Consider the following 142,300-nt stretch of genomic DNA (forward strand, 5'->3'; position numbering starts at 1 on the left):
GAACCCCCATGCCATGCCCACACCTGTGCAGTGAATTTATGGAGTTTCCACATCCAGGAGACCTCTGCCACCCCTCTATGGGCAAGTGAAAACTCCAGCCACCTTGTGGAAAGATCATCCCTCTCCTCCAACCTTGCATAGACTGTGTTTGTGACTCAGAGCTGGGCAGGTAAAGCCCAGCACTGGACAGATCCCCACAGTCCCTAAACAAATGCCTGTGCACAGAGTCTCCGCACCTGCCCCAGTCAGGTGGACCTGTGGCCTTGTAAGACAGCCTTGTTTGGGTGTGAACCCCCACTAGTCTCCTGCAGGCCTGGTGTGTACTCCCAGGATTGCACAGGGCCTGGTGGCTGAGACCCTGGTGTGACCCCCACCCCAGGCCTGCCTCAGTAGCTGAGGGGCTGCTTCTGTCCCCCTGCTACCCTGGGAAGACAGCAAGGAATCAGTAGACCATTTGGGGACTCCATGCCAGGATGATAATGACCTGAACTGCTGATCATGACAATTCCTGTCATCATGTCAGTACCGAGACAGAGCCTCTGAACCTGCTTCAGTGCCCAACAGAGTTCCATTGTCCCAGTCAAGGAACACCACCAGTGACTGACAGGTATGGCGCTGGGCAGTGAGTTATCTTAGCAGCAGATAGACCATGGCAGGGTGGGTTTCGGTCCTACCCCAAGACAACACCAGTCTGGGTGGACTGTGGGACCCAGGTATAATCCGGCATTTGTGGCATTTGTAGACACAGTACAAGGAGTCTGAGCCTGCCACTGGCCCAGAAAAAGGCTCACAGGGATGGACTACCCATTTTTAGGAACTTTTGCAGATCACACTGAGCACCACATGAACTGCAAATGTGGGGTGAATTTGAGTTTTGGGAGAATCTTAAGACTGTATTAGTAAAAACATCTCAGCAGCAGACTTGTGAAACATTTGGAGTTGTCTATCTTGTGCTGAAATAGCATGGGCTCAGAGGAAATAGACTGCTTAGAATTTCTTCGAGGACAGTCACAGAGGAAGCCGGGTTACTACAATCAGTCCTTCAATGCACAGACAACATTGCACACCAACAAGCATTCAAAACTTCCAGGGTACTGTGACCTCAGGAAGAAAAATAAGGTTCTAGGGACCAACCCTAGGAACCAAAATTTCTAAATGATCAGATGAAGATTTCAAAGTAGTTGTTTTACAGAAATTCAGCATGATTCAAGATAACTCAGCAAAATGATTCACTATTCTAACAGAGACAATTTGAAAGAGAGATGGAAGTAATTGGGCAAAATCAAGTAGGAGTGCATCTATTGAGAAATACGCTAAGTGAAATAAAAAACATGATGGAAAGCATTGGTTAATGAATCAATCACATAGAAGAAGGAATCAGTGAGCTCAAAGACAGATATTTGAAAATGTGCAGTTGAGGGGCCAACATATGGCCTATAGGGTAGAGCCACCATCTGTAATTCCAGCATCCCATATGGGCGCTAGTTCATGTCCTGGCTATTCCACTTCCAATCCATCTCCCTGCTAATGACCTGGAAAAAGAAGCAGAAAATGGCCCAAGTGCTTGGGTCCCTACTACCCATGTGGCAGATCTGGAAGAAGCTCCTGGCTCCTGGCTTCAGCCTGGCCCAGCATGGCCATTGTGGTCATCTGGGGAATGAACCAGCAGACAGAAGATATCTCTCTCTCTCTCTCTCTCTCTCTCTCTCTCTCTCTCTAACTGTGATGTTCAAATAATTATTTTTTTAAAAGGAAATAAAATATACAGTTGAAAGAGAAAAAATTTTAAAAGAATCAAGAAAAGAAAGAAAGCTATCCCATCTTTACAGGAAATATGGGACAGCATGAAGTCTTAAAGCATTTCTTGAAAGGATTGGGAAAGGAGATGATCCTAAAGATAAGCTACAATCAAAGCAATGGCTACCAAGAAGTAGAAGCAGTCCAATACCACAAAAGCAGATCAGTCAAGAACAAAGGCCGTGGCAAGAGGGTTTTTTTAAGATTATAAAGTTATTTTGCTTGTTGCTTGTCTGGAGGGCCAGAATAATGGCACCATGTTATTGTGGGAGGGTTTTGAGAAAGTGAGCCAAAGCTCACTGTAGCTCATTCTTCTCCTCCAACGAGAGCAATTCGTGAGATTTTCAGTGGGAAATCACTGGGCATCCACCTTACAGTCCTGATGTGTAGCCATCTGACTTCTTTTTATTTCCTGATCTTTTTTTTAACTTTTATTTAATGAATATAAATTTCCAGTGTACAGCTTATGGATTACAATGGCTTCCCCCTCCCATAACTTCCCTCCCACCTGCAACCCTCCCCTCTCCCGCTCCCTCTCCCCTTCCATTCACATCAAGATTCATTTTCAATTCTCTTTATATACAGAAGATCAATTTAGTATAAAGATTTCAACAGTTTGCACCCACATAGTAACACAAAGTGAAACATACTGTTTGAGTACTAGTTATTATTTCCTGATCTTAAAAAAAAAAATCTTTAAAGAATGGCTGACATTATGCAATGGGTTAAGCCACCATCTGAAAGACCAGCACATCTGGTAGGGCATCAGTTATAGTCCCAGCTGCTGCACTTCTTACTCAGCTCCCTGCTAACACACTGGGGAAAACAGCAGAAGATGTCCAAGCACTTGAGACCTTGCACCCACATGAAAGACCTGGATGGACTTCCAGGATCCCAGCCCTAGCCCTGGCTATTGTGGCCATTTGAAGAGTGAACCAGTGGATGGAAGAGATTCATTCTCTCTCTCTCTCTCTCTCTCTCTCTCTCTATCTCTCTATCTCTATCTCTATCTCTATCTCTATCTCTACCTCTATTTCTCTGTGTAATTCAGCCTTTCAAATAAATAAACATTTTTCAAAACCTTTAAAGGATACTTATTTTTCTTTGGTTAATAATGTAAACAAGCAAACAACAAACATTGGCAGGGGAAATTCCCAGGATTCCCAGTTCTCTGCAGAAGGACTAAACAGCTGGTAGTGTTGCTTTAAAATGTCTCGAATGTGATGGAGTTTTGCCAAGGTATAAAGTTTACATTTTTGCTTTTATCCTTTAATTCCACTTTCCATACCTTTTGAAGTCCCCTCATGTTTCAGAGTTTTTTTCCCAATGTATGTTATTTGTCTCCAGGAGTCTGGTCTTTCTGCAGCTTATAGCAAACGTCCTGTTCAACAAGATGCTGTGCCTGGGCCTGAGCGCCAGAGCCTTCCCAGCACTTCGCAACCTCAGAAAACTCTGCTCAGCCCCCATTCCACATTCTGGCTACTGTTGCTGGGTAATAAATTACTACCCAGACCTGGCCATTTAAAACATCATTCTCTGCTCAGACTCTTGGGCTGAAAATTCGTGCAGGGCAGTCAAGTTGAGTTTTCTTAGGGCTACAAGGCAGTTGCCATCCATCAGGGCTCAGGGGGAGAGAAGGAGATTAACCCTCATAATCAGACCCAAGTTACATTTTTTGTTTTTTAAACATATATTCTTTTCAAAGATTTATTTATTTATTTGAAAGTCAGAGTCACACAGAGTGAAGGAGAGGCAGAGAGAGAGGTTCTTCCATCCGCTGGTTCACTCCCCAGATGGCCGCAATGACCAGAGCTGAGCGGATCCAAAGCCAGGAGCCAGGAGCTTCCTCTGGGTCTTGCATCAGGGTGCAGGGGCCCAAGGACTTGAGCCATCTTCTACTGCCTTCCCAGGCCATAGCAAAGAGCTGGATCAGAAGTGGAGTAGCCAGGACTCTAACGGGAGCCCATATGGGATGCCAGCACTGAAGGCGGAGGCTTTACCTGCTATGCCACAGTGCCAGCCCCCCAAGTCACATTTATAAAGAGTATGCAGGATGACAGATATCGTCTGACCATCTGCACAAAATACAACCTGCCACAGTCCCCCAGTAACTGCTTTGGACCTCTCAGAGTCTTTCCCTAAATATAAGCAACTTGGAATGTGGCCAGGCTCCTAGGGGCTGTCTGAGGCTTCTTCCCCATGGTTCCTCCCCCTCGGATATCCTACCCTTTAAATTGCTGCCATGTAGCATCTCAGATTCCAACCTCTCTGTCTCCTGCTCAGCTCGACTGCCACCCTCTACTTCACCTCTGTTTCCTTAAACTATAGCTTGAAATTCACCACCAGAGAGAGAGAGAGAGAGAGAGAGAGGTAAAGCCGCTGCTTGCAGTGCTGGCATCCCATATGGGCATCAGTTCCAGTCCTGGCTACTCCACTTACGATCCAGATCTCTGCTGATGGCCTGGGAAAGCAGCAGAGGATGGCCCAAGTGCTTGGGCCCCTGTATCCATGAGGCAGACCCAGATGGAATTCCAGGCTCCTGGTTTGAGCCACCTGGGCAGTAAACCAGCAGATAGAAAATCTCTCTCTCTCTCTCTCTCTCTCTCTCTCTCTCTTACTCTCTAACTCTGACTTTCAGATAAGGAAATAAACGCTTGATAAATAAATCAAAGAAGGCTGTGGCATCTTCCCTCTCTCCCACAAGAGGGAGTCTTTGTTTTCCCTCCCCTGGAGCTTGGCAGTCTTTGGAACACCAGTAGAGGGCAGCGGCAGGGGTGCTGGGTCTGTGTCCACCCTTGGGAGACTTGGGCTGCAGCCACAGGGACCGGCCACATGTGGACACTCCCTGCAGTCAGCAGCCACAGCTGAGCTCCCGGGCAACACCGGCCCAGCCACGTGGTGGCCAGAACAGCCCTCAGACAACAGTCCCAGCCCATACATTGTGGGTTACCAGAAATGTGAAACCTAAGACATCGTTGTTTTAAGCCACTTGGGGGCGGGGGTGACATAGCCAATGGGTACCCAGAGCACGGGCCCTGGTCAGGGTCACACTCAGCTCTTGGATGAGCCTGGGGAGCCCTGAGGGCACCGGGAACGCCTCCGCCCCCCAACTCCACCGCACCCCCACGCCACCTCGCACCAGGCAGAAGCCTTGCTCCCGCTATGCCGCGCGGGCCGCGGAGCCGAGCGTGGGGCTCTATCGCCCTCTGCTGTTCAGAGTGCACTCTGCAGCGCACTTCCTAAGCCTGGCGGCCAGGACAAGACAGACAGCTGTGCCAGCCAGGGCTGCAGGGGCCCCTGAGAGCAGCCAGCCCCTGGGGGTTCGAGAGGACAGTAGGAGGCCCTTTTCCTCATAAATTGGGGACTTCTAGAAAGGAAATGGCTGGCGCCGGAGGGGCAGCCCTTATGCTGAAAACCTGCCTTAAATACAGCACCCACCCCAAGCCTGCTCTAGCTAAGGATGCCCAAGTGGGCAAGGACTCATGGGACCAGATGGAGACAGAGAACAGAAGTGAGGCTTCCAAACTGGCCAATTTCTTCCCCTCTACCCACAAGTGAACACTGCCAAGTGCAAAGTCTGGATTGCTTTTGTGCTAAAATACACTTTTTTCTTCCAAAAATTATTTTATTTGAAAGGCAAAGTGACAGAGAGAGGGGAGGAGAGAAAAAAGGAGACCTTCCATCCACAGGTTCACTCCCCCAAATGCCCGCAGTGCCTGGGGCTGGGCCAGGCCAAAGCCAGGAGCCAGGAACTCCATCTGGGTCTCTCATGTGGGTGGCAGGGGCCCAAGCACTTGGGCCATCATCTGCTATTTACCCTGGGACACATTAGCAGGGAGCTGGCTCACAAGTGGAGCAGCTGGGACTTGAACCAGTGCTTTATGGGATGCCGGTTTTGCAGGCTGCGGCTTAACCTGCTGTGCCACAGCGCCAGCGCCCTTCTCTTAAACATTTCCAGGTGTGCACTCTGCAGCATCTAACATGTTCACATCACTAAGCAAGCCTCCCCACCCTCCATCCTCAGGACACTTTGATGTTCTCACGCGGAAGCTCTCTTACTCTCCAAACGGGGAACTCCCCTGTTGCTGTGGTGCCCAACCCCCAACCACCACCACTGAACATTCTGTGGCTGCAAGAGTTACGACTCTAGCAGTCTCGCAAGGGGAACCCCACGCTACTTGCCCTCTGCGTGTCTGGCTTCTTCCACTTCCCAGCACACCTCCCGCTTCTTCCCCGCTGTTGCCATGTGTGTCAGTCTCCTTCCTTAGCAAGGCTGAGCCGTGCTCTGTGGGACAAGCCGGCCACGCTTTGCTTCTCTGGGCATCTGTGGGTGGACACCCGGGCTGCTCCCGCCTCTTGGCTGTGGTGAATGATGCTCTGAACATGGGCGTGCAAAACTCTGTCTGCATCCTTGCGCTCACTTCTATCTGATCAGGGTCTTTTTTTTAAAGACTTTTATTTTATTTATTTAAAAGGCAGAGTTACAAAGAGAGAGGGAATGACAGAGAGCGGGAGAGAGGGAGAGAGATCTTCCATCCTCTGGTTCGCTGACAAATCTGGGCCAGGCCAAAGGAGGAGCCAGGAGCTTCTTCCAGGGCTGCCATGTGGGTGGCAGGGGCCCAAGCTCCTGGGCCATCATCTGTGGCTGAATTGGAAGTGGAGCTGGTAGGACACGAATGGGGCCCATATGGGATGTCAGAGTCTCGGGCAGAAGTTTTACCTGCTGTGCCACCACGCTGGCCCCTGTCTGATCATTTTTGAAAGGGCTCTTTTTCCCTTTGTGAACTATAAAACAGGCCTAAACCAGCTCCCCATAGGAAAGGCTCACTGGAGATCGAGTGGCCTCTCCCACACTCTGGCCTCTGCCATCAGATTGGCGGCCCCCGAGCGTGTCCAGAGCAGTTCTCACAGGTCCCTGCCGAATCCTTAAGCCTAACCTTAACCCCCACAGCAACCCTGTGAGCCGGGTGTGAGCATCTTCCGACTCAGAGAGGGGGCATGTCTTGCTAAAGTCACCAGCAGGTGAGTAACGGGGTCTCCACCGGGAGTCAGGCCTCTGGGGTTCCAGCCTCTGACATGGGCAGCCCATCCTCCGCAGCTCCCGCTGGGCTCCTTCCTCCATCTTCTTCCTCCCCTCTGGAAGAGGCCACGTGGTGGTGATGTCCTTCCCAGGGAAATGCGGGACCAAGTTAGCCTTGCTCCCAGGTGACAGTGTGGGAAAAGGGAAAAGATGGCCGCTCCTGGCCAGCCTCCTCTTCTCACCTCTCCTGCAGCGGATGTCTCAGCAGGGGCTACCTCTGTCCCAAGGCAGGGCCCCTGCTTGGTCCTGTGCTCTTAGGAGGTCAGGACAGGTGTATGAGTCCCACGCCCAGGGAGGAGAAGCCTACTCAGTCTTCCAGAGCTACTCCTGGCAGACCACACCCCGCACACAGGCCCTGGGACTAACCTAACCTCACCCTTCATGTTCCCTCTTGGCCAGAAGCCACCAGGAGAGGAAGAGGGTTGGGGTGGGGAGTGGAGAGTGGAGGGAATGGCTCCAGCTTCCAGCCTGCTCTGACGCTGCCCAGGGGGATGTAGCTGGGCCTCGCACTAGGAGGAAGACACCTGGCCAGCAGGAGCTTGGCCCCAGGTAGCCTCAGCTGATCAGCCAGCCCGGCGCAGAGGAGGCATTCCCTGTGCCAGGGCTGAGACAGGTGCAGTGGCTGGTGATGGAGGACAGGTTCCTGCACAAGGGGAAGGCAGACAGTATGGGGGGGGGGGGCGGTGTTCTCAGCCCTCAGCCTTCAGTGCCCATCTTAGCATCGTGAGAACCACAGGACCCCCGAGCAGCCAGCCTTGAAAACCACCTCATCACAGGTTTGTAACTCAGTGAACAGGGTCTGTAACTCCTGACGCATCTCCACTGAGAGCTGAGCAAGAGGGCTGGGGTTCAGCCCCAGGAGAGGCCAGCGAGCAGGGCAGGCATCCAGGAGCGGGAGTGCTGGTCGACCCTGGAGTGCTATGGGACCTGCTGCAGCAGCCTGGGTCTGGCCCCCAGGTTCTCTCGCCAACCTTGCTGCTTCTGGTCCTCCTAACCTATGGCAGCTCCAGCTGCTGGGGCTGCCTGGTCATCGACACATTTTTAGGAAGCAAAACTAAGTCAGTTGAGATTTTCAAAGATTGCAAATGGTAGAGTCCTGCCCCAGCCTCTCCATCACACTGCCAGCTCCCCTGGGCCCCTGCCAGCCTTCCAGGAGCCAGCAGGATGGGTGTGGTGGGCGCCCTTCTGTGTCCCAGGCCACTCCTGCCCTCCCTTCCGCCTCCAGCATGCAGGCAGCTTCGCTTGCTTTACAGATTTCTGGGGCCAGCGCTGCAGCACAGTGGGTTAACCCTCCACTTGTGGCACCGGCATCTCATAACAGCACCGGTTCCAGTCCCACCCAGCTCCCTGCTAATGCGCCTGGGAAAAGCAGCAGAAGAGGGCCCAAGTGCTTGGGTCCCTGCGCCCGCAGGGGAGATCTGGGTGGAGCTCCTGGCTTCTGCCTGGCCCAGTCCAGGCTGCTGCAGCCCTTTGGGGAGTGAACCAGTGCTTGAAAGCTCGCTCGCTCTCTCTCGCTCTCTCTCGCTCTCTCACCCGGCCTTTCAAATAAATAAATCAATTTTTTTACAAAAAGAAGAAGACTCCTGGGTGATTCTCCCAGGCCATCACCCTTCCCTGCTAAAACCTAAGGCAGACAGGGCAGAGGGTGGCTTCCCCAAAGGGCTCATGAGCCCAGCAAGCAGAGTCTGGAAGCCCCTCAGCCTCCCTGCGGCTGCTCCTCTTCCTGTCGTCGCTCCCAGCTCCTCTACTTAGACAGCGGCTGGTGCACGGAGCATCCCCATTAGCATGAGGTTCTGACAAGAGGTGGCATTTTCATTTCATTCTGGCGAGAGGCCCTGGGAACCCGGATCCTGTGGCGTGGCCCCAGGACCTCTGGAGGCAAGCTGGGCCCACTGAGCAGGAGCACTGGCTGCAGGCAGTCCCCCCCGCCCCCGCAAGAAGGCCAGGGGCTGAGACAGCTCAGGGGAAGACCTCCAGCTGGGGGTAGGGTTGGGGGAACGGGGCAGGGGAGCGGCTGGCCCGCCCGGCGTCCCCCACAAGCAGCAGTGGCAGGAGTGTGCTGTGTTCGGCTGAAATGTAATTAGAGTGTAATGTAAGCAAGAACGAGGGAGGACTCTTAATTGAAAATTACATTTCCAGCTCCATGGCAGCTCAGGGCCTGCAGGCTGTCAGAGCCGCCAACCGCTCGTGCACATGGGGCCCTCCGAGCCAGTGCGCCCACCTGTACGGCAGGGCTGCAGGCCAGGCGGGCCAGGGGCATTGCTCTCTGGGGAGCCCCTCTGCTCCCCACCTGAGGTCACGAGGCCTTCTCCTCCCTGTGCTCACCTGGGATGCCAGGAGCAAGAAGAAACACACATGCTTTGTGCCAAGCCCTGTCCAGGCGCCTACCTTTGCATTCTCTTCATTGACCTCCCAGGACTCCTGGGGTCTCAGTGTCTGATTGACAGATGAGAAAACTGAGGCTCTAAGGCCACAGGGCTCATCGGCCTTGGTCATTGGCTGGGCGGGACAGGGGCTGGGGTTCCACTGGCACAGGCTTCTCTGGGAAGACACTATATGCAGTAAACAGCCCCGCCCTTGGTCATTGATCCAGGAGGCTCCAGTCCCGGGGCCAAACAACCACCAGCCTCTCTCTGTTGAGTGTGAATTCTGGAAGGACGGACACACAGGCGGAAACTGCTGTGCCCTGGCTTCCATCAGCAGCAGCTGTGGAGACCCAGCCCGTGGCCCTCTAGAGCCGTCCTTTGCTTCTTTGGAACGGCACGTGCCACTCACCTTCTGATGGGGACAGCCCGCCACTGCTGGGGGCTGGGCAGGCAGGGAGGAGCACTCTGTCCCGGGAAGGAGAGCCCTGCCTGGTCCTCCAGCCAGCCCGTGTCTCCTTGGTTTCCTTGTCTCCTTGGTTTCCAGCTGTTTCCAGAGCCCTGCAGGGAGCTTGGATGTGGGCAGGTGTCTACATCCATCCGTTTGCAATGACAAGGGGGGGGACCTGTCACTCCAGTCCTTCCTCCCTCCCACAAGGACTTAAGGAGAGGGCAGGGGTGTCCCAGCCAGACTGCTCCTCCCCATGTCAAGAAGGCACAGCCCAGTGGACCAGCGCTGTGGTGTAGCAAGTAAAGCTGTAGCCTGTGATGCTGGCATCTCATACAAATGCCAGTGCCGACATCCCATAAGGGCACCCATTCTTGTCACGGATGCTCCACTTCTGATCCAGCTCTCTGCTATGGCCTGGGAAAGCAGTAGAAGATGGCCCAAGTGCTTGGACCCTGCACCCACATGGGAGACCTGGAAGAAGCTCCTGGCTCCTGGCTTCAGATTGGCCCAACTCCCATTGTTGTGGCCATTTGGGGAGTGAACCAGCGGATGGAAGACCTCCCTCTCTCTCTCTTTCTCTCTCTCTCTCTCTCTAACTCTGCCTTTCAAATAATTAAATAAATCTTTTTAAAAAAAAAACATAAAAAGAGACAAGCTTACTATATAATGAAACAGGTTCAATTCAACAGTAGTGAATGTATACCTGTGGCAGCAGACCCAATTATACAAAGCAAACTTTAGATTTAAAAAGGAGAAGTAGAAGTTAGTGTTTGGCCTAGTGGTTACAATACCCATGTCCCACATCAAAGTACCTAAGTTTAATTCCTGGATCCAGAGCCTAACTCCAGCTTCCTGCTAATGTGGATCCTGGGAGGCACTAGCGATGGCTCAAGTAATGGGATTCCTGCCACCCATGGCCCATCCCCAGCTATTGTGGGCATTTGGGGATTTGAAGAGAGAACCACAGAATGGAAAGGGATCTCTCTCTCTCTCTCTCTCTCTCTCTTCCCTCTTCTCTCTTCTCTCTTCTCTCTCTTCCCCCTCATCTTCACCTCTCAAATTAATTAATTGATTTAAAAATATGTATACTCTAATACAATAATAGTTAAGGACTTCAACATCCAACTATCATAAAAAAAAAAAAAATTGGAGTTGAACTGTACCAAAGAACAGATGTACCTAAGAGACATTCACTAAACAGGTCAGCCAACAGCTTCAGAATACACGTCCTTCTCACCCACCCAGGGAACATTCTCCAAGATAGATCATATATTTGGGCCTCAAAGCAAGTCTCAGAAAGTTCAAAAATTTTTAAATCATGGCATGTACCTTCTCTGACCATGATAGACTAAATCCAGAAATCAGCAGAAGAGGAACTTAAGACATTGTACAAATATTTGGAAATTAAAGGAAAGTCGTTGCACAACCAATAGTTCAATGAAGAAATCAAATGAAAGTGTTTATAATGTCTTAAAACAATAATAGTGGGGGCCAGCACTGTGGTGCAGCTTGTTAAAGCCCTGGCCTGAAGCGTCAGCATCCCATATGGGCGCCGGTTCGAGACCCGGCTGCTCCACTTCTGATCCAGCTCTCTGCTAAGGCCTGAGAAAGCAGTAGAAGATGGCCCAAGTGCTTGGGACCCTGCACCTCCATGGCTCCTGGCTTCAGAGCTGCGCGGCTCCAGCCATTGTGGCCATCTGGGGAGTGAACCAGTAGATGGAAGACCTCTCTCTCTCTCTCTCTCTCTCTCTCAGCCTCTCCTCTCTCTGTGTAACTCTGACTTTCAAATAAATAAATAAATCTTTTTTTAAAAAAAAGCAATAATAGTGAATGTGCTACTGAAAATGAAAAGGTCCGCAGATAAGTTGGTGAAACACTAAAGCTTCTTAAACAGTGGGGCCAGCATTGTGGCTCAGTGGGTTAAACATCTGCCTGTGGCACCAGCATCCCATGTCAGTGACAAAGGTTTGAGTCCTGGCTGCTCCACTTCTGATCCAGCTCCCTACTGATGAGCCTGGGAATGCAGCAGGTGGTAGCCCAGGTACTTGAGTCCCTGCCATCCAAGTAGGAGACGTGGTTGGCATTCGAGGCTCCAAATTTTGGCTTGAACCAGCCCTGGCCATTGGGTCCATTTAAGGAGTTGGCCAGTAGATGAGGTGCTCTCTCTCTCTTTCTCTCTCTCTCTCTCTCTCTCTCTCTCTCTCTCTCTCTATTGTTTTCTTCTCTCTCCCTCTCTCTCTGTCACCATGCTTTTCAAATAAATAAATAAATATTTTTAAAAAGAAAATATGAAAGAATATATTTATGATCTTGGGGTTTGCAAAGATTTCTTTTTTTTTTTTTTTTTAACAGGCAGAGTGGATAGTGAGAGAGAGAGACAGAGAGAAAGGTCTTCCTTTTGCCATTGGTTCACCCTCCAATGGCCGCCAAGGCTGGCGCGCTGCGGCCGGCGCACCGCGCTGATCCGAAGCCAGGAGCCAGGTGCTTCTCCTGGTCTCCCATGGGGTGCAGGGCCCAAGCACTTGGGCCATCCTCCGCTGCACTCCCTGGCCACAGCAGAGAGCTAGCCTGGAAGAGGGGCAACCGGGACAGAATCCGGTGCCCCGACCGGGACTAGAACTCAGTGTGCCGGCGCCGCAAGGCGGAGGATTAGCCTGTTGAGCCAAGGCGCCGGCCCCAAAGATTTCTTAAATGAAATACACTAATGTTGGAAATCAAATTAACCTGTACTAAAATAAAGAGCTTCTGTTTACCAAAAGACTTTATTAAAACAATGAGAAGATGGAGGAAGGGGAGACAAAATTATACTTTTATCCTTGTAGAGTTTCTTGGTGGGTCTGAGAATTCAATTGACAGGAGACAGGTCAGTAAGAGAAAAGTACACAAATTTATTTAATTCAAGTTTTACACAGCTCAAGAGCCTTCGTAAGGAATGAAGACCCAGAGATGCATTTGGAGGTGAGGGCTTGTGTGCTTATTAGATAATAAGCAGCAGATTATGAAAATGTGGTAGAGCAGGGGACTTAGGTTAGGGGGTTCACTGGGTGAAGAAGCAGCTAGGAGGATCAGGATTCACCGAACAATGTTTGCTCGCACCCATGTCCTCAGCCTCCATTTCTCTTCCTTGGTGATAAGAATGATATCTTCTTTCTGGTGTAAGAAGAGCATCTGTCACATAGGAATTTTACTTCTTGCTTTTAAGAAACAGAATGAGGGGCCAGTGTTGTGGCATAGCAGGTAAAGCTGCTGCCTGCAATGCCGGCAATCCCGTAAGCTCACAGATTCATGTCCCAGCTGCTCCACTTCCAATCCAATTCCCTGTTAGTGTGCCTGGGAAAAGCAACAGGAGATACCCAAGTGTTTGGGCTCCTGTCACCCATGTGGGAGATTTGGATGAAGCTCCTGGCTCCTGGCTTTGGCCTGGGCCAGCCCTAGCCATTGTAGCCATCTGAGGAATGAACCAGCAGAATGAAGATTCTCTCTCTCTCTCTCTCTCTCTCTCTCCCTCTCTCCCTCTCTCCCTCTCTCCCTCTCTCCCTCTCTCCCTCTCTCTCTGTAACTCTGACTTTAAGGTAAGATAAATCTTAAAAAAAAAAAAGCAAAAGGAAGTTCAGTGCGATATTACACCTGCTGTTTTTCAAGTGCCTTCAACTCAAAATAACCATTATGTCAGAGTGCCATGTTTTTAATTCCTTCAAAGACGAGATCATATTTGCCAAGACTGGAAGATGCTCACGTGACATAAGTCTAGCACAGGATTTGTACCCAGAGTATATAATCCAAAAAAATTGACTATTTAAAAAAGTTAATCCCATAGAAAACTAAGTAGAAGATTTTTGCTTTACAAAGAAGGATGCCCACATGACAAAAAAGTATATGAGAAGGGGGACAACAGCTTTGTTCCTCAGAACACATCCATCAGAGCCCCTAAGACACCACTCCACCCTTAGCAGAGGTAACATTAAAGGGACTGGGAATAAGAAATACTGGCAAAGATATGGTATAGCTGGGACTCTCATTCATTGCTAGTAAGAGTATAAATGGTCCAACAGCTCTACTCCTGAGTTTTCTCACCAGTCACAACGTGAAAGAATCCTCTTCTGAGAAACTTTATTCATCGGTGGATAATAGGAGACATCTGAATTATCCACAGAAGCAGCAAGGTATGAAATTTATAGCCAACCCATGCAGTGTGATGCAAAACAAAAATGAGCAACATTGGGGCCGGCGCTGTGGTGTAGCCGGTAAAGCCGCTGCCTGTAGTGCTGACAGCCCATATGGGCACCGGTTCGAGTCCCTGCTGCTCCACTTCTGATACAGCTCTCTGCTATGGCATGGGAAAACAGTGGAAGGTGGCCCAAGTCCTTGGGTCCTTGCATCCACATGGGAGACCCAGAAGAAGCTCCTGGCTCCTGGCTTCAGATCAGCACAGCTCCTGCCGTTGTAGCCATCTGGGGAGTGAACCAGCAGATGAAAGACCTCTCTCTCTGCCTCTCTGTAACTCTGACTTTCGAATAAATAAATAAATCTTTAAAAAAAAAAAAAGGAGCAACATTCACATATGTGTGAATTGTTAAGACATGACGATGAGTGAGAGCAAGCATGAAAGAGCCTATAGAACATAACTCCATTTCTATGAAACCTAAGAGGCAAACTAATTCTCTTCCCTAGATCAAAGGCATTTGGAGTATAACTAGGGAAATGGGAATACATATTGCATATTTGGGAGTATTAGAGATTTGCTAATTTTCTTAGGTGTGGTGACAGCACAGTTATCATTCATCTGAAACAATGAAGAAGTCATGATCTTCATTGAATGATCTGCAGCCTACTTTTAAACAGTTCCTGTCTACTTGCATTTTTCCATTTTGCAGAACAAATGAGAGTGAACTCCAGTATTCTCACCCAAAAGATAGGCTAAACACTTCATTTTGGAATAAATTTTTAATCAGAACAGAAAAGGAAAGGCTGATATATTTTACCACATTAAGCTTAAGAATTTCTTTCATCAAAAGACATTATTAAGAGTGAAAAGGGATATGCTGCGGAACAGGAGAAGTTAATCACCAGTGTTTGCTTTGTTATAATTCATCACGCTGTACCTTTGTGCTTTCACGAGCGTCTCCATATGTTGCTGTATCCCACAATAGCAAATAAAAAGGTTTAAAAAGAAATTGGGCTTTGGAGGACTGGATGGATTTCACTGAGCCAGGAAAATCTCTTCGGAGGTTTTAATTGTGCTTGTTAAATGGGTCATTTAGCTGTGAGGAGGAGTGGTGGGCGCAGCCTGTGGAAGCCATCAACAAACAAACAAACAATGAAAGGAGCAAGCGGTGTTCTCCAAAGTGCTGGGGAAGAAAAGCCCAGAGGCTGAGAAGAGGTAGGGGCCGCAGCTGAGGGAGCCCCTCCTGGAAAACAGGGACCCTCGAAGCCAATTAATGTTCTCCGATTGGCATGAAAATTAATTTGCCTTGAATTATTCACGCTGGAGGCCTCTAATTATTCATCTCCATCAAGATGCAAATTGAGTTTTAAAATGCAGGGGAGAAGAGGGAGGCTAGAGGGGAAATGGCGGGTGCAGTGGGCAGGCTGGGCTGGGGGCCTATCCTGGGATAGGGATGTGGGGTGCTGAAGACCCAGGAATTCTGAGATGCGGCATTGAACGGGACCATGCATCTTGGGTCTGAAGTGGTTCCCTCCTGGGCAGACACTGAGACAGGGGAGCAGCAGTATAGGGCAATGGCTGGGGGCCAGCTCCCTCACAGGACATATCTGATGGCAGCAACAGAAGATGCCCAACGCTGGGGGACCCCCAGAGACTCCCTAAGGGTCCTAGAGATGGTCGCTAACACAATGAAAGCCCCTCTTGGTTAACGGGTCACGTCTGCCTGTGATGAGTGCCCCTTAAATGTTTGAGGACTCACCGTCGCATCCTCCTTCTTTGGCCACACCACTACAAATCTCCCCTCTGGATGCATAATAACATTCATTAAATTATGCAAGAAGGATTTGTTACATGCTGACCCTGGGCCACGCCTGGTTAAGTGCTGAGGACCGTCATTATGGATGCCCTCACCTAGCTTCCTGGCTTCCTGGCTCCTGCTGAGACCACACAGATGGTTAGGGTGGCTGGGGACATTCATAGAGAGGGAGGCAAGAAGGGTAAGACCCTTACCCACAAAGTCACATGGCTCTGGTAAGGAAAAATAAAGTCTTCAATAAACAGGATGACCAAAGGCCCAGATTAACCGGGGCACTCTTTTGCAGGGAAAAAAAAAAGACGGATTGACTTACCCTTTTGGTTATCAAAGCATTATAAAATGATAGTGTAAGCATGAACGCATGCTTAATCGGATACACAAATGGGGTGGGGTCTTAGCATGTGCCCTGGTCCCAGATGAGATAGGTGCATCCTGGGAAGGTGGGCATATCAACTAGACAGTTGAAGAGACAAACATTTCTTTGCCAGGGGTGTAAGAATTCCAGGTCACCTAAGCTTTTACTAACTGCCTGGTGACACTGTGTCAGTGCATGGGTACATTGAACCACAGGGTGTATATTTAAGGAGTGAAAGAGAGAGATTTGGCTCCTGCAACTGTGGAGGCTTGGTTAAGTGCAACGTCCACAGAATCTTGGGCTAGCAGGTGAAGGATCCCGGGAAGAGGTGGAGTTAAGTCCAAGGGTAAGCAGCCCACCGAATCGCTTCCTGTTTGTGGGAGGTCTCTATTAAATCCTCAGCAGACTGCAAAGTCCTCAGTCACACTAGGGAGGCGATTTGCCTTAAACCACCAAGTTAAATGTTAATCTCATCTTTTAAAAAAAAAAAAAAAAAAAACGCTTTCAACAAAAATATCCCAAATGTTTGACCAAATATCTAAGCTCCATAGCCCAGCCAAGTTCATGTAGAAAATCAAGCATCACAGATGGCAATTAAAGCGTGGTACTGGCATAAGGATAGACAAATGAAACAATGGGCAATATTAGAAATCCTGGACACAAGGCCGTAATTACATAAACACACTCGTTTATGGTAAGTGAGGGGCTGCAGAGCCCTAACTGAGGCTGGAACAGTTTGTGATCCACATGAAAAAGAAAGCACTTGGGTCTTTACCCCAACCATTCCCCAGAATCAATACTGAGTGCAACATCAAACTAGAAGTGCAAAGCAAAACAACAAGTAATTTGAGAAGACATCCCAGACAAACAGCTATCATGGATACAAAGCAGAAAAGTAGTTCTTGAACAGGACACAGAAGACATTAGACCTACTAGAAAGCATTTGTGAACTCAATATTTTGTTTTTAAAATTATTTTTTGTTTTAAATTTTATATTAAAAGGTAATATACATTTTGATGAGATATCATGCGATCATTCAACAGATATGCACAGTGTGGTTCTATCAAGTCAGGCAACTCCCCTTTCATTTCCTTATTTTCTCTTAGTGTTGGATCCTACCAGTTGTTCTCCTACTCCTATGTGGTAGAGAAATCCATCATTGTGGGGCCCAGTGCTGTGGTGCAGTAGGTGAAGCCTTTGCCTGCAGCACCGACATCCCATATGGGTCCCAGTTCAAGACCTGCCTACTCCACTTCCTATCCAGCTCCCTGCTAATGGCCTGAGAAAGCATAGAAGATGACCCAAGTGCTTGGGCCCCGGCACCCACGTGGGAGACCCAGAAGAAGCTCCTGGCTCCTGGCTTCGGATCAGCCCAGCTCCAGCCATTGTGGCCATCTGAGGAGTAAACCAGTAGGTAGAAGACTTTTGTGTGTGCGTGTGTATGTGTGTGTGTAACTCTGCCTCTCAAATTAAATAAATAAATATTTTTTAAAAAAGAATCCAGTATTGTGAACTGGATTGCATGCTGTGCTATAGAGCACTGCAACTCATTACTCCTGTCTCACAGAGTCTTGGTGCCGGTTGTCCTGCTTCCCTTTTTTTTTAGGTTATATTTATTCCTTTGAGAGGTAGAGTTACAGAGAGAGAGAAAGAGAGAGAGAGGTCTTCCATCAGATGATTCACTCCCCAAATGGCTGCAATAGCTAGAGCTGAGCCAGTCTGAAGCCAGGAGACAGGAGCTTCTTCCAGGTCTCCTAGGTGGGTTCAGGGGCCCAAACACTTGGGCCATCTTCTATGCTTTCTAGGGCATCAGCAGGGAGCTGGATTGGAAGAGGAGCAGCTTGGACTCAAACCGGTGCCCATATGGGATGCTGGCACTGCAGGCGGAGGCTTAGCCCACTGTCTCACAGCACTGGCCTCTGTCCTACTTTCCTCTGCTTTTCCTCCCCCAACTCTTCCCAGACCCTATTAATCACTACCCAAAATTCAGAGCAACTTTTTTTGTCAACTTCTACACAGGAGAGAAAACATGAAGTGCTTGTCTTTCTGTGTCCGGCTTATTTCACAGAACATAATGACCACTACCTCCATCTGTTTTGCTGTATTTCATTCTTTTTTATGGCTAAATAATAATATTCTTACACCACATTTTCAACAACTAGGTTGATTCCATAATCTGGCTATTGGGAATCAGGCTATAAGGAACATGGGAGTTTTGGTATCTTTCACCTGCTGATTTCATTTCCTTCAGATACGCACCATAAGTGGCATAGCTGAGTCACATGGTATTTGGTATAGTTACAATTTGGGGGTACCTTCAGACTGCTCTCCATCATGGCTGTACTAATTTGCATTCCCACCAACAGTGTATTGGGGTTCCCATCCCCACTCTCACCAGTATTTGTGATTTCCCATCTTTTTCATAATAACCACTCCAATTGGAGTGAAATGATACCTCACTGTGGTTTTGCTTTGCATTTCCTTGATGGCTAATGACATTGAGGATTTGTTATGTATGTATTGGCCATTTGTATTTGTTCTTTTGATAAATGTCTACTCAAAGCCTTTGCCCATCTCTTAACTGGATTGTTTGGGTTTTTTTTGTTGTCTTCATTGAGTGTATTTAGTTCTTTATATATTCTAGATATTACTCTTTCATCAGATCCATAGCTTGTAAGTATTTTTCTCCCATTCTGTTCATTCTCTTTTCATTTTGTCTATTGTTTCTTTTACTGTGCAGAAGCTTCCTAGTTTGATAGAATCCCATTTGTCTACTTTTGCTTTTCCTGCCTATGCTTTATCCAAAAAAAAAAAAAAAAAAAGCATCACCTGTACCAATGTCTTCAAGTGGTACCTTTATGTTTTCTTCTACTACTTTCATAGTTTTGTGTCTTATGGATGGGGCTTCGATCCATTTTGACTTGATTTTTGCATAGGGTGAGAGGTGGGAATGACTGGATCTCCAGTTTCCCCAGCACCATCTGTCAAAGAGACACACATTTCTCCAGCGTGGATTTTCAGCACTTTTCTGAACAATTGGTTGTGGCTGAGTGGAATCTCAACTCTGTTCCATTGGTCTGTGTAAGAATTTCAGTATATAAAAAGACACTCAGAAGGATGTGAAATGCAACACTGGGAGAAAATAATACATGACAAAGGGTCAGTTGCCAAAACATGCAGAGAATTACCCCTAAATCAATAAGAAAATGGTAAAGAACTAAGTAGAAAAATGGGCAAAAGACCAGAACAGGTGGCACATGTAAACGAATCCTCAGCTCATCAATAAACACATAGGCCTCACCCTCACAGGTAAACAGGGAACTGCGAACTAGGACTATAATGGCATAACACTACTCACCCACCTGAATGCAAAAAAATCTAAAAAACTGACTCCATCCAGTGTGAGTGGAGGGTAGGGTGAGGGAAAACTTTTTTCTTATCCTGAAGGATTCATCCTTTATTATTTGTTTAAACATTTATTTATTTATTTGAAAGGCAGAGTTACAGAGAGGCAGACAGAGAGAGAGAGAGAGGTCTTCCATCCACTGGTTCACTTCCCATTGGCCGCAATGGTGGAAACTGTGCAGATCTGAAGCCAGGAGCTTCTTCCCGGTCTCCCACGTCGGTGCAGGGCACCAAGGACTTGGGCCATCCTCCATTGCTCTCCCAGGCTATAGCAGAAAGCCGGATCGAAAGTGGAGCAGCGGGACTCAAACTGGCACCTTTATGGGATGCTGGCACTGCAGGCGGCAGCTTTACCTGCTATGCCACAGTGCCGCCCCCTATTCTTTTTTATTTTTTTTTCCAAAGCAATCGTCATATCTTTATTGTTTTTTCTTTCTTCTGAATGCAATGGCTGTTTTTAACTCTTAAGGAAAATAACATCTTTTGAAAGTCAGAGTTACACAGAGAGAGAGAGAGAGAAAGACAGAGAGAGAGAGATCTTCCATCCACTGGCTCACTCCCCAGTTGGCCGCAATGGCCAGAGCTGTGCCAAGCCAGGAGGCAGGAGCTCTTTCCAGGTCTCCCACGTGAGTGCAAGGGCCCAAGCTCTCGGGCCCTCTTCTACTGCTTTCCCAGGCCACAGCAGAGAGCTGGATCAGAATGGAGCAGCCAGGTCTTGAACCGGCGCCCATATGGGATGTCGGCACTTCAGGTCAGAGTGCTAACCTGCTGTGTCACAGAGCCAGCCCCTCTTTTTTATTTTTAAAGGTTTATTTTTTAGGCCAGCGCCGCGGCTCAATAAGCTAATCCTCCACCTGCAGCGCCGGCACCCAGGGTTCTAGTCCTAGTCGGGGCGCTGGATTCTGTCCTGGTCATTTCTCTTCCAGTCCAGTTCTCTGCTATGGCCCGGGAGTGCAGTGGAGGATGGCCCAAGACCTTGGGCCCTGCATCCGCATGGGAGACCAGGAGAAGCACCTGTCTCCTGGCTTCAGATCAGTGCAGTGCGCCAGCCGCAGCGGCCATTGGGGGGTGAACCAATGGAAAAAGAAAGACCTTTCTCTCTGTCTCTCTCACTGTCCACTCTGCTTGTCAAAAAAAAAAAGATTTATTTTTTAATTTAAGAGCAGAATGACAGAGGGAAAGAGGGAGAGAGGGAAAGAGAGAGAGAGAGAGAGAGAGGTCTTCCATCTGCTGGTTCACTCCCCAAATGGCTGCAATGGCTGGGGCTGGGCCAGGCCAAAGCCAGGAGCCAGGATCTTCATCCGGGTCTCCCCCATGGGTGGCAGAGACCCAAACACTTGGGCCATCTTCTGTTGCTTTCCCAGGTGCATTAGCAGGGAGCTGGATCTGAAGCCCAGCAGCTGGGACTCGAACTGGTGCCCTGAAATGAGATGTTATGGGATGCCAGTATCACAGGCAGTGGCTTAATATTTTGTGTCACAATGCCAGCCCCTGATTCATTCTTTTTTAATATATTCATTGATTATAATTGACATGTGAATACAAAAAACTGTAATATTTAAATTATGCGAAGTGGTAAGCCTGTACATTTGTATACACTGGTGAAACCAAACGACAGCCAAAGTAACGGACACACCCATCCCCCTTAGAGTGTCCTCCTGATCCTTGACAGTGATTTCCTCCCATGTCCACCCCCATCCTTAGACAACCACTGTCTAAATTCACCCACGCTGCAAGCATGGATCAGCAGTTTGTTCCTTTTTTATTATTGAGTAGTAGTTTATCGTATGGATATACTACAGGTAATTTATGATCCACCTGTTGATGGGCATTTAAAGTACTTCAAGTCTGATTATGAATTTATAAAACATTACTACAGTCATTTTTGGACAAGTCTTTGCATTAACATGGGCAAGTTTATGTCTATTGCAGCAATAAGTAAGTTGGAAAGTATGATGTCATTTACAATAGCATCCAACAAAGCACAAATTACTTTCATTTCAACCTTTTTAAGTTTTTAGAAAAAATCTTTCTTCATAGTAAAGAACTAAGACCTGGACTGACTGGAAGGTTCTGTCGCTCCGTGTTGCTGATCTGGAGAGCTCAGATAACTGTTTTGATGGCACCTCTGCCAGGGTAATGGCTGTCGAGCCGTGGTAATCATTGTTTCCTGATAGGTTCCATATTGGCATTTCCCAAACGCATGGGCTGAAAATAAGCATTTTCCCTCTTGGGATTGCACCATATAAAGTTCCAGGTTAATCATAATTCATTTTACATTTTTTTAAGAAAGAAGAGAGAGAAGGAAGAGAAGAGGGAAGGAAAAGTGAATAAGTGACGAGACACTGAGTATTCCCCCTTTGTGAAAGCTGACACAGAGAAAACAACTGAAACTCTGCACCCATTAATGCCAGCTCCCCATTGCTCCCTCCCTCCAGCCCTGGCAACACAATTTTGTGACTGTCCGTCTCCATGATTTTGACTATTCTAAGTAACTCACATAAATTGAATTATACAGCATTTTCTCTTTGTGACTGGCTTATTTCACTTAACACAGTGTCTTCAAGGTGCATCCATGTTGTAGCATGTGGAAGAATTCCCTTCCTTTGCAAGGCTGAAGACCATTCCATAGCATGTACAGATCACATTCTGTTCATCCATTCATCCTTCTAGGGACACTGGGTTGCTTGTACTTCTTGGCTATTGTGACTATTACTATTATGAGCATGGATGTGCAACATCTCTTCAAGACCTTGCTTTCCATTCTTTTTGGGTCTTCACCCAGAAGTGAAATGGCTGACTCACTTGGTCATTCTATTTTGCACATTTTGAGAAAATGCCATGTAAGTTTGCACAACGCCCGAAGCATTTTACGCTCCTTGCAAAGAGTGCACATTTCCAATTGCTCCACATCCTCCCTAACACTTGTTATTTTCTGGGTTTTTCTTTTTAATAGTAACCATGCTAATGGGTATGAGGTAGTGTCTCACTATTATTTTGATATGCACTTCCATAATAAACCTGCTTTCATGTACTTATTGGAAATTCATATACCTTCCTTGAAGAAATGTCTATTCAAGTTTCTTAGTCTGCTCAGGTTGTTATAACAAAGCTAATATAAACTGGGTGGCTTTAAAAAATGAAACTTAGGGGTCAGCATTATGGCTCATGGAGTTAAGCTACTGCATGCAATGCCAGCATCCCATATCAGAGCACGAGTTCAAATCCCAGCTGTACTGCTTCTGATCCAACTCCCTGGCAATGCACCTGGGAAAGCAATAGAAGATAGCCCAAGTGTCTGGGCCTTTGCACCCACATGGGAGACCTTTATGGAGTTCCAGACTCCTAGTTTTTGCTTGACCCATCCCTGGCCATTGTGGCCTGTTGGGGGAATGAACCAGCAGATGGAAAATCAGTCTCTTCCCCTCTTCCCTCTCTCATTCCCTGTTGGTGTCACTCTGTCTTTCAAATAAAAGGGAAATAAATCTTCCCCAAAAATGAAATCAGGTGTTTGATTTTGCTTTGCCAGTTTTCTGATTAATGATTCAACATCCTGACTAGTTATAGGTCTTTCTAGATTTTTCCATTACTTTGTCATTCAGCCTTAGGTTTCTATTTCTTGGAATTTGTCTGTTCCATCTAAGTTATCCATTTGTTGGCACACAGTTGTTCATAGTGCTCTGTTCTAATCCTTTTTTTATTTCTGTAGAGTTGGTGGTTGTATCCTCACTTCCATTTCTGGTCTTAGTAGATTGAGTCTTCTCCGTCTCTCTGTCAGTCTTTATGTGTGTAAGCTGTTTGTTTCAAGCCAGCTCCATCAGTGAATGAGTGAATGGGCAAATGAATGAGTAAATGTACCATAAAACTCATGTCTCCATGTCCCCTTGACCCCTATCCATCATGGATAAGTGTTGAAAACAAGAACCAAGGCTCAGAGAAGAAGCAACGCCTGAAAGTCAGCTTTCCTTAGAGACCCATCCGGAAGGTTCCATACTAACCACCGCCCCCCCCCCCCCCGGATCATTCTCAGTCCCAACGTTTTCTTTCTAGCTCTTTGGAAAGAAATCCTTAGCTGTAATCCAGTTTCCCTGGGAGATGGAAAAGCAAGCGCCTCCAGGTCAGCAGAGCCTGGAGAGGGGACTTGAGAAGAAACCACTGGCATCAGTGTTCTGCCTTCTCTGCACTAGGGCTGCCACCCCACCCACTCCTGCCTCAGCAGGGCCAGGACCCTCCTCCTCCAGCCCAGGGCAGACTCATCCTGCAGTCTTCCCCCGCTCTTCTTCCAGTGTAGGTTTTATGTCCCAGAGCACTATTCAGGAACTGACTAATCTAATGAAGTTATCCAGGCTAAGACCCTAATGAGCCATAACAGCTTAATGGACTCTGCCTTCCATAAAACTCTTGGATCTTAACTCAGTCCTGAGTGCATTAAACCAAAGGAGAAAATAATCAAGACAGAGAGTGAGAGGAAGAGATGGGGCGGGGACAGAGCGACAGAGGGAGTGAAGGAGTTAAGAACACACCACCCTTGGATCTGTCATTCCAGCTTTTTGACTATTTCCACCATTTTGGAGGCACTTGGGGAAAAAAAGCAGGTGCAAGGTCAACTCTGTCCTTTCTTTTGATTCTTTTGAAAGCAAGAGGTGAAATTGCCATATGAAATATACTCTCCCTATACCAAGCCAAGTGCCATTCTTGTCCTCAAGGACCAGAAGTTGAGACTCAGGGAAATCTGTAGGAAGCAACCTTGTCAGACTAAGTCTGATCTTCCCAGCCTCTTCTCTGTCCAATTAACTGCCTCAGTACAGTGCTCACCTCTAACCACATCTTGGAGTCTGCATTTCTTGAAACCGAGCCCTTGCACAGCACCTTGGATGCAGAGGCTGGATACCTCAGGTCCTCGTCTCACACGGTCTCCCGCCTCCTTCCCTCGGTTTATGCCTTGCTTTCTGACAGCAAATAAACCTCTTACTAAAATAAACTCACTGAAGGGAGGGAGTACTGCAGCAACCCCACAAAGTTCTAATCACCAGGCTAAGAAGTCATCTGTTGGGGACCTGCAATGTGGCATAGTAGGTAAAGCTGTCACCTGTGACGTCAGCATCCCATCTGGGTACCGGTTCAAGTCCCAGCTGCTCTGCTTCTGATCTAGCTCCCTGCTGATGGCTTGGGAGAACAGCAGAGGATGGCTCAAGTACTTGGGCCCCTGCACCCATGTGGGAGACCTGAAAGAAGCTCCTGGATCCTGCCTTCAGCCTGGCACAGCCTTGGCCAGTGTGGCCATTTGGAGAGTGAACCAGCAGATGGAAGAGACCTCTCTCTCTGCAACTCTGCCTTTCAAATAAATAAGACGTAGTCTGTTTCTCCAGGAGAGCATGCTTTGATGTTGATCTTGTCTTGAGGGATTCTCTTCCAAGAACACCAGACCCAGAGCACAAGTAATCACCAGGAGCATGTAGACCCCAAACTGTCTGATTTGCCATCATCAAAATTCCCTGAAGATCATGGTATCACCAACCAATCAGAGCCAGGTCACGAACACTGCAGACCAACCAGTAACTTGGATGTGAGCTGAACACACAACTCTCAGCCCCTTGGGGCTATAAGGACCTTTACCCCTAACCCTTCCAGGAGCCCAGGGAATAAGTAAGAGCTGTCTGGCTCCTTGCTCTCCACTTTGTAATAAATTTCGTCTTTCTTCCACTACCATGATGTCAGGGATTGGCTTTCTGCACATTGGGTGAGCAGACCCAGTTTTGGGGTTCTACAGCAACTCCTCCAACCAGTTTTGAGGGGTGTTCATTATGGTTTTCTTATGAAAGAACCTGTGCTGCATAAAACCTGTATGAAATAAATTTGTGTGCTTTTCTCCCTTCCAAGCAAGATTGGAACAGTGAGTGACAGAGAGAAAGAAACAAGGACAGAGAGAGAGACACAGAAAGACAAAGAGAGAAGGAGGAGAGGTTGTAGGGCCTAACAGCTGGGAGGACTTGTGGTTCCTGACCATATCCAGCTTTGGTTGGTTGATGGAATGCCTAGGCTTGGTCACATCTCCCACCCCTGGCTTTGTGAATACCCCCAGCCCTCAACTCTGTGTTGCCACTGCTTGAACTACAGTTCTGCTGCTGTAGGCCAGCAGCCCTGGGCAGTCAGGTGGAAAGTCGGTACAGCAGGTGCCTGAGAGCAGACCAGAAACCAGACTGGCCTGAAGTGGAACTGCCCCTGGACACACTGTAGTTGTGTGGAGCTCCCATGTGGCAATGTATGAGGTGCTGAGACCTTTAAGAAGTGGGGCCTAGTGGGAGATAATTAGTGGGGGCAGTCATTGGCAGGGATTCATGCAGGTCTAGTGGAGTGAATGAATTCTCTCAAAAGTCAATTGTTAGAAAAGAGCAAACCTGATCTCTGAAGATCTGGCTGCCTGTCTCACCATGTAGCCTTTCTTCCACAAGCACTCTCCCCAGCAGAGGCCAATGATGCTGCTACCCAATCTTGGACGCTCAGCTCCCCAAACTGTGAGCCAAATAAATCTCTTTGCTTTATAAAGTACCAAGCCACAGATATTCTATTACAGCAATGGAAAAGATTTGACTATACCTGTTTTGTTACTGATTTAATTCTAGCACCTAAATCAGTAACAGGTACGTGGGAAGCACTCAATAAATGTTGGATTGGTAGATGAATGGGTGAATGGATGGTTGGTTGGATAGGTACTTGGGTGGGTGGGTGGATGGATAGATGGATGGATGGATGGATGGATGGATGGATGGATGGATGATGGAAGGATGGAGGAATCTGATGGATAGGTAGATGGGTGAGTGGGTGGATGAGTGGATAACTGAGTGAATGGACGGAAGCGTGGGTGTGTGGGTGCTCAGATGAGTGGATAGATAGATTGGGTGGGTGGATTAATAGATGGATGGATGGATAAATAAGTGGGTGAGTGGGTGGATGATGGATGGATGGATAACTGAGTGGGTGTGGATGGATGGATAGATCGGTGGGAGAGTGAATGGATGGATGGATGAGTGCATGGAAGAGGTGATTTCTCTTTCTCTATACAAGATGAGGCACAGATATGAAGCACAAGTGGGCTGCCAGCCAAGGGAGGCTCTCAAGTGGGTGGAAGAAGGCAGAGCCAAGAGAGCCAAGATGGATGTGGGGCCTGAGGCCCTGACTCTTGATCCAATCCATCCCAATGATGGCAAAGCTGCTTGAGCTGGGACTCCGCTACTAGCAGCTGAAACACCTCCCTGACTAGAGGACTTGGCAGTCCAAGGCTTCAAGAATTCGCTGTGCAGAACCATGAAACGAAAGTGGTGATGGAGCTCAGCTTTGCCCATGATATTTGCCTGCACAGTGCCCACCCCAGACTGGCTTCCTTTCTGCTGACTGTCCCTTCTGACCCTGGTGCTGGATTTATTCTAACACCTTCCAGTGTGAACAAGGACCCTCTATACCATTCTTCCCAATTAACGGTTGATCCAAGGGCTGGAAGAGAACCCAACATCCTCAATTCAGGGAACTTCAAGCATCAGAGGAGCTCACCAGCTCCTGCGAGGACGTGACTCCCTGGGAATAAGGCACAGGCGGGTGGATGCTCCAAGAATCTAGCGTATGTGTGTGTGTATGTGCAAGTGTATATGTGTATACATGGTGTGTGTGTGCATGCGTGTACATGGTGTGTGTAGATGGTATGTGTGTGCACGTGGTGTGTGTGTACGTGGTATGTCTCTACATATGTGTGTTACATGTGTATGCAAAGTGTGTATATGGTATATGTGTTCATGGTGTATGTGTGTGTATGATATTGTGTGTGCATATGCATATGCATGTGAGTGTGCACATGTGTGTGTACATTGGTGTGTATGTACATAATATGTATGTGGGGTCTTCCCAAAAGCCCTCACGGAGGCTTCTGTCTTCTTCACTTGTACCCTCCCAGCCACCACACTGTCCCTGCTCTGGCTCCAGCACTGCCCAGTTATCAGCCAGCCTGCAGGCTACCCAGTGCCCTCCCCCTCGCTGCCACCAGGTGCTCCTTGAATGCTCTCCATGACCATGGCTATGCTGGTCCCTGAATGCTCACCCCTCCAACCTCTCCAGCCAAATGCCAGTCACCTTCCTCCCTTTAGGGTCCTCCTCATGCCCCGCTTCCTGCTGGAAGCCCTCCCTGATCACCAGCTCAGCTTATGCCCTGCAGGGTTTTGATCTCCATGCCGTGTTTATGTCCCTGGGTGCTCCTCAGACTGCTGGCCTGTCTCATGCTCTCAGGTTATAGAGGTTTGCCTGTGATGTGCTGAGAACACAGACTTCACAACTGCATGGCCTTGAGTCACTTACTCGACATCTCTGAGACCCAACTTGATTGCTAAGAAAAAAATGGGAATAGCAGCATGCTTGAGGAGATGGTGTGAGATTGAGAAAACACATACAAAGTACTTAGCACTGGTTCTAAGTGGTTATTTAGTGACTAAGTGGTTATTATTTGTGCCTACTAAATAAATGGGAATTAATATGATAGCCACTCTCCTAAGTGGCTTTTTCCCCCTCAGTCACAAAAACCAATATTCCAATCATTTTAAGGGGCTGTGCCTACCAATGCCCCAGATAAATCATAAGGTGTATCATATTCCACATCTACAAAACCAGCTCCCTTTACAAAAACTTTTACTATTCAGAGCTGTCACGCATTGCCACCAACAAGCACCTGACGCTCTCCTCCACAGAACCTGAATCCAACCTCAGAATCTCCCTTAACACAGCAAAGCAGCCACTACTGGCCAGTTGGCATAGAAAGAAGACAAAAAGCAGTTGCTGCAGCCCCAGCTCAAGCCAACCTGTGCGCCTGACCAAGCTGATGGGAAGAAAGGAAGGAAGTTTCCACTGTCCTGTCCACGGGTGCACAGCGGGGAAACAGCTCAGGGTTAAGGTGTTCCGAATGCCGAAAGGGGAGCCTGAGTCCCACCCTGGCCACGGGGTCTGAGGCTTGAGCAGAAGTTTCCTAGTGCCTGTCCACTTTCCCCTCAAGTCGTTCATGTCCCCTTTGGGGCACCCTACCAGCTGGAATAGAACCAGTACCTGTTCCAGCTCCTGGCCTTTCAGAGGACAATCCTTGGAAGTGACCACAAGTGCCCACAGTGGCAACCTCAAAGTACCCCCTAATCCCAGGGGTTAAGTTCCCAGGTTGGGTTTCCTGGCTCCTGGTTTGACCTGGCCCAGCCCTGATTGTTAGCAAGTATTTGAGGAGTGAAACAGCACATGGGAGATATCTCTCTCTCTCTCTCTCTCTCTCTCTCTCTCTCTCTCTCTTGCCTTCTCTGTCTTACAAGTATAGTAAAAATAAATACTGAGTCTCTATATTGAATAGTTCATCTACTCCCCACCAGACAGGTTCCTGCTGAGAGTATCACCTTGCAAGAGGAATGACAAACCAACCTGAGAAAGATCAGACAGTCTTGGGGAAGAAGACCAGAGAGAGAGAGAAAGAGATACACAACAAGAGACAAAGGCAGAGAGAGGGGAGAGAGAGAGAGAGAGAGAGAGAGAGAGAGAGAGAGAGAGAGAGGAGACAGATATTAAAGGAAAGAGCAGGAACCTGGAATCCAAGACAGTGATTGTGGGAGTTTATGCAAAGTCTCCCCACTCAGTGATGTGACCTTCGTCCCTGACTTGAAGGCGTCCCTTCACAGAGTTAATATTTATAACCTGCCAGAGACAGTAGCAGATGACAGTGCATAATGCAGTGACTTCTAAAAACAAATCACTGTTTGTCTTTGACTATCTAAGGAGCTGGGGACTGAAAGCACACATCCACGTACAAACGTACAAACACATTCGTACAAACGTACACATTTCGTCCCCTGCAGATTGTGCGGCAGACCTGCTCATCCACCACCACGTGATAACCCGTGAAAGCAAAGGTTAAGGGGTAGAGGAAGCTGGCCCTACACATGCAGAGTGACCAGATGCCCTAGTTTGCTCAGCAGAGTCCCAGCTGGCACCTGCTATCTCTGCATAATGAGTAGTATTCTGTTATTTCTCCCCAAACTGGCCCAATTTGGGTAGCAACCTGTGTGAGCAATGTATCCATACAGGACAGCTGAATGAGTTCTTTGAGACTCAAAGCAACCCTCCAGGGGCAGGCAGAACAGATAAGATGGTCTCTGTTTTATAGATGAAGAAGCTGAGGGCCAAGGAGGTTATGACCCTACCCAAAGTCACAGAAGTACACCTTGAAAGGACCAGGATTTAAAGCTTGATCTACAAGGCCATGCACCTGCTACCCAGCTTTGAGGAATAATGTAAAGCCAGTAAACTTCCAAACCAGGTCACACTGTCACCCATGTCAAGTCACAAATCCACCCCAGGGCACCAATGGCACAAACAGCCTCTGGGGTTTGCCAGCCAGCAGAAGGAGGCGATTGGCAGCCAGATGAGCTGCTGTAGTTTGTCACAACTCAAGGCTCCCGTTAATGGTGTGCCCCTGTTTTCTGGGGGAGGTATGTTTGTGATAAGCAACGAGCAAAGACTCCTTGCTGCACTTGGAATAGGATTTGGCTCCCAAACTCCGAGGTCATAAATTGATGGTGCTAAGGATGGAGACTTACTCCAATGACGGTGTCTATGAGGTGGGCCAATGAGAGGTCCCTCAGTCGCTGCAGGAGTGGATTGATGAGAGTTGCTTATAACAGCCAGAGTCAGGCCCAGCCCGTTTCTGATTCTGGCTCATTTGGGGCCCTTCTTCTGCCATGTTCTGCTGCTGCCAATCCTCTAACTTCACCAGACAGATGCCCAGCCACTGAGGCCACCCAACTTGCACTTGACCCTGCAGAACCATGGGCCGAAGTAAACCTTTTCTCTTTTATGATGTTGTAACCAAGAGCATAGGATGGAGGCAAAGGTGGGGGTGGGGCACAGGAACAGGGGCAGAGACCCTGACATGGCTCACTCATGAGAGGATGTTCCAGGAAAGCTTATCTTGAGACACTGTACTCAGAGGAGGCCAGACCACCATGGACAAGTAAGCTGCAAAAAACAGTTGGAATCGGACCTTCTCACACACCGTGTGTGAAGATGTGTGTGTGAGGCTTGAGCAGGAGGGAGCCTCCTACAGCCTGGACATACCTCACCAGCAGGAAGGGCCCTCCCAGCCCCCTTTGCGACATCCTGGACACACGCCTGCCCTTGCTGTTAAAGCCCTGACAGATGGCTTCGCAGGCAGGCAGGCTCCTTCAGGAAGCTGCACCTTCCCACTGTCTCTCTTACCTGTCACAATAAAGCTTTTATCTGGGCAGCTCCCACTTCCGGCTGATTATTTGAAGACACCCCAAGGGAACAGATCCCTTGTGTCTGCCAACGAAATTAGCGTCTCTTGGGTATTTCATTGAAGTAAAGAAAAACTGACTAATTAGTCTTTTAGTGAGTTCTGTGCGCCACAGGACTTAAAAAAAAAAAAATCCCCTTCTTGGCCAAACCTATTTTCCTCTGTTGCACTAGAATCAGAGCAAAGAATGGAACAAGATAATGCAGGAGAGGTGAGGGAAGGTTGGCTCTGTTGAGGATTGTGACTTTAATCCCATCAGCGATGTCAGCTGTTGAAAGACAGTGAGCACGCAGGTAACACAACAAGATCCGAGTCTGCAAGGCTGCGGGGGATTGAAGTGAGGCAGGAGCCTACTCTGGCGACACGGGTGAAACGGCCCAGACTTTGGAGTTGGAGGAGGAACAGGTCAAAATGTCTTTCCGATTCTGCATGGAAAATGATACTTTCATGGAAGGAGCTTTGGCGAGGCCTCAATGCATGCATGTGGGCCAGATCTCAGAGGCCTTTAAGAAATTCATAGTAGAGGTGGAGAATGTGGTGCAGAAGGTTAAGCTGTTTGAGATACCCACATCCCATACGGGAGTCCAGGCTGCTCTGCTTCTAATCCAGCTTCCTGCTGATGTACCTGGGAGAGCAGTGGAAGATGATGCAAGTACATGGGCCCCTGCCACCCTCATGGGAGACCTGGATGGAGTTCCCGGCTCTTGGCTTTGTCTTGGCCCAGCCGTGGCTGTTGCAGTCAATTTGGGGAGTGAACCAACAGATGAAAGATCTCTCTCTTTCTCTTTCTCTCTCCCTGTGTGTGTGTGTGTGTATGCATGTCTATCACTCTGCCTTTCAAATAAATGTTTAAAAAGGAAATTATTATTCTTTAAAAAAAAATGGTAGCAGCCATATAAACAGCTGAATATTCAAGTTTAAAGTCCAGAGGAGTGGTTTGGGCAAGAGAGCTAAAGAGAAAGAAGTATTTGCAAAATCAACTCTTCAGGTACAGTCTGGGCTATATTGCCTACCATCTCACTGCTCCCTTAGCAGTTCAGACCCCTCTCCCCCCAAGTAAATCCCCAATTGAGAAGTCTTCAGTGGGTCTTTGTTTGCAAAGCAACCGCAGCAGAGCGTGGGGATGCTTTGCAGGCGGAGGATGGGGATACTTTGCAGGTGCTACTCAGCTGGCCTCTCTCCCTAATAGAATCAGTGATCCTGAAAGGAGATGCCCAGTGCTGCCAGACCCAGTCCGCAGCAAGGAAAGGAATGTGCATATTGCAACTCTTGGCCTTGGGTTTGCTTCAAAGGGATTTTTCCACTTTCATTTCTAAAGAGGATGTTTCTGCTTACCTGCAGAGATTATGAGCTCTGCACCCAGGGACACAGGGGTGCCGGGTACCCAAAGACAGTGGCTCCCCAAAAAAATCCACTGAGAGTTAACCTGCTAATGGTGAAAACTACAATTCACAGGAAGTAGTGTAGGTAAAAGCTTAAGCCTTACTTGGAACAATAAAACTAAACAGTATAGAAATAACTTTCCTTTTATCTTATGTGAAATAAAACAGTTTGTAATCATAATGATCTCTTTTGGAATTTTTCTCACTTTTTATTCTAAAAGCTTCAGCAGAGAAGAAAAGGGAATGCTACAATGACCCTCTATGTTTTCATTACTTTGATTTTGTAATCATTAACTTTTTTACATTTATGTTTTTGGCTAAAAATTTTAAATATATATATATATATTTTTTAAATATTTATTTATTTATTTGAAAAGCAGAGTTACAAACCAAGATATCTTCCATCTCCTGGTTCACTCCCCAAATCACCACAATAGGCTAGGATGTGCCAGGCTGAAGCCAGGAGCCAGAAGCTTCATCTGGGTCTCCCAAGTGGGTACAGGAGCCCAAGCACTTGGACCATCTTCTACTGCTTTCCCAGGTGCATCAGCAGGGAGGTGGATCAGAAGTGGAGCAACTGGGACTTGAATGAGCATCCATATGGAATAACCACACTGCAGGCAGCATCTTGACCTGATACACCACAGCGCTGGCCCCAGCTAAAATATTTTTAAATAAGTTACAGGTATTGGCTGGCGCCGTGGCTCAACAGGCTAATCCTCTGCCTAGCGGCGCCGGCACACTGAGTTCTAGTCCCAGTCAGGGCGCCGGATTCTGTCCCGGTTGCCCCTCTTCCTGTCCAGCTCTCTGCTGTGGCCCAGGAGTGCAGTGGAGGATGGCCCAAGTGCTTGGGCCCTGCACCCCATGGGAGACCAGGATAGGCACCTGGCTCCTGGCTTCGGATCAGCGTGGTGCGCCAGCCGTGGTGGCCATTGGAGGGTGAACCAACGGCAAAAGGAAGACCTTTCTCTCTGTCTCTCTCTCTCTCACTGTCCACTCAGCCTGTCAAAAATTAAAAAAATAATAATAAAATAAAAAATAAAAATAAGTAAGTTACAGGTATTATGACTTTTCAGTGTGAATCTTTTGTTTTTGAAAAGATTCATTTATTTTGTGCTCTCTTCAGCAGCACATATACTAAAAAAGATTCATTTATTTATTTGAAAGCCAGTTGCAGAGACAGAGGGAAAGAGAAATCTTCCATCTGTTGGTTCATTCTCCCAAATGGCCACAAATAGGCTAGGCTAGACCAGGTTGAAGCCAGGACTAGAAGCTTCATCCGGGTCTCCCACTGGAGTGCCGGAGCTCAAATACTTGGGCCATCTTTCACTGCTTTCCCAGGTGCATTAGCAGGGAGCTGGATTGAAAGTGGAGCAGCCAGGACTCCAACTAGCACCCATATGGGATGCTGGCATTGCAGACAGTGGCTTAGCCTGTTATGCAACAGCGCTGGCCCCAGCTAAAATATTTTTAAATAAGTTACAAGTTATGACTTTTCAAAGTGAATATTTGAGTTTTCTTAAAGATCCATTCATTTATTTGAAATCCAGTTACAGAGACACAGAGAGAGGATCTTCCATCTGCTGTTCACTCCCCAAATGACTGGCCAGGCTGGTCCAGGCTGAAGCCAAGAGTCTTGAACTCCATTTGGGGTCTCCAACATGGGTGGCAAGTGCCCAAGCACTCATGCCATCTTCTATGGCTTTCTCAGGTGCATTAGCAGGGAGCTGGATCAGAAGTGGAGCAGGCGGGACTCAAACCTGCACTCCTGTGGGATGCCGGCATTGCAGCTGGAGGCTTAACCACTGCACCACAATGCCAGCCCCTCAGTATCAATCTTTTAAAAATGACATTCACCTATAGTGAGATTCAAGAACAAAGATGAGACACCAAGGCCAGGAAACAGCCCCAATTTATTATGCCAGCCTAAGGCTCATTAGGAGAAGAGCATTTCTTCATAGCTCTTTTTAGCTTCTTTGTCTCCCATTATGGTTACACGTATTTTTGACTGGCTATTCTAATGTTACATGGCGGCTAAAGGAATTGATGCAATACCACACATGGGCACATACTCACAGATGATGTTTCTTTCACATACATGTTGAGCTGTACCCTGTCTGGCAAGGGTTAACATTAGCACTGGGTAATAACAAGGAGACACCCAAGCAGATGCTAACTTCACAGGCAGGCAGATAATAATTACATTTCATGCCCAGGACAAGCTTTTTTTTTCTTTTTGCCCTTAGGAAGGCCTCTACCATAACTTTAGTCATATTAGAAATAAGTTTAATTGAAGCCAGCAATGTGGTGTAATAGGCTAAGCCTCCAACCCAGTGCCGGCATCCCATATGAGCACCAGTCCATGTCTTGGCTGCTCCACTTCTGATCCAACTCCCTGTGCACGGCCTTAGAAAGCAGTGGAAGATGGCCCAGGTGCTTGGTCTCCTGCCCCCATGTTGGAGACCTGGATAAAGCTCCTGGCTCCTGGCTCCAGATCGTCCCTGCTCCAGCCATTACAGCCATCTGGGAAGTGAACCAGCAGATGGAAGACCTTTCTCTGTCTCTCCCTCTCTGTATCTGTGACTCTGCCTCTCACATAAATAAAATCTTTTTTGAAAAAAAGAAATATTTAATTAAAAGACAAAGACCTCTACCACGCACCTATATAAACACGAAGCTACTTTGCACATCTAAGAAAATCAACCGAAATTCCCTAAAGTCACCAAATACTCAGACTCTTAGCAGAGACAAGGGGTGCATTTGCTTTGGGTGTCACCAGGTAATGAGCTTCTGGCAGAAGCTGCTCAGAGGAAAGCTTTATTTGCTTATGACAAGCAAAGGAGACAGCAGGAAGGTAGAATTCCCTGAAGAAAGTACCTCCCTGAAAAGCAGCTTGTCAGGGCTTTTATAGCAAGGGTTAGGGAAGTGTGAGGATGTAGAAGAGGGGAAGCAGGGGGCCCTTTCTGCTTGCAGTACACAGCTTCACATAGCACACGGTCAGATTCTGACTCAACAGAGTTTCTTGGAGCTTTCACTACTATTTTATTTGTGGTGCTCCAGCCCACACTCCAAGCAGAACCTGGCAAGAAGCTTTCCCCAGGAAGCCTCTGAAAAATAAGATCTGGGAAATCACTGTTTCAGATCCTCTGCCCCTGTTCCTGTACCTCCTTTTCTTTTTTTTCTAATCTTACAATTGGGTTCATAAAACAACATTTACATTTTCCCCCAATCATCCCCTAAGCTGTGAAAGATCCAAGCGAGAGTCACTCATGGCAGGTGGCTGCTGACTCCTAGGTCTCCTTAATCTAAATATCGAATTGCTCAATGCAGTACACACTGGATTCATGTAGCTGCTGTAGAACCAAAAAAATAAAAATACAAACCCTAAGTGGGTTCACCCAATGCACAGCAAATCAGCCACTGGCACTGGGCAGTAGCCAACACAAAAAGCAAGCAGTGGGGTAGCTATCGCTTGGTTCCTGAACTCTGCGAAAGATAAAGGTTGTGGATAAGAAGTGTGTGATCTGCTTGTGTGCAGGACTCATGGGCCTGCATTTGATTGGTCAGTGATAGTTGTGTTTTTCTGAAGATGTGGTGATGGCAAAATGGGCCCTGGTTGACCTAGAGCTTATGGGGAGATTGATTATTACTTCAAGTGATCAGAGCCTGGGGCTTCTATAAAGTGTCTCAAAAATAGACTCTAGCATTAGGGTGTTAACTGCAGAGGTGATCACTGGATTCTGAGTCTGGTGACCTGGGACCTTGTGAGTCCATCCTGACCCTTGCACTGGGCCTTGTCTTAATTTAGTGAGTTCATCTTTAGTAAAGAGTTGCTTTGTAATCATCACAATGAAGGCAGAGGAAATTGCAAGCTAAGTAGAGAAATTGGAAGCTGATAAAGTCTACAGCCATTAGCAGTAGGGTCTTGGTTTCACGGCTATCTCAAGTAATTGAAAATAAACAATACTGCAAATGTGGTGCTTAATAGTGGCACCACAATGATGGGACATTTCCATCATCACAGAAAATTCTGAACTAGAACACTCTTCATGTTCTAAAACCCCCACCCTGGCTTCTTTCTATATTGCACATTGACCTACTGAAGCAAGCAGGCCAGTTGGGTGGAATGCCCCTGCATTCTAGATTTGTTGATTCTTGCTTCCTGGTATCATTGAGTTTGTTACTCTAACCCTTGTATTTCCCATAAATTCTAACTCCAAGGCATAGCTCAAGCCTTGATTAAGTTTAACTCTTAGAACAATCAGGGAGAGAACCGAGTGTTGGTTGGGGAAAGGAGGATATGGCTTTTCCCACAAAGTCCATGCAGATAGTCCTGGGCATGACCAAGACTCTGGACTTTCCACTCAACTTGTCCAATACAATTGGTAGGGAGTCCAGGGGCCCCTGGAGAAGAAAGAAAAAACACATGATATAACTCTCCAGGAGCCCTGAGGGAGGGGTAGGTGGGAGATGGGGGAAACATATACAATGTTGTTGAGTCTGCCCAAAGGGCCAGATTGAGAATTCTGCAAACTTCAGTGGAAAACAGACTACCCCATTTTCACTTACCTGATTAGTTCATGCAGTGTGCCTCGTTAGCATGCACATTGACCAATAAGGAAGAATTTCCTGCTTTAGAAATACATAAAAGTCTGAGCCAAACAGTTCAGAGGGAGCAGCCCAGAGCAGGTAGCCCTCTGGAACAGCCAGCCCTTTGGAGCAGGCCCTCCTGGCTGCAGAAGTTCAGCCCTGACTGAGCCAGCAGAGGAGTGAGGCAGCAACCCAGGAGATGGCAGCACTCCTCCACTGAACTGGCAGAGAAGAGAAGCTGCAACCCAGAAAACAGAGCACTGGATAAACTCAGCAGAGAGGAGAGAGCTGTAACACAGAGAGCTATGCTGCTCCTGACAAATCCTGCAAAGGAACTGCCACATCTCTCAAGTTGTGATGCAGACCTGAGTGACTGAGCCACAGACTTCTCCTGCCATTATTCCTGTGGCATCAACACCAGAATTCCCACAACATATTTGGGAGCTTGTCTGGGATGGCTGAATGGGTGAGTGAAAGCAAGTTAGACAGTTGCTAATCCCTGCCTCCTGATTGGTTGTTATTCTTGCCTTCTGATTGGTTAAATCTACTAACTTTTCAGAGAGGAGCCAATCAGAGAGAGTCATTTCATGTATAAAAGAGCCAGCACTTGCAGGCTTCTCTGGCAACTCATCCCTAGGAGCCCCCTCCTGACTGCTGCAGCAGGAGGTTTCTCACTTTCAACAATTCACACTTTGCTCACTGTCCCTGCCCACATGGAAATTCTTCAATGTGAGACAAAAACTGAGATCACTCTCAATGCTGTGGGACACTTTCAATGCTGTCCCACAATAGCATGATGCCATGACTTGAATTCGGCTTGGATCAGCATTAAATTGCCATGTTGGACAGGTAAGAAAGTGGACTCTGCTTTTTGAAAAGCCTCACTGTCCTCCATAGCAGCACTCTCTCAACACTAGGTCCTTGCCAACTAGTTAAAAGCAGTTAGCATGGCTGCCAGTCCTAATAATCAGTGCTCAGGCTTGCTGACCAGGGATGGATCAATCCCCCAAAGCCTAGTCTCTGTTCTGATTCACCTCTTTCTTGCGTGGATCAGCTCTTTGTGAGAGACTCGGAGAAGGCTTTGAGACAACTGATGGATCCCAACTGGGGCTCCAACTCAGTGCTTCCCAAAAGTCTCTTGGCTGGATCTCAGACTTCAACAACCCACCAGGGTATAGGGCTTGGAAGCACACTTCCTCCAGACAGTGGAATCATTGACACCAGGCACAATCTGGAGCGAGGTCACAGGATCCATTCCCCAATGACTCCGTTCTTTACCTCAGTCCCAGTGCCAGTGACCTGCTCTTTCAGGGAGCTCACAAGCTGCAACAACAGAGACTCTGCCCCTTCTATTTCTCATCTTGGCTCCAGAAATGTTGGTCCAGCCCAACTCAGTTTCCTCTGGTGGGAAACAGCCCATTGCTTGAGACTGGGAAGAGGTCTTGGAGAAACCATCAAATTCAGGCAAGGGCAACAGTTTGGTGTTTCTCAGAGGCTCCTTGACTGAACCCCAGACTCCAAGAGCCCATCAGGGCGCCAGGCTGAGAATTGCAGCCTGTTCTTTCCACAGAGATCAATCTGTCCATGAGAACTGGCATGGTCTAGAGCAAGGCCAGGGGCTCCGTGTCCCAGGGCCACAATGACTGCTTACTTCACCCCAGCTTCTGACAAGGTCTTTCCTTTTCTGCTTGCCTCACTACACTGCGGCCTATGAATGCTCTCTTTGTCCCACCAGCTTTCCCCATTTCCTGTGAATTTGAATTCCTGGTTCCACTAGTTGGCATCTCCTGAAACATGCAGTAGATTTGGGTCAGATTTTAGGTATCCCCTGTGCAGACTTGAGCACAGGGGATTTTCTGTCTAATCACTGAGACTTTCTGTCTAATCACTACTTGGATCCCCTCATGACCCGGACTTGTGGAGACAGAACCTCCGACATGTTCTCCTGTGTTCTCCTCCTTCCTTTCCTGGTCTTTTCCTCTTTTTTGGTCCATACCCATAAGGTCCTTTCTGGGGAGAATTTTTATTCACCCATCATGCTCCTTTATCCCTTCACCTGCTTGGTCACCAACCCAAGTGGTGGCCAGGACCGGTGCCCTCCCTCCAAACTCTAGCTCAAAACACTTTGGTTAAAGACTGTTGCCATGACAGCTTACTTTCAAATGCAGATTTATAAGGCATGGCTCAAGATTAGGAGGTGTAGAACAACCGCTTCTTTTCATATAAGGGGATAAAGGCCATGGGTATTGGGAACTAATCATTCCCAGTCTATGCTAGTCTGGCAAATATATCATCAGAGAGGGGTCTCAAACTCAGGTGAGGTACACACTGAGGGATGCTTCTGTTTTTATCTTCTCATTCCAGATGGAAAACAAACCATTAACAGCAGGCACTCCCTTGGGGTTCATCCTCAGACACCAGGATTCTTTGACTCTCTGGAACTTAAAGAAAAATGCCTGATCTTTTTCTGTACCACTGCCTGGCCTGGCTACAAGCTAGGGGAGGGACAAAGCTGGCCTCTGGAGCTCAGCATTGGTGGTCCTGAGCAGTGTTCTGGGAGCTCACACTTGGAGATCAGCCGCGCATGTCTAGTTCTTTCTTGGTCCCTGTGGATGTCCACAAGGGGCAGCAGCACTAACCACAAGGTGTGGCAATCAAGGGTTCTTTTTGTTCCAATTGTCAGGTTCCAGACTTGCACCTAACAGATTGCAGAGGTGGCTAAGTGGGAGTCCTCTTTAATGCCTCTTGGGTGATTGGAAGTAAAGGCAATTGCAGGGGGAGGGTGGAGGTTGTTTGTGTGATGTGGCTTTTCACAGCTGGGTTGGCTGTGTCCTACCAGGTAGGATGGTAACAAGCCTGAATATACTTTCTTGATCTCAGAAGTTCAACTATATGGATGGTGGTCGCAACTGGCAGGATGATTTGTTACAGCACAACTTATGTGTCTCAGATGGATGAGGGGTTAGTATAATATTAGGATGAGCTAACTTTGAATGGGGTTTCCTTCCTGGTACTTTGAGACCTACAAGATATAGCTAGAGAGTTTACTGCTGTGGAAAGTGAAGACTGCTTCGGTTGAATGGGGAGAGAAGGGGAAGGCTCATGGCTTTCCACTTCAGTTCATTGTTGTAACACTGTCCCCAGGTGGCTTGGGGAGTTTCCTATTTTCTTTACCCATCACTAGGGACCATGGCTCTTGCAGGATGACCTTCAAGTCTTCATGAATTCTTCCATTTCGCTAGCACTGGCTCTTGGGGCCACTACTCTGTTGGAAGTATTGAACTGTTGACTCCATTCAATATTGATTTTTGTTGCAGATCATACAAAGGAAGGTGCTTTGGGGTATTTGGGTCCACATTCTATTTAGGAGCTGTATATTCACTTTTTATAAGTTGTCCAAGGCCAAGCCTATGGTGGCTGCCATCTGTGTCACTGATAGCTTCACTGCTAGCTTTAAGTTCAACGGACTGGACGGTGCTTTAGACAGGAGACACACAAACTTTGTTGTGGATGATATTCTCCTTGGTGCTCCCACTGAGGCGATACCACAAGAAGGTAGTAAGACTCTTCTCAGCTTCTTAGAGGAGAGAGACTACAAAGCCCCAAAGTGCAAGGCCCAACTCTGATAGCCCTCAGTAAGGCAGAGCTACCTCACTGCACACCTGCTGTGCCTCCTCAGAGACCTTAATTTGGCTCTGAGTGCATCTGTGTTATATTCAACCATCAGGGCAGGGCGGGGAAGTAAGAGACCTAACGGCTAGCAGATGCTCCCAAAGTAGCGAGGAGTGCACAAAGTTTGTGCCTGAGGAACCAGCAGTGACACACTCCTCTCATGGCAACTTTGGCTGCTTCGTGCGTGCTCCTAACTGTGGGGTCTCAGACGTTTTCTTGAAGATTTATTTAATAATTTGGAAGGCAGTGAGTGAGAGAGAGAGAGGGAATACTTCCACCTATTGGTTCACTCGCTGAATGGCCACAACAGCCAGCGCAGGGCCAAGCCAAAGCCCCATCCATGTCTCTCACATAAGTGGCAGGGGCTCAAGCACTGCTGCCTTCCCAGGAACATTAGCAGGGAGCTGGATAAGGAGTAGGGCTCAGAACTGGTGCTCTGATATGCAATGCCGGCGTCTCAAGCGGCTGCTTAACCCACTGCACCACAATACCACCCCAGATCTTTTTTAAATATCTCTTCTAAGGAGCTCTAGTGAACAAAAATCAATCTCCAAAAAATAAAACATTGTGGGGCCGGTGCTGCAGCGTAGCAGATAAAGCTGCCGCCTGCAGTGTCGGCATCCCATATGGGCGCCAGTTCGAGTCCCAGCTATTCCACTTCTGATCCAGTTCTTTGCTATGGCCTGAGAAAGCAGTAGAAGATGGCCCAAGTCATTGGAACCCTGCACTCAAGTGGGAGACCTGGAAGAAGCTCTTGACTCCTGGCTTCAGATTGGTGCAACTCTGGCTGCTGCAGCCAACTGGGGAGTGAACCAATGGATGGAAGACCTCTCTCCCTCTCTCTCTCTCTTCCTCTCTCTCTTTCTGTGCCCTTCCTTCTCTCTCTGTGTAACTGTAACTTTCAAATAAATAAATCTTTTTTAAAAATTTAAAAACCATTGAGAAATTTTTATTATTTGAATTATTCACTTTGAAAATTATTAAAATGCCTCAAATAATGGAAATCATAAGAAAAAAGTCACTATGAAGATTAAAACTGGTACAGGGCACTGACTGATTAAATAAACTCTTTAAACTACACAATGGAAGACTAACCAGCTATAATCAGGAATGAGCAGTAGAGTAATTATTGATACGGAGAAAAAAATAAATAAGTAAAAGAAACAAACAAGCAGAAACATGCTTTTTAAATATTAATTTATTTATTTGCGAGGCAGAGTTACAGAAAGAGGGAAAGGCAGAGAAAGAGGTCTTTCATCCTCTGGTTCACTCCCCAAATGGCTCCAAAGGCCAGAGCTGGGCTGATCTGAAGCCAGGAGCCAGGAGCTTCCTCCAGGTCCCCCCATGCAGGTGCAGGGGCCCAAGCACTTGGGCCATCTTCCACTGCTTTCCCAGCCCATTAGCAGGGAGCTGAATAGGAAGTGGAGCAGCGGGGACCCAAACTGGATATGGGATGCCAGCACTGCAGGCAGAGGCTTAACCTAATATGCCACACCATGGACCCCCATAAACATGCTTTTAACATGGTACCTTGGGGCCGGTGCTGTGGCGCAGGGGGTAAGACTGCCGCCTGCAGTGCTGGCATCCCATATGGGCCATAGTTATCTATTAAAGAAAAAAAAAGAAACAGAGAGAAAGGGAACTGAAGAGATAAAAGAAGGGCCGGTGCTGTGCCATAATACGCTAAGCCCTGCTTATAGCTCGGCATCCCGTCCGTGTCCTGGTTGCTCCTCTTGCAATCCAGCTCTCTGCTATGGCCTGGGAAAGCAGTAGAGATGGCCCAAGTCCTTGGGCCCCTGCTCCTGCTTGGGAGACCCAGAAGAAGCTCCTGGATCCTGGTTTCGAATTGGCCTTGTTCTGGCCATTGCAGCCATTCAGGGTGTGAACTAGCAGATGGAAGACCTTTCTCTCTGTCTCTCCCTCTCTCTGTCACTCTACCTCTCAAATAAATAAAGAAATTCATTCATGTGCACACATATATACACACACACAGTTCCTTAAAATTTGGAAATAAATGGAAACAAAATGAGCCTAATGGCACATACAGTATATGGTGTAACCACATGAAGAAAACGTGGTTTTAAAACACTCTTTGTCCCACGTAGGAGATAGTCTATGGATAATAAAAAAAAAAAAAAGGAAAGAAATCGTAAACTTCATTTAGTCGTCACAGGATTAGTATCGATATTTTCATTAGATGATTACATCTCCATCACCAGGAATCACAATTTTCAGCACACAAGTGACAGGCATGCAAGTAAAAATCCTACCATCTCTAAAGTGAATTAGAGGTTGGGGGAGTCCGCGCTGTGACATAGCAGGTAAAGCCGCTGCCTACAGTGCTGGCATCCCATATGGGCGCTGGTTCTAGTCCCGGTTGCTCCACTTCCAATCCAGCTCTCTGCTATGGTCTGGGAAAGCAGTAGAAGATGGCCCAAATCCTTAGGCCCCTGAATCTGCTTGGTAGACTGAGAGGAAGCTCCTGGCTCCTGGTTTCAGATCAGTGAAGCTCAGGCCATTGCAGCCAATTGGGGAGTAAACCAGGGGATGGAAGACCTCTCTCTCTCTCTCTCTACCTCTCCTTCTCTCTGTGTGTGTAACTCTGACTTTCAAATAATTTTTTTTAAAAAAAAAAGTGAATTGGGAATAGCACTATGACCTCAGGTGGCATTTTTCTTTTTAAAAAACTACGTTTCCTGGCTCTTTGCCCTGAAAAGGGAGAAGCAGAGCAGCCCTGTAACCGGGATCTCGCCTACACTCACGCTGTGCTCTTGCCAGCATTTCTCCTCACTGGAGGAAATAGCTAAAAGGGTAGAAGCCATCCAGACTCCTCCTGGTGCCAGGAAGTGAGGGGGCAATCACAGCCAGGGAGGTCGGGTTCCAGGGGTGCAGGGTACAGCAGCTGCTCACGGTGAAAGGACTGCTGGGGGTCTATGAGACCCGGGGCAAGGAGACTGCGGAACCTGGGTGGGCCCCATGCCCAGGGAACGCAACAGGAGCCAGGATGCAAGCAACCCAAGCATCTCACCACCACTCCAACGACCCCGTCTCCCTGCGCGATCTGCAACAGAGAAAATCAGCCAGAAACACCAAGTGGGGAGCAAGAACTCAGCCCTCCCGCAGGTGTAGTGCGCAGGTGTAGTGCGCAGGTGCAGCTCCAAAACTAAGCCAAAAGCAGAGTCTCTGCTTCCACAAGGCCCCGGGGTGCTGTGGCACCCGCCGGGTCCCGCAGCCCCAGCGGCAGGAAGAGATACCTTCCATTCTCTGGTCCACTCCCCCCAAATGGACGCCGGACCCTGTCTCACTCTACACCTGGGTGGACGGGCCTGGGCTCCCCCAACCAGGACACTGAGGCTGGGGGAGGAAGGCCCTGCCCCACGGGAGCCCCAGGGTGACCAAGGTGTGCTCCACCTGCCGGGTGCACCCTGGGAGCCTGGAGGGGTGGTTGGGCAGCCTGCAGCGCGGGTCCCTCTTGCAGAGCGCGAATGCACCCCACCGACCACGACACCTACTGGCGGCTGGCACTTGCTGGTGCTCACAGCTGCGCTGCTATGAACGCTTAGGGCGAGTGCGTTCTGGCAGGTGCCCCGCACGTGGAGCCCAGCATCCGCTGGAGGAGGCAGGAACGTTCACAGCTGGTGGGCGCTGCCAGAGCTTTCCAGAAGGGTCCCAGGATTCCTCCCCCACGCAGTGGGGGCTCCTGCTGGTCTATTGGGCGTCTTGCTGACATCACCTGGGACCTACTACTCCCTGGCCGCTTGCTGGCATCGCGACTTCCGTCAGAGTTTCCCTGAAGACAGCGAGGTGCTCACGTGCTGCTGGAGCGACAGGAATCCCCATGCACAGTACCAGGTCCCGTCTCTTGCTCTTTTGCCTTGAATTCTGCGAATTGAGTCTTACATCCTCTTGGCCATTGACGGAGTTATGTTGCAAACATTTTCACCATTTTAGGAGAATTTCTTGATTCTTTCATTTCTTGATTTTGATGTTATCTCAGATTTTCATAAATTATCTGTGGCATTGGACCACTTCTGGTTTGTTTTTCACTTCCACCAGTTTGGTAAACTGGTATGTTCAAAAATTAAACAAAATTGATGGAGCAATCTGGAAAACATCATGCTGAGTGAATTAAGCCAGTCCCAAAGAGAAAAATATCATTTGTTTTCCCTGATCGGTGACAACTGAGCGCCAAAGGGGAAACCTGTTAAGTGAAATGGACACTATAAGCAACAATGAACTGATCAGCTCCTGTCCTGACTTTAGATGTACAATGTAATACTTTATCCTTTTTAGTATTTGTTGTTGATGTTGTTGTTCTAGTACTATTGGTTGAACTCAGTAATTAACACACAATTATTCTCAGGTGTTTAAATTTTAACTGAAAAGTGATCCCTGTTAAATCTAAGAGTGGAAAAAGAGAGGGAGGAGATGAACAATTTGGAACATGCTCATTCGGACTGGCCGCAAATGGAGTTAGAAATGTGCCAGGGGATTCCAACACAATCCCATCAAGATGGCATGTACCAATGCCATCGCACTAGTCCAAGTGATCAATTTCAGCTCACAATTGATAGCTCTGATAGGTCTAAGAGTCAAAGAGATCACACAAACAAGACTAGTGTCTGCTAATACTAACTGATAGAATCAAAAAGGGAGAGAAAGATCCAACATGGGAAGTGGGATACACAGCAGACTCATAGGATGGCAGATGTCCTAAACAACACTCTGGCCTCAGAATCAGCCCTCAAGGCATTCAGATCTGGCTGAAGAGCCCATGAGAGTATAGCAGGCATGGAAAGCCAAGATATCATGGAAAAAAAAAAAAAAGACCTAAATGAATGATCTCTGTGAGTGAGATCCCAGTGGAAAGAACGGGGCCATCAAAGAAGGAGGTACCCTTCTCCGAAGGGAGGAGAGAACTTCCACTTTGACTATGACCCTATCGGAATAAGATCAAAGTCAGCGAACTCTAAAGGCTTCCATAGCCCTGGCAACTCATGACTAGAGCCTAGGGAGATTACTGACGCCATGAACAGGAGTGTCAAATTGTTAAATCAGCAACAGGAGTCACTGTGTACTTACACCCCATGTGGGATCTGTCCCTAATGTGTCGTCTAAAGCCAAGTGATGCTATAACTAGTACTGAAACAGTATTTTTATACTTTGCGTTTCTGTGTGGGCACAAACTGATGAGGTCTTTACTAACTATATACTGAAGTGATCTTCTGTATATAAAGAGAATTGGAAATGAAAAAAAAAAAAAACAACCTGGTGTTAAAATGGAAATGGCATAGAAAATTAATTAATTTAAAAAAAAATTATGTAGGATCTCTGTCTTTAATGTGCTGTACATTGCTATTTAATGCTATAATTAGTAATCCAATGGTAGTTTTTTCACTTTATGTTGCTATATGGGCAAAATGTTGAAATCTTTACCTAATATATACTAAACTGATCTTCTGTATACAAAGAGAATTGAAAATGAATCTTTACATGAATGGAAGGGGAAAGGGAGCGGGAAAGGGGAGGGTTGCGGGCGGGAGGGAAGTTATGGGAGGGGGGAAGCCATTGTAACCCATAAGCTATACTTTGGAAATTTATATTCATTAAATAAAAGTTTAATAAAAAAAATTAAACAAAATTGTTTAAGGCATCTACAGAGAAAGTCCATATTTTTTTGACAGGCAGAGTGGACAGTGAGAGAGAGAGAGACAGAGAGAAAGGTCTTCCTTTTTCCGTTGGTTCACTCCCCAATGTCCACCGCGGCCGGCGCACTGTGGCTGGCACACCGCGCTGATCCAAAGCCAGGAGCCAGGTGTTTATTCTGGTCTCCCATGCAGGTGCAGGGCTCAAGGACTTGGGCCATCCTCCACTGCACTCCTGGGCCACAGCAGAGAGCTGGACTGGAAGAGAATCAACCAGGACAGAATCCAGCATCCTGACCGGGGCTAGAACCCAGGGTGCCAGCACTGCAGGCGGAGGATCAGCCTATTGAGCTGCGGCGCCAGCCCATTTTTTTTTTTTTAATTAATAAACAAACAAAATGTAGTGCCAAACTGACATAAAAGTTTCTAAAACTTGGGGCCATGGTTGTGGCACAGTCGGATAAGCCATTACCTGGAAAGCCAGCATCCCATATGAACCAGCACAGCACATGTTTAAGTCCCAGCTGCTCCACTTCCAATCCAGATCCCTACTAATATGCCTGGGAAATCAGTAGAAGATGGCTCAAGTGCTTGGGCCCCTACCATCCATATGGTGGACCTGGATGGAATCCTAGGCTCCTGACTTTGGCCTGGTCCTGCCCTGGCTGTTGCAGCCATTTTGGGGCAGTGAACCAGAGGATGGAAGATTCTCTCTCTCTCTCTCTCTCTCTCTCTCTCTCTCTCTCTCTCTCTCTTCCTTCAAATAAATAAATAAATCTTTCCAGTGTAAAATTTATTTTTAAAGGCTTCTACTTATGCCAGCATGAGATCCTCCACTTCATTTTTTTTTAAGATTTATTTATTTATTTTAAAGAGGTACACAGAGGGAGAAAGAGAGGCAGAGAGAGAGAGAGAGAGAGAGAGATCTTCCATCCACTGGTTCACTCCCCAGTTGGCCACAATGGTTGGAGCTGAGCAGATCCAAAGCCAGGAGCCAGGAGCTTCTTCCGGGTCTCCCACATGGGTGCAGGGGCCCAAGGATTTGGGCCATCTTCTACTGCTTTCCCAGGCCATAGCAGAAAGCTGGATTGAAAGTGGAACAGCTGGGACTAGAACTGGCATCCATATGGGATGCCAGCGCTGCAGGTGGCAGCTTTACCCACTATGGTACAGTGCCAGTCTCCCTCCACTTTGAAAATAGCTCACTTTGATTCACTTTTCCCCTCTGTTACTGCTATTCTTTATCTCTCTTGTTTAGGAAATCGTTGACTATCACAAGGCCCTGGAGATGCTCTCCATGGATGGGACAAAAAGCCAGGTGAAGGGCAGATTCGTGCCCTCTCATCCTCAGAGTCTCCCTGCTCACTGGACACCAGACCTCCAGATTCTCCAGCCTCTGGACTCCAGGACTCACACCAGTGGCTCCTCAGCTCCCTGGCTAGCAGAACTCCCCCCTCAAATCGGAAGTTACATCATCAGCTTCTGGGATTCTGAGGTCTCTCAACTGGGACTCAGCCAGGCTGCTGGCTCTCCAGATACCCAGCTGGCACACGGCCTATCATGAGACAACTTATCCTCCGTAATCATCACAGCCTCTAAGCAAACCAAACCCCCTGGGGCTGCCAGCGTGAGACCACGTTGAGTGATTGACCTGGAAAGGAAATTCAGAGTGACCTCAGGTCTGCCATGGTGGAAAATTTGTGATAGCTCTTCATCACCATGCATGCCTATCCCATCCCACCATAGCTGCATTCTTGGAGATACAAAGACAAGGCTGCTAGTCAAGGATCTGTATTCTTCAGTGCAATGAGCCTAACCAACAAGAAAAGGGCCTGTTTCTGATATGGAGAAACTCCCAGTGACCTGGATTGAAGACCAGACACCAAGGGCATCCTCTGCACGCTGAAACAGTCACAGCCAGACCAGAGAATTCTATTTGTGATGTGGAAAGTAAAGGCTAGGGACTGGCACTGTGCTGTAGCGGGTAAAGCCGCCTTCTGCAGTGCCGGCATCCCATATGGGTGCCAGTTTGAGTTCTGGCTGCTCCACTTCTGATCCAGCTTTCTGCTATGGCCTGGGAAAGCAGTGGAAGATGGCCCAAGTCCTTGGGCCCTGCACCTGAGCGGGAGACCCAGAAGAAACTCCTGGCTCCTGGCTTTGGATTGGCACAGCTCTGGCCATTGCAGCCAATTGGGGAGTAAACCAAAGGATGGACAACCTCTCTGTCTCTCTGCCTCTCCTTCTCTCTGTGTGTAACTCTGCCTTTTAAATAAATAAATCTTAAAAAAACAAAAAGAAAAAAGAAACAAAGAAAGTAAAGGCTGGCGCTGACTATAAGGCTGAATCCACTGCTAGTTGCAAGCATTTTCGCAGATCGTCATTTGTGACATAGCGAGAAAGTGAGTGAGGTGTCTGCTCGTGCTGATGTGAAAGCAGCTGCAGCATTTTGGCTGACGGTGGAGGGAGATAACTTGCCAGAACAAACCTCCTTATTCTGGAAGCAAGAAACGAACGCCTGAAGGGACCTTCATCTATAAGGAGGGCAGATCAAAGCATCAGGCTTCTACACTGAATGAACGAGATAACGGCGCTGCTCAGGACTGCATGACAGGCTACAAATGGAAATCCTTTGTAATCGGGCACAGCGAGAACTCCAGGGCCTTCAAGTACATCAACAGGCACATGCTGCCCGTGTACTGTGGGAGCAGTAAGCAGTCACGATGACCCAGCTCCTCCTCCATGATACCCTCCCAGACTGCTATGCCAGTGCCATGGAGAGGCATTGTTTGGAGAGTAACAGTTTCCAGGATTGGGTTTATTGTGGATAATGTGTCTACACTTCTCCCTTTTATGGGTGCTCTTCATCCCAATATCAAAGTTTATGCCTCCAAACACCAACTCCTTGACACATTGGATGGATCAAGGGGTGATGGCAGCCTGTATGAGCTAAGGAGGACCTTTGAATGCGCCATTGATACAACTGAGGAAAATATTAAGAGGACCTTGCAGGGCCGGTGCCGCGGCTCAATAGGCTAATCCTCCGCCTGCGGCACCGGCACCCCGGGTTCTAGTCCTGGTTGGGGCACTGGATTCTGTCCCGGTTGCCCCTCTTCCAGGCCAGCTCTCTGCTGTGGCCCGTGAGTACAGTGGAGGATGGCCCAAGTCCTTGGGCCCTGCACCCCATGGGAGACCAGGAGAAGCACCTGGCTCCTGCCATCAGATCAGCGCGGTGCGCTGGCTGCAGCAACCTGGCCGCAGCGGCCATTAGAGGGTGAACTAACGGCAAAGGAAGACCTTTCTCTCTGTCTCTCTCTCTCTCACTGTCCACTCTGCCTGTCAAAAACAACAAAAAAAGAGGACCTTGCAGGCACTCTGGGGGATTGACAGTATCTTTGACAGCATCAAGAACCTTGCTTGGGTTTGGGGCGATGTCACCAAGAAGCACATGATCGCATTTGGCAGAAGACAATTTGTCCCTGACTTCAAAGAATAAGGGTGACATTGGGGTGTTCCTAGAGGTGGTTCCTGAGGGCTTAGTTGATGTGAAGTTGCTGGGACTAGAAAAGGAACACAGAGCTGAAGAGGCAAGAGGAAAAGACGTGTCAAGAGACTAAAAAGAAGAATCCCCTAGGAAATTCATGATGAGAGGTTTAGCAGAAGCTTTTGTTGAACTTAACATGCTCCCCAAAATTTTTGAAAGCATAGACCCAACAAGGAAAGCTTTCCATCCATGGAGAAGAGTGTTTGGTATAGGAGTGTAGTGGATTACACCATCTAGGTTTGCATCAATACACCCTATGTTCATGCAATGATGACACCACCTCATGACACGTGTCTCAGAAGCCCCCTGTTGCAAAGTGACAGATGACTATAACATATCTTGCTCTTATGGCACCTATTTAGGTTGTTATTGTTAAATGAGAATGATAAGGGCTGGCGTTGTGGCATAGCAGGTGAAACCACCTCCTGCAATGTCAGCATCCCATATGGGCACCAGTTGGAGTCCCAGCTACTCCACTTCCCATCCAGCTCCCTGCTAATGTGCCTGGGAAAGCAGCAGAGGTTGACCTAAGTCTTGGGTCCCTGTACCCACTTGGGAGACCCAGAGGAATCTCCTGGTTCCTGGCTTTGACCTGGCTCAACCCTGACCATTGTGGCCACTGAGGAGTGAATCAGTGGATGGAAGATTCCCTCTCTCTCTTTCTCTCTGTCACTCTGACTTCCAAGTAAGTAGAAGAAACCTGTTTTTTAAAAAATTAAAACACACAAATGCCCACTTGTCAAAGAGATGAAGTCTCAAAATCATGCCACTTTCTAACTCTAAAATTGCTATTTTATTAAAATTGTTAACTCTAAAATTTGCTATTTTAACGAAAAAGGTGCAAAAGCTATTTCTTGAGCACCTGTGACACTCACAGGTCCAAATCTCCTCTGACAGTTCTCTTGATTTTTTTTTTTCTGTCTTTAGATCAGCTCCTAAATATAAAAACCACAATCAAGAAAAATAAAAATAAAAAAAACTTTTTATCTTAAAAACATTCTTTGAAATTTCCCAGAGGGGTGCTTGGAAATTCACAAGATTTGTTCTTCCTCCATGCAAAGCAAGTGCACGAGGTGCTAGACGAGGCGGCTTCAGCGGTCCTCCGCCAACCACAGCTGCTTGGGAAAAGTCCTCACATCCAAAGAGATGCTCAGCTCCCCCGGGGCCAGTTTGCATCCACGAAATGTCATCCATAGAAATATTTCAGACACCGCACGCTTTATGTGAAGGCCCTGACGTTTCATCAGTGCCCTCACCACTGGAATGAGCTCTACCCTTAAGGAGACACTGATGAAAAGAAATGGTCATTTCCCACTAGAGGATCCCCTTCTCCGGGCCTTTGTGTCACTGGTGGCTGTGATAAATTAACCACGGTCCTCATCATCTACAAACAGCTTTCATTGACTATGATGTGAGTCTGGTACAAGCTACAGGCCCTCAACCTAGGGCACATGGGGGCTTGTGCTGGGAGTCGGGGTAGGGGCAGAGGAGAGGAGGGGCCTGGGTCAGGGAGAGATGAATGAGCTGGCCCAGCTGAGGCCACCATCAGACCATGCCAACAGGTGTAGTCATGATTTGCCATCTCCAAGTTCTAAGCAGACACTTCCTCGCTTTGTGGAAGTAGACTGTAGCCCAGGAGGCAGCAACAGGACTAAACTACAAGATGCAGTTTGATGGTGGTTCTTTTTGGGAACATTGTTGCTGTTCTTTCATTTGCCCTTTCTCTTATTGAGGAAGCTGCAATGTTAACAACCTTGACTTGTGTCCATTAGGCACAGATATTTTTCAGTGGCCTCCAATTCTCAGGGACCACCCTGCAGAACTCAGAAACTTGTTCCATCTCCTGAACTTTCATGGCAGTGCAGGATTTTCCTGCGCTAATATAGAGATGCGAGCTGAGGTTCTTGATGCAGACTCCAGGGCCTTAGCAGTGGCTCAGCAGCTCTGTTCTCTGAAAACCAAATCACGAACATTCTTGTTGCACCTGCGCCCAGGCTCAGGCCAAACTTAGTAACAGCCATCGTTTTTACATAAAGGATTTTTTTTTTTGGAGATTATTACTGCCCTGGGTGGGAGAGAGACTGTTCAAAACAATTGTGAGGGGCTCTTGGGCTATATATATATATTTCACTTATTTGAAAGGCAGAGTGATAGCAGGAGGAGAGACAGAGAGAGGAGAGAGCTCTTCCATATACTGGTTCACTCCGCAAATGGCTGCAACAGCCAGGTTTGGTCCCAACTGGTGCCAGAAGCCAGAAGCTCCCTACAGGTCTCTCTGGTGGACGGCAGGGTCCTGAGTACTTTGGCCACCATATGCTGCCTTCCCACTGCACCACAGCAGTGGCTTTAAGTGGGCAGGTGCCCCTATGCCTCTCTATGGCATCTCCCTGGGTGTAGCTTGTCTCATTCTACAGAGACACCTGCCTTTGCTAATCTGGGGCTGAGCTGTCCCAGCTCTCTATATAGACAGCATTAGCTCACAGGGCTGCTGATGGTGCAGATGTGTCCTGCCCCTCAGCCCTGCACAGGTTGCACTTGAATCTTACCTGGTAGAAAATATGATCTCGGTAAATCCAGTTCTCAAACTGCCTTAGGCAACTTGCTGGCTCCTCATTAATTAGTTTAAAAAAGGTGGAGCTTTTGTATTCCAGTGAGATGTGTGCCTATATGAATATATTATTTCACCTTTTTACAAATTGTCCTAGGGGCCAGCATTGTGGCATAGCAGGTAAAGCTGCCGCCTGCAGTGTCGGCATCCCATATGGGCACCAGTTTGATCCCAGCTGTTTCACTTCTGATCCAGCTCTCTGCTAATGGAAGAAGGCTCAGCCACAGCACAGCCAAGGAAAGCTGGGCAATGGAAAAAGCTTGGCTCACCTGTGTTACGGGGACAGGGCTTCCAGGCAGGGCTAGCGACAGAGGGGGCTAAAGAGAGGGGCCAGTGCCAGAGCATAACAGCCTGTTTAAGGGATACAGGTTTGCATGGGACATGGAGACCGCTGCGGGGACGAAGACAGAGGAGTGGTATGGGCAGACATGAGTGTCAGAAGCTTCACCATGGGGCCAACGTTGTGATATGGTGGGTTAAGCCACTACCTGCAACACTGGCATCCCATATGAGTACCAGTTCAAGTCCTGGCTGCTCCACTTCTGATCCAGCTCCCTGTTAGTGTGCCTGAGAAGGCAGCAGAAGATGGCCCAAGTCCTTGGATTTCTGCCAAGACCCAGTCCTGATTTAAGCCTGTCCCGGTCTTGGCTATTGCAGCCAACTGGGGAGTGAACCTGCAGATGGGAGATCTCTCTCTCTCTCTCTTTCTCTCTCTGTCTCCCTGCCTTTCAAGTAATACATAGATAAATATTCTTTAAAAAAGAAGCAACTTCACTTTGGCAGCCAGAATCTACTCCGAGGATGGGCAGGGGCTGGGGTTGAGGGCACAGCACAAAAACACAGGGCCTACCACAGCCTCCATGAAGCAGGAAATGGATGGTGAGGCCAAAACTGGGAGAAGGTGGGGATGGGAGAAAGAAACAGACACAGAAATTTTGTTTATTAAGATTTTTGTTTGTTTGAAAGAGAGTGCAACAGAGAGAGAGGGAGAAGCAAAGAGTGCTCTCCCGTCTATTGCTTCACTCCCCAGATGTCTGCAACAGTCAGAGCAGGACCAGGCCAAAGGCAGGAGCCAGCAACTTCATCCAGGCCTCCCACGTGGGTGGCAGGAACTGAAGCACTGGGAGCCATCTTCTGTTGCCTTCCAGGTGCATTGACAGGGAGATGGATCGAAAGTGGAGCAGCCAGGACCTGAACTGGTGCTCATATAGGATGCCAGTGTGGCATTCCTATACAAGATGTCGGCCTCCCTGGTAGCAGCTTAACCTAACCACACTGCAGCCTGCCCCAGAGAACTTCTTAAGAGGTCGAACCAGAGGACTTGGGGCCAGGACAAGGGAGCAGAGAGTCTGCAAGTACAGACCCGCCCCAGCTGTGATGGCTTTAAGCCCAAGGGATGTCCTCAAGCCAAACTGAACCCTCCCTGCATGTTGTTCCTCACCTTTGCTCTGTGGCAACCTCAGGGAGTTGCTCTCTGTCCCCTCGTGTGGCCTCGAGATGGCAAGGTGGCTGCTGTACCTCCAGCTCTCATTCCGGGTAGGAGGAGGAGGTAAAAGCCTTCCTCTTTGCCACAGGCTGACTTTTGACCTGGGAAAAGATGTCCTCCCTCATCTCACTGGCCAACACCACCACAAGGACAGCCGCGATGAGTGACTGCCGTGGAGCACAGGAGAACCCTGAGTAAAGTCAGCGACCACTCAGGACCGGGACTGGGTGCGGCCTGGGCACCTGGCAGCATTAGCCCCAAAGGAGGGGCAGAGGAAGAGTCCAGGGGATGGCGTGGATGTGACAAGCTCAGTTTCAGGCATGGAAAGCTCGAATGAATAAATAATATATTTTTTAAAAAATAAAATGCGAATAGGTGAAGGGTCAGCTTCTAGAAGGAGTCCAGTGGCCTCAGCTCTGGGACTGTATCAGGGTCAAGTTCAGTGCACCTGGAGTTCATCCCTGCCCTTGGGCAAAGCTGTACCTCCTTCCCCATCATCCCTGCAGCTCACATGGGCAGGGGACCCGAGTCAAGTGCCTGGAGTTGACTGGCGGGGTGGGGGCAGGGCCTCTGACGTCTCTGCCCACCCTGGGGACTCAAACCTTTGCCTTCAGCAAGGCTCCTGCAGCGGTGACCATGGCTGTCTGGGAGGAGGGAGGTGACTCGTTCCCCATCCCCACTCCACTGCAGCAGCCTGGATGCTCACCCTGTGACCCAGAGCTGCCACCTGCACTGTTAATTATCCTGTTTAATTATATGGAGAGGGGCCTTTCTTTGGTGATTTGCTCTCCTGCACAACCAGCGTCAGGGCTGGGACAGCACTGGTGGGTGGCTGCTGCCTGTGTTTCTGACAGCTCCTGCTGGCCCAGGGACCTCAGAGCAGGCAGGGCAAGGCCATGGTCTTGGCTGCCTTCCCCTTTCTCTGGGCCTCAAGGATGGTATTTAGCAGCTCCTCTGTAGCACATGCCCTAAAACCTCTTCTTTCTGCTCCCTGTAATGGTGGCTGTCCCTGGCCGCCCCCAAGCCCTTCCCCCATTCCTCTGCGAGCTCTCCCAGGCATCCTCACCTCTGTGGGCCCCAGAGTGGCTCAACCCACTCTTGCCCCATCTGGAATCCCTTTTCCACTTGCTGCCTCCTGCCTGAGCCAATGTTCCCTGCCCCGGCTCCTTGGAATTCCAGTGTCTTGGTCCACTTTCTGTCACTGTAATAAATGCAGGAACCTGGCTGACTTAAACTAGAGGTGGACCACAGCTCATTTCTGCAAGCTGGGACGTCCCAGAGCATGCATGGCACCTGCTTCTTCTGGGGAGGACCTGGTGCCACACCATCTCATGTGGAGGAGTGGGAGGGGACAGGAAGCAGGCTGGCATCCACTGCCAGCAGAATGAGCTCCCACCCCCATAAGAACCAGCTCACCCTTGAGTGGTGTTGACCCCTGCCTGGGTGTGGAGCTCTTAAAGCCACCACCTCTCAACATCGCTGCATTGAGAGCAAGGTTTCAGCTCGACCTCTGGAAGGGCCGAAATCGCACCCAAACCAGAGTTCCTATTGGCTATGGGGGCTCAGCAGGGACACAGCCTCCCAGGTGAAGCCAGGGTGACAGTGCCTGCTTTTTTGTCCCTAGAACCTTGGACACATCTTGAGCAGCACCTGCTGTGGCCTTACCTGTCCTAGTCTGCTCCGAGTGGTGAGTGCATCAGATTTAGGAATGACATCTTCTTGTCTGTACTCTCAGTGCCTACCAGGGAAGTGGTGAGTGAATGAGTGAATGAGTGATTGGGTTAATGAATGAGTAATCACTGAGTGAATGAGTAACTGACTGAATGATTGGATGAATAAGTAAATGAGTGAATGAGTGACTCAGTACTGACTGAATGAGTGATTAGGTTAATGAATGAGTCATCACTGAGTGAATGAGTAACTCAAAGATTGAGTAAATGAGTAGTCAGTGAGTAAATGAGTATATGAATGAGTATATGAATGACTGACTGAATGAGTGACTGAGTGAATGGAAGTTTGGGAGACTGGATCTTCCCAGACTCAGGCACAGTCAAGCCACACAAGTCTGACCAGGAGAGGCAATCCCTTGCTGTCCATCCTGTGTGCATGAGTGGCCAGGGGGAGGTGCTGGGCAAGGAGGCAGGAGGTGTCAGGTGAATTTTCCCCCTGGATCATGAAGGATCAGGTGTACCCTGGTCACATACTTCCCTCGAGGCCAGCCCCATGGACTGAAGGAGTGAACAATGCAGAGACCTCCCAAATATCATGGTCACACTGTCACACACTCACACTGTCACTCACACTCACTGTCACACACGCACACCCAGCACTCACACTAACACACTGTCACACACTCATACTGTCACACACTCCCAGCACACTGTCACACACTCATACTGTCACACACTCCCAGCACACTGTCACACACTCACACTGTCACTCACCCACACATCACTCCTGTCCAGTCCAGTCATGCTCCCTGGTCACATAGCCCTCCCTGGAAGCCATAACCTGATTTGGGCCCACATGCCCACTCCTCCCACATGCAGCTAAGACCTGCTGTGGAGCCCAGTGGCGGATCACACCTCCCCCCAACACACACACACACACACACACACTGCATTTGGTCCAGGACCAAGGAACTGATCCAAGTCAGAGGCCAAAGACAAGGAGGTTTGCTGGAGGCAGCTGGGAAGTGTGCAGGCAGCAGGCCAGGAGCCACTGGGGACCCAATGAGAAGATGCAGCCAGTGCCCAGCGGACAGGGGCACCACTGTCACCGAGGGTCCGAGCTGCAGCCTGATGTGCACCTGGCCCCGGGGGAACCCAGCTGACATTGCTGGGCAAGTGAACCCAGTTTCTGCTCACCTCTCACAATGTCCCTGCGTGGAGGCTGGTTTTGGGGGGTGGGTGAGGCTGGGGCGTGGCTACTTAAAAGTCCCTCCCAGGGGCAGGGCGAGGGTCTCCAGGCCAGCAGAACCAAGGGATGCTACACGAACACAGGAACACCTGCAGCCACGTGAGAAGCACAAGGCCGAGTTGGACAGGGTCCAAGCCGCTGTGGGCTGGGGCACAGGGCGGGAGGGACCATCAGCGCTGACAAGGGCTGTGTGTCTCATATCTCATGACCTGAAGTCCTGTTCCTTGATTTCAAAAAAAAATGAGCCCAGGGGTCCATTAAACCACAGAGACGTAAGTAGATTTCCTGAGGACTTTCATGGGGTTCCAGAAGAGGCCCACGTGGATGTCGCCTCTCAGGGCAGACCCTCCACGGGTGTTGCAGCCCCCAGGCCCCAACACGAGAGGTGACCCAGGGAGGCTGTGCCGCTGTCTCACCTAGCTCACTCTGGCTCCTGGGGCTGGTGGGGAGCCAGGGAAAGGGCGTAGCCTGTGGTGGGTCCCTCCCCAAGCCCCTTGGGCCTGCCCCGCCCTCCTGCCCCCAGGACACACTGGGAGCCAGCAGCCCTGGTGTGAGTCCCAGAACCTACAAGCTGGCCTGCTTTTGATGACCGCTAGGACCCTTGCCCTGAGGAACTGGGCCTCCTTGGAAGCACTCAGCCCAAATCAAGCCAGGGTTTGCCACAGTCTCTTGCCCTCCACCCCAGCCCATCCTTGCTTCTGCCCTGGTCTCTTGGCCCAGGCTCTTCCAGGCCCCTCAATCTGTTCAGGCTGCTAGCCACAAACTCCCCTCTGCCTGGCAGGAGGCTGGGCTCCCACACTGCCCGGGCCAGCTCAGGCTTCCCACAGGATGTCCCTCTAGGAGCTGGGTCTGGAGCTCCCTGGCCCTGCTCCCTCCCTCTCGGAGGCCCCAAGCTATGGCATACAACTGGCCCTCTCCTCCCAAAGCTGCCAGGGTCAGAATCCCCGTGAGGGTCAGGGGGTTAGGCCCAAAGCTACCTGTGGGTACTTCTGAAAATGGTGTGGAAAAGGAGCCAGCATTGTGGCCCAGCGAGTTAAGCCACCACCTGTGCTGCCGCATCCCATTTGGGTCCAAGCTGCTCCACTTCCAATCCAGCTCCCTGAAAAGGCTCCTAGGAAGGCAACAGAAAGATGGCCCAAGTGCTTGGGCCCCGGCCACCTACATGGGAGGCCTAGATGGAGCTCTAGGCTCCTGGCTTTGGTCAGGCCCAGCCCGGGCCATTGCAGACATTTGAGGAATGAACCAGAGGATGGAACCTCTCTCTGTGTCTCTCCCTCCGTCACTCTGCTTTCAAATAAATAAACCTTTTTTTAAAATGTGGGAAAGCAAAATTAACTTAGTTTAATCTGGTGCAACAAAAAAATTTAGGGATGAAAAACAATTTTTTTCATACTATATATTTCACAGTATTATGAAAAACTATGCTTAGATTCCCAAATTCTTTGCACCAAAATAAGCTCATACTTATACCTACATTTTGTTGACAACCTTTCCGGAGTGCTCTTGTACCTCTGCATCTCCTATGGAGATAGAATCTAACGCGAATGCTCTCCTGGATACTGCCTGTTCTACGTTTTCATGCTGAAAGGAAAGTGGCGCCTCCTGGTGTTGGCACGGTGGGCCCAGCCCCAGCCAGCCCAGGGCACAGGCTCCGGGGTGCAGACGCACAGAGCTCCAGCAGCAGCCGCAGCAGTTCTGTGGCCTCAGCAGGGCACCAGGCTGTCGGGTGTGGAGGGAGTGCAGGAAGGCAACGTGAAGTCTTGGAAGCAGAGGTGACAGAAACCAGCTCTCTGTGGCCTGCTGCTATTGTGGAAGCTGTAGACGTCACAGCCAGCGAGCTCGGTCACCCCCAGGACAAAGGCAGGGCCCCAGCAACCCCACTCCTGCCATCAAAATCGAAACCCAGGGGATGGACCCAGGGGCCGACCTTCCTCTGCTGGTCACTCCCAATGCAGGTTTACCCGGAGACAGCTTCCTTCCATGGGGGAGTCCAGGCTGTCCCCGGGGCCCACGAGCACCATCCCTGCGGCTCCTGTGAAGGACCCAGGCCACGGCCCATCATGGCTGTCCAGGCCGGCCCGAGCCAGGCCAGGGCTGCACACAGTGGAGCCGGGAGAAGCTGGGCTGAGCCAACTCTGACCCAGGCCCGAGCAGCCCAGCCACACCCGGGCACTCCCTATGGTCTGGGGCCTGGGCTCAGACTCCCAGTCTCCTCATCTGTGCAGCAGGGTCCTGGTGCCTGCCTCCCAAGTTCCCACGTGGACTAGATAAGGTCACTTAGGGTGGCACCCAGGGGAGCTGACACCCACGGATCATGCCAAGCAGGTATCAGGCTCTGGGCCCCAACCCAGCAGCAGCCACCACCCAGCTGGCCCGCCAGCACCCACCAGGCAGAGGACGCATGCTAAGGAAGTATAGGAGACCTCAAGGGAGAGGGGGCCCAGGGATCCCCGGTTCCACGGGACGGGCAGACAAAAGAAACACACACGGGCGCCCCCAGTGGTTCGTCAGCTTTGTTTGTTTGTTCGCTTCCTTCTGTTTGGAACACTGGGGTTTATTTTCAAACAGGCCGGGCTGGCGCCTGCGCCCCACTCAGCAGCTGCTGGGGGACACATGCGGGCACAGGTGCAGACGCCGGGTACTCAACTAGGGCGGGAGACACAGCAGCTTCGGGAACTCTGGCCGAGGCCGCCGGGCTGGCCGGGGCCGGGCTCTCTGTGAGCCCTCCCCATCTGCGGGGAAACACCTCTAGGCCTGGGCATGTTCTTCCCTCGCAGCATCCCTTTGCTTCTCCAGAGTTTGAAAACAACGGAAAAAAAAAAAAAAAAAAAAAAAAAAACAAAGAAAAGAAACACACATCTTTCCGGGACCGGGGGCGCTGGTCACGTGGCCTCACGCATCACTGCACCCGCTCGGTGAAGTTCTCGGGGAACACGCCCCGGCATTTCTCCAGCTCCTTGTGCTGGTTCCAGTCGCTCTCCTTCACACCCATGAGCCAGCCTTCATCCTGCGGGCCAAGCAGAGCAGGTGCAGGCATGGGACACCTCCTCCAGGGGGCATTCCCGGATACTCACCAACACCCACAGCCACCTCACAGGGGCCAGCCTGCTCTCTGCGCCTGCCTCTGCACCGGTCAGAACAGCTCCCCCATCCCAGGCCCAGGGACTACCCACCACTGGGACGAGGGGGGGGGGGGGCAACAGGCGGGGAGGGTCTTGCAGAGGTCATGTCCCAAGGAGGCCATCAGCTGCCCTTCCAGGCTTCCTGACCACTACAAACAATGCCAGGGACACTTACCAGTGAAAAAGCTTCTAGAAGGATCCAAGGCCACCCCATGAAGCCCTCCATCTCCAATTGGTCCTTTGCTTCAACACTGACCCCAGATGCAAACCTCCTGAGGCTGTAAGGCCACACACCCCTGCCTGGGGCTGGGTGTTCCCTGCCTGGAGGGGGAAGGCTCTGCCTGGGAGCCTCCTGGGTGTTTATTACTTCCCTCTGTGTCATGATCTGTCTTGTGATAGACCCTTTTGATGCTCTATCTGAGCCCTGGGGCAGCCTTCCCAGGGTGATCCCCACTGTGGCCAGAGGCCAGGATTCAGCTACTTCAAATCCCACACAGACGGGCCTGACCCACTAACGGGGCTGGCAACACTGGGAGGCCTTGGAAAACCCGCAGAATTCAGGCCCAAGAAACCCTCACGACTCGGACTTCCCCAGCCCTATGGCCCTCAACTCCCAGCCTACAGTCACCACCACTCCCCTCCCCTCCCCGCCCCGCCCCGCCGGGCTGCCTTCCTCCCAGACCTGGTAAGACCCGCCCCAGAAAATGAACCCCTTGGGGCGTGTTCACCAAAAGGACTCCCCAGCAGCAAGAGAGGAGAATGGCGGGCCAACGGGGAGGAGAAAACCAGGATGAAAGAGGCAGGCATGGAGGCGAGGAGGTAGCCGTTGGGATTCTCAGCAGTGCACAGTGGGTCTCTGCTGCCCCCTGCTGGCCCATCCCTGCCACAGCCAGCCCCAGACAGAGGCTCACCTGCTCCTCGGGGTTCTGGAAGGGGATCACCAGCACCACGTCGCCGGCCTTGAGCTGCAACTCATCCGTGTCGGTGGCTGTGTAGTCGTGCTGTGCCTGCACCTGCACAGGTTGGGGAGCACCTGTCAGGCCCTGGGGTGTCCCCTCCAGCTCTGCCGCCGCAGATGGACCAGGGCTTCATGGCCACCTTGCTGATGGGAATGCACCCTCTCCCGGGGGGTGGTCCACTCACCTTGAACATGAAGCCAGGGGGTAGGTCCGGGCGCCCAGCCCCGCTGCCGCCCTCCACGGCGCCGTTCACAGTTGCTGAGAAGGTCTCCACCACCACAGCGGGAAGGGAGCTCTGGGGAGAAGAGCATGGGTCAGCCCGGCAGGGAGCAGGTCCGGGGAGGGTAGGGGCCATGGGGAGGGAAAGGGAGGTGTCTGTGCCAGGTGCCAGGCCTGCCTGTCCCCAGGATCCTCGGCAGGAACCGTGTCCTGGACCAGCAAAGGGGCAAAGGAGCACAGAGGAGCTGCGGGCAGGCAGACGGACGGATGGACGGGCAGGCGGACAGACAGCAGGGAGGAAAAGACAGGGCTCTGGTCCCTGCCGTCTTACGGAGGCTGCTTCGCTTGCTGCCGTCTCCCCAGGCTCCTGGGCTCCGGCCGCAGGCTGGGTCCCACCCGCCACCTCCGAGGCCTCTGCTGGCTGCAATATAAATGCCGGCATGGGGTCAGACACAGGACAGATGCCACGACCAGGACACAGGGAACCAGCCACAGGGCAGCCGGCCACACCCTTGTACAATCCGGGGAGCAGCTGAAGAGAAGGCTTTGGCAGGCATAGGTACGCGAGTGATGTGTCCTGCAGAAGCCTGGGACCCAGCCCTGGGGCGCCACCCACACACAGGCCTTGCCTCTGAGTCCCCAGACCTGCCCGCCCACCCGTGCCCATCACAGCTCCTCCCAGCTGGGCGGAGCCTGCAGCGCGAGCTTGTCCCAGCCTGAACACCGTCTCAGGCTGACCTGAGACTCAGCCACTTCCGGGCACAAGGCCCCAGTGACCCAACCTCCCTAGCTCCTATCTCTTCATCTGCAAAAGCAGGATGTGTGGCTGACAAGGTTGCGGTGAAAAGAAAATTCTGCTAAGTGTTTGCTATAAACCAGTGGGTGCTCAGAAGGTTCCTCCTCCCTGGTGTGAGTTGGGGGAGCAGGAGAGGCAGGTGGGACTCCAGCCAGGCTCACCCACCCCTGCCCATCCTGGGGCCTCGGTGGCCTGGTCCATCCTGCACCCCTACTCTGGCCTCCTCCACCGCACACCCAAGTCGGGGGAGGGGGGGAGAAGGCAGGTGGACACTTACTTGGGCAGGCCCCGGCTCGGCCGTCTGGCTGGGCCAGGCCACAGCAAAGGTACCCTCAGCAGCGCTGGGCTCCCTGGAAGGCAGGCTGCCCGCTGGACTCTCTGTGGGCTAGTGACAGGCCACCAGGAGAGAACGGGGTGTGGGGGCAAGGGGGGAGCAGAGGCCGGGTGGAGGTGAGGAGAGGGGCACGGGATGAGAAAAGACAGTCATGAGCAGCCAGTGTTGGTGGACACGGAGGCAGTGTGCAGCCGAGGTGGGGCCTCCTGACTGCTCCTCTCCCACCTTCTCGTTCTGGTCACCGCCAAAGGGACGGCAGGTGCACTGGCCCCCACGGCGGAGCAGCCGCCACGGCCCTCATGAGAACAGCCTGCAACGTGTAGCATGCTCGTTCTCTGTGGCCTCCTGAGGTCCTGGGGCCTGGGCTGCAGTGTGCGACACCCCCGCCACCACCAGGACATCTGCATACCTCACCTACCGGCCTCAGCCTGCACCTCAGCACCCCAGCCTGGGTCATGTGGCCTCGGAGCAAGCCCGGGAGACAAGGCTGGAATTCTGGCTCCACGGTCACCCACTGTGGGGCACATCCTGAGCCTGGGCACCCTGAGCTATCAGGAAGGGGTGACATCTGTCCTGAGCGGGGTGGCCTTCCGCTGTCAACAGGCCCTGTGTCCTGGTGCAGGGGTTAAGACAACGGCTCGGGATGCCCGCATCCCACATCAGAGTCTCTGGCTTTGAATCCCAGCTCTGTTCCAGCTTCCAGCTAACGCACACCCTGAGACGCAGCAGGGATGGCTCAGGTGCTTGGGTCCCCGCCATCCATGTGGGAGACCCGGATGGAGTTTCAGGCTCCCGGCTTCAGTCTGGCGCAGCCCCAGTCACCGTGTCCATGTAGACAGTGAACCAGTTCATGGGCAGTGTGTGTGTGTGTGTTTCTATTTCTCCCTCCCTGTGCTTTTCAAATAAAATAAGATTTTTTTAAAGGCACTGGCTTCACCCTGCCTCCCCCGCCCCATCTCCACCTCCCACCCTCCTCTCCCCAGCTTCCTGGCCCCTCCCTGTGCAACCCCACTACCTAAAGCTCCTGCAAGGCAAGAAGCCTGCACCCCCCGGCCCTCTGCCCATCAGGACACGAGGCTGCATCACCACGACCCACATGAAAAGTCTCCACATGCGCTCTGCCCCTCGGGCCTGCCGCAGCGGTACAAGCAGCACACCACCAGAGACTGGCATCCCCGCGGGGTGTGTGCGAGCGAGCGCAATGCGCCTGCACTTGCAGTAGAGTCCAGGCATGCGCAGAAGGGCGGCTCCCCGAGGGCGGGGCCCAGGAGCACACGTGGCTTACCTCCCAGAGGTCCCACGGGATGGGCTGAGCGCAGCAGTGAAGGTAGAAGCACAGAGTTAGCACGCGGGTTAGAGACAGAGGTGCGCCAGCGCTCTTCCCCCCTCCCCCCGGAGGGAGGGGCCCACCCACCCCCACCCCGGGGGCCCTGCAGCCCAGGATTGGACCCCTTTCAGGGGCTTCCAGACCCCAGACCAGCAGGGTGCTGCCAGGAGCTCTGAGGCCAGACTCTGAGATGAACTGGAAGTTGCCAGAAGTGTGGGGCCGGCTGGCTCGGCTGACCCAGAGGTGCTGACTCAGCAAGCCGGGGGCTTGGACACCAAAGGTGGGTGGGACGTGGAGCGTGGAGCGTGGAGCCCAGAGCCCAGAGCCCCGCCCATGCCCAGGCACAACCAACCTGACCGGAGGGCGTGGGAGCCTTCACAGGGCTCGCCACGGGTGGGAGGGGGTCGAAGTCCAGGTCCAGCAAACTGGCCTGCTCCGAGAATCGCCCTGGGGCCTCAAACTTGGCAGCGGGCAACAGCAGGGGAGGAAGGCAGTTAGTGACGTTATGGGCACACAGACACAACACACAGGATGCATCCCCTGCACACATCCACCTCACGTACACTCAGGACCACTGCCCACGGCCACATGCCCTGGTTCAAGATCCCACCCACAGGAGGGCAATGCCCAGTGCCCGGCTCACCCAGCCACAGGCCCACTGTAGAGCAGCCTCCCCGGGGCCAGTGCAAAGCCCCAGCTCTCTCTTGCATCCTCTGCAGCCTGGGGCAGCCTCCTGGGCCTGCATCTCTGCTTTGCTTCCAACCCCCATGAGCTCAGCGGACCTCACCCCTTCCTGCCCCCCATGACCATCCCGGGAACCCCTGACCAAGATGCCTCAAGTTCAAAGGCTTCACACGGATCTCCTCTGCCCCCACCCCCAGAAAGGGCTGAGCCTGCCCATGTAGCCTCGGAAGCCAGCCTCCAGAGTGGGGGCCCCGGCACCAAGGGGCCCTGTGTCAAAACCAGGCTTTGCCCTGCAGTCACTCCCAGAGACTCCCTCAGGGAGCCTGGGTGCAGCCCAGGAATGGGCATGGAGCAGGCACTGGAGCCTAGGAATATGCATGCAGGAGCTGCCCCCAGGAGACTGGGATGAGTGGCCCTGCCCCACCATGAGAAGCCCCACTGTATGTTGGACCAGACTGTCGCAGGTGGTGGGGTCTTTCCTGGAGCCACCCAAGGGGAGAGCCCCGGATGAGGCAGGAGTCATGACTCTGAGGATCTCCAGGGACCAGGGTGCCAGCCAGGGCAGCCACAGCAGCCAGCTTACAAGGAGGGGTCTGCTTGGTGGTGGCCCCCATCTCCACATGGGGCTTCCCTTTAAGGCCACAGAGGACTCTCCCCAGACCCAGGAGAGGAGCCATGTGGTTCAGCATCTTCCCTCCATCCAGGATCCAGGCCCATGTGCAGGGCTGGCAGGGTGCCCAGCTGGCTCCCCCACTCTCTTAACAGGCATCCGACAGGGGGCGCCCTGCAGGCCTGCCACCGTCCCAGTCTCCATCAAGCAGGATGAGACCTGGGAGTCTGGGCAGCGGCTCCCCAGCGGGGCCTCTACATTCCAAGAAATGCCCAGGGCTGGCTGTCCCACAGCTCAGGGGACAGAGTTGCAGGCCAGGCTGGGGTCAGAAGCACAGAGCCCAGGCCAAGTGAACTCGCCAAGCCCCAGCCCTGGGCCTGCCTGGGGACGGATTTTCCTTCAGGGCCCGCCCAGGGTGGGGAGACAGCTGCTCCCACCCCCCAGCCTCCAGGTGCCTCCCGCCAGCCCAGCCAGCAGCCGGCAGCTCTCCCCCACACCCTGCACAGACAGCAACAACCCCCCAGCTCCCAGGAGACAATCACAAGCTGGCTGCCTCCCCCTGCCCCGCCCCATGGGGTGGTGACACTGGGCTACTCACCACACCACAGCAGGAAGCCCGGCTGGCGCAAGCATCATGGATAAGGAGGAGCCCCTGCCCCATGCAGCACCACCCACAGTGGCTGGCCCTCCCACCCCAAATCAGACCCAGCAGACCCCTGCTCTCTGGAGAGGACACAAGGATACGAGGAAGGCATGCGGTGACATGGAGGGACAGATGCGCTCAGAGCCCCGGTGCAGGTGGTCTCTGGTTACCTTCTGCCCTGCTCTGCCCTGCCCTGCCTCGTCCTAGCACTCGCTCCCTGGACAGGCTGCAGGTGGATGGATCCAGCATCTCTAGGCTCATGCCAGCCACCTCCATGTCTGCCCACCCTCTGACCACTGCCCAGCCTGTCCCAGCCCCACAAGGGGACCACAGCAATGAGCTGCCCTGAGGGACACCAGCCTCCTCTCTCTACCTTCCCCGCTGCCACTTGCTGCAGAGAGGGGCTCGCCTGAGTCCCACCCCGACCAGCCCAGCACCTGCTCACAAGCAGCCTCGGACTAAAAGGTCCTTGGTTCTGACCTAAAGTCCTTCCACGGGGGCTTGAAGCCCACCCTCCCTTAGACAGAAAAACCCCTGTTCTCAGTTCCCAGATGCGTTGCGCCACCCGCCTCCTCCTCGCTCCTCCCTCCTCCTCCCCCCTCCCTGCCTGGGCTCTGGGTCTGTGCAGAGGAGCCTGCAGGCAGGGCAAGGCCACAGGGCTCCAGCCACGACCACCACCGTCTGGACTGGCCACTCCACAAAAAGCAGGGCCCTGTGGGTGCCAGGAAGCCACGTGGCCCTGCACAGACGACGTATCACCCTGCTCGGTGCCAAGGAGGTATGCCCCCACCACCACCACACCCCCAGGTGATGGCTCCCTGCTCGGCCTTTCTCCTGTTTCTGGACAGACATTCCATGCCTCTCAGGGCAGTAGCCACCCAGGGCTCCTGTACTGCCTCCCTCCAGTGTCACTCTCCCACCACACTGAGCTTTCTCACCCTCTCCTGGCCTATGCACCAGCTCCTCTCTTGTCCAGAGGGCCGCCTCTGCTCATGGCCACCAGAAAAAGGCTGCCCTCTCCAGGAAGCCTTCCCTGACTGCACCAATCCTCCACGCTCCCAGCTCCCTTCTACTACTGCATCAGCTGTGCCACCAGGCCACGGCTGAGGTGACCACTGCTACGAGGTGGACAAGCACCTTTCACCTGAGCCCCTGCACCTGGCCACAGGCCATGCCCTGAGATGGACAATGGGTGATGGAGGGATGATGGGGACCAGACCCCTGGCCCTGGAGATGGATGCACAGGCACAGGGATGGAGGGTGTAGGCCATGCACGCTCTGAGAGAGCAGGAGGAGGGCGAGGACTGGGCCGCGGCGGCCGCGGCTGACCTGGGAAGGGGTGGTCACGCTGATCTCGGGGACAAACGTGTCCTCAAACAGGCTGAGGATCTGCTCCTGCTTGATCTCCTTGGACGGGGTGTGTTTGGGAGGCGGAGGGACGGGTGGGCCTTTCCGGAGCTGTGGGCCAGCAGCGGGTGGGGGGTGAGGGGGGCCGCGCACGTGGGGGCGGGGTTGGGGGAGGAGATAGAGACAGAGCCACGGTTAGTCACGCCCCAGGCCAAGCCCCCAACGCCCCCCACCACACCCCTGCAGCCGAGCAACAGGAAGACACCAAGGCCACAGGCGCCCCCAGGAGGTCCAGAAGAGCTGTGCAGAGAGTGAGAAAAGGGGGAAGAGGAGAGGAGGGCACAGGGAGGAGGCAGTGGATGGCACACAGAGGGCGCAGGCTCCGTGTCCCCACGGTGGAGCCAGAGCAGACTCTCAGCGTTGTCCGTATCCTAATAAGCTTGGGGCCCAGCGGGGCAGCTGCCTAAAACCCACACAGGGAGATCACTGGGCGCCCGCATACCTCCCTGATGCTCTGCAGGAGCCTGGAGGACCTGGTGGGCGTGGTCACGCCTAGGCCACGCCCCCACCCGCAACTGAGCAAGTCATGATGGATGGACCATCCTGCCCGCCTTCAACAGGATGGATGGTCCAGAAGCCCCAAGTCTGGCCTCCAACACTGACCCCCTCCTCTCTGTCCCTTCAAAGGTCCTCCATGGCCCTAGGTGGGGCTCCTCCCTCAGCCCCCTGCAAGAGAGACCAGGCGAGGGAGGGGGAAGGGAAGGCAGGCAGCTGCCTCTGGAGACACTGGGGGCTAGGAAGACAGAGTCCAGCCATGGAGGGGGAGGGGGAGGCCCTGCAGAGCAAGGAGAGGGGGACACTTAGGGAGGACAGACAGTCACAGATGACCCCTGAAGGGGCCCAGGCCCTCTGGACAAAGCCTCTGGCTCCAAACCTGCTCAGGCCAGGAAGGAAACAGGAGAGAGAGGAGAGATAACAGCAGGGAGGGGGAGGAGGAGGAGGAGGGTGCACCTACCTGAGACGGGGACTTGGGGATGGTGGCCCCAGGGGCAGCCCCGCTGGCCGGCTCTGGCTCATGGTTAACTCTGATCTCAGGGGTGGCCGCAGGGGAGCCATCTGGCGGAGGCGAGGGGCTCTTGTTCCCTTTGGCAGGGGCATTGTCGCTGTTGGGCAGGACAAGAAAAGAGCCTGATGCAGGCCGGCCTCCATGCGCACAGGGGTGAGCTGTGAGGAGGGGGATGCACGTGTGCCCTGTGGGCACACACATGGCATTCTGTGCAAAGCTGCATGTGTGTGCCCTGTGGATGCACATGTGATGTGTGCATGTGTGTGTCCCATGGTCACACATGTGACATTGAGTGTGCACGTGTGTTATCATGGGTGCACATGCAACATTCGGTACAAATATGTGCATGTGTGTGCCCTACAGTGGTACACATGGCACTGTGTGTACATGCACATATCACATGTATACATTCCATGGCTGTACATGTGATATATGTCTGTTTATCCCACCACACATGTACTATTGTGTGTATCCCAAAGTTACACATGTGACATTGTGTGTCATAGGTGCAAACGTGTACATGTGTGCCCTGTGGTGACACATGGCATTGCATGTACACATGTATACATGTGTGCTCTATGGATTCAAATGTGATGTCATGTACATGTGTGTATCCCATGTGGCATTGTGTATGTCATGGTCGCACGTGTGACATTGCATGTGCATGTGTGTGCCCTGTGGATACATGTGTGCCTGTGTGTGAGAACGAGTGGGAATGAAGAAACCTGCACGTGTGCCTGCCTGAGTTCCCGGCAGGAGGCAGGACCCCAGGCTGCAGGTGCATGTGGTCCCCAGGGGCGGGGCAGGGCCTGGGAACCCCCTGCAGCTGGAGGCCAGCCCTGCAGCCCCACGCACTCCACCGCACTCTTCCCCAAACATGCTGGTGGGCCTGAGATCCACAGCACGAGAAAGCCAGACATCCTAGAGGCAAAGTGAGTCTTCCCCACGTCACGCAACAGCCCCTCTGCTGGAGGGCCCCCGCTCCCTGCCGGTGCCCACCCTCCCACACAGACGCCGACCACAGCGCGGTCACAGCACAGCCCCTCAGCCCAGACGCCTCCCCGTGTGCACGATCGTGAGCCATCAGAGGCCACTGGAGGCCCTGGTAGGGTCTGGGTGACAGGCCTACGTTTGTAGACAGCACCTGTAGATGCAGCAGCAGCCAGAATGGCAGCCATGAGCTACAGCTGCTTCTTTGAATTCCACTACAACTGAATTAATGACAATTGAGCATTTTGCTCCTTGGTCACCCTGGCCACATTTCAGGTGTGCAGGAGCCACCTGAGGTGCCTGGCCACCACGCTTGGCTGAGGCAGGCCTAGAAAGACACAATGAGAGTTACTGCCCAAGCCGCCTGGAGGGGCCAGGGGTCAGGGGACGATGGGCGAGGTACTGCTCATCTCCTCTTCTCTGTTTTGAATTTCTGCTCACAGGAACCTACTTGTATCCTTAAAGAAGACTTACTAATGGGGCCAGCGCTGTGGGGCAGCAAGTTACCAGCCTACAGCGCTGGCTTCCCATATGGGCACCAGTTCGAGTCCCAGCTGCTCCTCTTCCAATCCAGCTCTCTGCTATGGCCTGGGAAAGCAGTGGAAGATGGCCCAAGTCCTTGGGTCCCTGCACCCACGTGGGAGACCTGAAAGAAGCTCCTGGCTTCAGACTGACTCAGCTCTAGCCCTTGTGGTCATTTGGGGAGTGAGGCAGCAGAATGGAAGACCTCTCTCTCTCTCTGGAGCTACCTCTCTCTGTAACTCTTTCAAATAAATAAAATAAATCTTTAAAAAAAAAAAAAAAAGTCCTACTAGGGTAGTTCAAACTGTTTCTGGAAAAAGTGGAATTGAAACAGTTCATTTTGGCGCAAAATTTTTTAGGGTGCTAAAAAAAAGTTGGCATAATCTGTGGAAAATGCGTGTTATGAAAAATGCTGCATAGATTTCAATTTTTTAACCAAAATAAATGCATACTTTTAATTCCAGTTTCCCACGACCTTTCTGAAGTGCCTTCAGAGAATCATAAGTGTATATTATACAGGCATAATTTAAAATACTAAAACAGGCGTAACAGCTGAAACACAGCTGGGAATGTCGGTACCCTATATCAGAGGGCATGAGCTCAAGTCTTGGCTCCCCTCCTGATTCCAGGATCCTGCTCCTGTGCACCCTGGGAGGCAGCAGGTGATGGCCCAAGTGCTTGGTCCCTGTCACCTAGTATCTTGGTTTTTTGGCCTGGCCCAGGCCTGGCTGTTGCAGGCATTTGGGGCGGGAAGAAACAGATGGAAGATTTATCTCCATCTCTGTCTTGTGTGTATATCTGCCTTTCAAATACAATTAAATAAAAATGTTAAGAAATAAAAAACCACGGTGCTGTCGTGTCCACCCCTGGGCTTCCTGCCTGGCTACCTTCCACACCTGCAGGTGCACCACCTGCCTGCCCCACCCTGAGAGGATTCCTTCCCCCAAACAGCAGCCCCCACCCCGGCCCTCACTGCCCGCTTCCAACACACACAGGACGCAGCCCCGCCCTGGCCCTGCACTGCACACACGACAGGTTAGGAGGAGTTAGTGGCGCCCTGGGAACAGGGCACGGGCACATGCACGGGGCCGCCGGCCAGGGCGCCGGCCTCCAAGGCGCCGACGCAGCTCTTGCTGCCAGTACCTGTTTTTCTTCCTGCGCAGCCGGGAGAACAGTTTGGTTTTCTTTCTGTGGGGATGGACGGGGCGTGGAGGCCTTCATCTTGGGAAAATGCCAGACGTGGGGCTGGCCTGTCCCCTGTCCCCTTCCCTCATCACCAACCCCTGGGCTCAGAGGAAGGCTAGGGGCAAAGGCCATGAGAGGGCCTGGGTCTGCCCTTGGGATCAACTTTCCAGGCCTCGGCATCCCAGCACCTGCTATGGGCCCTAGGAGAGGCAGAGGTGGGGCACCTCCACCTCTGGGGTCCCAGGCTATGGGAGCCCAGATGGGGTAGAAAGGAGGCTCCAGGGCCACTGCCCTCAGACCCCCTGCCCGACAGGAGCTGCCCGCACTGCCCAGGACAGCGCACCCACCCAGCATCTTCCTCAGCCGCCCCGGGCTGCCCAGGTGCTGCCCAGGCTGAGCAGGTGTCCCTGCCACAGTGACCTCAGGCTCACCTTTGCGCATTTACCCTTCCCTCCCACAGCCAAGCCTCAGGGCACCTGGGAGGGAGGCCCTCTCCCAGGGGAGGCAGAAGGCAGCAGCACTCAGGAAACCCCTTCTCCGTCTTAGCGACACTTCAAGAAGCAGATACAACCAGCCCATTTCACAGACAAGGAAAGCAAGGCCCCTCGGTGCTCTCTGTGCTCCGCAGTGACTCTCCTGTGTGTGCACACTCACACATGCACTCACACACATGTACACACACACACACACACAAAGGAAGGGAAACCCCAGGCAGCTGTGGCTTCCCCTGGTCCACAGCCCCAGGAGCCAGGCACTTCCCCTCCCCCCCACCGGGGTTTCCCCTCCGGAAACACGGATCTCCGGATCAGCCAGGGGGCCCCCGCAGAGCCAGGGCTGGGGACAGGAAAAGGCAGTGCTCTGAGGACTGGGGCTCCCCTCCAGGAGGTGGCACGCCCAGGAGCGACTGGCTCCCTGCCCCTGTGTCCTGCACGCGGCTCCACCTCCTCCCTGGCTGCTCCACACACAGGGCAGGGGCCCCAAGCTTGGGCACCTGCAGATTCCTTCCTCCAGGGGACGCCACTGGCAGGGCAGAGGTCCCCTTCACCTCCTGTCCCTCTTCACCTGCTGTCAGCACAAGGAGGCGGAGCCAGGACGGCCTGGAACCCTCCCAGAGTCACACCCACAGGGGGCCAAGGAGAGCACCCCCGGGGCACAGGAAGCAGCCTCATCCCAGAGCTGGGTCGGGCCAGGGCGGCCCCGCCCACGTCACCCCACCCCCACCCCCCGGAGCGCGCACACTCCCAGCACGCACCTGGGCTGGGCTTTGACCGCGAAGGTGCTGATGCCCTGCTGTTTCTCCAAGCTGACCAGCACGTCGTTGAGGTTCTGGTTGAGCTGCAAGGGGTGAGGCACACAGAGCAGGTGGGGCCTCCAAACGGCTCCAGGCGCCCTCCCCAAAACACCTCTGCCCCGCCTGCATCCCAGGCCCTTCAAACGCTGGAAACCAGCCGCGAGAGCCCCGGCAAACCCAGAAAACAGGAAGTGGGCTGTGTCACTAGCTGTCCCTGCCACTGGCAACCACCTTTTCTCTCCTTGCTATTTGCAGCGATGTCCTAAAATGCCACAGGGAGCCTGTGCTTTGGAAAAATGGTGTTTGCAGACTTTCAGGCCTAATCAGTAGAGTCATCTTGCCAAAATGCCTTCTGGCCACCCTGAGGCTGTCAGAGGTTTCACCAAAAGCACGGGCAACCAGGGTGTTCATCCCCTGCACACAGCTGAGTCCCATGACTGAGAATATTTCCCCTCTTTGCTTTGGCCACCAGGAAGCTCAGAGCTGAGTTTTCCTCCCATTTACAAATGACTATGTCCTGTGGCATATATTTCCCAGGACTAACTTTACGTTAATGTTTCTCTCTCTGTTCTTTCAACTTTTCCTAGGTTGGCTCACATCTTTGGAGGGAAAAGTGTGAAGGAAAGCAAAGATCTGAAATGCAGGGTAGGTACCACACTCAGGAAAGGCCCCAAGCTGGCTAGCTTTTCCTCCTGCAGCCCCAGCCGGAAATCCACCATCATCACTTTGGGCCTGAGAGACAATCAGGGAGCTGCCCCCGTTGGTTTTCTTAAACGACAAAGTTAAACATTGCATGCTAACAGTGAATGAAGTTACAATGAAAGTGGCACAACACAGGAGCCTGAGCCAATCGGAACTCTTACACCACCTGCTGGCAGTTAACAGGCCTGTTTCAACATCTTAAGAGATATGGGAGAGGGGCTGGCACTGTGGTGCAGTAGGTTAAACCGCTGTCTGCAGCGCCAGCATCCCATATAAGCACCAGTTTGAGTCCCAGCTGCTCTACCTCCAATCCAGCTCCCTGCTAATGCACCTGGGAAAGCAGCAGAAGATGGCCCGAGTCCTTAGGCCCAGGCTACCTACATGGAAGACCTGGATGAAGTTCCTGGCTCCTGGCTCTGGCCTGGCCCTGCCCTGCCCACTAGGGCTATCTGGGGAATGAAGCAACAGATGGAAGATCTCTGTCTCTATCTCTCCCTCTCGCTGTCACTCTGCCTTTCAAATAAATAGTAAATCTCTTTTGAAATAAAAAGTAATATGGGAGGAAAAAATTTAAACTGGATAAATTCTAGTAATGCATTTATTGTCATTCTACAAACGGGGACACGGCTACCATTTTCTGCCTCTGAGCTCTCTGTGCCAAGGCTGTGGCAAAGCTCACTTAGTTTGAGAGGAGCTGCTCTGCTGTCCCCACCCATCATCTCCAGCAAGGAGAACAGGGCTAGGAGGAGGGAGGAGGGCGGGTGGTGCTGGAGCTGGGATCCTGCTCCCAGCCTCCCCTGTGCACCCCGAAACTCCCACTGTGCCTGGGCACTCTGTGGAGGCGCTCCTTGAGGGCAGGTACAATGGGCTCCTCTGTGGGACCCAGAGGCACACGGTGTCCACCAGCAGGTGCTGACGGCCAGCAGGGAAAGGGGAGCTGGGGCCACCTGTCCGTGCCTCTGACTTGGACTCAGGGCCTACCTTACTCATCTCCTTGTGGAAGTTCTCCTCCAGGCCCGCGATGCTCTGAAACGTGTTGACGTAGAAACCCACGCGGCTGTGGGGGGAGGGGGTGGAGAGGAGGAGGAGAGAGAAGAGGAGAAGAGCTGAGCAGATGCCAGGGAGAGCCCATGTGACCAACTCAGAAACCCATGTGCCCAGGTGAGACCACCAGGGACACAGGCCTGAGAGGGTGCGGGCTCCATGGCCAGCCTCGCGGCCAGACCCAGGGCCACCTCTGGGCATCACCTGTTCCACAGGGATGGCAGCTCCTCCTGCAGATCCACGTTCATCTCTTCAAACACCTTCTGTGCTTTGATGAGCTCCTCCTCGGCCTGGGAGAGGTGAGGCAGGTCATTTCCTTCCCTGGGCCTCTCTCCCAGCTGGCCCCCGCCCCCGCCTCCAGACCATGCACTCTGGCCTGGGAGTGGGCGGCCACCATCCTGAGGCTGCTACCCAGGGCCCCAGGGCCACATCTGGCTGGGAGGGAGGCGCGTGGGGAGTGGGGCACAGGAAGGGCACAGAGGCAGACCCCAGACCGGCAAGGCCCCCTCCCCTCCCCCCAGAGGCTGCTTGCCAGGCCTGCCGCTCAGCTCTGGCTGCTCCCCTCTGAAAGGAGCCCCCCCCCCATCCCAGGGAGCGCCTGCTCAGCCTTGTCCTCCAGCCTCACTTCACCTCCCGGCAATGTCTTTCCCACCAATCTCTCTCTCTCCCCCCCCCCACTACCCTCACTCTCTCACTCTTGACCTCTCCCCACCAGACAGAAGCCAGAGACCACAGCCCAGCCCCTCTCAGAATGGCCAGGGATGAAAGGCACAAAGGCAAGGCCATGGAACAGTGGCCAGGCTGACAGGCTGTCCCTGCACCTGCCCGGGGAAGTCCCTACCCATGGGGGGCCTGGGAGTGGCTGCAGGGGTGGGGGTGACCATGGTCACCTCCAGGGACCAACCACAGTACACACAAGCTGCTTCCCTAACTTTGGAGAATTTAGTAAAATTGTAAAGATCAAATAGGACGCAGGGCAAGGACCGAATACACATGCCCCTCCAGAACCCAGTCACATCCAAGAGCCCACCAGGCCTTCAGCACACGGCCCAGCCACCCCTGCCTGGTACGGGGCATCCCGAAATCCCTTGTGTCACGGCACCAGCACCACCACCCCTGGGCCTGTGTGCCTCCTGTCCTGAATGGCCGAGACCCAGCCCCAAGTCTCACATGCCCCGGGAGCCAGCCCTGAACTGGATGAGATACAGCTGCCAGCCCCCACGGCCATCCCAACCGTCCCAAGACCAACAGTGCAGACAGCAGAGAGCGCAGCCCCAGAATCAGCGCCGGCTCCTGCGGGCGGGTTCCAAGAGGCTGTGGCAAATGCAGACAGCAGCTCAGGACTATCCAGGGGACAAGAGGACAACGGGAATTGCCCCGCCCCGACACACACACGCACGCACACACACACAGCCTCGGGGTGAGGCACCGTCTCCCCACAGCCATGTCCACCAGCAGGGAAGCCCCAAGTACCAGCTCACAGCCAGCTGGCTACCTACAGTTAATCAACCCCAAAGGTGCTCCAAGCTGCTGGCCAGGACCCAGGTGGGCTGGGGAGGAAGTGGGGGGGGGGGGGCTTAATACTTCCTTAAAAAACAGGGATCCAGGTGGAAAGACCAGTTTGGCAGCTCCAAGGGTGGGGGTGGGGATCCTCCCTCCCAGCCACATCCACCCCAGGCCTCCCAGTCTGGGGATGAGGGGTGCTCTTCACTCAGCACAAACTGTTTCAGACAAAAATTAAGCAGAAAGTCCAGCTCTGGCTCAGGGGCCCCATTCCACCTGCAACCCAGGGCCTGTACTCAATGGAGGGAGACTCCTGCTCCCTGAAGACCCCACCCCAGGCCGCCTCCTTGGAGCACCAGGTCACCCCAACCTCAGGAGGATGGCCGACGTCCCTGGGGTGGGGGGCTCCAAAGCCAGCCCCTAGCCTGGGCCTGAAGGAAATCAGGCAGCAGAGCAGGGTAAGAAATGGGGACTCGGCCATGCCAAGGGCTCTCAGCACCTGCTGGAGAAACCACCCTCCTGGGCCAGGCCTGTGTCACTACCCCTGACTTCGGAGGGGTGGGGAGTTTTGTCCAGGTTGCGTCTACACAGACCTGCCTTGTGTCTTCAGGGTCCCTCGAGAGAAAGCCTCACGAAGCCCACCTGTCAGCAGCCGGCCACACTGGAGCCCGGGCCATGCCAGGAGTTTGAGACAAAACTCTCCCCCCCTGGACATCTGCCCAGGGCCACTGCAGTGCAGAGCACCTGCTCCCCCCACCCCACCCCCAGCTGTGAGCTCCCAGAAGCTCAATCTTCACAGGTCTCTCCCTGCCGGTCCCAGCACCAGCCAGGCAGGACAGCCCTCCCACATCCCCTCCAGAATGACCACGTGGCGAGGGGGGGGTCCCCAGGGAGCCCCAGGCCAGGCGCCCAGGACAACCACCGGGGACTAGAGTCAAGAGAACCCCAACTCTGTCACTGGACAGCTCCTGGGAAAACGCAGCACCACCCTGGAGCTCCTTCATATGTGGCTGGACGGACATGGCGGGGGATCCTAACGCTGTCACCACCCTGCCCACAGCAGCCCTCAGGGAGCACAAAGGGCTCGAGGCATTCCCGGCACCCGGGAGAACGGACGGACAGACAGACGGACCGACGGACCACCAGGCGCCAGCACGTGCGAGGTTAGAAGCCAGTGTCACCTGATTTCGGAGCAGGTTAGTTTGGGCTACGAGGTGAGCCTGCAGTTTGCCTTGACACCACTGGGGGGCGGCCTTCTCAAGCAGCGAGACAGGCTGGGCGGGGGCGGGGCGCGGGGAGGGGAGAGGCGGAGGGAGGGGAGAGAGACAGAGACAGGCACGTTAGACGACGCGGCGGGACGCGGAGGCGCGGAGGGGCGGAACTCGAGAGCGTAGGCGGGGCGGCGGCGGCTGCGGGGCCAAGTCGGACCCGGAGAGAGGGGCGCGCCGGGCGGGGCCGCGTGGTCCCGGGGAAACCGCAGCCCGGCCTTCCGGAACGCGGCGTCCTCTTCAGAGCAAGAAGTGACCCCCTCCCAACCCCGGGCACCCACGAGGGCCTCACCCTCGCGGGCTCCACCACGAGCCCTGGGGACCCTGGACCAGTCAGCTGAGGGGGAACGGTCCCTCACGGGGGGGGGGGGGGGGGGGCTTGCATGCCGCCCTCCCCCGCCCCGGCTCCTGCAGGCGGATCCCGCCCCCAGCCCTGACCCTGACCCTTGACCCTGGTCTTGCCCCCCCAGACCCTGCCCCTGCCGCGGACCTTGGCCCCCTGCCCTTGCCCCCCCCCCCCGCCCTGAATCCTAGCCCTTAATCCCCCCCAGGACCCCCAGCCCTCACCCCTAACCCTGACCCTGTCCCCCAGCCCTCGCCCCTGGCCTTGCCCCCCAGACCCTGCCTTCACCCTACCTTGGCCCCTAGCCCTCACCCCAACCCTGACCTTGACCTCCAGCCCTCACCTCTGATCCTGACCCCCGGACTCCAGCCCTGTCCCTGTCCCTGACGCCTAGCCCTTGCCACCCCCCACTATAACTCCCAGCCCTCTGCTCCCAGACTCCGCTCCTAGCCCTGCCCCTGCCCCGAGCCCTCACCTTGGCGATCTTGGCCTCGTCCTTCTTCTTGGCCGTCTGAAGGGACTCGTAGTGGTGCCGGGCACTGTCGTAGTCCACCAGCTTCCGCCCCCGCTTGGCGATGCGTGACTGGGGGACACACGGAAGCAGTGCCTTGCTGGGACCCAGGTCCCCCGGGGCTCCACACTTCCCCCTGCCGCATGTCTGAGCCCCTCCTTGAGAGCAGCACAGCCCTCAGTGTGACCGGCCAGCCAGGGTGGGTCAGGCCAACCCTCCTCCTTGGCCAGGCCCGGAACAACCCACGAAGGCGTCCATGGCTCCAGCTCCTCCTAAGCCAGTGCCATCAGCCTTGAGAAAGCAACACGGGGCATTGGCACAGGGTGGCCCTGGGGGTGATCCCCCATCCAACAAATACAGCAGGTCCCACATGCTGGTGGCCATCTTGGACTTCAGTGGGGACCCTGGGGCACCGGCAGCTCCCAGCATGCACCAGGGCCCCAGCAGAGGCAGCTGGCTTTCTGAACCCACAGCGGCACAGACACACGCGGACACAGACACGCGTGGCTGTTATCTATGGTGCACATCCACAGCATAAACCTAGGAGACCTCTGGGTACACACATACTAACACACCGCACACGCACATCACTCCCCAGCGATATGGCCACACACACACACACACACACACACACCATGGGGTCTCCCTCGCAGAGCCCTGAGGAAGGCAGGGGCCAGGGGATTAGCCACAGCTCTGGCGCTGCAGTACTGGGCCGGGGGACACTCGCCTGCATGGCACACACAGTTCCCTGGGCACCTGAGCCAGCCCCAGACAGGCCTTCTCTTCCTCCCCACTGCCCTCCAAGGCCACCAGGCCGGACCCGCCTCTCACCTTGATGTCGGGAAACTGGCCCAGGTACGTGTCCATGGTCAGCAGCGCCTGGTCCACCAGCTTCTGGTGGTAATCCATCCACAGCAGGTCGTTGTTCTGCGTGGGGCCAGAGCGTGAGCGTGAGCCACACCCGCCCCAGCTGTCACCCTCCAGCCCCCATCTGCAGCCTGTTTCCCTGGGGCTGAGGCAGCTCTATGAGCCATCCCACGGAGGACGGGCTGCAGAAGGAGGGGCCCCAGAGAGGGGCGGGGATGTGCCCAAGGACATGAAGCAGGTGGGGGCCCCAGAACCAGAGGAGACCTCTGGGGAGGACCGAGGCCACCTGTCTCCCCCTCCTGCTCACCTCGGCGATCTTGTTGGCCTCGTCCCTGCCGGGCCAGTCCGGCTCGTACACCTCCTGCAGACACTCGTTCAGCTTCTTGGAGGCCTCATGCATGGCTGTGGGGCACACAGGGAGCACGTGGCCTCGGGCTAGCCCTACCACGCCCGCCCCGGTGATGGCTGCCACCTCCCACACCCCGCCCTGCCCGCCCCTAACCTTTGACAGAGGCCAGGTAGGTCCGGAGATCTTTCTGCAGCCGGGTGCCCTCAGTCTGCAAAGAGAAAGAATCAGACCAGGTCAGGGCCTGGGGCATCCTCCAGGGACAAACCAGATTGCTGCACCCATCAGCGATGGCCTGGCACTCAACACCCCTCAGAGAGCGAGCAAGACTGCATTCCTAGCACTGCCCCTGCCTTGGGAGCCCTGTGCCTGCAAAGACAGCTGCCTTGTATTTGTCGGGCAAACCACTGCCAGCCCTGTAAGAAGGCAGGAAAGACAAGTACCCTCCTGCCCTGTGCTGGCCGCCACGGCACATGTGTTCGGCTGGACTGGTGCAAGTTGACCTGCTCTCAAGACGGCCATGGGCAAGGGGCCACGGATCGCAGGAGGCAGCTGGGTGTGCTGACCGGCAGGCTGCTGGTCCCACAAGCTCAAGCAGTGCCCAAGAACAGAGGGCTTGGCTGGCGCCATGGCTCACTTGGCTAATCCTCCACCTGTGGCGCCAGCACCCCAGGTTCTAGTCCCGGTTGGAGCGCTGGGTACTAGTCCCGGTTGCTCCTCTTCCAGTCCAGCTCTCTGCTGTGGCCCAGGAAGGCAGTGGAGGATGGCCCAAGTACTTGGGTTCCTGCACCCGCACGGGAGACCAGGAGAAGCACCTGGCTCCTGGCTTCGGATCGGCGCAGAGCCGGCCGTAGTGGCCATTAGGGGAGTGAACCAATGGAAGGAAGACCTTTCTCTCTGTCTCTCTCTCACTATCTATAACTCTCTCTCTGTCTAACTTTGCCTGGAAAACAGAGGCTCCATGACAGTGTTCCAGGGAAGAGGACCACCCAGCACCCTACAATCTCTGCTGTCCCCACTAGCCGGGGGGTCTGGTCTTCCTCCCCTGGGGTTCTCAGAGCTCTGTGCACCTGCTGCCTCCCAGAGCCAGTCCCCCTCCAGGCATCCCCACTGTCTCAGTGCCACTGTGCCCACCTCATGAGCCAGGTCAGCGACATGCCCAAAGTCGCACAGACCAGGTGACAAGGAGGTCTCCCAAGACCCAGGCCCTCAGGCCAGTCTGCTGAGGGGCTTACTGGTACCAGCCACCAATGGGATCCCCCAAGAACCCATGGATCTGCCTCTTAATTATGATGACTGCTGCGATGTTACAGAAGCGACATATGGCAAGGGTTTCATTCTATGGTGCTTACAGTTAAAGATAGAGGGGCAGCCCCTATGGGGTACATTCATCCCTCAGCACCCAACGAGGAATGGTCCTGGGGCTCCCCAGAAACACCAAACTCCATGAGCGGATGCCAAGTCCCTTACATAAACGATGCAGAATTTGCACAGAAGGCATACACATCCTCCTATCTCGACTTCAAGTCATCACTAGGCTAGTTCTAACAGTGTAAATGCTATGGAGACAGGTGTTGCCTCGGTACTGGTTTTTCAATATTTTTTTATTGCTTCGGTTGGTTTTTTTCTCCCCAAAACATTTTCAATCTGTTGTTGTTGAGATTCGCACTGGCCAGAACCCACGGACGTTAAGGGACCCGCTGTGGAGGACAGATCCCTGGCCTTCAGAAAGGATTCTTTTGCTCACCAAAGTTCAAAGCTTGCAGATTACAGATTAAAGCAAGAAACAAAAGGCTGCTCCATGAGCACACAGGCCATGGAGCACACTGTGGCCAGCGCCAGACCCCTCGGCACCCAGGGCATGAGGCCAGGTCCATGCCACACTTTGCCTCAATGTCATTTGTTGTCACAGATTCCTGCAGATCCAGCCTCTCTCCCTGCCGAGCCCCATCCTCCCCCGCCACCCCTCCCCCCCAGAGCCTGCTCTGTGACCCCATGGTCTGGGCTGCTGGGCTGCCCCAGGGCTGCAGGCCGTACCAGGGCCCCTTGTGCTGCCCGAACAACACAGGGCTGTGAGATGCCACGTGGCCATGCAGATGTGCAAGGGGCAGCCCAGAGCCCTGCCTTTCCTGTACCCACTGCAGCTGGGTCTCCACGCCGCAGTCCCCAGGGCAGACACATCCCTCCCCGGCCTGGGGCAGCCAGCGCGGAGCAGGGTGTGTGCACTTGGAAACCGGCTCCCTTGGCCCCCTAAACAGGGTGAGAAACAATTCCTATGCTTCTATTCAGGCTCCCTGCCAGCCCAGCTGGGGGAGGAGGGGATTCGGGAGCTGCCAGCGTCCCCACACCTGCTCTCCCTGGCAGGGATGGCCCTCCTGCAGGGATCCCTGGTGGACATCGATGTCCAATGTCCAGGAAGGATGGATCTTCTCTCCCTAGCCAGGGAGGCCTGGGAGGGCCCTGGGGACAAGGACTCAGACCCGCCCCACCCCAGTGGCTTGCAAGCCAGCCAGTCTTGCAAGCTAGGGATTCCCTAGAAGGAGGGAAGAGCTTGGCTGACCTGGAAAAACACAGGATGGCTTCCAGGAGGACCTGGGTTTTACAGGATGGCGAGGGCAAAAGGAGCAAGTGCACCCCTCTTCCCAGGTATCCCAGCATGGAGGCAGAAGAGAGAGGGTGCTACCTGTGACCAGCAACAAGGGGGCCCAGGTGACGGCAGGTGCAGCAAGGGGAACTCAGGGCCCGTCCCACAGGAAGACCTAGGAGATGTATTCCCTGGGCTCCTTGCACAGGAAGAGATCTGAGAGGAAGCTCCGCCTCCAGGCTGCCTATGCCCATCTCCGCCTTGCCTTTCCCAGAGTGCCCTGGGCCCTGCTGAGGCCAGGGCCCCCGCAGCTCTCTCTAGCCTCACCCCCTCTTCTTTCCACACACACCCTCAGTCCCCATGCAGGCAGGCTCCCTCCTGCCACTCCAGCTGCCAATCAAATCCACAATGGACCAACTGCCTCAGCCTCCAGGGAAGGGTTACCCCAGCCTTGAATGAGACTGAAAACCCCCCCGAGGAAAGCTAGCCATGCAACTGGAGCCTCAGGGCCAACACTTCCAGCTCAGAGCAACCAGTCCAGGGCCCCAGCCCCGACCCCTGGACCCACAGAGCTGAGAGGGAATGCCTTGTGGCCAGACAAGGTGACCCTGAGGGACAAGTGGGGACAGCCGCTGCGGCCAGGCCATAGCCATGGGAAAGCTCAGCTCCTGGACCTGTGCTCCCCTCCCCCCCTTTTGCCAAACAGCCCCACTGCCCCCCAGGGGACCCCACCACCCTCACCTCCGCCCTCACCTCTCTCCCCTCTGAGCCTCAAATGCCTTACCTGCACAAATGACAAGAATCCCAGCACCCATTCCACAGATGGCAAGGGTGAGTCTGTAATTCGCTGACAGGCACCCGGCCCACAACAAGTATCCCTAACAGCCCTTGGAGCAACCCGGGGAAGCCAGCTGGGTATCAGGGCAGACAGTCTGGGGCTCCCAGGAGACAGAGGAAGAGACCCCAGGATAAGCCACATGGCAGCTCCCCTTCCTGCTCAGGGGCGCTCTCTGGCTGGGTTCCTCTGGCAGGCCTGGGTGTACTTGACCTCTAGCTAGCAAGGGTCCCCCAGAGGGTGGGCTGCTGTCTGTGCTCAAGCAACCCTCTCCCAGAATGCACCCTGGCCCCTCCCACAATGCTCCATGGTCCTCTTGCAGCTGCTTCCATTGTCCTCTCTCCTGGAATGCTCCCTAACCCTGTCCCAGAATGCATTTGGCTCTCTCCCAGAATGCTCCCAGACCCTTTCCCAGAATGCTCCCAGCACTATCCCAGAATGTTCCTGGGCTGTTTCCCAGAATGCATCCTGGCCCTATCCCAGAGTGATCCCTGGCCCTCTCCGCCATGCTCCCTGGCCAATAGCTCTGCAAAGGAAGCCTCCAACCCCAGTTCCACAGCAGCTGCAGAAACGTTGACGGTGGACGCCCTTGGTGGTCTCTGAGGGCTGGAGAGAGAGGCCAGGGGCTTCCAGTCTCACCAAGACCCAGCCTGCTCCTCTCCTGGCAGAGCCAGGGCCCTGCCCCACTCACAGACACTGATGTGTCTAACCCCTGTGTCTAACCCAGAAGTCCCTTCCAGGCTGCGGGTCTGCAGCCCCTCCCGAAGCTGCATGGCTCTGGGCACGCCACTCCACTTCTCTGAGCCTCAACTGCCTCTTGCGCAAGGGGAGCCCCCACAGAGCCAGACTCCTGCCATGCTCAGCAGAAACCCAAGGCAAACCCAGCCTGCTCAGCCCCACACTCAACCCTGCAGATACCGCTCTCCTGGCAACACACACCAACACTTCTGTCACTCCCACTTGCCCTGACATGCGTGGTTTTCCAGAGTCCGGCCACAATCCATTGCCTGCTGCCCCCAACACCCTCACTCTCCCCTCAACACCCTCACTCTCCCATCACCACCCTTTCTATGCCTTTCCAAGGACCTCAGTGTCCCTACCCAAGCACTCCCTCCTCCAGGAAGTCCTCCGTGGCCTCGCCAGCCCTCACTGATCCCCCTGCCCGGAGCTCTTCTACTCCACAAATTCACCTCCTGCCATGTCCCACCTGGCAGCCACTGTTCCCTTTGCACAACGCCCTGCAGCCACGAGTCAGCCCTTACTCACCAGCTGCTTGTTGAAGTTCTGCACGCACTGTTCAAACTGCTCGTCCTTGGTCTCATCCGCTTTCCCCAGCTTCTGGAGGACCTGGCAGGCAGAGAAAAGGAGAGGAGTGTTACCTGGACATGCAGGGTGGCCAGACCGAGGGTGCTGGGTGGCCAGGACCACAGACCAAGGTCTGATACACCCAGCCAGGGACACCGAGAGGGTTCCTGGCAGCCGGGATCCCCAGGGTAGGTGCTGGAAACTTCAGCCCCAGAGAAAAGGCGTAGGGCAGTAGGACCTGGAAGGAGGTGAGTGGGCTGGGAGGACTCGATGGGGAGTCAGTGCGGGAGTGGTTTTCTCACAAAACTGAGCGTGGCTGTCTCTGGCTTTCTCCCACCGCGTGATGGCTCCCTGCCATGTTCTGCCACAGCAGAACCATGCGCCGAAAACACCCTGCTGCTGCCGCATCTCCCCACCTGCAGGGTTCTGTTCCAGCCGCACGCAAAACAGACCATGACTGCAGAACTGGGCCTCCTCTCTCTCTCTCTCTCTCTCTCTCTCTCTCTCTGTCCAGGGTTCCACCAGGGGACAAGAGTGGGGCCAGCTCAGTGCAGTGTCCCGGCCAGCAAGAGGGAGGTGTCGGAGGGGTAGGGCCCCTCCCCGCTGACCTCACTGTACCCTTGGGTGCTCCACCCCCACGCTGGAGGCTAAAAAGTGAGCTGAGCGGGGAAGAGGCCCCACGCAACCCCTACCCCCTCCCACACACACATGACTCCAGTTCCTGGGCCCAGGCCCAGGGGTCCCACGGGGGGTGCAGGAGCAGGGCAGGCGGGGGGCCAGCAGAGGGGGCCCTGTGAAGGGGTGGGAGTGGGGGGTGGCTGGAGCCAGCTCCCATCTGGTTGGATTCCTATGACCCTCCATAGCATGGCCTGCTGGCCCCCCCCCCCCCGCCCTTCCCCCTACACGCAGGCAGGCTGGCTCACTCTGCTCCCCCCTGGAAATCTCGCCAGGGGATGCCCCTGTGCTGAGTCACAGCTGATGGAAGAGGAGGTGGGGGATGGGCGAGTAAGGACAGAGAGGGAGGGGCTGTCCATGGAGGCCCAGGGAATGCAGGTCCTGCCCAGCTTCCATCCATGGGGCGCGGACAGGCCAGACGGAGGCGGGAGGGAGGAGTGTGAGGAGGGGAGGCTGAGGCAGAGTGGCGGGGTTGGTGGGGGTGAGGGAGGCAGAGACCAAGATGGAGGCAGGACACACCCACCCCCAGCCCGCCCCAGGAGATGGCTGAGGCAGAGGCCAAAACCCAACCAGAGAGGACAGCTAGGTAGGAGAGCAAAGGGGGCCCGACCAGTGGCCGCGTATACACGGCCAGGAAGTCACCTGCAGCCCTGCCACAGGGCCTGGAGCACCAGCTTGGACCACACAGGGAGGCCCAGTCCCAAGGCAGAGCTGAGATGGCAGAGATGCATGGGACATGAGTCCGGGCCCCAGACAATGGGAAGCACACACAGCTGTGGCAGCAGGTGTGATGACTGCCTGCAGGGGGTGCCTCTCAGCCTGAGGGGAGAGCTCACAGCAAAGGCAAGGAGACTGGGGAACTCCAAGTGGCTCACAGCCACCAGAGGTCACAGAGGACAGGAGGGAAGATGACAATGGCAGGTAGGAGGGGGACAAGTGCAGCCAGGGGCCTCAGGTGATGCTGGAGGAAGAGCAGGACATCAAAACAAAACCTTTTTGAGCAAGAAAATCATCACGTGACATGATCCATATCTCCCAATCCCTTGAACAGCCAGGTCCTCCGGGAAGGGGTGGGCTGGGGGAGGTTCCAAAAATGTCAGCAGGAAGGGGCCGGCACTGTGGTGTAGCAGGTAAAACCACCATCCACGACGCCAGCATCCCATATGCCGGTTCATGTCCTGGCTGCCCCTCTTCTGATCCAGCTCCTTGCTTATGGCCTGGGAAAGCAGTAGAAGGTGGCCCGGGTGCTTGGGCCCTGCACCCACATGGGAGACCTGGAAGAAGCTCCTGGCTCCTGGCTTTGGATCAGCTCAGCTCTGACTGTTACAGCCACTTGGGAAGTGAACCAGCGGATGGAAGACCTCTCTCTATCTCCCTGTATCTCTCCCTCTTTTTCACTAACTCTGCCTTTCAAATAAAAATAAAATAGATCTTGGGCCGACAGCCACGGCTCAATAGGCTAATCCTCCGCCTGCGGCGCCGGCACACTGGGTTCTAGTCCCGGTCAGGGTGCCAGATTCTGTCCCAGTTGCCCCTCTTCCTGTCCAGCTCTCTGCTATGGCCCGGGAGTGCAGTGGAGGATGGCCCAAGTGCTTGGGCCCTGCACCCACATGGGAGACCAGGAGAAGCACCTGGCTCCTGGCTTTGGATCAGCGTGGTGCGCCGGCCACAGCGCACTGGCCACAGCAGCCATTGGAGGGTGAACCAATGGAAAAAGGAAGACCTTTCCCTCTGTCTCTCTCTCTCTCACTGTCCACTCTGCCTGTCAAAAATAAATAAAAAAATAAAATAAAATAAAATAGATCTTTAAAAGGTGGGGGTGGCAGGGACCACCAGACAGAGCCAGCAGTCCCAGAGAACAGCCTCTGGCCAGCTTGAAGACCCCAGGACGGGGAGAGGTGCGCCTCCCCACTCTGAGGTGGGCGAGGACATGGAGGCATACTCAGCCCAGACCCCAGACACCACTGCGGGCTCTCCCCACACAGCCGGCCCCCAGGGGAGACCCTCAGCCTTGCGGAAGAGGACCCCCAGGTGAGGATGCAGTGGCGGCAAGGGGACCCAGGCAGAGGGACACCTGCTCTCTGAGCCACAAGCACCTCATCAGCAAAATGGAGAGGATTTCTGCAAACCACACAGCAACGTTTGAGTGACAGCAGTTCCCTGACAGGGCCCGCCCACCAGCCTTCACCCAGCTGGGGGCGGGGCTGGACACTGTCAACCCTCGCACCAGGTCCACACGGACGGTATGCCAGAGCATCCATGCACACAGAAGACTCCTACACATCCTTCATAACCTCACTCAAGAGACAGCTCCTCTCTGAAACTCCCCGCTCTCTCCCTCCCCCAAAACACCGCAACACATAGGGCTTCGCTGGCCTGGATGCCCAGCCCCACCCATGTGGTCAGCTTGAGGTTAGGGACGGTGTCCCCAGCTCCCTCCCACAAGGGTCAGTCACATACCCTCAATAGCCACTGGCTCATCTGAGCCACAGGCTTCGAGGGCAGTGAACAAAAAACACCCTGTCAGCCTCAGTCTCCTGCTATGAAAGTGGAGGGGGCGCGCACAGGGGGCGGGGCCTCCTGCTCAGTGTAGTCTCGGGCCACCTGCTCAGCCTGCCAAAGCTCAGCATCCCCTGCCTCTGCAGTGGGGCTAGGGAGAGTCACCCAGGGCACCTGAGGCTCAGGAAGTGGCCCCCAGGTAGAGGCTAGCCTCATGCTCTCACTTACCCCTCGCCATACCCATACACACATAGCAGGGAGTCAGGGCAGGCGGCCCCGGGGCCTGAGTCCTCACGGAGTGGCCGATGACGTGGCCACTGGAAGGACAGACAAGCTGGGCAAGCACAGGGACCAAATTCCCCACCGCCTCCCTCACTACTCCCACCCTGCAGAGTTAGCACACTGGCCACACCCTGGCCCCTGGGGGCTATGGCTGCTCCCGGACCTGTCCCTGTCCCGGCTCTCTCCAGCACCACCGCCCCTCTGGTGCAGCCCCAGGGACCACTCACGCTCATGTTCCCCCCTCTACTTGCTGAGGGCCCACTCAGCCCATCCTCCAGTGTGTGATGTGTCAGGGCCCCCGTGCAGAGCCAACAGACTGACCACTGGGGGAGGCAGGGGGACTCTGGGTGTCTGGGAGGGGACAAGGGGGCTGGGTGTTGCAGGATGAGCAGGAGCTGACAGCAGAGGCTGGGTTTGGGATCCACCCAGGATCACTTGCAGGGGGGAGAGAAGGGGAGGGAGGCAGAGAATCCGCGTCACTTACACCACTCATCACACCCTCACCACGCGTGTCTCACTCTGCAACAAAGAGGCGCCCCTGGCCACGTGACACCACCACATCTCAGAGCAGGCACAGGAGGCCCAGGCAGCAGAAGGAGGGGCTGACCGGGGCTGACCGAGGCTGGCGGCCTTATCAGTGTGGTGCCACTCTGTGTCACCTCCTATCAGAGTTCCCTCTCACCACGTCCTCAGCCTAAAGTGGAGCCCAAGTGCCTGGGACGGGAGGGCCCTGGGCAGGGTCGGGGAAGGGAGCTGGCGACAAGAAGCACCTCTCCTCCTGCAGAGTCCAGCCTCTCTCTGAGCCACTGCTGCGGGAGGAAGTGGGGCCCACAGCCCCCAGGGGAGGTTCTCAGAGCCGGCACAGGTGCCTCCTGGTGCAGGGCCCTCAGGGGACCAGTGGGGCGCCCCCGCCCCAGCCCAGGCCCTGCCAAGGCCCCTAACAGCCCAGTGCAGTGGGAAAGTCCTCACACCCACGCACACGGGGCAGTTCCAGGGCGCATGTCAGCACCGGCCACCACCCCTCAAAAATGGAGAAGGGCCACCCCAAGCGAGTCTGGTGTGGCCTGGGGGGCTTAGCACTGACTGCCCGCCCCACGCCCTTGAGGACTAGTCAGGATATACTGGGCCTAAGGCTGACCGGACAGGAGTGGCAGCAGCTGGGGGCAGGGACAGCGGGTCACCAGGGCACTGGGTCCGCAGGACTGTGTGGCTCCACCCAGCTGAGCCCTGGGCTCCAGGCAGTCCCTCCTGGGGGTCCCAACTCCACATCCCCTCCAGCCTGAGACTTCCCAGGCCCCTTGCACCTGTGGGAGCCCTGCCCACAGTCTGAAGGGCATGGCTCATGGCACCTTCCAGAACCTAGGGCTTAAACAAGCACAGCCAAGCCCAAGGGCCAGGAAGAAAGCCTGAGGCAGAGGAGCCGGCCCCCACCCCCACTCACAGCCTTCCCAGCACCCCTCCCACACACAAAGAAAAGGGAGGGGACCTCATGTCCAGTGCCAGGGCACCCATCCCCACCTGCTGGGACCCGAGACAAAGCCTGGGCTCTCACCTTCCGCATCATCTCCTCCCTGCACCTGCCCTCCGGCCGCCGCCTCAGCAAGAATCAGTCTGAGAGTGAGCCCCGGGGAGGCTGGGCGTCTGCCCTGGTTTCCTCCTCCCAGCAGGACCCGCGGTGAGGGACCACAGAGGCAGGATGCACCCCCTCACACACCACCCAGGCTCCCAGACAGGCAGGCAGAAGGGTGCCTGGCCCCAGCCACGTCCCCCAAAGGTGAAAGGGAGGAGGGGCTCACTGCACTCTGTGTCCCCACCTCCAGGTCTCAGGCTGGCTCCCAACACCCTGAGATCGCCTCCCCTCAGCCCTGTGGCCCCAGTCTCCTCCCACATACAGCTGGGGTCACCCACGAGTGGGCAGGGCACAGTCTGTGTGGGTAGCAGTGGGGGTCCCCCAGGAAGAGAGGGAGTACTGCCCCAAGAGGCCACAGCAGTGTGGCCCAAAGGGTTTAGGGGTACAGACACAGGCTGCAATCCACAGGAACATGGGTGGCCCAGCCCGAGGACAGTCCTGAGGCTTCCCCCTTCCCAGCCTCCCAACCCCCTGGAGCCAGCTCCCTTCTCCCTCTGCGATGGCGCCCATGTGACGGGTCCACACCTGCTCCCAAATGCCGGGGGGGGCCTGGTGGCCTGCGGTCACCCAAGCGCCCAGCCTGGCCGGCGGCAGCAGCAGCAACAAGCAGCCTGGAGTGGGCAGGAGGGGTTCAAGGCTGATGACCCTCCAACCCTCCCAGCCAGGCTTCACCTGTCCCTCCCAAGCCCCAGGCTAGAAGGAAAGCTCAGCAAATTATCAGCTGACTCCACCCCCTACCGCGCCCCACCCCACAGCCAACCGCAACTCAGCTGGGGTCTCCATTGGCTGCATCAATAGAAGGGGGAAACCCCAGATGCCAGGACGCTTCACCTCCGAATACCTCAGCACAGTCACTAAGAGCCTGATACCCCGTGCACCCCCAAAATATTACTTAACACACAGCCTGCCAACAACGGTCTGGATCATTTGTTTGCTTTTCTTACTTCATTTATTTTTAAGACTTATTTATTTATTTGAAAGGCAGAGTTAGAGAGAGGAAGAGGCAGAGAGAGAGAGAGAGAAAATCTTCTATCTGCTGGTTTGCTCCCCAAAAGGCCACAATGGCCAGCACTGGACACATCTGAAGCCAGGAGCCAGGAGCTTCTTCTGGGTCTCCCACATGAGTGCAGGGACCCAAGGACTTGAGCCATCTTCTACTGCTTTCCCAGGCCATCAGCAGAGAGCTGGATCGGAAGTAGAAGAAGCAGTACTCGAACTGGCACTAGGCTATGGTACGTGAGCATCTGAAGCAGTGATTTACCTCACTGCACCACAGCGCCCTGTACTAATTTTATTTATTTAGTTTTTTGTTGTTTTTTCATGATATTGACCTGTGTTTTTTTAAAGGTTTATTTATTTATTTTGAAAGTCAGAGTTACAGAGAGAGTGAAGAGAGAAAGAGAAAGAGAGAGAGAGAAATCTTCCATCCACTGGTTCACTCACCAAGTAGCCCCAGTAGCCAGGGCTGGACCAGGCCGAATCAGGAGCCCAGAGCTTTAGCCAGGTCTCCAAAGTGGATGCAGGGGCCCAGGAACTTGGGCCATCTTCCATTGCTTTTCCAGGCAAATTAACAAGGAGCTAGATTGGGAATAGAGCAGCTGGGACACCAGCCGACCCTTATATGGGATGCTGGCATCGCAGGAGGAGATTTAACCTGCTCAGCCACAGCACTGGCCCCTGACAGTAACCTCTTTTTTCAGATTGAGCTCCAGGCCGGCACTGTGGCATAGCGAGTAAAGCCACCGCCTGCAGTGCCAGCATCCCATAGGGGCGCAGGTTGGTGTCCTGGCTGCTCCTCTTCCAATCCAGCTCGCTTCTATGGCCTGGGAAAGCAATAGAAGATTGCGCGAGTCCTTGGGCCCCTGCACCAATGTGGGAGATCTCAAAGAAGCTCCTGGTTCCTGGCTTCAGATCAGCCCAGTTCCAGCTGTTGCGGCCATTTGGGGAGTGAACCAGCAGATGGAAGACCTTTTTCTCTGTCTCTGCCTCTCTCTCTCTGTACGTAACTCCACCTCTCAAAGAAATAAAATCTTTGGAAAAAAAAAAAAAAAGATTGAGATAGATGCACCAGGAGAGACCCTCAAAGCAGCTGCATCCATGCCCTGAGAGCCTGGTGGAGACAAAGACTTTCCCAACCCGTCCAGACCTGCCAGACCAGAGGGTCTCCTTGGCAAGTCCCCTGGTATCCTGTAGGCACATGGTGTTCTGCACCACCATCGCTGCCAGCAGAACCCACTGCCCCTAAGTCACCTCCCCAGGACCTCTTCCCCAGCGTGCCAGAGGAGGGCAGAGGAAGCACCCCACAGCCCAGCATCTGCCCACTGGGCCACCCCTGTAGGCTGGGGCTCATGCCTGGGGCCAGTGACTGTACATCAAGCAGCTTTGCCATTTCATGTAGCCCAGGAAAACTCTGCCTCTCCCTCCTCCAAGCCCAGAGACCTCACACATAGGGAGGTGTGGGCAATCCTGCCTCTTCAGAATGGCAACGCTCAGCCCTAAGGCTGGCAACTCCACTGGTGACAGCTTAGGCCTGGTGGGCAGAGCCAGAGCTGCCTGTGACCAAGGGAAAGAGGGGCTCGAACATGAGGCTGCATCCCCCTGGCAGCTGCAGGCTCTGCCCTGTCGCGGGGGCCACCCAGCAGGCTTCCCCTTCCAGCCCCCAGAGAGGTCTGATGGCTCAGGAGCAAGAGTTGAGACACTGGCCTTGAGCAAGATCCAGGGGCAGCATTCCACCCGTAAGAGACAAGAATGCTCCGGGCCCTGAACCCCCTGCGCAGCAAGCTCCGTGTGCACGCATGGCAGACACCCTCAGATGTGCAATGACCACACACCGGCACCCACACAACCCAGCAGGGTTCCAGTTCCCCTCCCAACCCCGGGCACAGCAGGCACATGGCAGGGACCCTGGAAGAAGAACCCAGAATGCAGGAGAGAAAACCAGAGAGAGGGGAGCCAGCATCCAGAGGGCACCATCACTAGGGGAGCAATGGGGGCCCTTTCTGCTCCAGCCCCTCCCCCACCTAGTGCATGCTCGGGGCTGCCCCCAGGAGACCACCTGGCTCCAGCCTCAGTACCCTCCCTTGGGTTCCTCTGCACCCAACTCCTTGGGGCCTCTGTTTTCCCAGGCCAGCTGGAGACGATGGTAGGGAAGGCCAGTGGCTCTAGGGACAGGCCACCTACCAACCTGCCTTCCCCTCCCCCACTAACAACAGGGACCCTTCCCCAGCTAAAGGCACTGCATCTGCCCCTGCCTCTGGGCACCAGGAAGCTCCCAGGCAAGACACAACCCTCCCACCCCCGGGGAACCCCTGGTCCCAGGACCCCACCTGAAGGGAATTACCAGCCTTGAGTCAGGCTCACATCATAGGGCCACCCTGAGATGGTGACACTTGGTCCCATTTTACACATGAACAGAGGCTCAGGAAGCTTGCCCAGCCAACAGGCAACAGAGCTGGGACCCCCAAACCTGACCATCTGCAAAACCCAAACTCAAACTGGGGGACACAGGCATCCGGAGGAGGGGGGAGCGAGCGAGCAGTATGTGTGGGGTTTGTGGTAAGAGACTCCGAGGGAGGAAATACTTTCATGACATAACTTACATAGGCAGCCTGTCCTACAGACCAGCATGCAAAGCTGGCTAGGAGTTTTGCAATGAAATACAAACCAAGAAAAACATCTCCATTCTTACTGGGCCACCTCAACCCTGGGCCCTTCCCCCAGGAAGCTGCCGGCCACCCCCTGTGCATGGAGACCCCGCGATGGGTCTCTGACCCAGTCCTGGCGCCCTGGAAGGCCCCCATGCCATGTGCAGAGCGGCAGAAGCTATGAGCCTCTCTGAGTCTGTCACCCTCCTTCCTCCTTCCAGCCATTCTGCCTTTTCTCTGTGCAATAGTGGTGAGAGCAGAAAAGGCAGTTCGGGGTCCTTCCCTATGTCCTTCATTGTCCCAACAAAAACGTGGCCACCCAGGTCAGCCCCACAACACCTTGAACCTAGCGGGCGGGGTTAAAGTCTGGGTGCCCTCCCAGCCCTGCCTGGCCCTAGTTGGGGCTTCTCCCACATGGGAGAAGTTCTGAGAAAGATGGAAGGAAGAGGGGAGAAGTGGGGGGGTCTTCTCCTAGCTCTCCAGCTGGAAAGGTCGCTGAGCCCCCAGGGAAGGGTGTTGGGTTCACTCCCAGCCAAGAAGTCCCTCCCCTCCCCGCCTCCCAGGGTGCCTGAAATTCCAGCCAGTTAAAGAGATAAGGCTGTGGTCAGCTACCAGGGCGGAGTCACCCCAACCTCAGAGCAACCTCAGAGCTGGGGTGGCCGGTGCAGGACACAGCCAGAACAGATACAGAAGGGACCCAGAGTAGGGCCAGGGGCCAGGGACAAGGGAGCCTGGGGTGGTGGACAGGAGGGGCTGAGGAGGCGTGGGGAAGAGGAGGCTACAGAACATGGCTCATCCAAAGGCACCCCAAAGCCAGAAGTCTTACCCAGGGCTCTCGGGGAGACACGCGGCATGGCACAATAGGGAAACTGAGGCTTAGTAAGCAAAGCATGAGAATTTGCACCAGACCTCTGTGTTGGAGTGCCCATGGTCACCCTTGACAGTCTCCCTGCCCATGACACAGCTGGCGTTGCCTGAACACAGGGTTGGCCAAGAGGAGAGACAGAAGCACCAGAGCCCCACGGAGGGCTGCTCCCGGCCTCACGCACCCCCTCCTCCACCCGGACAAGCCCCTTCTTGATCAATAGCAGAAATTGGTGTCCTCCCTAGGAGTTTCTGGGAGGGCCGGGCCCACCCGGAGTGCAACCAAGGCCCAGCCAGACCTCCCTGAACAGCCCTCCACCCTCACCCCTTCCCAGCCAACACTTCACTGGAGGAAGGGAACTCTGCATTGCTCCCACCCCCACCCCCAAACACAGTGAGGAGCTCTGCTCCCAGCAGGCCAGGTGGAGCAGCAGCCATAGCAGGTGCAAAGGCCCTGAGGTGGGAACAGGCTACGGGTACAACAAGGACAGGTATAAGACCAGGAGGCAGATGTGGGCCCATGAAAGAGGGGAGGGGCAATGGGGACACCTGCTAGGAAGACCACCAGGGTCTCAATGAGTGCCCAGAGATGTCAGGGGAAGGAGGAGACACAATGGCCAGGACCCCTTAAGGCCACCGAGACAGACCCCTCCGTGGACACTTGCCACGCCCCATACCCCACCCACCTGTCCCCTCAGTCCCTCTTGCTCCAGGCAACCGACTCTGAGTGTGTGGACAGCTGCCTGGGGCCCCTTCAGGGCCACCAGGGCAGGAGAGGCAGGCAGGAGGCCCAGGCTGTGTGACCCTGGGCAGGTAACTTCACCTCTCTGAGCCGTGTAAGGAAGCCAAGAGCTCCCTCCAGGGGCATTTTTAAGGCTGAAGTGTGAATGTGTAAACAAGAGGGCCCAGCACAGATTGGTGGCCCCTGTCCTTCCAGTCCCTTTGCCCCAGCTTGATCTGGGGTTGGCCCCACCCAGGCCAGAGAGCTGGGCCTCCCACATCCAGTCCTCTGCCTGGCCCTCCCCTCGGTATCTTCCCTTCCCTGTGCACCTGTCGCATGACTCACTGGGGCTTACTTGTGGCACTCTTTAGGGACGACAAGCGCCACCCACCCCGCCTTCCTCCCAGGGGCCAGTCGCCCCTCTGCAGCCCCCTCACCTCCCTGCAAGCCCCCACCCAGCTTCTCTTGTCTCCTTTGATAAAAGGCCCCTGATAACCAATGGCAGCAGCTGCCAATGGGAGCCCTTGGGTGGGCCTCCTCACTCCACTTCCCAGCTACAAGCCCAAAGACTGGCAGTGAGGCTGTGGCCGGCAGATGGCACAGGGCGACCCCTGCCCTCTTGTCGTGCTCGGACAGTCCGCTGAGGACAGCCCGGCACCATAGGCATGCGCCCCACCCTTGGCCATAGCCCCCGTCCGCCCACCTGTCCAGAGATGTCAGCACAGCCGCCAGCCCCACCTGTCCCCTGCACACAAGTGCGGGTGCTATTCTGAGCCTAGGATCAGGACGCTGGCTATAAACAGAGGGGTGGAATCTGCTCCTGCAGCCCACCCACCTCCCACCCACTCCTCATCGCCTGCTCCCAAGCTTAGAGGAGGAGGAGCCAGGGCAGGGAACAGCCGGGCACCAGCCAGCCCCAGCCCCAGCCAGGGCAGAGCTCAAGGGAGGGGAGGTGGAAGGTGCAGCCAGCACCCACCCACCTCGGGGCCAAGTGGAGAGTGGTAACTCGCACCCCAACAGTCTTCATCAAGAAGCCCTACCTCCCTGACCATGCCAGGCCATGCTGAACCTGAATGGCACTTCCTCCAGGAAGCCTTCCCTGACTGCACCCCAGGCACAGGGGTGACTTGCCCCTCTTGATGCTCCCAGCCCTTTGCACATCTTTCCTGTCAGAGAAGTCCAACCCAAACCCACACTCCTTAACCCAAGTCCTCGGTTTCCACATCTGTGCCACGGGGAAGGGCTAAGTGGCACCTAATAGGGATGCGTGTTCATTTCAAACCCACTGCAGTTATTATTTTGGATATTCCTGTTGCTGTATTTGTTATTCATAGGAGTTGATGCCCAGAGCGAGCTTTAAATAGCTCCCACCAGCCCTGCCCACCCAAGAGCTGGCACACTCCATCCACAGCACAGCATGGGGGAGGGCTGCTCCCCCTCCCCCACCAGACCCTGTGGCTGCTCCCAGGCCCTCAGCTGCCCAGGAGCTGTCTGAAGGCCTCCTGCCATGGCCTTGGGCTGTCCACCTACTCAGTACAGTGAAGGTACCACAGGGGCTCCTCTGCCTTGGGGTCCAGAAGTGGGAAGCGAGGCTGAAGGGGGTGGGAGGGAGGAAGGGACCCGGCAGGTGCAGGGAAGGGCTGGATCAGAAAGAGATCAGCTCAAGCTGGAGACTGGGAGAGGGAAGCAAGAGGGGACCGGAAATAGGTTGGGGGCCTCGTGTGGCTGCCCCAGCAGATGACATAAATGCTAATCCTGCACCCCCATATTCTTGTGCTACCAAAGGGGGTGACTGAACCTGTGGATGAAGGGGCCGTGGGAGGCACCATCCTCCATCCCCAGGGGATGCAGGGGGTCAGCCCTGAGTGGGACAGGCGTGCACAGACAGGGGAGGGGACAACCCAGCCCCACTCAGACAGGTTGTGCCAAACCAACCCTCCGTGGGTCAAAACCTAAGTCCCACTGACTGCACAGAGGCAGCAGGAGGAAAGCAGCTGCACCCAGAGGCTGAGCCCTGGCCCGTCTGCTGCCCAGCACGGAGTCGGAGCTGCTGGTTCAAGCCCTGCCTGCCTTCCACCTGGAGCTCCCCCTGGCACCACCAGGCGCAGCCCTTGTGGCCAGCCCCTCGGTGTCCCACAGCTCTGAGCTGGTCACCGCCCTCTGAGCCCCACCACAGCTGGCATCCAGGGCTCTCACAGCACCCAGACACCCAGAGACAAGGACAGACATTACTGCTCATCAATCCAGAAATAGGATGACACAGATAGATCTCCTGTGCAGTAAGGACCCCCACCCCCAGCAAAAAAAAAAAAAAAAGATTTCCCACTGGCTTTATATCAACAACAGTGCAGCCCCTAGCTTCACTGTCCTAGGCGATCCTCCAAGGCATGGCCTGGGCCCACCCCCAGAGACTACCCCCCCCCAGGACAAGGGCTCCCACCTGGAGAAGGAGCGGGGCCCCAGGACCACAGCCCTGGCCAGCCAGCCTCGCTGCCCTTCCTCCCTGCTGCTCTTGGATCCTCCTAACTCTGCCCCCCCACCCGGGGAGGCCTGTCCACCAGCAAGGGGGAATGGAACTGACGGAGTCATCATTCCTTCAAAAAAATAAAAAAGACAAAAATCACAGGAATGAGCCAAAGGATAAGAACAGATAAGGTGCAAGGTGGGAGTGGATGTCCACACCTCAGATCCCAGGGGCGGGCCCAACTTCCCACAGGGGCAGCTCAAGGTAGGAGGGCATCCACAGCACGGCCTGGAGCCTCCCCCACAAAGCCTTCTCTTTCGCCTCAGGCCCCACAGTCTGGATCCCAGGGGAGGCCTGGGTTGCTCTACCACTGCCCAAGGCCTGAGTTTTGGACAGGATGGCCAAGAGAGCACACCCAGAGGTACAGCTAGCACCCCTCCCCCCACCCCACCCCACCCCCGCACAGACCTGGTGCAGGGCTGGGTCCCCAAGCCAGCTCCCACAGGGCACCCCGCCCTCAGTGTCCTGGTGTGTGAAACAAGACACCCATTCCCCCACCACTACCCCCCCCAACTCACCCCCCCCCCCCCCAGTAATCCTCACACAACCCTCCCAGGTAGGGGACCAGCACATTCCACAAACAGGAAAAGCAAGGGTGCAGGGGCAGGTGGCTATGTAACTTGCCCAAGGTCAAAAGACTCAAGAAGAGAGGAGCTGGGATCTGAACCTGGGCCTCAGGCTATACAAACCCATCCTCCTTCCACCAGGCCATGCTGCATAGCACACCCTGCAGAGCCCTCCCCGGCCTTCATCCTCTGCAGTGACACTTCCATTCCCCCAGCTAGCGCCATGCACCTGTTAGGTGCCAGGCACCACAGGCACACACAGCAGGTCTCGCCAGCCCTCCTGGAGTCCTGCAAGCAGGCCCCCCCATCCTATGGCATTGCTCAGGCACCAGCTTGGAGTCCGGCGGTGACGCAGGCCGCTGCAGACTGTGGGGGTGGCCTCCCGGCCAGGGTGACCCAAGAGTACAGCAGCTGTGTCCTCGCCACCGCCAAGCTCAGCTCCCACGCGCTGACTCAGCTGCTCTTCCCGCGAGCCCCAGGCCCGCAGAGCCCAGCCAGCACTGCCCAGGACAGGCCCAGGGTGCCCCTGGCTGCGGCCCCCTCCAGGATAGGATGGGTCCAGGGCTGTCAGCACAGGACGGTGGTGACACTCCAGCTTGGCCGAGCCAGACTGTTTCGCTGAGTCCTTACAAGGAGGGGACATGAAGGAACAAACTCCTGGCTTAGTTTTCGTATTGCAGAAAAAGAACAATACTTGGGTCCTGTCCCAGGTCCAGCAAATGCATGCAAGTATTGGCGGATTCTGTTCTCACTGTGGAACAAGACTCGGATCCCACTGTCCACCATGAACACGTCGTCGAATCCCCTCCTAAGCTGCTAACACTCTCCAGGCTCCCCCCAGCCCCTTCCTCACGGGAGCTGGGAGCTCTGACATGGGGACCCCGCTCTCCCTCCACCTGAACTCTCCTAGAAATGCAGAGTCAGGCCAGCTGCACTTGACCCTGACCTTCCAGGGATACCCCTGCAGGCACCCAGATTCCCCACACCCTGCCTCCCTCCTGGGGTCCCTAAGTGGGGGGGGGGGGGTTTCTAAGGGCCATGTGGAAATCCCTGAAGCCTCCTGGGGCTGCCAAGGGTTCCAGCCTCCCCATAGACCAGGTGCTCCGGGACAAAGGCAGCTCCCATGCGGAGACTTTCCATGGAAAACTCAAGCACTGGCATTTGTGCTCCAGGAGTCACCTCCAAGCACTCGCCCTCTCCCTCCCCGGATTCAGGGCCGGGCGCAGCAGCACCTGCGAAAGGCCAACCTGGGGCCAGGTCTGAGGCCCAGAAGGGGGGTAAATCCCAAGGTTCCCTTAGCCTCAATGTCCACAGGGGCCAAATGGACCTCACAGGGCACAGGAAGAAACAATGGAAAGTGGCAGGCAGGGTGGCTCTCAGCAGGTAACCAATGCCCCCCTCTGGGGCCATCCAGAGCCAGCTGGCCCCAGCAGGATCCTACTCAGTGGCTGCCACACCCTCCACAGCAGCCACTTCCCCCAATTTCATTGACAAGGAGCATCTCTGGCTTCCCAATTCCCAGATGGGAACACTGAGGCTCGGTGGCAGAGCCAGGGGTCCCACCCAGGTCACTCACGCCTGTTCCATTCACTACCATGAGGTCCCTCCAAAGCATGAATGAATGAATGAGTGAATGAAGTGTGTGACTCCGTGCATCTGCCTCCTCCAACCACAGCTGCACCTGGAACCATGTCCCTGACTTCACTCCTGGAGAGGTGATGCCAACACCTCCCAATTTAGTTTCTTCAGCTTTTCCAGAAGGCAAGAGGGGGAGGCACTGCGGTTCAATGTCAAGTATGCGGACATCTGCTCAGAGGAGAGCTCAAAGCACAAAAGCCAACCGGGGACCGCCAGGGCTTTCCCGAGCTCCTGCCCCACACCACGCTGGTGAAGGCCCTGCGCCTCCCTGAACGCCACCTTCACCTCCTCCTGGATGTTCCCACAAACCCCCAGGGCAGCGACTCTCATCACCCCATGTATAGAGGAAGAAGAGGGGCCTCAAGGAAGCGACTGGCCCAGGCCACAGAGCAGGGGAGTGGTCTCGCTGGGTTGCACTCCTTCCTCTCTTTGGGGGTTAAAGCCCCTTAACCCCTCCCGCATGACTCTCAAAGTTCTTCTTCCCCTTTGCTCAGTCAATCTCTCCCTCCCCCAGCTCACCTGCCAGCAGTCCTGGGTTCTAATCAGCGCCCCCAAGCCACCCCATCACTCAGATCTGGCCCCACCATAACAATCAAAGAGCCGGATGACAGCCCGCGGAAATAGGGGTGCCCCAGCGGGCTGGGTGTGTGGGACACAGGGGGATCTCTCCCAGCCCAGGCCTCTCAGTGCTAGGTCAGTCCCCAGGGCCCAGTGGCAGGCACAGGCTGGCCCTTGGCTCCAGCATCTTGGCTGGAGCTCCAGGGAGCAGTCAAGTTGAGCAAAGGGTCCAAAGAAAGTAGCAGCAGCTGTTGGAAAAAGGGGACGGACTGGCAGAGGCTGTCCTGGCCCCATCCCCCACCAGCCCTGCTGTCCCAGCAAAGCTCCTCCAGCCTGGCCCCCGCTCACCTCCATCCCTGAGACAGACTGCACCTGCTTCCCACCCGGTGGTCTGTACCTGCAGCCAGGGCCCCACAGCTGCCTCAACGAGGGTCCTCCCTGGCTCTGACCCAGAAGCAAGGGGATCCCTGCGGCCATCTGGGTGAATGGCTGGACCCACAGGGATGCCCTCCAGCCCACCGGCCCTGCAGTTACCCCCTCATGCATGGACAGAGAAGCAGCCAAGTGTGTGCTGTAGCAGGTCCCGATGCGGTCGCCAACCCTGGCTGGATAGGCCACACTGGGCCAGACAGGTGGGTGCCAGGACAGCAGCCCCATCCCTGACCCAGCTCCCTGTGCCTTCCTGGGTACACCTGGATTCTACTCTGGCAAGGCCACACCTTCTGGGGGACTCAGTCCTCACCCCCAGCCACCTCCTCAGCACAAAGCCGGGGCTCACACAGCCAGGAACCTAACACAGGGCACCTTTGGCTGAGGGGGGCACGCAGGGGTCTAGGGCAGAGCTGGCTTCTTCCGGAGGCCATAGGCTACACCCTATGCCACATGCACACCCACATTCTGGCCCCCCGAACAGGAGGCCTTGGCAAATGCTGCTCCCACCACTGCCAGAAACATCTCTCCCCACCCAAGACCTACCTCCTCTGCCCTTCGACATCAGTTCAGGTGCCACTTCCTCCGAGGAGCCTGCCCTGACTGCCCAGCCTGAGACTGGAGATGCCTCCAGGTTCCAGTGCCCTTCCCTGCCCCAAGCCCAGGGACATGCACCACATGCAAGGTGGGCTTTCCTCCCCTAGGGGCAGGCTTTCCTCCTCCAGTGTATGGTCAGCACCTGGGCATCCTTGCCCACAGTGGCCAGGCCATCAGCAGAGATTAAGAAAGAGGGCGGTCACAGCCACAGCCTCTGCCTTCACCTCCGGGGAGCTAATTCAGCATAAAATGAAGGATCTAAAGCCAGGAGCATGGTCGCTGCAGTGCACCAGGTAAAGCCACCACCTGCGATGCCGGATTCCCATCTGGGATGCCAATTTGTGTCCCAGCTGCTCCGCTTCCGATCCAGCTCTCTGCAAACGTGCCTGGGAAAAGCAGCAGAAGATGGCCCAAGTGTTTGGGCCCCTGCCGTCCATGTGGGAGACCCAGAAGAAGCTCCTCGCCCCGACCTGGCCCAGCCCCTGCAATTGTGGCCATCTGTGGAGTGAGCCAATGAATGAAAGACCTCTTTCTCTGTCTATCAGTCTCTCCCTCTCTGTGTCACTCTGCCTTTTACATAAATAAATAAATATATATATTTTTTTTTTTAAATAAGGAGCTCAGTTTTGGATCCAGCAGGGGTCCCCCTAACAAAGGCACCCTGGGGGTCCCCAGGATAGGGAGGCCCACCCCCCCACCCCGAGGACTATCTCCAGAACCAGTGCTCTGGCTGCCGCAGTTGTGTGCAGCCACCCACTCACTCCCCGTGATGATCCAGGCTCCAGGCCGCTGCAGCCCTCACACTGCAGAGAGAAGTCTGCAGCTCGCTGCCCTTCCAAAGGGCGGAGGCAGTGCAGGATGGGGGCCAGGCACAGACCAGGGGGACACATGCCACTCGTAGGGGCCCCAAGGCCACTGTGACCCACAGATCCCCTACCCCATGCTGTGACCCCAATCCCACCCCATCTGCCATCCCACTGGGGATCTGGGTCAGGAAGCAGAAGGAGGAGGCGCAGCAAAGAGCTTCGACCCCTGTCTGAGGGCAGCGGCTCACTGGCCTAGCAGTGACCTCCTGGGGCAAGCAAACCCTCCCCAGCCTGGCACCTGTCACCCCAAAGCTTTGTGTAAAGGTCACCCCACTGCAGAGGACCCGGCCAAGCCCCATTTGCCATCTGGCCTAAAATCAGGCAGGACTCCCCCAGGAAGAGCCCTAGCCAATCACAGAACCCCATTCTCAGGCACCCAGTGTTGCAGCTGTGGGTTCAGGCTTGGTCCTGCCACCAGCCCTGTGCGGTTTAACCAGCACAGCCACTTTGCCAGGGGACACGGTGGTGTGCAGGGAGGCCTGGTGTGCCCCATAGAGTCCTGCACTCCCCTGGCCCTGCAGCCCCGGCCCTGCCTGTGTTAGGCCCCTGCCAGGCATCAACACTGAGCCCGTTGCCCGAAGCAGGTGTCAATTGGCCCTCCACATCCGTGGGCCCTGCCTCTGTGGTTTCAGGAGACCAAGGAAGGAAAATATTTGGGGGGGGAGTGACATCTGGGGATGATACTGTGGCATAATGGGTTAAGCCACTGCCCGCAGCGCCAGCATCCCATATGGACACGAGTTCAAGTCCTGGCTGCTCCGCTTCCAATCCAGCTCCCTGCTAATGCACATGGGAAAGCAGCAGAAGATGGTCCAATAACTTGGGCAACTGCCACTCATGTGGGAGACCCAGAAGAAGCTCCTGGCTCCTGGCTTCAGCCTGGCCCAGCCTCAGCCATTGTGATCTCTCTCTCTCTGTGTCTCTCTTTCTCTCTTTCTTTCTCTCTCTCTTTCTCTCTCTCTGTACCTCTGCCTTTCAAAATAAACAATAAATGGCCAGCATTGTGGCTCATTTGGCTAATCCTCCACCTGTAGCACCGGCACCCCGGGTTCTAGTCCCGGTTGGAGCGCTGGGTACTAGTCCCGGTTGCTTCTCTTCCAGTCCAGCTCTCTGCTGTGGCCCAGGAAGGCAGTGGAGGATGGCCCAAGTGCTTGGGCCCTGAACCCACATGGGAGACCGGGAGGAAGCACCCGGCTCCTGGCTTCGGATCAGCGCAGCGCCGGCCATGGTGGCCATTAGGGGAGTGAACCAACGGAAGGAAGACCTTTCTCTCTGTCTCTCTCTCACTGTCTATAACTCTACCTGTCTAATTAAAAATAAATAAATAAATAAATAAATAAACAATAAATCTTTTTTTAAAAATGATGTCTGTACAGAATATGTGCAGACCTTTCTTGTCATTATTCCCTAAGTGGTACATTATAGCAACTATTTCTGAAGCATTTATACTACAGTAGGCATTCTAAGTCATCTAGAGATGACTTAAAAGTATGTGAGAAAGGGGCTGGAGCTGTCACATAGCAGGTAAAGATGCCTGCAGTGCCAGCATCCCATATGAGCACCGGTTCAAGTCCCAGCTGCTCCACTTCCGATCCAGCTCTCTGCTATGGTCTGGGAAAGCAGTAGAGGATGGCCCAAGTCCTTGAGCCCCTGCACCCATGTGGGAGACCCGGAAGAAGCTCCTGGCTCCTGGCTTCAGACTGGTGCAGCTCCAGCCATTGCAGCCAGTTGGGGAGTGAACCAGCAGATGGAGGACCTCTCTCTCTCTCTCTCTCTCTCTCTCTCTCTCTCTGCCTCTCCTCTCTCTGTGTAACTCTGACTTTCAAATAAATAAATCAATCTTTAAAAAAAAAGTGTGTGAGAAGGGACAGGCCTTTGGACTGGCAGTCACCATACCTGCATCCCATACAGCAGTACTTAGTTCTGATACCCGGCCCCAGCTCACTGCTCCAGCTTCCTGCTAATGCAAGATCCTGGGAAGCAGCAGCCTGGCTCGAGTGACTGTGTTCCTGCTGACCACGTGGGAGACCTGGATCATGTTCCTGGCTGCCAGCTTCAGTCCAGGCCAGCCCTGGCCATTATGGACATTTGGAAAGTGAACCAGCAGCTGGAAGCTCACTCTTTCTCTCTCTCTCTCTCTCTCTGCCTCTCAAATAACTAACTAACTAAATAAATAAAATAAAAATTTAAAAGAAAATAACTTTTGAAAATATAAAGGATACAAAAGTATACATAGGTTATATGCAAATACTATGCCATTTGATATAAGATTTGCACATCCCTACATTTTGTATCCAAGGGCAGTCCTGAAACCAATCCCCTGAGGACACTGAAAGAAAACTGGATGCACAGAGCACCTACTGTGTGCCATGCTGGGGACATGGCGTGCGACAGTGACCGCAAGAGGCATCTACGCCCTCGCGATGCAGAGACACATGTGCCTGCCTCAGTCCTGGACCCAGGCCACAGCAGGGACCTGCATGGACCACAGCTCGGCTTTGCACACCAGGAAAAGCCTTCCCTGTATGTGTGTGTGTGAGTGTGTGTTCAGCACCATGGCTACTTTCTCCCCAAGAACATTCAACTAGTATCACCATCCTCCCATACCGAAACAATGTAGCAAAGACAAAAAAAAAGGAAAGTAGACAGGATTCAATCTCAGAAGAAAGGGTGCTCCTTTAGCTGGATATGATGTAACTGCATCATTTGGGAAAGACTCCCTCTTGGTCTTATCTGGACTCACCTGCAGATGCCAACTCCTGCCTCTGGATCTGCATTTGCAAACCCCAGGCCCTTACAAGGCCCCAGAGTCTACTACATCACACAGAGTAACTCTGGACTCCAATGGGGTCTACCTATGGGGGGCAGACAGGGGATCTAAATCTTTATTCCATGGGGAAGTGTCTTGATGAGCAACCCTCTGCCCTGCTGTAGGTCTCCCAGCCTGACCCCAGCTGGACTAGAGAGACGGCAACCCAGTCACCCGGCCAGACAGACAGCTGAGGGCATGCACGGAGCTGGATAGGCCTCTCGATGCCTTCACCTGTGATGATGGCATGCGGCAGGTATGCACTAACCCCTGCCCATTAATAAGTTAATATTTGACAAAGGCGTCCCTCGGCGCAGGAAGCGCCTATCTTCGCTCAGGTCCCCAAGCCTGACACCTGTCAGCTCTTGGCATGGCCACAACCTCGTGTCCTCCTGAGGAGAAGGCAGTCTCTGGGGGGAAGAGGGGCGGTGGAGGGCGTCCAAGGAGCCCCAAGGGCCAGGCCAGGCCTACCCAGGAGACGTATGCCTTCCACAGCGCAGGAACAGCAAGTGGCTGAATCCTGCTCATGGCCTCTAGGGCCCTGTCCTTGGTTAGCAGCCCCTGCTGTATGTCAGCCTTTCATGTTCCCAATGGCCTGTGCAGGTCCAGGTGAAGAAACCAAGGCACACACATGACTTGCTCAGGGGCAGCAACTCAGCGAGAGCAACCCAACCTGTCCCACGTCCTGTCCACTACACCAAGTCACTTAGCATGGAAATCCAACAAGTGCCCCCAGTCCCGGCTGTCTGCGGTCCCTTCCTCCTCCTCATTCTGCTCTCTCCCACCTCTCACATCCCACATCTTGGGCAGCAGTGCCTGCGTACCTGGACCCACATAAAAACAGTCCCCGAGGCTGCACATCTGCCCCAGCCTGTCTTCCACAGTGTCCTGTTCTTTGTACTTTTAATCCCAAAATGAAATGCCCAAGAGAAGGCTTTGGGAAAACAAAACATAGCAGGATGGCAGCCCATAGGAAGCCCTCTGCCTCACAGGATCCTCTGTCCCACTCAACCCCTCCCACTGTGGGAGCATCCCTGGGGTCTGAAGGCACCTCCCACTCTCCCACCCTGGGAGCTGCCTGTCTCCCCTGCTGCAGTGTCAGCCGGCCAGGCCAGGGGCTTGGTCACACTCACCCCCACACCCTCAGGCCCTACAGCAGTGCCCAGTGCATAGCAGGTGCTCCATATTTACAGTGCCAATGAACGGATGACTAGGCAGACCCCATCATCATCACCGTACCAATGGAGACAAGGAAAGCCCAGGGAGGGGAGCTGCTGTGCAGGACGCAAGATTCTCCCAACAAAACTGAGTCCAAGCCCCAGGCCCTCCGCCCACCCACAGGCTGCCCCCGTACATACCACACACATGCATACGCATGCGCACACACACACACACACACCATCCCAGGGCTGTGACAACATCCTAAGCCCCGAGCAGCCCAGGGCTCAGCAGGGATTAGCTGTCTATGGAGGCCTGTAATGGACACTTCTAGGGGAGGGGGGACTCCCGGTGTGGGCTTGCTGGTGCTGCCACAGAGCTGGCATTTAATGAGCACTTGCTGTGTGCCTGGTACCTATCAACACATGGAGGAAGAGAGACCATCATCATCCCCACTTCATCCAGGAAGGTCCTACAGGCGGCTGGGGGCACCCCAGAGCCCATGCGTGCTCTGCAGCCAGCAGGTGGGACTTGGGGATTCTAGAACCTTAGCACAGAAAGAAGCCCATCCCGCACTTGTGGTCCAAGTCACACAGCTTGTGAGGAGCAGGGGCCAGAGAGTGAAGGTGACAAGGGACCCCTGAGGGGGGCATCTGTGAGGAAGAGGAGAGAGGGCTTCAAGCCGCAGCTTCCCTGACAACCTGTGGGATATGTGAATTTCTCCAGCACTGAAAAGTTGATAAAAATCCAGCCCAAATCTTATGCCCGTACACCCCTCCTCTGTAGGAGAGCTGGCATCCCTGCCTCTCTCACCCCCTGATCTGCACTTGGGTCCATACCTCCTGGAATCTCCTTCTCCTTCTCCCACACAGCCCGGCAAACTCTGCCTCCTCTCCCCATCCAGGACAGAACAGCTTTGCAAGACTTCAGCCAGCAGTCTTCCCTGTGCTGAGGCCACCCAGGGCCAAGGGGGCTCATGGAGATCTTGGGGGTCCTGTGTCCAGCCTCCCCACCCCCACCTGCCAGAGCCACAGGGCCACAGGCCCCAGACACTCCCACCCACCCACCCCAGAGGGTATGCTCAGCTCAAAATCCCTTCCAGCAGGCAACATGAGCCCTCTCCCATAAATAACTCAGGCACAGGGAGAAGCTGAGCCATGACTGCTGACAAGCAAGGGAAAAGAGCAGCTCAGAGAAAAGAGGCTCAGAGCAAGAGAGACAGGGAGGCGGCCAGCGGGGTACAAGGGAAGAGGTGGACAGCAGATGGAAAGACAGGGAAATGGGTGGAGGGCAGCAGCTTTGGACCGGGGTGGGAGAAGGGGGCGGAGCAATGCAAAATCCAGGTAGGTGGAGCCCCAGGCCTGGGAGGGGCTCTGGCTCCAGTCTGAGGGCCCCAGATGCCCCTTCTGGTAAAGGGGCACCTGTGCACCCACTCTGGGAATAGCCTGACTACTCCTAAGGCCACAGTGAGGAGAGGGCTCGGGCACAAGCCTGGCTCCTACATGCTGCTGCTCGAGACCTTGACCATGCCCATGGGCCTGGTGCAATTCACGGCCATGTGTCAGGGTCCTATAAATAACCTCCCCCCTGCACCTTCCTCTAGGAGCACATGCCAGCCCTGGGCCAGGCACAAGCAGTCCCTGGCCCTGTACCTCCCCAGTGTCCAGCCTGCACCCCTCAGCTCCCATACTCATCACCAGCCTAACTCCACCAGAACCAGGCCAGCCTCGCTCAACTTGGCTCCTTGAGGACTCCGGGGGGAGGCAGCCCTCGAGGGGCCAGCAGGCCCGATTCCACCCTCACCCTACCCCAGCTGTCCTTCTCCCCAGCCACTCCTCTACCCCAACTCCGGCCAGGGGCCCAGCCCGCCAGCCTCTAATCCTTTCTGTCATCTGACCCAAGCCCCACCCTGAACTGGCTTTGCCCAGTCACCTTTCGAGGCCCAAAAATGGACACAGTCATTTATAGAGGGTCCAACAAGCCAAACGCAATGGGAAGATGACCTCATGGCACCCACAGGCCCAAGCTCCAGGCACGCACTCTGCACCCAGGCACTCTGGGGGTGGCTTGGAGGCGAGAAGCGTGGGACAAGACCTCCTGAGAGTCAGCTCAGTGCAGGCCACAGCCACTGCACCCTGCCTGAGACAGCCTTCCAGGGGCTCAGCTGGGGAAGGGGCCCCCCAGCAGGTGTCAAGGCAGGAGATGATGAATGAGGGAGGACGCCCATTCACAGGCCTGCACCAGGGCACCAAGACAAGCCTCCAAACACGCCTAATGGGGCCAGGTGAATGCCAGAGGCACACACAAAGAAATCTGCCCAGGAGAGCCTATGGGAACCCACCACCGGGGCGGGGGGTGTCCACAGAGAGACTCAGAGGAAAGTGGGCTCAGTGACCCCTCCAGGCAGGCTGCCGTTGACCATGCCATCACCCTCTGAGTCCTGGATTGAAAGAAGAAGTAAGAAGATTCCCTCTGCCCCGCCCCCCATCAGGGCAACAGGGGGAATGGAATGGTCCCATTACTTGTGGGGAGGATGGAGGCAAGGTGGGGCCGGTGGCCGGAATGCTTGTAAGGCACAAGGGTTCGGGCCACGGGATTTCGACATGGAATTAGCACTGCCAGAAGGTGCTGGGAAGGCAGCCTGGTTAGTGGCACCCAGGCTGCAACAGGGCTGTGATGTGGATTCTGAGCAGCAGAAGGCAAACAGGGAAAGGCTGCTGTGGTTGGAGGCATAGGATTTCCTGGGAGCAGAGCCTGCAGCTGGGCCAAGAAAGGGGGGGAGGGAGGAAGGCTACTTTCGGGGGGGTCAGGAGGCCTGTGGAGCTGACTTGGCTTCTGCCGGAGGCAGGGTCCCTGATGGCGTGGAGAGCAGCTGGAGCACCAGGCAGCTGCAGTCCCAGGCTCCCCGCAGCATCCACACAGCTGAGCAGCTGCCGGCCAACTGCCTGTGGCCACAGAACAGGGGCTGGAGAGGGAGGGCCGGCTGCCCAGGGGGTCATATCTCCATGGCTAACTGCCCCTGCCCCTGCCTACTGCTCCCAGAACCACATCAAAGACACTGCTGCTGCAGCCAAAAGGCAGCCAGGGCCGAGGGACGCACCAAGAGCAAGAGGAGCGAGTGTGGTGGGGGCGGGGAGCTGGTCCCGGCCTCCCATTCATCTCCTGAGACCCTGAGGAGCAGGAAGCGGGCTCAGGCCCAGGGCTACAGGCACGTCCGTGGATTACCCTGTCACTGGGGAGACAGAGGCAGAGGGACCCCACCTGAAGGCTTCCCGGGCCCCCCCCCCCCCCCGCCAGCTACTGGGGGCTCTAACCCCTCCTCCTCTCCGCCTGGTGGGGGAACTGGGCCTGGTTAGATCTGGTGCTTGGCTGCGGGCCTATCCCTGCACACACACCCACCCACTCCTTAGCCGGGAACACAAGGATGAGCAGGAGGACTCCCAGGAAGGCACAGGGGACTCTCTAGCACCCCCCCCATCACGTGGTTGCATCCTTAGGGAGAAAGTCAGTGTTTATAAACAGCCGCAAGGCCTGGCAGGGGGAGGCCGGCCGTCCTGGGTCCCCACGCACTGGCAAGGGGCTGCGGAGGCTGCAGGCCTGTCTGACCGCCAGGCTCCGAGGAGCCCCCCTGTCAGAAGAGGGGATTCTGCTCTCTCAGATTTCAGAGTCGGGATCGGCAGGGGAAGTGGCGTCAGCAGCTGGCCTGATCCAATTCAATACACCCGAGGTGGCTAGAGATAACAGGGCCGGCCAGCGCATACCCCAGCCCCGCCATCCCCCCGCATTTCCTGCACAGTCAGGTGCCCCCGGCAGTCCCGGCTCCATCCATCTCCCCGGGCCAGTAGCGAGTCGCGCCCCGCTCGGAGGGCTCGGGTTTCCCGCGGCGCACTACACGCCCCTCCCCACCCGGGTCCGCCCGGGGCTCCCATAGCCGGCGCCGCAACCACCCGCTCCCCGGCCGCTGGGAACGTGAGGCCCCCTGCGGGGCCCGGCTGGAGCTCCCAGGCCGCAGGCACCTCCCGAGAAAGGAAACCGATCCTTGCTCTGGCCCGCGGCTTACGGAGGTAGAGAGGCGGTAGGAAGGAGGCCACCGCCGGCGCCGGGCAGCAGCCTCGGCAGTCCCGGCGCTGGTGTTCCCGGGGTCGGGAGGACAGGCCGGACTGGCCGCGTGGGCCTGGAGCCCTGGGGGTCGCCACCTCGCCTCCCAGCCTCCCCGGCCGCGGCCTCCGGGGCGGGGTCAGCCGGCTTTGCCCTCCCGGAGAGGAGCCCGGAGCGAGGCCGCCACTTCCCTGCGGGAGAGCGGCGAAGGGACAAAGCGGCTGGAGGAGGAGGGGGTGAAGGGCCGGCTGCGCCCGCGCCTGCCCCTGCCCCGGCCCCGGGCGAGGAGACAAGGACGCGAGCCGAAGAGGGCGCGCGCAGAACGCCGGGGGGCCGCAGCCCGGGGACCCCCGAAGGCCCTGGGTAGTGGTCGTCCGGAGGTGACAGCGCCGGACCCCGGGTGAGGACCAGCCCCGGGTGGGGAGGGGAGGACAGGTGGCTGGTGCTCGGGCGCGCTCACCTTCTCCTGCGCTCGGGTGAGCTTCTTCTGCACGTTGCTGGCGATCTTCCCCGCCGTCACCCCCTTGCTGCCCATGTCTGCCATCTCGGCGCCGGCCTCGCCCGGTGGCGGGCGCCTATCTCGCGCGGGGAGGCCGTGCGCGCCGCGCTCCCAGCCCCCAGCCCCAGCCGCGCGTCCGGCTCCCGCTCCACGCCGCGCACCACACAGCCCGGCCGACTGGCGGAGGCGGAGCGTGCGCCCGGCGAGCGACGCGGGGACCGAGGGAGGGACGCGCCGAGGGCGGGGGAGGGGCCGGGATGGAGGGGAGGGGCCGGGCCCCCGGGGGCGGTGGTCAGCGCCCCCCGCCCGCCCCCGCTGGACGAGACCCTGCCTTTTAAAGGGCCACTGCGGGCGCCGGAACCGCGCAGGGAGGAGGGAGTGGCGCGCGCGGGGCTCCTGGGAACTCCGGCGACACCGCCCCGCGGCGGGCACGAACACCGCAGCCCCGAGTCCCGGGTCGGCTAGGTCCTCCCTCCTGCCCAGCAGTCACCTCCTGCAGCCCGGGAAGAGGAGGCCCGGTGGGGAGGGAAGGAACGGAGCCCGGAAAACTCCGAGGTGAAGTTGAGCGCGCGGTGCGGGGCGCCGGCTGCGTGGCGAGCGCAGCCGCCCGCAGCGCCCTCTGCCTGCCCCGGGGCGCGCCACGCCGCCTCCTCCTGGCCCGGAGCGGCGCAGGTGAGCCCTCGGGGACGCCCGGTTGGTGCCAGCCAGGCGCCCGTCCTTCCAGTTTGCCACTGATTATCAAGACAACGAGCGAACGCCACTGAGCCCCGGCTGCGTGCCCGGCGCTGGGCTGGGTGACTCACTCAGCGGCCTCGATGGCCCTAGAAGGTAGGGGCTGCCACGGCCCTTTCACACCTGAGACGCCAAGAGATCTGCACCCCCAACCGTGCGCCTGGACGCACCCGGAGGCCTCGGGAAACTGAGCCCCACTGCCTCGTGCCTTATAAAGAAGATAAGGTTGTTGTCCACTGGCCAGCTTTGTCAACGGGACGATGCCACTTGTTCTAAACAAATCAGTGCGGGCTGGGTCTGCTGATTTCCACCCTCAAAAACAAGTCAGCTGCCTACAAGATCTCAGGAACTGAGGGCGGATGCAAAACAGATGTGGGTCTTGCTGAAGAGGCTCAGGCATGCCCAGGGTGTGGGTTTGGGTCCCACAGGGCACCCAGAGAGAGAAGCAGAGCTGTTAGGTGGGTGGGGGTCTCCGAGAGACTTCCTGGGTGAATAGAGGGACCTTAGACCACACGCCGAGCCTCTTGGACCACTTGAGGCAACTTTCTTTTTCTCTGTTAAGATGTATTTACTCATTTGAAAGGCGGAGCTACAGGGAGGGAGAGACAAAGAGAGGTCTTCCTGGTTCACATCAGCTGAGTCGGGGCCAAAGCCAGGAGCATGAAATTCCATCTGAGTCTCCCAGGTGGGTACAGGGACCCAGCAGGGGGCTGGACCAGAACTGGAGTAGCCAGGACTGCATAGGGAGCTCATATGGGATGCTGGCGTCACAGGCAACAGCTTAACCTGCTGTGCCACAATGCTGGCCCCAGTATGGGCAGCTTTCTTTGGCTACTCATTCTTCCAAATGTTAACTAGTAGCTCCCTCCAAGGCCTCCTCTGCAGACAGAGGTGGCTCAGCTGAGATCCACTCCCATGCTGGCTCTCCTGGAAGGAACAACACTTGACGGAAATACCATAAGCTCCTGTCCCCATCTGTGACTGACAGGAACCAAACCCCCACAGCCTGCGGTTTCTGAGGCCACTTCCTCCTGGGAGCCCACCATGCTTTCACCTTGTGGTCTCTTCCCTCCCTGTTTTATCTCTGTGGTTTTCCTGACCATTCTCTTGAAGCCATTTCTTCCAAACACGGCATTGAGGAAGGAGGAAATGAGAAGTCCAGTCGTGCTACCATCCACCCTCAGGGAATTCTGCTTCATTGGACTTTGGTGGACTTCACTGGACAGAAAAGTTGCAATGCCCGCCGGCAGAATAGGGTCGGCTGTGAGAGCTCAGCGGGGAGGGGCCCACAGACATGGCAGAAAGGAGGTGGCCGCACGAGAACAATGCATATGGGATAATTCTGAGTGCAAAGGAAGAAGACAGGAAATTGTACATGCAGTGCCCTTGCAAGCACAAAAAAATACATAAATAAATTGCATGCCCGCCGCCAGAGATGTGTAAGAGCTGTGCATAAAAGGAAGAAGTCGCTGTCAGGTTCTAGGCATTGTGGTTGCTCTTTTTCCCTCAGTTTCCCAAACACTCTGTAATGCTCCCAATGGCTTTCATAAGAACCATGGCTCTGCTTTGAAGGAATGGGATTCCCTCTCCACTCTGTCGATTAGAAACACATTTCTAAACATGGAAGCACTAGAGGGTACATTGGAAATTTAAAATTCTAGCTTTGAGGTGCATATTTTTTTTTAAGTTCTTAAAGATTGATTTATTTGAAAGGCAGAGTGACAGGTGAAAGTGATATCTTCCATCTGCTGGTTCACTCCCCGAATGCCCTCAACAGCCAGGGCTGAGCCAGGCTGAAGCCAGGAGCTGAGAACTCCACCTGGGCCAGCACACGGAGGGCAGGAGCCCAAATACTTGGGCCACATCTGCTGCCTCCCAGGATGCACTAGGAGGAGGCTGATTTGGAAGCAGAGCAGCCGGGACTCAAACTGGCGCTCTGATACGGGATGCAGCCTCCCAGGAGGCCACTTCACCCACCGTACCACAACGGCCTCTAAAATTTTTGAATTTCAAAGTGTGCCACCAATGTAGGATAAAAATTTGGAAAGAACCGGTCCAAAAATGTTAGTAAATGTAGTAGAAGTAAAATGTAGGCAATATTTACTTTTTAAAAAATAATTTTCTAAGCCGGCGCCACGGCTCAATAGGCTAATCCTCCGCCTGCGGTGCCGGCACAGCGAGTTCTAGTCCTGGTAGGGGTGCCGGATTCTGTCCCGGTTGCCCCTCTTCCAGGCCAGCTCTCTGCTGTGGCCAGGGAGTGCAGTGGAGGATGGCCCAAGTGCTTGGGCCCTGCACCCCATGGGAGACCAGGAGAAGCACCTGGCTCCTGCCATCGGATCAGCGCGGTGCGCCGGCCACAGCGCACCTACCGCGGCGGCCATTGGAGGGTGAACCAACGGCAAAAAGGAAGACCTTTCTCTCTATCTCTCTCTCTCTCACTGTCCACTCTGCCTGTCAAAAATAAAATAAAAAAAATAATAATTTTCTAGGGGCCAATGCTGTGTTGTAGTGGGCTAAGCCTCTGCCTGCGATGCTGGCATTGCATATGAGCCCCAGTTCGAGTCCTGGTTGCTCCTCTTCCCATCCAGCTCTCTGCTATGGCCTGGGAAAGCAGTAGAAGATGGCCCAAGTGCTTGGGATCCAGCACCCACATGGGAGACCCGGCAGAAGCTCCTGGCTCCTGGCTCCTGGCTTTGGATGGGTCCAGCTCCAGCCATTGTGATCATCTGTGGAATGAACCAGCGGACGGAAGACCTTTCTCTCTGCCTCTCCCTCTGTCCATAACTCTACCTCTCAAATAAATAAATTTTCAAAAAAATTTTAAAAATAATTTTCTATAGGATGCTTTTTTTTTACCATTATATGAGATAAAAAAAAAAGCTATTTCCATTAGAAATTAAGTTTAACATAAGGCATTAAACTGTAAGAAACCAGATGAAATATACTTTTCATTCTATAAACATTCTCTTGTTTTTTAAGAGTTATCTATTTGAAAGGCAGAGAGAGATCTTCTACCAGATAATTTACTACCCACAGGTAGACCAGGAGCCAGAAATTCCCTCAGGCTCTCCATGTGAGTGGCAGGAACCCAAGCACCTCAGCCACCCTCCGCTGCCTTCCAGGCGCATTGACGGGAAGCTGGATGAGTAGGGCAGGGTGGCTGGGACTCAAACCAGGCACCAGGCTATGGGATGGGCACATTGCAAGTGACGGCTTACCCTGCCCCAGATGAAATATTTTTGAAAATCAAGTATTTTTTTAAACAAAATAGAATTCCTATGAATTCATAGGAAAAACATTAAGATTCCCAATATATCAGTGGGCAAATGGCACAAGGATACAGTTTGCTAAATTGGACACTCAACTCATCAAGCCACAGGTTTTGAAAGTCTGGTCTTAGGTGGAGCAGGTAGGCGTTTGGCCTCGAAGTTAAAGTCAGATCCATTTGCAGGTGTCCTATGTTGGCGCTCCAGTTCAGATCCAGCTTCCTGCTATTGCACCTAGGAAAGTAGCGGATGAGAGGCCAAGTGTTTGGGCCTCTGCCAACCATGTCAACCATGGAGGAGACCAGGGCCTTTGGCCCAGCCCAGCCCACCCTCCTTGTTGTGGCCATTTGGGGAGTGAACCAGAAGATGGACAATCTCTTTCTGTTTTCTGTCTCTCTCTCTCTCTCTTTCTCTCTCTACTGTTCTGCCTTTCAAATAAATTTGTTTATTTATTTATTTGAAAGGCAGAGTTTCAGAGAGACAGAGAGAGAGAGAGAGGTCTTTCATCCACTGGTTTATTCCCCAGATGACCACAATGGCAGGAGCTGGGCCAATCCATCCAAAGCCAGGAGGCAAGATCTTCTTCTGGGTCTCCCACATGGGTGCAGGGGCCCAAGCACTTTGGTGATCTTCTGTTGCTTTTCCTAGGCACATTAGCAGGGAACTGGATTGGAAATGGAGCAGCCAGAACTCGAACCAGCACCCATAAGAGATGTCAGCATCACAGACAGCGGCTTTACGAGCTACACCACAACACTGGTGCCACAAATTGTTTTTTTAAATTATCTTACTTAATAAAACCAGAGAGACAGAAACTTCCACATTCTGTTTCTGTGAGTGTAAACAGATATGCAATTTCTGGAAAGTAATCTTCCAATAAAATAAAAGTCACCACAATATCTATATTTTTCAACCTATAGTCCCAAATCTAGGAAAATATTCAATACTTTTGCAAAGCTTTAACCACACAGAGAGGTTCACCCCATTCCTTGCAATAGTACAAAACCGAAAACATCCTCCATATGGCCACCTGAATACCAAGTGCTTTACTGTGATGCAGCCACACTTGAAATGTTTGCCAAACCCACCATGCTTGTGCAGTTTTTGTAAAGGGGCGGGGGTGGGGGGAACCGCTGCTAATAGAACAGCACAGGATGTGAAATTCCGTGAGTGGTACTGTGCCAGCTGTTACCCAAAATGGGATTAATATCTCTGGATGGAGCAATCAGAGGTGGAGATTTTTTTCTCACTTCCTTTTTCTTTCTTTCTTTTTTTTTTTTTTTTTGAATTTTCCAAATATTGTACATGCTCTGTGTTTGTCATTGAAAAGAAATGATCTTAAAAACACAAACTTAAACAAGGAAACTGGCCCCCAGCACGGTAGCTGGGGAACCACGTGGTGGTGGACTACAGAGTAGTCAGAGCTGGGGGGAATGTTTGATTGCTTTTAGAAGACTTTGGTTTCTTTTTTTTTTTTTTTTTAGATTTATTTATTTATTTGAAAGTCAGAGTTACACAGAGAGAGAAGAGGCATTGAGAGAGAGAGAGAGAGAGAGATCTTCCATCTGCTGGTTCACTCCCCAATTAGCCACAGCAGCCAGAGCTGTGCCAATCCAAAGGCAGGAGCCAGGAATTTCTTCAGGGTTCCCAGGACTTGGGCCAACTTTTGTTGCTTTTGCAGGCCATAGAGGAGAGCTGGATCGGAAGTGGAGCAGCTGGGACTCGAACCGGCGCCCACAAGGGATGCTGGCGTTGCAGGTGGTGGCTTTACCTGCTACGCCACAGTGCCGGCGCCTGAAGACTTCGGTTTCTGAGAGCAATGCTAGAAGGTACAGAGAAGAAGGTACCGAGATTTCCTGTAGGCTCCTGGCCCTCAACACACACATACACACACAGACCATAGCAGGGTGGTGTAGTTATCCCGATGACTGTAGTTCATTCTCAGGGTTACTCTTGATGTTGGGCGTTCTGTGTGTGAGGACCTGGATCCACTATTACAGTATCACACACAGAAGTCCCTGCCCTAAAACCCTCTTGTTTTGCATGTTCATCCCTCCCACAACCCCTAGCCCCTATCAACCACTGATTGGCTGCCTGCGTAGTTCTGAGCCTTTTCCAGGATGTCAGAGAATTGGCATCACACAGAACTAAGCCTTTAGAGATGTTCTTTCACTTAGTAATTGGCATGTAAGGGCCCCCCCCATCTGTTCCCCACTTGAAATCTCATTTCCTTTACCACTCAATAATAGCCCATTGTCTGCTGCACCACAGTGCACCTATGGGAAGACATCTCAACTGCTTCCAACCATGGGCAGTCGTGAGCAAAGCTGTGTACAGGTATCCGTGTGGACACAATTCCCTGACACCTTGGGTAACTCTGCATCAGAGAGAGTGATGGCAGAAGCACATGGTAAGAGGAAGTTCAGCTTGGTCAAGAAGTGCCAAACTGTCTTCCAAAGTGGCTGCGTCCCCACCAGCAGTGAAAGGGAGATCATTGGGGACAGCGCTGTGGCGTAGTGGGCTAAGCCTCTGCCTGTGGAGCCTGCATCCCATATGGGCGCCAGTTCATGTCCCGGCTGCTCCTCTTCCAACCCAGCTCTCTGCCATGGCCTGGGAAAGCAGTAGAAGATGGCCCAAGTCCTTGGGCCCCTGCACCCATGTGGGAGACCCATAGGAAGCTCCTGGATCCTGGCTTTGGATTGGCCCAGCTCCGGCCATTGTGGTCATCTGTGGAATGAACTAGTGGATGGAAGACCTCTCTCTCTCTCTCTCTCTGTAACTCTGCCTCTCAAATAAATGAATAAATGAATCTTTAAAACAAAAGATATCACCACCCATACTCCCTGATACTTTGGGAGGGGTGGTCAGACCAAGAGTCAGAAATCAGCTCTCCCGTTTGCCACTTTCCCATCTTTGGATGTGTTCCTTAAGCTGTTCAAGTCCCATCTGTGATGTGAGGGTAAATTATCCTCTTTCGAATGTTCTGGAAATAATGAATGATATATTTAAAAGTCTCTGGAATTGTGGAAGTGACTCTGTAAGTGGTGGCTCTATGCAGGGGACTCGGATGCCACCACTCTGGGCTGCTCTGCTAATTGCCCCACGTGGTCTGGGGACTCCTTCCCAATTTCGGGTGCTGTGACTTGGATATGGTTTGAGTGTATCCTCCAGAGCCCCATGTGCCAGAAGTTCGGTCCTCACTGACACAGTACTGAGAGGTGGTGGATCTTTAAGGGGTAGGGCCTGGTGGGAGGTGATCAGGTCCTGGGGGCACCAGGGTTGGGAGGGATTAATGGAGCTCTTACAGGACCAGCTTGGTCCTCACAGGTTGTTGTAAAGCAAGGCCACCCCCTGTGCTTGACCCCTTTTGCATGCTGCTGTTTTCCTGTCTGCTTCTTTGCTGTGTTAGGGTGCAGCCAGAAGGCCCTCGCCAGAAGCTAACCCGATGGAGTCACTGGGTCTTGGACTCTCAGGCTCCAAAGCTGTGAGCTAAATGAACTTCTTTTCTTTATACATTACCCAGCTTCAAACAGGTGTTCTGTGAAAACAGTACCAAAAAAAAAAAAAAAACAAAAAAACAAAAAAAAAAACAAAAAACCTCAGGACTGAGCAAGCAGAGCCTATGAGACTCTCCCAGGGCTGGTCTAAGATCCAGAAGCTTCTTTTCCTGCTAGCTTGCTAAGATGGGAAGACGGCAGTCGAGAGCTGCCTATGGACGGTGTGCCGGGCAAGATCTGGCTACAGGGCAAGGCCAACAAGAGTGGAGCGAGCAAGAGGAGGTGACAGAAACAGAGAGGGAGAATGAATGATACTGCTTGGTCCCGATCACACTTGGCTCCTGCCGATTCCCACTGCCAACGACCCAGCTGTCCAAACACAACATCTGGAAGGCACTAGCAATCAAGAGTCCTGGCTAATAACCCCTTACATTGCTGACATGCTGGGAGCACCCCTAATGCACCACTCATGCTAGTAGGTATATTGGGTTAGTCTCTTCTGGACACCCCTCCCTGGGCCATCTTCATTATCATGGAAAGGTCTAGGTGAAAGAAGAGCGAGAGGATACCCCTGGGCAGTCAGTCTAAGCCAGGACTGCCTCGGGTGGACAGAGTTGTGAGAGCCACTAGGTGAGCAGTGGGAGTTAAGAAGAAAGGCTCAGGACTCAGAGGACACTGCCGTCTGTCCGTCTTTCCCGAGGCTAGGCCTCGCAGTGATCAGAGGGAACCCACCCCTCCCCCACAGCCCTCTGACAGGGCCCCTCCCCAGAGCCTTCCAAACCTGATGACCCAGATCTTTGGGTCCTGCAGGTGGGGCCTGTGGCTGAGTCACCTGTCAGCTCCAGGATGTTCTCGAGGCTTCCAGCTGTAGGAAAGCACAGCAGCTACTTCCTGAAGTCCTTACCGGGGAACAGCTCACTGGGGTCGCTCCCTCCGTGTCTCCCAACTTTGGCCAACCTCCACCTACGCTTCCGTGTGGCTGAAAGGTAGGGGACAGAGAAGTCAATGACAATGACAAATAACCACACAGACTTCAGGCCACAAGGACCTGGCTCCCTCCAGCTTAGTCATGTGATCTTGGGCCAGTCACTGTCTGCTCTTTTCATTTGTTTATCTTCTAAAAGATGCATTTTTTTTTTATTTGAGAGAGAGAGAGAAAAAAAATCTTCCATCTGCTGTTTCATTTCCCAAATGGTGGCAATAACCAGGACTGGGCCAGGCCAAAGCCAGGAGCCTGGATCTCCATCCAGGTCTCCCACATGGGTGACAGGGGCCCAAACACTAGGGACTCTAAGCGGAACTCTGATGTGGGATGCAGGTGTCCCAGGCTGCAGCTTAACCTACTGTGCCTGTCTGCTTGTTTTGTGAATGGAGCCCTGCTCATCACCAGGCACCTACCTCCCATAGGCAGACCCTGGCCTGGTAGCTGTGTTGACTTCCCAGCATTTCAGTGAACCTGCCATGTGGCCCATGTGCCTGGCCAGGATGGACTTTTGGCAGCTTTACAGACAGGTAAATAGAGGGCCAGAAAAGCAAACAGCCCTTTGCCCACCCTCCTGCTCCAATAAGTCACTGCTTAACTCCTACAGAAGGTTCTAGTCTTTGGGACTGCTTGACTGCTATTTGTATTATCTATGAAATAAACAAAAAAAATGGCTTATTAACCAAAGTGCAGAGATGAGATTCCACAGGATGCTCATGAGCCTTTCTAAAGCTTCGTTTATCGATAAGCACACACAGAAGCTGTAGGACTCGGCCGATGGCTGGCCAGCTCCTTGAAACCAGGCTTCGTTTATAAGTTACTAGATGCCTTTTAGGAAGGCGATGTTGGGATGTGGAACACAAGCCTTACACACCTTCACATTCTGAGACGTATGAGGGGACTCCAAAAAGCTCATGGAAAATGGAATTCAAAGATAAGTTTAGGGGCGGCCGGCGCCGTGGCTTAACAGGCTAATCCTCCACCTTGTGGCGCCAGCACACCGGGTTCTGGTCCCGGTTGGGGCGCCGGATTCTGTCCCGGTTGCCCCTCTTCCAGGCCAGCTCTCTGCTATGGCCCGGGAAGGCAGTGGAGGATGGCCCATGTGCTTAGGCCCTGCACCCGCATGGGAGACCAGGAGAAGCACCTGGCTCCTGGCTTCAGATCAGCGAGATGCGCCGGCCGCAGCGGCCATTGGAGGGAGAACCAATGGCAGAGGAAGACCTTTCTCTCTGTCTCTCTCTCTCACTATCCACTCTGCCTGTCAAAAAAAAAAAAAAAAAAAAAAAGATAAGTTTAGGGGCCGGTGCTGTGGTGCCGCAGGTTAAGCCACCATCTGCAATGCCAGCATCCTGTATGAGCGCTGGTTTGAGTCCCAGCAGTTCCACTTCCAATCCAGCTCCTTGCTAATGTGTCTGGGAAAGCAGCAGGTGATGGCCCAAGTGCTTGTGCCCCTGTCACCCACATGGGAGACCTGGATGGAGTTGCTGGCTCCTGGCTTCGGCTTGGCCCAGCCCCCATTGTTATAGTCATCTGGGGAGTAAACCAGGGGATGAAAGATCCTCTCTCTCTCTCTCTCTCTCTAACTCAGCCTTTTAAATAAATAAATAAATCTTCAAAAAAGAAAAAAAAGCAGGCAAATGATTGGAAGAGGCTTTTCACCAAAGAAGATATACAGACAGTAACACACCAAGGGGAGAAGTTCAAACTCCCTTTGTCTCCAGAGAAATGCATACTGGCACTGCACACTTACAAAAGTGGCAAAAGTTTGAAAAGCTGCCCTCAGGTGCCGGCTCCGTGGCACAGTAGGTTAATCCTCCGCCTGTGGCACCAGCATCCCACATGGGCACTGGTTCGAGTCCCGGTTGCTCCTCTTCCCATCCAGCTCTCTGTTATGGCCCGGGAAGGCAGTAGAAGATGGCCCAAGTCCTTGGACCCCTGCACCCACATGGGAGAACCAGAGGAAGCTCCTGGCTCTAGCTTCAGATCAGCATAGCTCCAGCCATTGCAGCCATTAGGGAGTGAACCAGTGGATGGAAGACCTTTCTCTCTGTCTCTCCCTCTCATTGTCTGTAACTCTACCTCTCAAATAAATAAATAAATAATCTTAAAAAAAGAAAGAAAGAGGACAGTACTACGGCTCACTAGGCTAATCCTCCACCTGTGGTGCCGGCACCCCAGGTTCTAGTCCCGGTCGGGGCACCGGATTCTGTCCCGGTTGCCCCTCTTCCAGTCCAGCTCTCTGCTGTAGCCTGGGAGTGCAGTGGAGGATGGTCCAAGTACTTGGACCCTGTACCCGCATAGGAGACCAGGAGAAGCACCTGGCTCCTGGCTTTGGATCGGCACAGCGCACCGGCTGCAACGCGCTGGCTGTAGCAGCCACTTGGGGGGTCAACCAATGGAAAAAGGAAGACCTTTCTCTCTGTCTCTCTCTCTCTCTCTCTCTCTCTCACTATCTAACTCTGCCTGAGAAAGAAAGAAAGAAAGAAAGAAAGAAAGAAAGAAAGAAAGAAAGAAAGAAAGAAAGAAAGAAAGAAAGAAAGAAAGTTGACCTCAAGTGTTGACGAGAAGCTGGAGCAGCCAGAGGTCTCCCCACACCCCCTCTTCCCTCTATGGATCCCTCCTTTCCTCCTCAGTGGACTTTTCCTTTTTCTCTTGGTCTTTTTCTCCTACCTCTCCTACCCCAGTCCAGGCACCTGAAATCGAATGGTGAACTCGCTGAGTGAGTTACCCCCTGCATGTCCCTGTGGCTGCAAACAAATCACCTGGGTAGAGAGGGAGCCCCCACTTCCAGAGCCCACATGACCAACTCAGCCTGGGCTAGACCGGCCCTGAGACAGGCGGGGGCTTCCTACGGACCCCTGCTCTCAGCTCTCCTTTCTTCACTGGCTGCTTGGCCCTCCTCCCCCTGAAAGACAGCACAGGTGTCCCCTCTTCTGGACAGCCTCCTGTGACTGCCATCATGCAGTCACCGTGCAGGGAGGGGTGCTCAGGGACCCAGCTCCTGACTGCCCATTCACGAGGGTGCAGCCACTGTGCTCCTCCTGCCCTGGCGACCGTCAGCTCTGGGGGGAGCAGGTCACACTCATCCCAGTGGAAGCACCACCTCCTGCCCAGACCCTAGGTGGAGAACGACACCCCCTTGCACTGAGGTGGTTGCCCTAGAGAAGACGTGGTGCTCAGTTTTGAGAGTCTGAAGGTTCTGGAAGGAGGGTGGGGCCTGGGTCTAATGAACGCTGCCCACCCCCCCCAGCTCAGTGTCCTCTCTGAGCTGGACACAGGTCAGAAACTCAATAACCATGAACTCATGGTCCCACCAAACCTGGCTGTGGGCTCGGCCTGGCCTGGCTTCGCTCAGCACCAGCAGTTGGAGGGCAGCTCCCTGGAGCCAGGGTCTCCTCTGTGGCCAAGCTCCAGGCTTCCAAAGTCACCCACCTGCCAGTCTTTTCACTTATGTCCCACCCGATCACCTCTCTCTCTCTCTCTCTCTCTCTCTCTAATGTTTGTCTATTTTCATCTACTTGAAATGCAGTGTGACACAAAGAGACTAAAAGAGATCTCCTTTCCAGTGGTTCCCTCCCCAAATACCCACAACAGCCACAGTTGGGCCAGGCTGCAACCAGGAACCCCAAAACTCCATCCAGGTCTCTCACATGAATGGCAGGGACCCACATACTTTATTAAATTTTTAAAAATATTTTTATTTATTTATTTGAGAGGCAGAGTTACAGAGAGAGAGGGAGAGACACAGAGAGAGATCTTCCATCTGCTGGTTCACTCCGCAAATGGCCACAATGGCTGGAGCTGGGCCAATCTGAGGCCTGGAACCGGGAGACTTTTCCAGGTCTCCCATGCAAGTGCAGGGGCTCAAGCACTTGGTCCATCTTCTACTGCTTTCACAGACCTTAGCAGAGAGCTGGATCAGAAGAGGAGCAGCCAGGACTCGAACCAGCCCTCATATGGGATGCAGATGCCACAAGCAGAGCTTTAGCCTACTGTGCTACAGCTCTGGCCCTAGGGACCCACATACTTGAACCATCATCTGCTGCCTCCCAGGATGCATTAGCAGGAAGTTGGATCAGAAATGGAGTAGCCGGGGCTCAATTCGGCATTCAGATACGGGATGCAAGATACGGATGGTGGTGTCACAGACTGCACCACAATGCCTGCCTTGCACTCTGTTAGACATCGGCTGCATTGGGTCCACATACCCTCTTAGGGCTGTATAAGCCAATGGCCATGTTTAACCCACTTTTCTCCTGCTGACCTGCATGGCGTCTAGAGGCAGCCTCTGAACCTCCACCTTGCTACTGCGTCCCGGGAGCTAGGTGGGGTGAGGGGGAAGCACCAGGACACCATCCTTGAGCTCAGACTGGCTGGACCTCGGGCACACAGAGGGGCACAGTCAGCAGAGCGCAGGTGGCCCTCATCACTCTGCCAGTGAAATCATGTTCCTTGCATTTTACATCTGACAGAGGAGGACACAGCAACATAATCATCGCTTGTGTTCTTTCTAAGTAAACAGCTGACAATGTCCAATTCAAGGGGCTCCACCCCCCAGACGCGACAATGCTGCTTCAAATGAAAACATGCACATCCCAAGCCACGCTCCTGCCCGTGCTGGGCACACTCAGCCTCCTGCACACCCTCCTCTTGCCAGTCTTGGTCTCACCAGCAGGTCACCCTGGCTCTCCCGTCTGTGTCGCGGCGGGATGTGTGGGCAGCCTCCTCGCCTCACTCTGCATGCTGGCGTCCTTTGTGTCGCCCACACAGTTGCCTCACAGGCCTGTTCCCGGGCACAGGAAAAGCTTTATGAATTCCTCATGACTTGGGCTTTTGGACGCCTGGCTGTGGTGGGCCTCACAGGCAGGTGGACGGATGGGATGGTAGGGAGCCTTTTCATTCTTCCCTCCAGGCTGGGGCCGTGGACCACCCTCTCAGTCTGGACAGGGCAAACAGATGTTTCCCAAGCCCTCTGCATGACCACTGGGGACAGCTGCAGAAAAGTTTACCCTGCTCTCAGAGTCACCTGAACCGAGCTGGGGTGTCTGACACACTCGCCCTGTCTCCAAGACAGTGTCAGGGCCAGGATCTCTCTCTCTCTCTCTCTCTGTCTCTCCCCCCACCCCTGCCCCAGCCTAGAAGCAGCTGAATTTTCTCCACTTCCTGTCTGCTCATCCACCATCCCACCCTAAGAATAGCTTTTTTGTTGGACAGAAGGAAGTCTTGCTCGAGGCCTCCTGTCTGCTGGATTATAAATAGGCCCAGGCTCTTAAAAGTCAAAAGCCAACAATTTGACCCATTTCTTGAGGCCATGAAAGCAGAAATCTCAGCTGATGGAACCAGGGAGGGCAGAGGTAACAGGAAATGCGCAAGGCAAAGCACCAGTCTGGCAGGTTTCAGACACTGCCCTGTGTCACCCATATCCAGCTACAGAGACAAACCAGGGCAAGTTGGAAACTTCATGAAAAGTAGAATGAAAACCCAAGTGTATTTAGTGCAAAAAGAGCTGAAATCCACGTGCAGGTTTTTTTTTTTTCCGCAACAACAGACATTTTTCATGCTCTTTGGAGATGTCTCTGCACAGATTTCAAATTCTTTGTCTACCACCATAAACTTATCTAATTTATTTGAAGAGCAACAGAGAGAAAAGGAGACAGAGAGAGACTGAAATCTTCCTCCCTCTGGTTCACTCCTCAAATGCCCACAACAGCCAGGGCTGTGCCAGGTCAAAGCCAGGAGCTGGTAACTCCATCCGGGCCTTCCACATGGGTGGCAGGGACCCAATACTAGAGTCATCACCTGCTGCCTCCCAGGATTCGTTGATATTTGCAAAAAATTGGATGGGAGGAAGAAGCAGGACTCAAATCCGGGGAGTCCGGTGTAAGTCACCAGCTGTGGCTTAACCTGCCATGCAGCAATGGCTACCCTTAAACTTGTCTTTCAATTCCGTTTTCCACAAGCTTTCTGGAGGACCTGCGAATAAGATAGTATCAAACCCATTGAAAACCTGAAGAGGAGCTTGCTTTTGGGGTGTAACATGCCCTTCCCTCCACAACACACACACACACACACACAGGCTGCCTCTAAGTACAGAAACAAAGGCTATTTCCAGTCGTGTCTGCCTCCCAGGCAGTGAAATCCCAGGGCAGCAGTCTCTGAACCAGCCAGGATGCTGGGGAAGCACCCAGAGAACAGAATCGGCCCCTGCCTGCAGGGAGCCCTGTGTCTCCAAGGAAACAGATACCATGCTTTGAATGACTCACAGAGATGATCTTCGGGGCCAAAGCATCCCCACGTGGCAGACACAAAAACGTGGGCAACCGCCCCTTGGAGGGTCTGCACGGGGGCCTCAGTAACTGTAGCTGTGTCTGCCTGGGGCTGGGGCAGCCTCTGCAGCCACCCCAAGACGCACCCTTTCTACAAGGCCTGCTTTAGCAGGAAGATTCCCAAGACAGGAGTGGGCTCTTGGCCCAGCAGCTAGGACAGCTGGGAAGCCGCCCAGGGCGTGCAGGTGGGGACAGCTTGGCAGCCTGGAGGAAGGCCTGGCCAGGATCTAAGCCCCCTGGGGGTGGGGGGTTCTGTGATGCCATGGAGGTAGGTAAAGGAGGATACTAATCAGGCTCTTGAAGTGCACAAAGACAGGCATTCTAAGTGCTAACGTGTACAAGGTGCGCAAAGTGACACGATTAATTTAATAGGTTACAAGGTGAGCACATGTGTGCGTACACACACACACACGCACACACATACACGAGCAAGGACTGCCACACATAGAGAACTGCACATCATGATTAGACAGTGGGCCGGAAGTGTGCCCAAAAGGAGGAAGGGTGGGGCAAGGGAGACAGAGCACCCAGCAGTCCCTCTAACCATGATCCCTGGGGGAAGAGAGGAGAGACAGAGCCCCTCCCACTTGCTGGTCTCTTTTATGAGACTGAGAGTGGTGCCTCCAGCCGTGAAGCCACCTGGGAATTCTAGGGCACCTCCGTAGGCTCCCCGTGGAGTTCAATATCCCTATTCTCATGGCGCTCTCCCTTAGGTCCCGGATGAGGCAGATGCATCCTGGGAAAGGGGGCATTCTGATTGCCAAGTAGAGAGACTGACATGAGGGCTTGTGGCTTCCAGCTCAGCTGAGCCAGCTACATGCCCATCCCACATCACCATGACCACTCTAGCTGCCTCGTGTCTACGAAACCTGGGCTAGCTCTGTTCCCCTAAGACCACCTTCCTTCCTGAGCTCTCTTCCCAGCTCCCACAGCCTGCGCTCCTCGGGGTCTCCTGCTCCAATGGCAGGGATGTAGTGTCCCTGCCAAAATGCATGCTGAAATGAAACTGTAGGTGTAATGGTGTGGCGAGGCGGTGGGCCCTGACAGGGCGATCCGTCCTCACGAAGGGGTCATGTCTCTGGGTACCCGGAGAGCGGGGTTGTCACAGACGGAGCCCAAGCTTCCTGTCACGCCTGCGCCCAAGCTCTCGGGCATACACATGCTTGCCTTTCCATACGAGTTGGAGCCATATGAGGTCCTCACCGCAAGCCAGGCAGACGCAACCGCTCACCCTCCAGCCTCCAGACCTGGTAACGTAACACATCTCTTCTCTTTATGAATTAACCCAGTCTCGGCTGTTCTGCTAGAGCAGCACAAAACAGATTTGAGATTCCTCCCTTCCTCACCTGCATTCCCCTCTCGGGTGAACCCCATCCTTTCTCTCCCAACCTCCCTTTTCTACTGCCTGGAGGAGATTTTTCTAAGATGTCCATTTGGGACAGTGTTTGGCACAGCAGTTAAGATGTATCACATGGGGCTGGCACTGTGGTGTAGCGGGTAAAGCCGCCACATGGGTGCCAGCATCCCATATGGGTGCCGGTTCGAGTCCCGGCTGCTCCACTTCTGATCCAGCTCTCTACTGTGGCCCGGAAAAGCAGTAGAAGATGGCCCAAGTCCTTGGGCCCCTGCACCTGCATGGGAGACCCAGAAGAAACTCTTGGCTCCTGGCTTCAGATTTGCACAACTACAGCCATTGTGGCCAACTGGGGAGTGAACCAGCAAATGGAAGACCTCTCTCTCTCTCTCTCTCCCTCCCTCCCTCTCTCCCTCCCTCTCTCTTTCAAATAAACATACTAATTACTTAAAATTTTAAATGTTGATCTTGTCTGTGCCACACTCCAGCTCTTCAATGCCTCCTCAGTGATCTTGGAATAAATTCTAAATATCTTAGGTTAGGACTGCCGGCCCCTTCGCCCCAGCCAATGTCTCTTCAGCCTCTGCACTTCCAGGCTCAGTCCAGCCTTCCTCTGCCACCCTCACCTGCAGACCTCACCTCCAGCTGCTCCCACTGTCATTGTCTCGCTGCTTCCAGCTCCTCATTCCAGGGCCAGATCAAGACTCCTGGCCTCCAGGAAGACCCCCAGGGCCAGCACCTCTGTCATGAGGTCTCCCACACTTATTCTACTGGATCGTTATCTGTGTCTTCCAGGGAGAAAGTGCCCACCTCACTCGCCACTGATGGCCAGTGCCCAGCAGCACCCTATGTCCAGTTGTGCATTAAGAAGGAGATGCAGAGAAGAGCAGGTAAGAGACGGGAGGGCGTGCTGCTTGCACCTTCCCTGGTAGATGGAGCCGGCCTCTGAGACAAGCATGGTTGAATTCATCCAGCTGGTTTGCAAGGGGGTGTCCATGGAAGAGGGCCCAGGCGCTCTATCAGAATTTTTGTCTGATGAAGTCTTTTTCTAATATTTGTTAATCTGAAAGGCAGAGCTAGAGAGAGAGAGAGAGAGAGAGAGAGAGAGAGATCTTGCATCTGCTGGTTCACTTCCCAAATGGCTGCAACAGCAGGTGCTGGGTCAATCCAAAGCCAGGAGCCAGGAGTTTCTTCCAGGTCTCCCACGTGGGTGCAGGGGCCCAAGGACTTAGGCAAGATAGTACAGAGAGATCCCTGTACCCTTCACCCAGTTTCCCCTAGTGGTGGCATTGTGCATAGCTGCAAGACCAAATGAAAACCAGAAATTTGACCTTGGTGGGATATATGTGTAGAGCCAGCTGTCCATATCTTCTTGGATTCAATCAGGTGTGGATGGCAAAATATTTGGGGAAAGAAAATGTCTGTATTAAACACGTACAGACTTCCTTGTCATTGTTCCCTAAATAATACAGTATGGCACCATTTACAGAGGGTTTACATTGCTGTATCAGTTATCCACAGATGATAAAGTATACCAGAGAACCTGAGTGGGTTCTATACAATCCCCACCACTGGACACCTGCAGATTTCGGTACCCACAGAGAATGCCTGTATCCAGTCCTCTGTCATTTTATTCACATGTGGACTCAGTAACCACCCCAAGATCAAGAAGCCAGGATGTCCCCAGTGCTACTCCCTCGCCACGCCCTCCTGTGACCCTGCCAACCATGGACTGGTTCTCCATTCCCGTGACTTTGTCATTTCAAGGATGTTACATAAATGGCATCACAGAGTCTGTGGCATTTTTTAAAAGACTGATTTTATTTGAAAGGCAGAATGACAACAAGACATTTTCCATCTTCTGCTCTACTCTCCAAATGCCTGCAATAGTTGAGGTTAAGCCAGGCGGAAGCCAGGAGCCTGGAGCTCCGTCCAGGTCTCCCATGTGGGTGGCAGGGGCCCAAGGACTTGGGCTATCATCTGCTGCCTCCCAGGGTGAATTAGCAAGGAGCTGGATCAGAAGTGCAGAGTAACCAGGATGCCAAACCCACACTCTGATACAGAATGCAGGCGTCCCAAGTGGCAGCTTAACTCACTGCACCACAATGCCTGCCCCAGTAGGTGGTATCTTGCCATTGACACTTTTCTCTTGAGATCCATCCAGGCTGTTGCGTCTATCATTAGTTCATTCCTTCAAACATCAGTGGTTCATGGAGAAGTATTCCAAGACACAGTTGAATGGATCCTATTTTGTGTCACCATTCACCTTTTGGGGGACATTTTCATGGGCTCTGGCTTTTTTTCACTGCTACCAAGAAAACTCCCATAAGCAGTGGTGCACCTATTTTTGGGTGAACATGAAAATTTCAGTGCTCTGGGGTGGATAGCCAGGGATGCAATGAGCAGGCCAGGTGATGTTTAGTTTTCCAAGAAATTCTGACTGTTTTTCCAGGCTGGCTGTACCATTTGACATTCCCACCAGCAAAAAATGAGAGGGACAGTTTGCCTGCATCCTTGCCAGCATTTGGTTGTGGCTGTTTCTCCTTTTTGTCTTCTAGTGGATACGTAGCGATATCTCACCAGGCTCTGCATTTGCATGCCCTGATGGCTAATGATGTTGAACAGCTTTTCCTGTGCTTATCCACCATCTGTCTCTCTTCTCCAGTGCAATACGCCTTTATATCTTATGACTCTCTTCTAATTAGATTGCTTCTTGTCTCACTGTTGAGTTTTGAGAGCTGTTTATGTATTCTAGGTAATAGTCCTTTGGAAGGGATGTGGTTTGCAAATATTTTCACCTAGTTGGTAGTTTGTCTTTTCATCATCTAACATGGTCTTTGGAAGATCAAGTTTTTAATTTTGATGAAGTCCAGGGCTGGCGCTGTGGTATAGCAGGTAAAGCCTCCGCCTACCGTGCTGGCATCCCATTTGGGCGCCAGTTCAAGTCCCAGCTGCTCCTCTTCTGATCCAGCTCTCTCCTATGGCCTGCGAAAGCAGTAGAAGATACCCCAAGTTCTTGGCTCCTGCACCCACATAGGAGACCCGGAGGAAGCTCCTGGCTCTTGGCTTCGGATCGGTACAGCTCTGGCCATTGTAGCCATCTGGAGAGTGAACCAGTGGATGGAAGACCTCTCTCTTTCTCTCTGCCTCTGCCTTTCTGTAACTCTTTCAAATAAATAATCTTAAAAAGAATTTTTGATGAAATCCAACAAATCCATTCTTTTCCTGAAATATGGCAAATTCCTAAATTTTCCCCTATATAATCTTCTAAAAGGTTTGTCATTTTATGATTTACACTTAAATTTATCATCCATTCTTTAAAGATTTATTTATTTGAAAGGCAGCACAACAGAGAGAAAGAGAGAAAGGGAAAGAAAGAGCTCTTCCATCCACTGGTTCACTCCCCAAATGGCCACAATGGCCAGGACTGAGCCCATGTCAAAGTCAGGAGCCTGGAACTCCATCTGGGTCTCCCATGCGGTGGCAGGAGCTCATGTATTTGGGCTGTCCTCTGCTGCTTTCCCAGGTGATTTAACAGGGAGCTGATCTGAAGCAGAGCAGCCAGGACTTGAACCTGCACTCCGATATGGGATGCCAGCATTGCAAGCTTTGGCGGCTTAACATGCTGCACCACAGCGCCAGCCCCTGTGGTCCATTTTGAGTTAACTTGGAAAAAGGGTAAAGTCTGGGGCAAGGCATATTGTTTGTTTGTTAGTTTATGCATGTCTGTATGTTCTTTTTTATTTTATTTATTTTTTTATAAAGTTATAGGCAGTGAGAGGGAGATAGAAAGGTCTTCCTTCCATTGGTTCACTCCCCAAATAGCTGCCACGGTCAGCGCTGCACCAATCCAAAGCCAGGAGCCAGGTGCTTCTCCTGGTCTCCCATGCAGGTGCAGGGGCCCAAGCACTTGGACCATCCTCCACTGCCCTCCCGGGCCACAGCAGAGAGCTGGACTGGAAGAGGAGCAACCGGGACTAGAACCCGGCGCCCATATGGGATGCCGGTGCCACAAGCAGAGGATTAACCAAGTGAGCCACAGCGCCGGCCACTTCATGTATGTATGTTCTTTCATCCAGCAATATCCAATTGCTCCAGCACCATTCATTGAAACAATTCCTTCCTCTATTGCATTACTTTTGCAATTTTTTCTCAAAAATGAATTGGCCATATATGGGAAAAGCAGTGGAGGATGGGCCAAGTTTCTGGGTCCCTGCTACCTACGTCAGAGACTCCAATGAAGCTTCTGGTTCGTGGTGTTGGCCTAATCCAGTGCTGGCCATTGCAGACATCTGGGAAGTGAATCAACGGATGGAAAACCTCTCTTTCTCTGTCTCTCCTTCCCTCCCCATAGCTCAGACTTTCAAAATAAATAAAGAGGCCGGTGCTGTGGCACAGAGGACTAATGCCCTGACCTGCAGCACCAGCATCCCATATGGGCACTAGGTCAAGACCCAGCTGCTCCACTTCCGATCCAGCTCTCTGCTGTGGCCTGGGAAAGCAGTAGAAGATGGCCTAAGTCCTTGGGCCCCTGCACCCATGTGGGAGACCCAGAAGAAGCTCCTGGCTCCTGGCTTCAGATCAGCGCAGCTCTGGCCATTGCGGCCAACTGGAGAGTGAACCAGAGGGTGGAAGACCTCTCTCCTCTCTCTGTGTAACTCTGACTTTCAAATACATAAATAAATATTTAAGAAAAAGAAACAAAATAATCTTTTTTTGAAAGAAATCAATTGGTCATACTTGTCTGGGTCTGTTTAAAGTGATCTCTGTTTTGTTCCTTTGAACCAGGTGTCTTTGTCAATCCCACCCAGCGTTCATCACCGTGGCTACCTGATAAGTCTTGAAAACAGGTAATGAGGTTCTTCTCCCTTCATCCCTCTTTTGCAACATGGTCCTAGATACAGTCGCATAATAAAGAATTTAACTGACCTTTTGTCCCTGGTTCCTTGGAGGAGGATGAACCCCTGGAATTTTCCAAATAATAGGAATGTGTGCCACGCAGATGGTCAGGACAGGGGCTGGCCAGCAGGAGGACCAGTCCTGTGACCAGAGGGTGGGGACTCTGAGCCAGCTCAGCCTCCACAGAGGGGAGCAGGCCTGGGGACAGAGTTCCACTGGGGCCCACGTCTCAGGCACTCATGCCTCCTAGATGAAGCCCCAGTGCAGACTCAGCGAGGACAGGACACAGCACTCTGCACTCAGGACCGCCCTAGACCTCGCTCGCTGTGTCTCTTCCTGATTTGTGAACTCACGAATACAGCTGGAATTGTAAGTAGAACACCTCCCAGAGTTCCGGGAGTCATTCCCTGGAGTTATTGAACCTGAGAATCCACGAGAATCCCCTGCATTTTGCAGCCCACAGGTCAGAAGTGCTGGTGTCCTGGGGACCCCATTTGTGACTGGAATCTGCAATGGGAGCACTTTCGGTAGGCGCCATGCCCTTTAATTTGTGGGGTCCGTGCTAACTCCAGGGAGCTAGTATCAGAATCATGTTGCAGCTCATAGCTAGGGTTAAAACAGAGCAGCCCGGGGGGCCGGCATTGTGGCATAGCAGGTAAAGCCACTGCCTGCGACACCAAATCCCATATGGGCACTGGTTCAGTCCCAGCTGCTCCACTTCCAATCCAGCTCCCTGCTAATGCACCTGGGAAAAGCAATGGAAGATGGCCCAAATGTTTGGCCCTGCATTAATGTGTGAGAAACAGAGGAAGCTCCTGGCTCCTGGCTTCGGCCTGGCTCAGTCTGAGCCATCTAATGAGTGAACCAGAAGATGGATGATTCTCTCTCTCTCTCTCTCTCTCTCTGCCTCTCTGTAAATCTGCCTTTCAAATAAATAAATAATTTTTTAAAAAAATATTTACACTAAACTGCTGCAATTTTGTCCTTTGACAGCTTTCCAGAATGATGAATTACACTGATTTATTGATTTTTTAAAAAGAAATTATTTATTTATTTGGAAAGTACAGAGTTACAGAGAGAGGGAGAGAGAGAGAAACAGAGAAAGTGAGATCTTCCATCTGCTGGTTCACTCTCCAGATGGCTACAAAGGCCAGCACTGGGCCAGGCCAAAGCCAGGAGCCAAGAGCTTCATCTGGGTCACCCACATGGAAGGCAGGGGCCCAAACACTTGGGCCACCTCCCACTGCTTCCCAGGCTATTAGCAGGGAGCTGCTGACAAGCAGAGCAGCTGGTACACAGCTGGCGCCCATATGGGATGCCAGCGTAGTCGGAGGCAGCTTTACCCACTTCTCCACAACGCTGGCCCCTGATTTTTTTTTTTTCTTGACAGGCAGAGTGGATAGTGAGAGAGAGAGACAGAGAGAAAGGTCTTCCTTTGCCGTTGGTTCACCCTCCAATGGCCGCTGCGGCCGGCGCATCGCGCTGATCTGAAGCCAGGAGCCAGGTGCTTCTCCTGGTCTCCCATGCGGGTGCAGGGCCCAAGCACTTGGGCCATCCTCCACTGCACTCCCGTGCCATAGCAGAGAGCTGGCCTGGAAGAGGGGCAACCGGGATAGAATCCGGCACCCCAACTGGGACTAGAACCCGGTGTGCCGGCGCCGCAGGCGGAGGATTAGCCTGTTAAGCCACGGCGCCGGCCTCCCCTGATTTTTAAATATTGAAACAACTTTGTGTCCCTGAAATAAATTTCTTTTTTCATATATATTGTGACATTTTATTGACTAATATCTTCCTAAGAATGTTTGCATCTACATTCATGCCACATGTGATCACCAAAACATTTAATATTAGTATTTTCTGAGCAGATCAACTGGGAATGTCTTTATTTGCAAGGGAGATGGATGAATACTGGCTTGAACACCTCAGGGTTTTTCTCTTTCCCATGTAACAAGAAGAGAGAGAGAGAAAGGCAGACCAGGACGGATGGAGCTGGCCTAGGATGCCGTCAGGGACTCCTTCTTCTGGCTCCATCACACTCTGTGGGATGCTCATCCTCATGGTCTCAATAAGGCTGCTGTGTCTCCTGTGTCCATCACCCATAAGGGAGAGGCAGAGAGCAAAAAGGCTGACACTCCCTGTGCCCTCCAAGTGTGTCCCACGTCAGAGGTGACTCAGACGCCCCACGCAGTTGAATGACTTTTGCTTTCACCCTGTGGGCCATACTGAGTCACATGCTGTGTTTAGCAACATGGGAATTTGGGGAAGCACATGTTACAGCCGGCACAGAGCCATGGTCATGGTGCTGACAGTGTGGAAGTGGAGGAGGTGACCACCAATCCAGGCACCTGGCATTGTGGGCCTGACCATCTTACAGCCAGGTGCTGTGTGTCTCTGTTCAGGATTGTACTGGCACTGAAGAAAGTGCTGTGCCTCGTGATAAACATAAAGGAATGGAACCAACTTCATGTGTCAGTGTTGGCACAAGAGAGGGCCACACAGCTTCAGAGTGCCCTGTAAAAAGAATTCTCTAGGGGCCTGGTCAAGCCTCCACTTACAACACCAGCATCCCATACCAGATTGTCAGTTCAAGGCCTGGCTCTTCCACTTGCGATCCAGCTCCCTGCTAATGAGCCTGGGAAAACCTCAGAAGGTGGCCCAATTTGGATCCTTGCTGTCCACGTGGGAGACCTAGCCACAGCTCCTGGCTCCTTGCTTGGGCCAGTTCACACTCAGTCACGGCAGACATCTGGGGAATGAACCAGCAGCTGACGGCATCCTCTCACCTTCGCTCCCTGTCACTCTGTCTTTCAATTAAATAGAATAGAATAGATAGATAGATAGATAGATAGATAGATAGATAGATAGATATAGATAGATAGAAGATACATACATACATACATACATACATAAGTAAATAAAGTTTTAGTTACTTATTTTTTGAAAACAACCCTTCACAGCAATCTGGGTACAGAAAGAGGATGGAAAATGATGTCTTCTTATGGCACTGACTTCTGTGGCACCTGCCCCTGAAAATGAAGAGAGCAGCAACAGCAAAGCACAAGTGGCAAAACCATATCCTTCATCCTACTAACTATAACCTTACTAGGTTGATTGTACTGGCTTTATAAATTTTCCCCCAACTTTTCCTAACGGAAAACATCAAACAGATAGTAGACCCACATTCATACACCCATCACCTCAGTGCAATGGTTGCGAACACTTTGCTACATATTACATAGGCATTTGAAGTGAAAATCATGGTTATTATTATACATACAAGGACAGACAGTGTTTCTGAGCTAGGTGGAAGTTGGGCACATCGCTCCTGCAGGCTTCAGTGTGCCTCTCCCAAACATAGGGATACGCCTACTGCTGCATCACACCTAAGAAATCCATAAAGATATGTCCAATACCATCTAGTATTCAATCCACATTATATTTTAACCTCTCCACTTGTCAAAAGATGTTTTAACAGGTTTCTTTTTTTTTTCTTAAAGATTTACTTATTTATCTGAAAGTCAGACTTACACAGAGACAGAAGAGGCAGAGAGAGAGAGCGAGAGAGAGAGAGGTCTTCCATCCACTGGTTCACTCCCCAGATGGCCACAATGGCCAGAGCTGCACCAATCCAAAGCCAGGAGCCAGGGGCTTCTTCTGAGTCTCCCACACAGGTGCAGGGGCCAAAGGACTTGGACCATCTTCTACTGCTTTCCCAGGCCATAGCAGAGAGCTCGATAGGAAGTAGAGCAGCTTTGACCAGAACCAGCACCCATATGCCGGCACTGCAGGTGGCAGCTTTACCCGCTACGTCACAGCGCTGGCCCCTTTCACAAGTTTCAGAAGCAAAGCAGGGTTCAATTAAGGTTCACACACTGTACCTGTGGATGCAACATCTTAGTCCATTTTGTAGAGACTTCACTTATGGGGGAAATGTACTATTCCCTGTTGTGGAAAAGCACCACATCTATTGTCTTACAAAATGCCCCACATTCTTTTGTTAAGACTTATTATTTATTTATTTATTTGAAAGGCAGAGTGACAAAAAAAGGAAGACAGAGAGAGATTTTCCATCTGCTGGTTCATTTCCTAAATGGCTTCAACGGCCAGGTGCGGGTCAGACCAAAGCTCAGAGCCAGGAACTCCATCTGGGTCTCCCACATGGGTGGCAGGGGCCCAAGCACTTGGACCATCTTCTGCTGCTTTCCCAGGCCACAGCAGAGAGCAGAATTGGAAGAGGAGCAGCCAGGACTTGAACCAGCACCCATATAAGATGCTGGCACTGCAGGTAGAGGCTTAGCCCACTATGCCACAGTGCTGGCCCCAAAGAACTTCAAAATTACAATGCCACTGTTACTTGGAGGACTTACACTGTTCAGTGAAAACTTGTCCCTAGAAGTATGAGAATGCTGAAGAGAGACAAAAGCAAGCAAATAAACAGACAAAGCCTTGTGTCTCTCGGCTGTACCATATAATTGTTGTTTATTTGCAGTAAAACATCACCCCTCTGGCTCAGCGAGTTAATACAACATTTCCATCCCATATTAGAGCATTATTTTGAGTCCCAGCCACTCCACTTCTGATCCAGCTCCCTGCTAATGAGTCTGGGAAAACAGCGGAAAATGGCCCAAGGACTTGGGTTCCAGCACCCATGTGGGAGACCCTGGTGGAGTTCTTGGCTCCTGACTTTGGCCTGGTCCAGCCCTAGCCATTGTGGTCATTTGGAGAGTGAACCAGTGGATGAAGGATCTCTCTCTGTCTCTCCTTCTCTCTCCTCTCTGGCATTCTGCCCTTTTTTTCAACTTTTATTTAATAAATATGAATTTCCAAAGTACAACTTTTGGATTATAGCAGTTTTTCCCCCCATAACCTCCCTCCCACCCACAACCATCCCATCTCCCACTCCCTCTCCCATCCCATTCTTCATCAAGATTCATTTTCAATTATCTCCATATACAGAAGATCAACTTAGTATAGACTAAGTAAAGATTTCAACAGTTTGCACCCACACAGATACACAAAGTATAAAGTACTGTTTGAGTAGTAGTTTCACCATTAATTTGCATAGTACAGCACATTAAGGACAGAGATCCTACATAGGGAGTAGGTACACAATGACTCTCGTTGTTGATTTAACAATTGACACTCTTGTTTATGATGTCAGTAATCACCCGAGGCTCTTGTCATGAGCTGTAGAAGTGAAATGGACACTATGAAAACCAATGACTTGATCAGCCCTTGTCCTGAATGTCGAGGAACAACTTACTATTTTATTCCTTTTATTTTTTTGTTCTAATTAATATCATTGGTTGAACTCTTTAATTAACACACAATTATTCTTAGGCAATTAAATATAACTAAAAAATGATCCCTGTTAAATATAAGAGTGGGAATAAGAGAGGGAGGAGATGTACAGTTAGGCACATGCTTATTTGGACTTACTCCTAATGGTAAAGCTAGAAACGTGCCAGGGGATTCCAATTCAAACCCATCAAGGTGGCATGTACCAATGCCATTTTACTAATAAAAGTGATAAGTTTAAGTTCATAACTGATCATACTGATAGGATTAAGTGTCAAAGGAATCACATAAACAAGACTAGTGTCTGCTAATAATAACTGATATAATTAAAAAGCAGAGAATGATCCAACATGGGAAGCAGGATACACAGCAGATTCATAGAATGGCAAGATGTCCTAAACAGCACTCTGGTCTCAGAATCAGCCCTTAAGGCATTTGGATCCAGCTAAAAAGCCCATGAGAGTTTCTCCAGTATGGAAAGCCAAGACACTGTGGCAAAAAAAAAAAAAAAAAAAATGACCTAAATGAAAGATCTCTGTGAGATCGCAGCAGAAAGAACGGGCCATCAAAGAAGGAGGTAGCTTTCTTTGAAGGGAGGAGAGAACTTCCACTTTGAGTATGGCCTTGTCTAAATAAGGTCAGAGTTTGTGAACTCAAGAGGCTTCCATAGCCTTGGCAGCTCATGGCATTCTGCCTTTTAAGTAAATAAATAAACCTTTATTTTAAAAAATATCACCCCAGGGCTGGCATCATGGTGTAGAGGATTAAGCCATTGCCTGCAATGCCAGCATCCCCATATGGGCACCAGTTCATGTCCTGGCTGCTCCACTTCCAATACAGTTCCCTGCTAATGAGCCTGAGAAAACAGCAGAAGATGCCTCAAGTGGGAGACTCAGAAGAAGCTCCTGGCCCCTGGCCCCTGGCTTTGTCCTGGCCCAGTCCAGGCTGTTGCCGTCATCTGGGGAGTGAACCAGCAGTTGGAAGACCTCTCTCTCTCTCTCTCTCTCTCTCTCTGTAGTTCTGCCTTTCAAGTAAGTACAAAATAAATCTTAAAAATGTTTCATCCTTCATGCTTAATTCATGTTATATATGTTCTTTATATTTTATTTCTAATTTGCGTTGTTTTCAGAATAGTATAAGAGCCAGCATGTATTATAAAATCAAGTATGAAATTTTAAATTTTATATTTGCTTACATTTAAGAAGCATTATACAGGGCCGGCGCTGTGGCTTAGTGGGTAAAGCCACCACCTGTAGTGCCAGCATCCCATATGGGTGCTGGTTCGGGTCAAAGCTGCTCCACTTCCAGTCGAGCTCTCTGCTATGGCCTGGGAAAGCAATAGAAGGTGGCCCAAGCCCTTGGGCCCCTGCACCCATGGGAGAGACCTGGAAGAAGTTTCTGTCTCCTGCATTCAGATGGGTGCAGCTCCAGCCGTTGCAGCCAATTGAGGTGTGAACCAGCAGATGGAAGACATCCCTCTCTCTCTCCCTCTCTGCCTCTCCTTCTCTCTCTGTGTAACTCTTTCAAATAAATAAATAAATAAATCTTTTTTCAAAAAAACATAGTAAAAATATTTTAGGCCATAGTTTAAAATAAAGATCCCACTATGTAGCTGATTGTAAACTCTTCTTCCTTTAATACTGAGAAAACATGCCAACTCAGCAAAATAAAATACACAAATTCACGTTTTCTAAATTTCTCTTTAATGAGTGAATTCCTTATCATTCTTTATATGTTGGTATTATCTTAATGAGTTGGAAAATAGCAATTTCAAAAACAAGAGCTATTTTTAAAATATAATTTGAACCAGTTATACATGATTCCCCTTTAAGCGGTGACGAATCCTGGCCTAGGCCAGGAAGTGGCTCCAGGGCCATCTCCCTGCCAGTGACGTGTCAGCGTGTGATCCCGTGGACACCTGATGCCTTCCAGGTGCGGCTCCTGTTGCTTTTTCAGCTTTCTGGGTCATACGTGTCCAATTTTAGAAAGCCGAGCACACAGACGTGCTCGACAGAGACCAGGCAATTCTGACTGCTAGGGCTGATAATAACCAGGGTGCTCCCCAGGAAGAAAAGGCGGAGGAAGGACTGGGGAGGCCCACACTTCTTCCTCCTGCAGGAGCAGCAGGGCCGGCCACACCCTGCTCTGGCCCAGGCAGCCACGCCTACCGCACCTGCTCACAATAACCCACAGCTTTCGCACTTCTGCCTGGGTTGACCAATAGCCTGGTGTTCCAGGCTGGGCAGCTCAGTTCTGTCTTCTGCTAATAGGTCTCAGTGTGCAGTGTGGACAAGGACCAACTCCTGCATCCTTGCCTTCCACCCTGTTCTGCCTTCACCCAGGATTTCCTGAGGCCAGACCACCTACCTGACCATGCCCTACCCCCTCATGAAGAAGGCAGGAAGCCCCGGTTTGGGGAAGAGAACAGACCAGCTGGCCGTCACATGCGGAGGAATTCAAACTCGAGTTCTGCACTGGACTTTCTTTTTATGTGTGCCAGGCCCACCTCTGATAAGCTCACAAAATGCTTCCAGGGCCGGCACTGTGGCACAGCGGGTTAAAGCCACAGCCTGCAGCGCCAGCATCGCATATGGGTGCCAATTTGAGTCCCGGCTGCTCCACTTCTGATCCAGCTCTCTGCTGTGGCCTGGGAAAGCAGTAGAAGATGGCCCAAGTCCTTTGGCCCCTGCACCAGTGTGGGAGACCCAGAAGAAGCTCTTGGCTCCTGGCTTTGGATCAGCGCAGCTCCAGCTGCAGCTAATTGGGGAGTGAATCAGGGGATGGAAGCCCTCTCTCTCTCTCTCTCTCTCTCTCTCTCTCTCTCTCAGCTTCTCCTTCTCTCTGTGTGTAACTCTGACTTTAAAATAAATAAATACATCTTTTTAAAAACTGCTTCCATTTTCCACCCTCCCGTCAGAAAGAGGAGGGTGGGAGGTGGTGAGGCAGCCTGCTGTGGCCTCAAGTCACCCAGATTTCAGCCCGCTTGCGCCTCCCCCCCACACACACACACACACATCCTCTAAAGAGCTTTGGAATGTGAAACACTTACCTTCCCAACCACCCCTGCGACCGAATAGACATTTGACATGGCTCTGGGACACGGGATGGGAGGGCCTAGCTTCTGGAGCTGCTCTCCTTGTTAAAGGGAAATAAGCCTCTGGCTCCTTTACTGCCTTTCCTACTGCATCCTTGAAGACAAATACATTGTCTGGAGCCACAGCAGATCTTTTGTGGTCATGAGGCAACAAGCAAGATTGAGAAACCGAGAGACTTGCAGATAAGATAGCATCGACTACTGTGTGCAGTTCCCTGATTTGGAGCACCTGTTACCTGACTGAGCCTCTATAATTAGGATTTTCTGCTTCTTGCAGCCAAGCAAAACAAAACAAAACTGAATTGATACATCCACACAGCACTCACAAACCAGCTAAATTCAATAAATGTTTACTGAGTCCTTATTGTGAACCTGACTCTGAAGATCTAGACATGAATAGGACATTGCCCCGTGACCTCCAGGAGTTCATAGGGCCAGGATTAATTTATGTTCTTTAAGGGGCCAACTTTGTGGCACAGTGGGTAAAGCTTGAGCCACCAGCATCCATGTCTGAGCGCCAGTTCAAGTCCTCGTTGCTCCTCTTCTGGTCCAGCTCCCTGCTGATGTGCCTTGGAAAGCAGCAGAAGATGGCCCAAGTGGTTGGGCCCCTGCCACCCATGTGGGAGACCTGGATGAAGTTCCTGGCTCCTGGATTTGATCTGGCCCAGCCCTGGTCATTGTAGCCATTTGGGGAGTATACAAGCAAATAGCAGTATCTCTCTCTGTCTCTCTCTCTCTCTTTCTCTCTCTCTCTCCCCCCATGTGTGTATGTGTCTCCCTCACTATGACTCTGCCTTTCAAATAAATAAATAAATATTTTCAAAAATTATGCTCTTCACACAATTCTGTAGAATAAATATTATCATCCCCACTTTGCAGATGGGGTAAACAAAGGCACGGAAGGGCGAAGGAAATTGGTCAAGGCCACACAGCTCTTAGGACACCAGATCCGAATGCGGCCATGGATGCAAGAGCAAGCCAGACCCAAAGATGTGATTCACATCAGCCATGGACCAATCAGACACTTCCTCAGACGTCTTCCCCAGAGGTCTCTTTTTCTCTCTGCACTGGGAACCCCATTTAAAATCAGCAGGTTGCAAGGGATGCAGAAGGGAAAAGCTATGAGGTCGAGAGAGCCCGGGGATGGGAGACTAGGTGGAGCAACAAGGAGAGACAGAGAGCGAGAGCGAGCAAGAACCAGAGCAGGGGCGCAGGACAGCTGGGCTCCGACTCGGAGATTCTCAAGGTCCCCACGGCTGCCCACGGACCCCAGCCTCAGGCAGCTTCTCACTCCCAGAGCCTTCCTCCAGCAGACACACTTGGAGGTGCAAAGGCTTCTGAGAAGAGAGGAACCCCCCCCCCCCGAGACCACACCTCCAGAGCCCCACTAAGGCAATTTGTTTCACTCTCTGCCCTTCTCTGGAAAATAGGATTTTAAAAAAATCCTTTCTGTTCTGCTTTTTAAAGACTCCTTTTCCTCCTCTGTACTTCAGCAGAAGTAACTGGGGCAGAACGGAGACGGGGTGCAAAGGGGAGAAGGAAGGGAAAGCCTGGTACTGACTGCGGGGCCCTTCCCCTTTGGGTTTGCAGGGAGTGACCCTGCCCCGGGAGGAGCCTCCTAGGCTGCGCCAGCAGTGCACACAGCCAGGGCAGGCACTACCCACAATAAAAGCCACAGCAGCCACCAGTTTCGAGCACAGGCCCTGAGTTGGGTGTCTACTGCGCTACCAATTTTCATGCGTTTTTTATCCTCATACCAACCCTGGGAGGTAGGCGTGTCTCACCCATTTCACAGAGGAGGAAGCTGAGGTTGAGAGTGGTTGAGTGATCTGCTCTCGGGCAGCAGGTGGTAGAGCAGGCTCAACCTCTGACTCCAAAGCCTGCATTTTGGGTCTCCTGGCTGAAATGCAAATGGTAGCTCTGGGGTGATCCCCGTCTCTACACATGTTTTGTTTGATTCACACACTCGGGGCCCGCCCAATGTTTCAATTTCATTAGTTGTCAACATTTAATAATCAGGAGAGGTTACATAAAAGCTCACATTTCTGGATTGTCTAGAAAAATCAGAGCGTCACTGGATAACGTTTCCTGCTGGTGATACTTGGCTGAGCTGAGTAGCAGCTGATCCCTGTATAGCAGCCTCTTCCGCCTAGTCCTCACCCTGCCCTAATGCACCTCCAACATTAAAGACAAGAGTCAAAGGCCTCTTCCTCTCCTGGTCTAGTCTACTCACTCATGGTGTGCACATGGCCCTGAGGACAATGGAGTTTATGAATCTGCACCAAATTTCTCTGCTTCATGGATGGATGGGCAGATGGACAAACAGGTGAATGGATAGATGGGCAAGTGGACAGATGAATGTACCAATACATGATGGATGAGTGGATGGGAGGGTGGACAAAAAATGATGGATAGACAAACAGATGATGGATGGACAGAGACGAATAGGCAAACAAATGATGGATGGATGGGTGGATGGATGGATGGATAGATAGATTGACAGATGACTGGGCAAAAATAAGATGGCTAGATGAATGGACAAACATGATAGATGGATAAATAGACAAACAGGTGATGGATGAGTGGCTGTATGGACAAACATGATGGATGGATGAACAAACAGATGATGGGTGGGTGGATATATAAACAGATGATGGGGGACTGGTGCTGTGGCATAGCAGGTAAAAGCCACTGCCTGCAGTGCCGGCATCCCATATGGGCACTGGTTCGAGTCCCAGCTGCTCCACTTCCGATCCAGCTCTCTGCTGTGGCCTGGGAAAGCAGTGGAGGATGGCCCAGGTCCTTGGGCCCCTGCACTCACATAGGAAGATCTGGCAGAAGCTCCTGGCTCCTGGATTTGGATCGGCAAAGCTCTGGCCATTGTGGCAAATTGGAGAGCAAACCAGTGGATGAAAGACCTCTCTCTCTCTCTTTCTCTCTCTCTCTCTCCCTCTCCTTCTCTCTGTGTGTAACTCTTTCAAATAAATAAATAAATCTTAAAAGAGAGAGAGAGAGAGAGAAGGTCTTCAGAGAATGTGGAAGTCAGGGATGGGCAGGGGTTTGGCCATTGAAGTCACCGCTACTTGGGCCTCAGACACAGGCACCAGTAGAAATGGGAGAGCCCCAGGCACGCAAGAGCAGGGAAAGTTGGAGAGGAGGTGGCATGCTGGGGTGGGTTGAGCCATGAAGAGAGAAGATGCTTGAGGGCAGTGAGCATCTGCCAGCTCCATTGCCACTCCCAAAATGGGACAGATAGGCAGGAGGAGGAAGAAGAGGGATGCAAGGATCAGCATATGGACTGCTGTATACTTCCATCTTGTAGGCACTGGACAGGTCACTGCATGGGCATGTCTCGGCAACAGAACTGGAAGGACACTGCTCAGAGTGCGGGGTGGGAGGAGGGCGGGACAGATGGCACCTGAGGGTGGGGCAGGAAGTGGGAGCAGGGATGAGCTTCGGACAACCTGGGAGCACTCTGGGGTGTGAAGGCCAGGACAGCAGTGTGGCCAGAGCCTAGGAGCTCCAGGGCTTGCCAGTCCCCAGACGCCAACCAGGCTGGACCTGCAGGGGGGCCCAGTCATGAGGCTCCTGGCAATTCTCCCTTCAGGCTCTCAAGTCCCTGGCATGCTAAAATAATGTTTTCCTGCAGAACCGGACCAAAGCTGCTCTGCTTCCAGAAACACAGGAGGCACCTGCCCCCTCCATTCAAGGGCCAGAGCTGCCACCTCCTTCAGAGAAGAGCTCCCGCAGGCCTGAGGTTGGAGCCACCGTCACTGGCTCGGGCAGCAGA

The 142,300-nt window shown here is 53.3% G+C and overlaps 1 protein-coding gene across 7 annotated transcripts; it reads right to left on the reverse strand.

Annotated features, from left to right (window-relative positions):
• Window positions 1-59,105: 59,105 nt before the first annotated feature.
• Window positions 59,106-109,221, reverse strand: BIN1 (bridging integrator 1). 7 transcript variants are annotated; one of them, XM_062179602.1, is made up of 18 exons: window positions 109,024-109,221; window positions 82,967-83,047; window positions 78,438-78,492; window positions 78,243-78,337; window positions 77,900-77,995; window positions 77,033-77,140; window positions 73,648-73,733; window positions 73,381-73,456; window positions 71,659-71,741; window positions 67,659-67,806; window positions 66,626-66,754; window positions 63,712-63,819; window positions 63,318-63,341; window positions 61,976-62,083; window positions 61,234-61,323; window positions 60,868-60,978; window positions 60,636-60,737; window positions 59,106-59,609 (listed from the first exon to the last, which is right to left on the reverse strand). In XM_062179602.1, the coding sequence occupies exons 1-18, from the start codon at window positions 109,105-109,107 to the stop codon at window positions 59,502-59,504; spliced, it is 1,692 nt and encodes a 563-aa protein (XP_062035586.1). In that variant the 5' UTR covers window positions 109,108-109,221; the 3' UTR covers window positions 59,106-59,501. The 7 variants fall into 7 exon arrangements, with proteins under 7 accessions (XP_062035586.1, XP_062035179.1, XP_062035310.1 ...); XM_062179195.1 differs by lacking the exons at window positions 63,318-63,341; window positions 63,712-63,819 and having other exon boundaries at window positions 109,024-109,219; XM_062179326.1 differs by lacking the exons at window positions 63,318-63,341; window positions 63,712-63,819; window positions 66,626-66,754 and having other exon boundaries at window positions 109,024-109,218.
• Between the last annotated feature and the right edge of the window lie 33,079 nt (window positions 109,222-142,300).

The sequence above is a fragment of the Lepus europaeus genome, chromosome 1, assembly GCF_033115175.1.
Source record: "Lepus europaeus isolate LE1 chromosome 1, mLepTim1.pri, whole genome shotgun sequence".
In the NCBI taxonomy this organism is placed as follows: Eukaryota; Metazoa; Chordata; class Mammalia; order Lagomorpha; family Leporidae; genus Lepus; species Lepus europaeus.

Bases quoted from the DNA above. Each gene is read 5' to 3' on its own strand.
- BIN1 (XM_062179602.1), bottom strand. From the start codon at position 109,107: ATGGCAGACATGGGCAGCAAGGGGGTGACGGCGGGGAAGATCGCCAGC. The intron at 61,324-61,975 runs GTAAGTGTCCAC...TTTATATTGCAG, and splicing joins CCGAGCCGGGGCCTGCCCAA to CCAGCAGAGGCCTCGGAGGT. The intron at 60,738-60,867 runs GTGAGTGGACCA...CAACCTGTGCAG, and splicing joins CCCCTGGCTTCATGTTCAAG to GTGCAGGCACAGCACGACTA.